At 42.1% G+C, this 144,179-nt stretch overlaps 2 protein-coding genes across 6 annotated transcripts; one reads left to right on the top strand and one right to left on the bottom strand.

The window, feature by feature from the left end:
* Positions 1-26,025: 26,025 nt before the first annotated feature.
* On the bottom strand, positions 26,026-94,663 carry LOC147894822 (histone-lysine N-methyltransferase). 4 transcript variants are annotated; one of them, XM_087384748.1, is made up of 6 exons: positions 94,442-94,663; positions 49,097-49,146; positions 39,275-39,343; positions 39,051-39,171; positions 38,053-38,114; positions 26,026-26,256 (listed from the first exon to the last, which is right to left on the bottom strand). In XM_087384748.1, the coding sequence occupies exons 1-6, from the start codon at positions 94,569-94,571 to the stop codon at positions 26,224-26,226; spliced, it is 465 nt and encodes a 154-aa protein (XP_087240874.1). In that variant the 5' UTR covers positions 94,572-94,663; the 3' UTR covers positions 26,026-26,223. The 4 variants fall into 4 exon arrangements, with proteins under 4 accessions (XP_087240874.1, XP_087240875.1, XP_087240873.1 ...); XM_087384749.1 differs by lacking the exon at positions 38,053-38,114 and having other exon boundaries at positions 26,027-26,256; XM_087384747.1 differs by lacking the exon at positions 26,026-26,256 and having other exon boundaries at positions 37,967-38,114.
* A 23,668-nt stretch (positions 94,664-118,331) lies between these two features.
* Positions 118,332-143,879, top strand: LOC147894821 (nifU-like protein 2, chloroplastic). 2 transcript variants are annotated; one of them, XM_087385260.1, is made up of 4 exons: positions 118,332-118,544; positions 118,800-118,929; positions 119,021-119,334; positions 143,508-143,879. In XM_087385260.1, exons 1-4 carry the CDS (start codon positions 118,464-118,466, stop codon positions 143,694-143,696), a joined length of 714 nt encoding a protein of 237 aa, XP_087241386.1. In that variant the 5' UTR covers positions 118,332-118,463; the 3' UTR covers positions 143,697-143,879. The 2 variants fall into 2 exon arrangements, with proteins under 2 accessions (XP_087241386.1, XP_087241387.1); XM_087385261.1 differs by lacking the exon at positions 143,508-143,879 and adding an exon at positions 119,449-119,610.
* The last annotated feature ends 300 nt before the right edge of the window (positions 143,880-144,179 follow it).

The raw sequence follows: 144,179 nt of genomic DNA, 5'->3' as shown, positions 1-144,179 counted from the left end.
ATTCAACATACTTGTAACTAATGTCCATTGTTTTAACAACACTAAGGTGTCGCATAGCTGCAATAATCAAGATATATCTCTTGCAAAGGTAGGTATCCCATGGAAGTGCCCCACATTTTAAAAAAGCCTCCCTTTCTCAACATCATAACATAATTGAGGGTAGCCTATTGACCATGTTGCCAACCACAATATGAGTCACACCCTCAAAATATCTACTCAACACTTGGCAAATGCCCTCAACACCAGGTAAGAACTCAGACAAATCACACACAGAGCCCTTTAAATCCTCCCACGCTAGCAAAGGGAAAGGAGGAAGCACCACAATGGAATCATCAATGTCCCCTACATCCATAAGATGCTCTAAAGCCACCAGAGGAAACCTCCTTTGTCTCCATACTCTGTATTGCAACCAAACTCATAAAATAAGATCCATAGACAAAGTAAATCACACAACAAAGCAATTCGTTCCTTTTCTCTCACGTAAGCGTATCCCAAATGCATAAAAAATTGCACTTTATAGGTCATTAAAGTACTCTAAGCATAAGAAACTCCCATTCTATAGCCCTCACATGGCAAAGCGTGTAACCCCTTCTCTCACTTGGAGCCACAAAAAAAAAAATCCAAGGCAATGCATCGAACATGGGTCATTGCAACCCATGCACAAGCAATTGACATTTCCATGCTTAACAACCCTCCAAGCCTTATTCTCAAAAACATGACCACGTCATTGAAACAAAATAACTATTTTTGGTTGCATTTGCACATGCACATTCTCAATGCATATAACACCGCACTTTATATATTATGGAATGTTACTACCCAAAACTCTGTGCCATCAGCCCTTACAAACCAAAAAAAGTTGAAAGGAATGTAAGTAAGAAGCCTAAATCTAGAAGCCCAAGATTGGCACATGGCTAACACCATTGAAAAACCTAAGCTTCTCCTTGGGTAGGTAACAATAAAAAGGTTTTGTCTGTGCACCAAGTATGGACCAAAACCCCACTTGACATCATCTCTTTTAAAGACAAGTATCTCCTTCAAAGGCAAATAGCATAGGTAAGGGATGTCCTCTAACAAATATAGCATTAAAGTGAAAGCCATGCAATGGCTACTTAGCAAAAGTATGTTTGAACCAATCCATCCCTTGCCACTAAGGAAAATGGGATAAATTAATATGTAGAACATGCTGTTTCCCTAATTGCAAGCCTATAATCAAATAAATATTGCATGCATGAAATTCATGTGCAAGTCAATATCACATAAACAAATTCTATGTCCTTTTAAATTAAGGTGCTTGACTTAGAGTCAAACACTATGCCCTCCTCCAACCAAATCACCATCTACAGGTTTCCTCCTTTTTAAATTTTATTCCTAACCCCAACACCCCCCCCCCCTTACCCCCCTTTTTTTCTTAGACTCTTTATTTCCTATAAGGGTCCTTAAGTTAACCTTCTTTCATTTATCTTAGTTAACCTTTTTTCCCCTCACCACCTCTCTTCCCATTTCTTTTTTCTTTCCATTAAATTAATCCCTCCCCCTTCATATGTTATTTCTCTCTAATCTATGTGTATTAAACTGCTCTAAAAAATTTAAATTATTTTTACAAACCTATTTCCCTTTACCCAATCCCCATACTATTTCTTTATACTTTAAATTATCTCTTTTCAACTTCTTCCCCTTCCTTTCTTCTTTAAATCCTTACTAAAAAACCCCCCAATCTTTCCCACCTATCACACTTTCACCTAACCCCTCCATTTCACTATCCCTCCCCTTATTTTTATCTAAAGCAATTTTCTTTCTCATATCTTTAATTTTGTTCATAAAACTTAAATTGCTCTTCAGTCTGCTAATATGCCTCACTTATCATACCACTACTTATTCACTCATTTTTTTTCAACTTGCTTTGTAAGTCCTTGTTAAGTGGTTATTTTTATTGTGACTTCGATAACAAGGGAGGGGTGTTTATGACACCTGTCTTCCCAACTAAGCTTTAACTAGTTCTTACCATGTTTTTCTTATCAGATGGTGGTAGGTATGTAGACTCCCCCCTTCAATAAAAGTGATGCTTGCTACAACTTATCAAAGCGCAACCTTTTGAACAATTGTGCATTCTATAAATTTTAAATCTTTTGACAAGACATTAGCGTTCAATATTTTTCATTAATGACAATTGATCTCTCTTTTGAGCTACATTGTTTTCATTTCACTATGGAAAGGTCTTGTCGAGTCTAACACACACACACACACACACACACACACACACACACACACACACACATACACACTTACTATCCCTTTCCCACTTTACATTCAACTTACCTTTTATCCCTTTCCCCCTATTTATTTCCATGTTTAATTTCCCCCCCTGCCTTCCTTTTACCTTCCTTCCTCCCACCCCCTCTTTAATTTTTTCCTAGTTTTCTCCTTTCTCCCCCTAATTTTGCTTAAAATTCCCCTTTTTCCTTTATATATATTTTTTCTAATTTTCCTAACCCCCCCTCCCCCCTTTTTCCCCTTTATTTTCACCTAGTTCTTTTCCCATTCTCCCCTATTTTTTACCCCCCTAATTTCCCCCCTAATTTTTTCCCAATTTCTTTCTTTTTTGCTCTCTCTAACCTTTCTTCTCTCTCTTAACTACTGCCCTCCTCTCTCTCTCTCTCTCTCTCTCTCTCTCTCTCTCTATCTCTCTCTCTCTCTCTCTCTCTCTCTCTCTCTCTCTCTCCCCCCCTTTTTCTTCCCTAACTACACTCACTAACTAATGTGATACCCCTAACCACCCCCTAACCACCTTAACAACCCCCCCTCTCTAAATTTCCCCCTAAATTCCCCGAAAATTTCGCAATTCCTTCCCTTTTTATCACTCTCTATCTTTCTTATCTCTCTCAAGCAACCCCCCATTCTCTCTCTCTTTTTTACCCTAAATTTTATCCCGCTATTTTCTCCTAAATTTATGCCTAATTTACTCCTAATTTTGTCCTAATTTTACCCTTAAAATTGTATCCCTCTAGTTATTAATACAACATATGGCACTAGTATATATCCCCTTGCCTCTCGAGGTTTTTCCAACCTCTTGACTCCCGTGCCTTGACTTTCTCCCCGTCTGACCCTTCCTACCCCTATTTATATAGACTATGCTACCTTGAGTGCCCTCCTCACAACACGCTCAACCTTGCTACATGCAGTGCCCTATGCCCATGCTGAGTTTCTTTTCTTCTAGCTGTCTTACAACCCAATCGAGTGGTGACATACGCCCTTCAAGAATCCATTCCTTAAGCTCTATTATGCTTGTTCTTTTGATCAACCCAGTAAAAGGTTCGCCATCTACAGTTATCCCCTGTGCTCCATTAGCCTTGGTTATAGGCTGCCTTTTCTAGACTCCATGTTGTGGATTACGATCTCCTTCATCCCGCTCGTGTGCATGCTCCCTGACTCCAGGACCTACAGTCCTACATCTCCATCATGCTCTGCTTCCTTATTTAATTTCCTTCTCCATGGCCCCGCGTACGTGCCTCCATACTTTGATCGTAACACCTGCCTTCAATGCTCCAGCCTTCAAAGCTCAAGCTACAAGGCTCAAGCTTCCAGACTTATGGTATCGACTCACGATGCCATGTCCACGTGCACTAAAAGACTATCAAGTCTTCTATACCATTGCGTTTTTTGGCTTTTTGTTTTTTTATTTTGCATTTTCTATAAGCCCCCCTCTCTATTAAAACATTATTTAATCGCTTATCCATTAAATTACCTGTGTCAATAGGTTCTTTCTTCTACCCTTCTTAACCTATGTTATCCCCTTTGGTGAAAACCCATCTTACCTTTTTCAACTGTTGTTAGTCTCTCCCTTTCTCAAACCTATGGGTATGTCTCAAACCTATGGCTGTTTCCCTTTTTAACTTCTCTCCTCTACAGATTATAAATTTATTTCTTTAATTTCCTCTAAAAGATCCTATTCTCTTCAAAATAAGGCTAGCTACTTGGCCTACTCATCTTTTTCTTCCGATTAATCTAAGGTAAAATTTTCCCATTTTCCTTATAAATACGTTTCCTATGATCCCTTACATAGCTCTGCCTTGCCTACATTTATTCCTCTTAGTTTATCATTTTGGTTTTTCAAATTAAACCTTTTTCTCTACTAAAATCCATCATTTTTCGCTCCTTAAACTTTAGACTATTCTTGCTAACCTTCTTCCTAGTATTTCTGTTAAATGTGCATTAAATTTTCTTTACAATGGTTCACTAATATTGCTCCTTAATGCTTGATAAACGTTTGGCCTAGCATTAGTTTTATTGTGACTTCCATAATAAGGGAGGGGTGTTGATGACACCTGTCTTCCCAACAAAAGCTAAAACTGGTTCTGACTATTTTGCTAGTTAGATGGTGGCAGATATGCAGACTCCCCTCTTCAATAAAAATAATGCTTGCCACGACTTATTAAAGCGTAATCTTTTGAACAATTGTGCATTCTATCACTATGGAAAGGGGTCATGTCAAGTCTAAAAAACACACACACACACACTCCCTTCCCATCCCCTAGAGAAAAACATGGGGAAATAAAACATGAGGCTTGGCCCCCAAGAAAAAGGGAGACCGCACCTTATTGGTGAACGATAATTTGGAAACAACGGAAGAAGGAGAGCCCATATAAGAGTAATGGTTGGAACATATGGATAAACACAAATGCCCTCATCCTGCCCACATATGGTTGGTATTAGGGACACCAATGGGGAAATGCAAGAAATTGACTCACCCCCAATGGACATATACAACTAGCACTACCCAACAGAGAAATGCACCATTAATAAGTAGGCCCTAAGGGGAAAATGCTATTGAGGTATGTGGGAGGCTAGCCCAGACACCCACAAAGGACTCGCATATGAAATATTAATACACTGATGCAATAGGAAGAGATGCCTGGAAGCCGAATAATTAACTTAGGTAGCGAATACATTTCCTAATGAGATAAGCCAAGTAATCAAATTGATATGGATGGATAATGGTGGATAAGCATGGAAGGTACTAGAGATCTCGTGTAATAAAGAGGACTCCTAATACCCCAATGGGTATTAGAAGGAGATATAAGGGGTAGTATACGAGGTAGTGGAGATAATTAAATTACTGACGGCCCATTGGGGGAAGGCAATGGGACTAGTAGATATTAGGGAGACCAGAGGGCATTGGAGTGGAGCATGACGACGAGCAAAACAGGGTACCTACAGGGTGAATGACACCGTTGGAAGGTGAGCACGATCTGCGAAGGTGAAGGCACCGATTCTAGCATTGATGACAGCTAGTACACGGCCTTGGTGCCAAAAACGAACAAAGAGGTAAAGAAGCCCTTGGTGGTGGCGATGGTAGAAGACCATATGCTTGGGGATTTGAAGCCCAAGGAGCTTTGGATGCTCTGAAGTTCGACTTAGGCTATTACGCAGAGCATTGTGTCTGTACAAGAGTTCTGGGGATGGCGATGGCCCTAATTGTTTCACCTTGGGAGCAGTTAAGGACTATCAAACGGTGCCGCTCCAGTACTGGGACCCTTGATCAGTTGCTTGAATAGCATCAAAAGGCGAGCACTGATAGAGCTTAAGTGGTGGAAGGCACAGAGAAACGAGCCAAAACTTCCCTTCACTAGGCGAATAGATGACAACCAGGTGACAGTTAGTCACTTTGTCTTTGCTTTGCATAAGCATTGGCTTATAGGAGCACTTGATTATAGGAATACCTCGAATGCATAGTGAACGATGAAGTTGCATGCAGCTCCTGCATTGTAGAATGCTCACGATATTGCATCTTACCCCTCCCGCTAGCAGTAGCACAGGCAGTCGCATTGTGAGCTCAAAGGCACGTTAGGAAGGAAAGCACTAAGACATGCATGCAGTAAGTGGATCATTGCCTTCCCTTCCCCAAGAATGGGATAATATGAGACAATGATTAGGAGATAATGTAGGAGAAGATCTAAACGACATGCTGCTTACCAATACTACCACTCTTCCACGAAGTGCTAGAGATAGCACTAGCATTAATCTTCTAGTGTACACACGTGATGATCATGGCGACATGTAGTGGGTCTGAAAGACCCTGCGGAGTTGGTCACAACGTCCTAGGAGAGATTTACTCCCCACAATAGTAGGTAATTTCACTGAAAAACACGAGGATGCTCCCTAATCTGGAAATAAATGACCCTACGAGATACACCCACTCTCTTGTCTACTCACTTGCGAACTCGATCAGCCGAGTATGTAGAGGACCCTATCTTCTCTTGCGAACTCGATTAGCAAAGTAGCGAATGCATAGAACATTTGGCATAGAATAACAACGAGTAGGGTTATTGGGCGCCAAGTCAAATGAAGCTGCATGGTCTCTAATGAGATCAGTGAGACCAGCAGTCTGCCAGTTATAGATCCCGAATGAAAGGCAGACATAAGCATATCTGAGTGACCACAAGGGACACAAGGAAGCATGGCTTATCCCGTCAGTAGCAAAGGTTGCTACAGATACTACCATGTTCGCTACCATGTAGCTCTCGGGTGCACACAAGCATGTCAAATGGGATAAAGACCACATGAGAACATAGACAAAAGTTAAGGAGTATGCACACTATGATAGGAGAGCTAGGACTCACGCACTTTGTAATGGTATAATATAGTTTAATTGGAACTAGAATCATGAGCACGCACATGGTGGGATACATAATCGCTGCTCTGTCATTCATTTTTTTAATAAAAGGGGGTTAGTTATTCACTAGAATTATCAGATATGTTGTGCAGGACCTGACGACTATGGGGTGCCCGAAACTGTGCAACTAACCTATGGACAAATAGAAGGATCGAATGTGGATGACCCTGGAACTACAAGGTATATTTGTTTGGAGAGTCAAAAGGCTCGAAATGTTGGTGGGACTGTAGCAATGGTAGTTAAGAATATATGATGAAGATGAGAGAAAGTCTACCCTTACTACAAGGGACTGTGTCTTTAGCAAGAATGGTAGGCTAAAAGATGCTGCCCTTTTGGGATACATGAACAATTACAATTTTATAAATTTAACACTTTAGGAACTAGCAACAATGAAGTGATTCCATCAAAGTAGAATGCTAGTTAGGAAGTAAAAGATGTCAGACTCTTACTTAATCGTTTTGGAACTAGCAGAGACAAGAATCATTTTGGATACCTTTAAGATTTTGGAGCCAACACTCATGCTTATATATGTTGAGGAAAGAGAATTGTGGTGAAAGCTGTGATTGATCATATTGGAAATATAGAAAGCATGTTTCTCTTGCTGGATAACTAATAAAAGATAAATGAGTGCAGTGGTTTCTACTTTGAAATGTTAGGACTTACATTTACTTACAGCTTGGTAACCCTATGCTATCAATGATGGGAATAGTTCAGGATGGTCTTATGAATGAAACACCATAAGTTTGAGGTTTCAATAGTAAGTAGGAAAACTCCCCCCCCCCCCTCTTTTAAACGATCTTGCATCATCATTCCCATACATGTGCCTAAAACTTTGTAGCTTGAAATAGACTTTGAATTTTTTTGTCAAATCTCAAATCTTAGCATGTGACAAGAAAGATCTTAAAATTCTGAGTAATTTTCCTTTCTGAACTGCCTCAATCCGAGCTATGCATCAAAAGTTATGCTCCTCAGAAGTTTTGGCTCTAGAGTAGGGAAGAGTCCCCCCCCCCAAAAAAAAGGCCACATGGCATTTTGGTTGTCGAAGTGCCACATGGCATTACATTAGACACAGAGAGCCTTCACAAGAACTATACACAAGCACCCCATGCTTATGGGATTAGTCTTTCCTTCATCCATGTGTCATATGATTATATTAAGTCTCACCTTCATATTTAAGGATTGACATGAATCTTGTCCATATCTTGAAAATAAACCACTCAAAAATATTTTTCTCACATGAACTTGAAACTTGAGATAACTTATAATGAAGCAAACTTCAAACATGAACGATTGTGGAATAGACTAGAAATTAAAACTTAAGAGAACACTTCTATCCATGTGATGGGTTGACCTTTGTGGGGAGTCACGTTTGTGGTGCCAAGATTCCGTATTTCAAGGCCAAGATGATGTTTCAAGTGTTTGGCCCATAAGAGGGGGGTGGGGCGTGGAATATGGGTTGTGTGGCACAAATCCCTTCACAAGGCATGAGGATAAGGATATATAAGTGTGGCTAATAAGATAAGGAATAATGCCTCAAGCATGCACTGTAGAGGGCAAAGACATGGGGAGAGGCTAAGAGAATACCATAGTGCAATAACACTAACAAAGAAGACTAAATAATTTCTTTCTATGGGATGTGATGTAGACATTGAGAGAGAGAGAGAGAGAGAGAGAGAGAGAGAGAGAGAGAGAGAGAGAGAGACACTTACTGTCCCTTCCTCCATTGGTTTGGCTACTTGCTCATTGAATCTCCCCTCGACAACAACCCTCCCCTCCAAACCCCTCTTTCAATTTTTTTCCCTAGTATTTCCCTCTTTTCACCCACTCTCCATTCATTTCCCTCGCATTTCCCTTCTTAATTGTTCCCTTTTCCCTTTATTTCTCCTTTATTGTCTTACTCTATTTATTACATTTTAATTTCCCCTTTTCCTACTTTTCCTATTCCCACCCCCTTTTTTTCTAGTTATCTTTATTTTCCTAATTTCTCAAATTTCCCCAATTATTCCTATTTTTCCTGATGATTCCTAGTTTCTTCCTAATTTCCTCAATGTTTGTCCATTAAATTCCCACCTTTTTTCCTTAATTTCCCATATTGATGGTTCTTTTTTCTTTTTTCCTTTTTTTAAAAAACTTCCTCTTTAGGTCCTTGATTTTTAACTATCTTCTAATTTTCTAAATCTTTTTTTCCCTACTTAATATTTTAAGTATCTCCCTTATCTCATATTTTAATTTTCTCTATTCTTTAACTCCTAATTCTGCAAACTACTCCCTAACCAACCCAAAACTCGACTCCACTTTCCCCTTTAAATTATTTCTAAATCAACCTAGTTTTGTTCCTAATTTTTTCCTTATATTTTGGTTAAAAATCCACCCCCCCTTTTTTGTCTCTCTCTCATATTTTTTTCCACCATTGTTTCTTCTTTTCCCCCCTAATTTTTCTTTATTTCAATTCCATTTTGTATTTTTTTCCTAATTAGTTCCTATTTTCTCCCTAATTTGTTATTTCTAAACTCTTCCTAATTATTCCCCTATTTTTACCTAATTTCCCCTATTTTTTCCTATACTATTTTTTCCTAACTGTGCTAATTCCTTTCCCTACCTAATTATTAACTACATTCCACTCCCTAGGCTAGGCCCCCCTGCTAACTACCTTTCCTCTCAAACCCCTCTACTCTAAACTATACTAACTACCTGCATAACGATGTTCCCACCCCCAAAGAAAAAATCCCCATGTCTCGACTCTCCCAACTACACTATATCCTCCTTAAAAATCCCCCTCTGCATCACTATTGGCTATGCCTGCAACGTTGCCTGTGGAATCTTGCTCGTGTCTATTTGCTCCTCTAAAACTCATTTATATAGTACAGACCTGTTGTTAAACGATTGTGAATCGATAAGCGGTGGCGTAGGTGGCCCTCCTACTCTTGACTTAGCTCTTTGCTTATGTTATTGCTTAGCCAATCGCCAACGGCCCTGTATTGCCCACAGAGTTTGATCTCAACTATTGTGCCTATTCTTCCCCATAATACCTCATTATCACACCTTTGAAGCATCGATTTCTTGAAGAAACTTATTCTCAGGTTCTATTTTTATTTAGTCTTTTCATTTAAAATGTATCTACTAACCCCCCCTCCCTCCTTAATTCTATAAACCCCACCCTCCCAAACCCTCCCCCTTCTTTTTCTCCTTACCCTTTAAGGTCCTTTATTTTAAAGGGAATTTTTCCTTTCTTCAATTTTCAAAACTCCCTCTTTAATTTTTCTTTAAATTCATTCTTTTTAAGAGCACTACTCCTTATTTATCTTCCTTTTTATTTTTAGTCATATCTTGTTTTCTTCCCTTAAAATTTCTCTTTCCATTTACCAATTTTTTAATTTTCTTAACTTAACTCTCCTTAATTCCTCTTCCTTTCCTTTTTAAAGGTAAGTAATTAATTATTCTTTTGTTTTTTTTCTCCTTCCATTTAGTCTTCGTTCCTTTTTTCCAAATTATATACTTACATTCCTCTACTAAACAATCTTCTTGCTCTCTATCAAATTCCCCTTACCTTAATTGTATTCTTTACATCCTTAGCCCATTTAATCATCTTTAATTTCTTCTTCTTCTCAGCTTACCTTTATTTAGATTAAATTTTTTTAAAAAACCTCTTCTAATCCATTCCTTTCTTTTAACCCCCCTTTTTCACCCATTATTTCTATTAATTTGTATTAAAATTCCCCCCCTTTTTTCCACAAAGGTTCATTATTTTCTCTCTTTAACCTCTAGACTGATCGTGCTACCCAAACAATCTTATATGTACATTAAGCTTGATAAGTGTATGGCCAAGCGTTGATTTTTTTTGTGACTCTGATAGCAAGGGAGCAGCGTTTATGACACATGTCTTCCCAACTAAAGTTAAAATTGGTTATCACTATTTTGCTTGATGGATGGTGATAGGTAGGCAGACTCCCCTCTTCAATAAAAGTGATGCTTTCTAGGACTTATCCAAGCTCAACCTCTACATAGTTTCCACAAAGTCATTTCTATAAAAAGGGTCCACTACTAGTTTCCTTTATAAATAGGGATTCACCGCCTTGTACAAACTTTTTTGTTAATGCAATTAGTCCTATTTCATTGTCTAGCTTCACTCTTTTGTCTTTTCAGTATGCAAAGGGGTGTTGTAAAATCTTTCACACACACACACACACACACACACACACACACACACACACACACACACAAAGTCATAGCGTGATAACAATAACAAGAAAAACCAATAATTTATTTCAATGGAAAGGTGAGAGAGAGAGAGAGAGAGAGAGAGAGAGAGAGAGAGAGAGAGAGAGAGAGAGAGAGAGTCATGGTGCAATAACAATGACAAGAAAAAAAATTTAATGGGAATGTGACAAGGGGGGGGGGAGAGAGAGAGAGAGAGAGAGGAGGAAAGGAGACGGGGAAGAAGAGAAACCAAAGGGGGGGGAGATAGGGGAGTCACAAAGAGAGAGAGAGAGAGAGAGAGAGAGAGAGAGAGAGAGAGCTCGCATTTTTTGCACAAGCTTGCCAAAACATGCTCACTGAAAAAATGCACCCCATTTCGGCCAGGAATCCATTGGAATTTCCTATGCGATTCAAAATCAGCCCTTTAATAGAACCATGTCACCACTATATGTTAAGCACGCAAACTTCAATAAGTACAATTATGGAATGAGTCCTAGCACCACCTTTAGAATTGTGGCTATAGACTTCATTTGAAGGATGTTCATGAAATCCCCAAAAGTCGTGATACTCACAAAGATCTCGACATCCACTCCGTTAAAGTTGAAATCCATTGGCTATTTTCACAAATTGAGGTTCTCATACTTGTTACTAACCACATCAAGTGGTCTCCATAAAGGATCATGTCTAGACATTTCAAGCCCCTTTAGCATGCCTTGATCTTCATGCCGCCTTGAGTACATGGATGCTTTGAGTCCACTTCATGTCTGTTTAGTCATGTCTCCATGTCCATGTTTTGGTGGGCACACTTGCATCCTACATTCCAATAGTCCGTGCCTTGTAGCTACAAACATACGAAAGGTTTTTGCACACAAAAACACACTCTTTATCTCAATCATTCTAGAAAAATCTATAGATTTTGAGGGATGGCATTCACACTAATGTTTATATATCACACTTTGGGATGTAATGCGAGCACTACAAACATTACATTAAACAAACATTGATGATCTGGATTTGAAAAGCATTTACAACATCCCTTCAAGTCCATACAACAAGAGGAGACCTATAGCAAAGGACCCACTAAGAGCATGATATCAATCTTATTTTTATTCCAAATAGGGAATTCACCATTCATGAAACTAAGAGATGGTTAATAAATATATTCATGCATGACACGATAAATGAAGTTGGAGAAGTCATGTTGGGAAACGGAGAAATTGCAAAGGAAATACAAGATTGGAACTTCATCACTAGTAGAATGACTAGATGGTAGATCTGCACTAAAAGACATGGATCATAGAGTTTTGATCAATGCTACATACAATTTCCATCATAGACTTAAGGCAATGTTTGATTTCCTATCACCTAAATTTAAAAGCTACATAAAATATACAAGTTGAGGTATGCTCCATTGGAGTAGGGAGAATAAGGACACACAAACAATCATGGGAGTACAAAACATGAAGCACATAATTTGTTTGTGACAAGAGTGTCACATTAGAAGATACACAAACTACAAATACATACCCCTTACACATAAAGTGTTCTTATGAAGCACAAGATTGGATCAAGGAAGAAAACCTCCATGGCTAGAGGAAAAAGTGCCTTGATCACCCATCACTCCTATAGATATGCTTACAAATCCCTCTGGAGAGATGTGGTAAGGTAGAAATGTGACATCATGAACCAAAAGAAAGACCCTTTAGTGACCACTTCTAGTTGTGAGGTTGAGTTTTATGGCAATTCATAACTACAATTGAGTGTGTGGCTCACATGGTTATATGCTGATTTGGGTACGGGACAATTGTTTGCTACCTCTATATTCACTGGCAGTGATAGTGCTTGCAAGTAATCCCATCTTTCATGTTTTCATAAAGCACATTGAGGTACATTATCCTTATGTTAGGGAGAGATTGGTTACTTCAAGCTAGAGATCCAGCATTAGTGGTTGTAGGACAAGATGCCCTCAATCCATAACTTTTGATAGGTGATGCCCTCAATCCATAACTTCTTATAGTTTAATAGTGCCCTAATCCTTGACCACTCCCCTATTTGTGTGTCTCTTTGCTACATATTTGATTTTAGTTAATCAATTTGAATTCTGATCTACTAGTTGGCATCTCCTTTGCAACATCAAAGATAGTTTTTTTGTGTCTAGATCAACTTTGATGGTCAACCAATCCATGAATCATTAGCCCTCTTTGTTGTTTCTTTGTCCCACACTTTTTCTCAATTACAAAGAAGCTTCACCATTTTGAGCTTGCACATCATGCACTTCTTGCAATTGTTAATTTGTGGATTAGATTTCCATGACCTCTCTTTTTTAGAGCTATTTTCTTGCCATTTGGAGGAGCCTTCCCACTAGAAAAGTATAGTACTCAAAAACCAATGTGTGATTCCCTAAAATGAAAGAGTTAACATATAAATAAGAAGATGATTATTATACTTTATGGTTCCAATAGATTAATATTCAATAATCTATATTTACATAAAGGAATATCCCTAATTAATAATTTAGCAATACAAGCATGACTGATATTAAAAAATCAATGATGCAAGAACTTACATTCCAATTCCACTTAAAGCTTAACACAAAGGTATACAAATATTCAAAATATCACTTGAAAAAGACAGAAAATTACATTGAAAAATCTATGCCAACATTTCCAAAAAATGAAGCACTTTTTGCTTCTTTGCATACAAAATGTTAATTCATGGACTTATAATTCTATTTAAAAACTACATTGTAGCATGAATCACATTGTCTTGTTTAAAAATGACTTGCTCAATGAGCTCATCAACAAGGGACCCCAAAATAAAAATAATCACACAAAGGATCAATACCTTTACAAATTTCAATATCTCATAAACAAAGCCCATGGAAATACACAAAACACTGCACATAATAGAAAGTATTAAAGTAGCCACCCTAGGATGTGGACTACATGATGTGGAGATGTGGATCAAGGATATCCACCACAAGGAGAAATGTGGATGAGAGGATCCCACATGTGTTGACTATCTCAAAGGCTCTCTCTATATAAGAAGCCTATCTTATATTGTTGAAATAGATATGCATTTGCTATCTCCCTCTCATGTCTTATTCAATGTGCTTTGAGCCTCCTTAATCTCTTGCTTTTCACAAACCATTGCATTATACTTTCCTTGGGCATCGGAGACAATGAAGTCAGGTTTGGGTAACATATCCATCATGGATGGAACACTTGCTTTTGTCATCATCAAGGTTGATTGTAAGGGTGGATCAAACGACCAAATCATTATTGCTGATTTAAAAAGTATGAGACGTATTTTTAATTAATCATTCTCAAGGGTACATACAAGTTGATCTTTCTTATATATCGATAGAATAACATTTTGTAACACCTTTTTGCATATGTACCCATATGTCCCCTAGAGAAATTCTAATGGAAATTTAATTAATTATATCCCTCCCCTCCTTCACGAATCAATGAGGTTAAGTGTCCCCTTAGAGAAATTTTAATGGAAATTCAATTAATTAGATCCCCCCTCCTTCATGAATAAATGAGATTAAGCTAAGTTATGATTGACTAGATTGAATTAACCTAAATGCATGAAAAAAATTAAGGTTTGTCTATTGCTTTCCCTAAAATCGTAGATGGGCCTAAAAATTTGGGTCCTTCTAGCTCCTTCTAAAACTTGCCTCCCTTTCTTACATGCTTTCTCCTTTTCATGGAATACTATTTGCCCAATTCTCGCTAGAGTTTGTTGTCTTTCTTCTTAGAGAAATGTGCTTTAGTGCAATTGCTTTCACATCCTCTATATCCATTTTGTTACTCTTGCACTAAAAACTCCAGACCTAGTGCGATAGGAGCTATTTCTTAACTAAAGTGCTTATATGGTTCAATAGCTGCAATTCCCATTGCAAAAGATAGTCTTTAGCATCAACTTAGATCTCCTTCTTAGTTGACAGTCTGGCATTTTGGTTGTAACATAGCTTCATTTTGTGTTGAATAGTGTTTTAAGATGCTACTTCAATTCTATGTTGAATAGTGTCTTAAGATGCTACTTCAATTCTATGTTGAATAGTGTCTTGAGATGTCTCAATCATTTGACCTATGTTATGGTAAGATGGATTGAGACATTTATAACTAGCTGCAAGAATGTTGAGAACAACTTTGTATCTATATTTTCTTGTGCTCGAAAAAGTTGAATTGGCTACTTGTAGTACGTGTGTTGATATAACTTGATTTGAGCCTTTGATGACATTCCATGCCCTGTAGGCCTTGTCTCGACCTGCAATAATGCTTGCATCGGCTTGCTCCAATTTATCCAACCTAGCTCTAAAATTCAAGTATAATGGTACTTCATGCTACAAAGCTTGTGATCCTTTAGAAGAACATTGCTGTAGAATTGCTAGTGTTTGGTAATCGCCATGAAATCTAAATGTTATAAAAATGGAAAGTGTGGGAATAAGGCTTCCCATTCTACCTGCATCATCTCATTCAAGCTTTCATCCTTGGCCTCCCTCATAGACACTCTGGTCTAACTCCAATCACATTCTTGGCCAAAAGTGCTATGTGCTCCCATCTTGCTTCTACCAAAAAGCATTTTCAAGCTCCTCATGTAGTCATAGAGCTCATAGATTAAGATGTGTGGTTTAATTTTTGAAGGTCATATCCACCAAAGCTTCCATGGACAAATGAACAAGAGAGGCTTGTGAGTAGTAGTGCTCTTTTGCTAAGGTTGATTTATTTAATTTGTGAGGGGCCCTTCTAACATTAATTAAGTTAAAATTTCATGGGAAGGGACAACTAAATAATTGATTTTCTAATGCCACCTCATGTGATTTACATCACTTGTTGCAATGGCATTTTTCTACTCAAAAATACAAAAATGTTGTCTTTAGTGTGACACCCATTGGGGTTTCTGATTGCCTATTATGGATTTTTTGAAAAAGTGTATATAGGCTTGTCAATGTATCCAAGCTTGTTAGCTTAAATACCATGCAACACATGATGAGGATCTGGGTGGCCTATAGATTGCACATTCATCTGGGAGACATGGGCAACTATCTTCATGGAGCAATGCTCCAAGATGACCAAATCTCAAGTCATTCAAAGCTTGATGGCCAAGTTAAAGTCTATGTGTGTTTTACAACAACAAACATTCCCGTCTTGAGTTTCTTGACATACCAGGGCTTACAATGCTCAAAGCTCCTTTTTCCAATCAAAACGTTAGGGTTATGAGACATCAACTTTAGATACAACTCTATTTGCTTACCCGACATGCAGGAAACAAAATTTTATGGAAATAAACACTATGTTTTTTGCACTGGTATGAGGAAAACAAACATAGGTACATGTAAAAAATAGTCTACTCAAGCTAATCAAAGTAATCAAGCTACTAAAAAATAAAACCATTTTGCTACTAGAAAATAAAACAATTTCAACCACTGGGCTGGTTTGGAAATTGACTGGTACATGACTTGAACCAACCCAAAAAGTAAACTTAAATAATTTAACTACTAGGAAACACAACAATTTCAACCGATAATTGACTCGTCATCAATTATTGGAGCTCGTTATATCTTTCTTTGCTATCTGTTCACCACATTCTCGGCGATCTAATCTTTATGGGTGCTAATGTCTTCCTCCATGGAATTGATGACTTTGAAAAGATCCATGAAGCTTTGAGCTAAGAGAATATGGAATGAGGAGTAAGAGAAAGTGAGGGAGTAAGGCGAGATGGAAGAAGAGTTTAAGAGTAGGGCTATGAGATGAAAGAAGAGTGCAAGAATGGTAATGGGAGTAGACTCCAAGGTGAGATGGAAGAAGAGTTCGAGAGTAAGGTTGTGACATGAGTGCAATAATGGTAATGGGAGTAGACTCCAAGGTAAGATGGAAGAAGAGTTTGAGAGTAAGGCTATGAGATGAGTTCAAGAATGGTAATGGGAGTAGATTCCAAGGCGAGATGGAAAAAGATTTAGAGAGTAAGGCTCTGAGTGAGATGGAAGGAGGAGTAAGCTTGAGGAGAGGAAGAAGGTAATGAGAGAAAAGTGGAACAAGAGTTTGAGAGTAAAGCTACGGGTGAGATGTAGAAGATGAACGACTAGAGAGGGATTACTAGAAGTGTAGACTCATAATGTGAGATGAAAGATTTAGAATAAAGAATTGGGAGAGGCTGAGATGTCACTATGATGATGGTTGGAGAATGCTAGACTACTAGATTGTGTGAAGTAACAAATGCAAGATAGTAATGCGAGACATGTGAGATGATAGATTTTGAGTACATTGAAATCTATTAAATAAAGTGATGGAACACAATAATGATATAATTATTAGATTCTTATCATGATATATTTATTTTATATAATAAAGTAGACTTTGAATAAAGTAAAACCGATGAGTTGTCGATTGGGTGAAGTAAAAGATGCAAGACCGTAATTTGAGACATATGAGAGGATAGATTTTGAATACATTAAAATCTATGAAATAAAGTGATTGAAGACAAGAATAATATAATTATCAGATTCTTACATGAGATATTTATTATATATAATAAGTTAGACTTTAAATGAAGACAAGAATGATATAATTATTCGATTCTTATCATGAGATATTTATTACATATAATAAGTTAGACTTTAAATAAAATGAAACCGATTAAATAAATTGAGAGAGGAGGAGTTGTCAATGACGAGAACACTCTACTAGATATTGTGAGGTAACACCATAATGTGAGATGATAGATTTTGAATAAAGCCAGATCTAAGAAATGATTATTATATTCTTATCATGAGAGACTATTTAATGTATATAATAGATTGGGTTGAAAGATGCATTTTTTTTCATCATCACACATTTAATATGTATTCATGATAAATGTCCCTTATGTATCCATGAGTAAATTCCTCTTATGTATTCACACATTTAATAAAATCAACCAAAATAACATTATGAGCCAATGAAAACAAGTCACACATTTAATATGTATCCATGACAAATGCCCATTATGTATCCATGAGTAAATGCCCCTTATGTATTCACACATTTAATAAAATCAACCAAAATAACATTATATGCAACAAATACAAAGTTTTGCATCTTTGCACTTGTACATGCATCAGTTGCTAATAAAGTTTTTCCTACTTCAAAATAAACTCATCTACATGCTTCATAATGAATTGGACTCTAATGCTTGCTGTGGACTCCGTTGTGATGCTTTGGGAGTAGACTCTTTTTCTCGAGGATTTGATGCTTTTGGCATATATGGACTCTTCCTTGGGGCATAGAATTTGTCTACTTTCAAGCGTGGACTCGGTTGTGATGGTTTACGCATAGACTCCATTGGAGGTTGTGATTCTCCGAACATATATTGAATCTCTACTTTTGAGTGTGGGCTCGATTGTGATGCCTTGGGCATAGACTGGCTATGATGCTTGCTGTGTAGAATGAATCTCTACTTCCACTTGTGGACTTTGTTTCTATTTTAACCATGCTGGTCTTGGACACAATCATATATCTCTTGTGTCACCTGAGCCACTCAGTGATATATTGCATGATGTTCCAACCACCAGGCTAGTTTAGGACACTCACATTTAGTCCAAGCCAACTTGGTTTGGAAATTGACCAGTATGTGACCCAAACCAGCTTGGAAATTAAACTTAAATAATTTAATATGCAAACTGTGGACAACAAGAACAAAAGCATTGTACACAAATTGTTGAGGGAAATCAAATTAGTCTTGATGTATGCTCTTTTGGGCTACTTGGGTTGAGAGTAGTAAGGATTTATTTTATCCAAATTGGTTTGGTCAACAAGAGGAGATCTTCATCATAGAAAACATTTCGTGCTGGAAGTCAAAGAAAAGAACCAAGTCTCCTACCTTGAATCTCAAGTCTACTTCTTGTCATGATACCTTTTCCCACTTCTTTTGGGCAAAGCATTCAAATATTCTTCTCATTCACGTCCAAGATCAATAGAGTCTCTATTAAATGGCCTCAATCTCTCTTAAATTTTGTGTTCAAGAGTCCATCTAAGTGCCACAATCTTGGTCTCTATTGGAATGATACATTTCACTCCATATATTAGGAAGCATGACTTGAATTTAATACTCTTCTCTCCATAATATTGTAAACCCACATGGCTTATGTCAGTGCCTAGTCAGAGGTGGGATCTTCCTACTTCTTAGAGGAGTTATCCAAGCATGTAACTTGTACTTTTGACTTGCCCATTTGCTTTTGGTGTTATATGGGAGGTGTTGTTTGGTGCACACCATCGATAGGCTTTTGACCAGCTCCTTGATTAGCTCATTCATAAAGTTTATCCCTTGATTGGTTACGATTTCTTCTGGTGAACCAAAAGGGCAAAGAATCTAGTTAGCAAATAATTTTGCAACCATTGTCGCATCATTTTTTGCTGTAGCTATTGTTTTTAGACCCTTAAGTGAAATAATAACTCACTATAAGGATAATGTATTTTTAGAATAAGGAGAGGGAATGGGGCAAAATAAATTCAATGACCTACTTCTTGGATGGAATAAGGGTCAAGATAGAGAGCAATTTTGACCCCCTTGTTGACAAGCATAGCTTGACATGCATATTGCTATCCTTTATGATAGTGGGCCACCAATATTTGACTAGCAATATTTTCTAGGTGGTTGTCTAACTAGCAAAGTGACCTCCACACCCTTGAGTCATGTAATTTCTCAAGGATGAGATACATCTCATTGGACATGACATATTGTCCAAAGATTTCCTGTTAATAGATGTCATTGCTTTTTAATACATTCCCCACCTAGGCACTAAATTGTTATGCATTGAGGGCAACTTGGGACTACATTGATTCAATGTAATAAAACTTAGTAAGGATTTAGAAGATAGTGCAACCAACCTATAAAGCCTCACCTCACATTGGCACAAAATATGCACCGATGCACTTCTACCAAATGTGTATGTGTATGGTGGGTATGATACTTTGCAAAGGATTGAATGTTAGTTATATATATGTGCTCCCAAGTTTTGATATGGTTCAGATATTATTTGCATAGTGAGGCATGAGTATCTCCTTGTTTGTTATAAGGCATGATGCATGAGTTGAAATTTATGCATTTATGGGCTTCTACCATATGTGTATGTGTTTGATGGGTATAATAATTTATAGAGGCATTAGTGTAAGGAAGATCCATGTAATCACAAAATTTATGTGAGCCATATATCATTTGCATTGGGCATGAGTATTTCCTTGTTTTTTACCATGCATCATGCATGTGTTGAAAACTATGCATCGGTGGGATTCTACCATATGTGTATGTATTTGATGGCTATGATGCCTTTTAGAGGCATTAACTTGAATAAGCTTCATGTTCTTGCAAGTTTAATTTGGGTAAGATATCATTTGCATGGTTGGGCATGAGTACCTCCTTGTTTTCTATGAGGCATTGTGCAAAAAAAAAAAAAAGCATTTGTGAGGACTAATATCCACATTCACACAAATTTTGATATGGGTCAGATATAATTTGTATGGTTGGGCATGAGTATTTTCTTATTTTTTATCATGCATCTATTAAAATTATGCATCAATGGGCTTCCACCATATGTGCATTTGTGAGCTAGGTAGGATACTCTGTGGAGGCCATAATGTGAGTGATATTTGTGTGCTTGCAAAGCCTTATGTGGGTTAGATATCATTTGCATTGTTGGATATAAATGTTTTCTTATTTTTTATGAGGCATCATGCATGTTTTAAAAACTTGCATTAGTGGGCTCCTATATATGTGTATGTGTTTGATGGATGAGGTTTTGTAAAGTATTTAAAGTGAGTAAGATCCATGTGCTTGCAAATTTTGATGTGGTTTGGAGAATATTTGCATGGTTTGTTTCTTATCATGCATCCTACATAAGTGTTAAAATATATGCATCACTCAGCTTGTACCATATGTGTATGATACTTTGTAGAGGCCTTAATGTGAGTACAATCCATGTGCTTGCAAAGCTTGATGTGAGTCATAAGATATCATTTGCATGGATGGGCATGCATATTTCCTTGTTTTTTACCATGCATCATGCAAAGCAAAGGATGAATGACATAAAACATGTAGCAAAACTATATCATCTCAACAGACCTGAAAAGCATATCTGGTTTACATAGTGAACTATGTTTGAAACCAGGAATTGTCATTGAAATTTGCTCATGAAATCTCGATATTGTAGATGGTATTGTCAATGGTGTAGATGGAATATTTCAAGAATCAAACATTGACACTGAGCACTTCGTGGTTTGGATCAAGTTGTTCAACAATAAGAAGACAAGTCCTAACACTAGATCATAAAACAAATTCCTCTTCTAACAAAACACATGATAGCAGAAGTGAGAGAGGGAGAGAGAGAGGAGTGCACACGATATAGCAACATGTACACTAAGTGTATTGACAATGAACATGAAGATACAAATGTGAACTCCTTAGGGTTAGGGTTAGGGTTAGGGTTTGCCCCTATGCCCTATGTGGATAGTGCAATTTACACTATCTTTAACACCCCCTCTTAAATTGCACTGGGTAAATAGAGGGTACATATACAAGAACTTTTTGTGGATTTCATTTGGTACATATGCTAGCATCAAAAACTGAAAAAGAAAACTAAAAGAAATCAGAGTAGTATGTGTGTATGTGAGCACAATGACTACATAGCGGAGGCACATAATGTGGATTTCCCCCTCTTAAGTTGTGGGTCATCCTTCGCCTTTGGGAATAAAACCCAGAAGATAGGCTAAAAGGAAGAGACAGGAAATATGCAGAAAGTCAAGTCCACCTGGATCAAAGACTGGTTGATCGAATGATGATGGCATGAGCAACTGTGTATGGCTGTGTGCTGAACATGTCATGACTGAACATGTCATGAGTCATCGACATGGACTGTGCAGCTACTATGAAGAAGAGGTATTCGGATGTGAGGCTAGTTGATGTAGCGATGTAGATGTGATCCAGTAGGTTGTACATACGAGGGTGTCACCAACCCAAAAGAATTGACAACAACAATGTGCAAGGTATGTTACAATAATGTAATCTCTATCGAATGATGATCAAAGAAGACCACATAGTTGGTGTGGACAGAGTGATCCAGGGGCTGAAAATCTAGGGCCAAAGGTGTAGGTGTGATACATTGCTTTGCTTAAGAAGAGGCCCATACAAATGACAAGGTGTGGCAACCTGTCAAACATGTATGCTCAACTGTCATGAGCTGAAGGTCGTCGTCTGATGTGAGCATGGATGAACATCCATCAGCATGGGATGTAGCATCTATCATAGGCTCATTGAGAAGGAGTTGACATTATAAAGGCCTAGAAGCCTAAAATACAACTATGAAAACATAAGATGTCCCTGAGGCATATGTGGTGCTGAATGCTGATGTAGGGATCAATATGTAGTTGTGGATCCAACCACTAATCTACATCAAGTAAGGATTGTATACGACATCCAAAGTGCATGTTGAAACACTAAGTCTCCTTAGGTTGTGCTATGGCTAAACTTGATGATGTCCACTACACTAAGGCAGGATCGCACTGATGCATAAGTATCCTCGTGTTGAGGAATGATTTGCTGATCAAAGGTGGTGATAAGTGGATCCAAGGGTGGTACAATGCGGCATAACTGAGTTGATATTGGAATGTCCTGTAGACTGATCTGCTGATCTGTATTGCTCATGGAAACTATGTCCAAGGAGATGATGCGCCCCATATCAAAGGTGAAAGCATTAGTGCTGGATGCTAGAATGGAATCACCTAAAGAGCTGAATGCACTGGGGCATATATCTCTGCATGCGGCAGAAGATGTGAATACCTCGTATTGAGGTTTCACATCATTACATTACGTGAAACCTTACATTCATCAGTTCAATGAGCAGACTTCAGAGAGTATAGAGGCATTGCAGATTGTTTCAGTGGACAGATAGCACTTGATTTCACACACACATGCCACCATTGTAAAGCCTATTCGGCTATCTCACGGCATTGTGCACATTATTTCAGCCTTGTAAAGCCTCTTGGCTATTCCTGGCATCATTGCCACAAGCCTTGTAATACAGATCAGATTTTATATCTTGCAGTTTTATCTTCACTGACGGTTCAGAGATTTCACTTGGCATAGTCAGTGTATTTGCAGTTGATTCATACAAAGATTTTCATGACACTTTTGAGTACATTTCTTGCACCATGTGCGGGTGTACTGTAGGTCATTTAATTCCATGGGGAGGTGGGCAAGGTGGTGGATGATGTTTCTAGTGTGAGGGGCTCCTTTTGTTTAACACTCCTTCTCCTTAGTAGTCAATTAATTTGTGTTGTAATTCCACCTATTCAAAGGTGTTATCTATGGGGATTGTAGATACCCCTAAAATCCTCGTCAAATCTCATCCTTATTTGTGGTTATGCCATTTTTCCTTATGACCCACCATAAGTGGGTGAGCTTGATCCATGTGGTTTCAGTTTTGGTCTAGTTCCTCCCCTCTTGGGAGGTACACTTTTGCTTGACTGTCTAAGTAGTATGTCTTAGCAGTTTAGCTAGTCCCTTCGTGGGGGTATTGAATTTCTCACCGATTAAGGGACCTCCCTCATTTCTCCAGTAGTGATCATGGTCCTTTAGCATGCCATGTCCCTTTTGGAGGCATAAGTGTGTGTGTGTGTGTACATGCATGTGTGCATGTGTGCATGTGTGTGTGTGCATGTGTGCATGCATGTGTGTACGTGTGTGCGTGTGTGCATGTGTTTGTATGTGTGTGTGTGCATGCGTGCGTGTGTGTATGTGTGCATATGTGCATGTGTGCATGTGTACGTGTGTGTGTGTGTGTGTGTGCGTGCGTGCATGTGTGTGTGTGTGTGTGTGTGTGTAGTAGACATTTACAATACCCCTTTCCATAGTGAAGAGTAGACAAATTTGGAGTAGGAAAGAGAAATGTTTAATAGATAAACTTTGCAATAAACATCACAAAAAACGAAGTAGCATCATTAAAGGATGAACAATTTTTTTCCCAAATAGAAAATGAGAGAAGTAAAGCTTTGATAAGTTGTTGGCAGCATAACTTTTATTGAAGAGGGGAGTCTGCCTACCTGCCACCATCCAACAAGAAAAATGATAAGAACCATATTTATCTTAGTTGGGAAGACATGCATCATAAACACCCCTCCCTTGTTATCGGGATTACAATAAAAATAGTTGCTTATGCCAAAAAACTTCACAAAGCTAAATTTGATAATGTGATTAAATTGTAAAATTAATAGGGTTGTGCTCAGGAAATGTAAAATTAAGGTTATGTATAAAGAAAATGTTAATGTATTTTGAGAATAGAAGGGGGAAGGGAGGAGGGGAAATTTTTAAGAGTTAGTTCGCAAGAGATCTATAAGTTTTTTCAGCCAATACACTTGACAAGCGGCACTCTGCTTCTCCTAAAGATCATGCAAATTTGTCCACGCACCATAGGCACCACCTGTACTATCTTTCAGGATAAAAGAGAGAAGGAAAAAGAGAGAAAAGGTGAGGATAAAAGAGGAAAAAAGAGAGAAGGAAAGAGAGTTGAAAAGAGAGAAAAAGAGAGAAGAAAAGAGATGAGAAAAGAGACGAAAAGAGAAGAAAAGAGAGGAGATAAGAGAGAAAAAGAGAGGAAAAGAGAGGAGAAAAAAGAAAGGAGAAAAAAGAAAGGAGATAAGAGAGAAAAAGAGAGGAGAAAAGTGTACACTACAACCTTTCCAGATTCTAAAGTGATGTTCACATTAAATTGAAAGCCATGGTTGACATGCCTTGATATTCTCATTTTATGCTCATTCACAAGCTTCTTAACATACACAATCACATGTGGTGGGATTTGGGCTCTCATGAACAAGGTGACTACTTTGGACCCATCTTCACCACGGGTTTCTTGCCATCCACCAAAGCCTTGAATATCTGCATCGCATAAGATATATCAAGATTCCTGTTGTTGGTAAAATAGTTGTTGACTCCACATCTTGAGCATTCACAGCATAGGGCTTTTGTCCCCATATATATCCAACATCATCTTCTATGATCGTCTCATTAAGACACAAATTGAGATTCTTTATTGACATGAGCTCATCTTTATCTTCCTCAACCTCTTGATTTGACTCTTCTTCCTCTTTATTTTCTCTGTTCTCCTCTTCCTCTTTTACCTGTAGTTTCTAAGCAGAGGAAAGTTGTCTTTTTCTAAAAGAAGCCTTTGAAACTGTGTCCTCTTTCTCTTTTACCTGTAGTTTTTGAGTGGAGGAACGTTGTCTTTTTCTGAAAGTAGTCTTTGGAACTTTGGCCCTTGCAGTTTCAATATTTCTATTTTGCGTCTTTCTTTTCCTTTGATAGGTTGCACCAAAATGGTTGTGGCTCCTCCTTCCTCTTCTTCTATCTTTTGTACTTCTTTAGTACGCAACGGTTGTGTTGCTTCTTCGTTTTTCTGTTTGAATGCAACATTTGCTTTTGTTTCAATCTCAAAGATTTTGCATGCAGACCCTTGATGTGGGGCTCCTTGTCTATGCTACTTCTAAGCCAAACTAGCATCCCTTTGATCTTGTTTGTGATACATCACTTACACCCTTAAATCATTTTTAAATTTTACAAAGCTTTGGATTGGTGGCAAGTGTCCTCTCCTCTAGTCATCTTTTTAAATTCTATGAAGCATTAGATGGGTGACAAGTGTCACCTCCACTCCCCGCCACTTCTCACTATGCCGGTCATTGTGTGGTTCTCTCAAAATCAAATCATGCCTTTTTGAAGTAGTTGTCAATGGCGCCTATTTTACTAATTAGATAAAGGGTTGCTATAAAATCATCATGAGCATGTAAAAAAGTACAATACTTATACCTTAGATCCATTTTTAAAATTTTGGAAACTTTTAATGTCCCCCTGCCATCTCTCATCTTGCTGGACCTAAAATCTTTATATTATCATGTATAATTCTAAAACATATAATCACAAATTTAAATTAGAGATTCTATTAGCTAAATGCTAAACATGAATCCATTATTGAAAATTGATAAATTTGTATCACTATCAAAATTAAATTAAATAAAGTAAAAGTAAAATAAAATAGAGGAATTTAATAAAAAGTTACAACTAATAGAAAAAATAATCAAAAGAGTAATTTTTTAAATAATTGTTTCACGGGAAGATGGCTACAAATTTCGTTCCTGGGATCGAGGTGATATTATGTCACCAAAGAGAAGTAGTTGCATTTCCTACAATCCATGATAGTAATCCAAATTCTCTTTGTCACTTTAAAAGACTTGGCGAAGATAAGGTAGCAATTATTGTATCAAAGATTCGTAGTGCACATGTTGAGCTCAAGCATAAGTGTGGAGATATGGAAGTACTTGGAGATGTTATGCCTTACGAATGTACCAATCCATGTGTTTCTAATATGAAAGCAACAAATTTTGGAATTGTTATCTTGATCAAAATCAAGGTTCCTCTCTCTCTCTCTCTCTCTCTCTCTCTCTAAATAAATAAATATTTAAAAAATAAAAACCATATGATTTCGATGACTCGGCCAATAGATAGCAATAGGAAAAGAGGATAAGAGAGTGACATCATAGAGGAAGAACACCAAATGTTGGGAAACTCCACAATGCATGGTATTGTATGGGCATCGATGTTGCTGTTGTTGTTGCTCATTGCCTAGTTGGTCTTGATACTCTCCTCATCATCTGTTTTCAAGTTCAAGCTATCGCCCACTTCTTCAATCCCACCAGTCTCAACCATTCACAGGTAGCTACTTTGCTTCAGCTGCGCAACAGTTCTAGTGGCCTTACCTAGTAGGTATCAAGAAGCCAGACGTTGATTTTGACTATTTTGAGTGACCACAGGACTTGTGGGAAGAGTAACTCATTGTGGCTACAACCCTCTCATGATTGAGGAACCGCTAACCAAAGATCCTATTTCCAATTCAAGTTCAACATTAACAAAAGTTGTATGCACATAGCTGTTGATACGCCCTATTTTATGAATATAACATTTAATGGTGAAACTTCTCACCATTGAACTTTGTGATGTGGGAGCAAATTAAACTTCTCACCGATGACCTTTGTGGTGCTTTTGTGTTACCCATGTTGAGATTTATTGTCACAGACTCATTTTTCTCATGCATGCCTACTCCATGCCTATCATCCATTTACGAGATTTACATGCAAGCAGTCCTTACCAATAGAGTTGAGCTGGCTCATGGCTATCGCCTTGCAGATAGCAAGCACATTGGAGTATTTGCACGAGATTGCTCGCCCTCCCGTCGTCCACACGGATGTCAAATCCACCAACGTATTGCTCGATGAACATGACAATTGCAACACTATGCAACTTTGGCTTCTCCTCCATCAACGTTTGTTGATTTTGTTGTTGGGTGGTAGCACGATTGGCTGGACTAAAAAGCAGTGTCTGGACTAAAAAGCAGAGTCCCATGGACACTGCTTTTTTAGTGCTTGTAAAAGCATCTTTCAAATTGATTGTGAGACTGGTCACGAGTGTAAATTTAAAAATAAAAACCACGTCCCATGTCCATGATGCATAACTAACAAAGACACTATAACTGCCAGTCTCGCTTCTCTTTCTAAAACCTCTCTTTTTGAAACCTCATGCTTTGAATATGCAACCTGGAATCTCTCTCTCTCTCTCTCTCTCTCTCTCTCTCTATGTCGGTGCTCCTGGTTCTTTCTTTGCATATTCTATCTGTCAGAAATAGCCTCAGAGTAGCAGCACTTCAAATAGATGCCAAAAGAGGTGAGATCCTGAGTGGAGTGGAGTCTGTGAATTCCACTACCAGCGAGGAACAAAACAACTTGAGACCAGAGCAGAGTAGCAGCACTTCAAACCAACAAAATATTTGCAAACACTTATGTTGAATTAACAGCGTCTCCAGGACCATCAAAGTTCATACTTAGATTTTCGATCGAAAAATGGTACGTGCCTCTATAGGAAACACGTTTGATTTTCTATTTCTTAAATGACATTGCAAATGAGGCCAAGTGGCGATGCTTTATACTATTTTTTACAGTTGCGTCTAGTTTATTTGTCTCCGGGACCTGAGGATGTCAATGCAGAGACATTGACGCAACTCACCCATCAAGAAAAACAGGTAGACGCTGTCAGAGAGTGCGAGGCTGCAAAGAAAAGAAAGCAACGACAGAAAGCAAGGGCAACGCAAGCTATGTCAGATCAGGAAAATGTTGTATCTGACATGAACAAGAGACGAAAGATAGCAAAGGAGGTTGTTTCCTTCTTTGAAGAACAAACAAGAGGAATGGACTCAGAAACCAAAAAGGATATCTTCATGCAAATCTTGTTTCATCCCAATATCAAGCATTTGCATAGTGCCAACGAAGAAGTTCGGTTGTTGTAGGAAGCAATCGTAACCAATATACGCAACATCTTAACCCATGTCAAACAACCACAGAGCCATGATGAATTTTTCTTCAATAGGTCTACTATGATGATGTTGATGAATTCTAATGGGCAAGAATGCCAAGATTTCAGCATTACAAAGGCTTCCAATCTTTTGGGTGTCCACAGGAGAAACTTCTACTTTGCAAAATCTCGCTTTCCCATTGAAGAACAGGGAATATTGTCGCTATCCTCCTACCAAAGACAACAACAACAATGCAGCAGCATTACGCAGGAGGTTCAAGATATTGTGTCTACATTTTGGACTCAGGAAACACGGGTGTCCCCCAATAAGAAAGATGTTTGTAGAAAGAGGATAAGCAAAAAAACCTATTTAAAGCACCCTGTCCATCTTCTTGAGAAACCTTAGGTCTGGACCTTGTGATCTTTCATTTGGACTTTTAAAAGGCCTATGATAGGGTGGAGTGGTCCTTTCTAGAGGGCACCGTGCAGTGGTTGGGATTCTTAGCAAAGTGGATTTAAGGATTTGTGACCAGTGTACATAGGGAGCACTAATCAAATGCTCATAGGTGGTCACACAATGAAGCCCTTCACTTTGCCATGTTTAGCCCATCAGGGCTACCCCCCTAGGTCCCTTTCTATTTCTATTCGTGGTGGAGGCTTTAGGCTATTCCTTGAGATCTCAAGAAGCAAGCTTCACTAGGATGCACCTCCTGATTCACCAAGAGGTGGAGTTCCAACAACAGTCTTTGTTGAGGGCTCAGTGGTGGAGAGCTTGGAGGGGATCTAGACCAATTCAAAATCGACATCTCCACCCTGGCCCATGAGCCTTTAGAATAAATGCCAAGTGCATGCCTAGGATCAACTAGGCCAAATCAATTGGCTTTATCAAAGCGACTGAGGAGTTTCGCGAGGTCAAGTCTGTTGTATCTCGCTCCCTCAGACCTCCACTATGCAGTCTCCCTAGAACCTCTAATCTGTGCTATCTGAATGGAAAAACTCATTGGTCACACTTTGGGTGGAGTCTGGGTGAGCACCTTGATCTCATCTATGTGCTTTGAGCAGCTAATTTCTATGTGGCATGGCCTAGTGGACACTAACATTTCAATGGAGAAGCAATTAGCCCTCGTCTTGGAGAGCCCTCAGCACAAGCTTCTATACTAGAGCTCAACCAATCTCTCTCGAGTAGGCAGGGCCCTTGTGGCCAACCAAGTTCTTTTGGCTATTGTATGGTATATTGCCTCCTCTTGGTGCTTTTAAAACATTGTATGGGTCAACTCATACACCTTGTGCAGGTAGGATTGGATGGTATTTGGAACACTAGAGCCAGGGTGGTATGGGTATATTGCCTCCCCTTGGTGCTTTCACAACATTGTATCAGTCAGCTCATGCACCTTGTACGGGTAGGATTGGATGGTATCTCGAACACTAGAGCCAAGGTGGCTTGGCAGACAATAATTTTACCATAGAATCAGGGATTACTTGGCATCATTGACCGCAAGATGCCTAGAATAGAGACCAGTTACACCTGGTCTAGAGCTTTGGAAGCTCTTGCTGCAATAAGGGCTTCTTAGAAATACCCCTCATATAGGAGGTCACTGGTAGTTGTCCCTTAGACATGTAACATTGATCTTTGAATTGAATGTTCAACTCACTTGTCGATTGTTATAAACCTCTATTGGAATTCCATTCTAGCCAAATTTCCCTTTCCATTATAAATGCTAGGGTTCTTTAAAATTCTTGTATATTTTATGTGAATAGTCGAAAGTTGTCTTGCTTTATAGATTGACTATTTTTTATGTCTAATATTATAATAAAGAGTGGCATTGATATACTTTTGAAGTCCAGGTATGAAGATTTCCACTCTCTTATGCCTCTTGGTTGTGATTCGACTAGAGGAGGTGTGGCTTCATGGGGGTTGCTCACTAGATGTTGAAGAGGCCTTGATTAGGAATATTTGCTTCGACCTTGATGGATTGGTCCTACAAGGTGTGTTCAGAGCCAATGATGCCATTGAACTACTCGCTCTTCAAGCTTTGTACAAGATTGTTACTTAGGTTTCGACCCATCACAAGGCCCTATGCACCACCCCTCTTGGCTTGTCCATGAGTTGGAGCATGGCAAGTTGTAATGTGCATAAATTCCTCTATCATGCGCAGTAGTAACCGTAGTGCATGATTTTATGACATGAACTACAAAGAGCCTAGGAGGGGTTTGGTTGACATTCTTATGATCCAAGAGCACATGTTTTTCCAAGTAGATATTTGTTGAGGTACACTTTGCGCTAAGATTAAAGATTTGGTCCTCGATAGTGGGATGAAGCAGTGGAGTATACATTTCGTTCTGTTTCATCCTTGGACCGATTAATTATGAGAGCTCATTGATGGACATGTTTGGATAGTTCGAATGTGTACACTCTCCCTTGCAAACAATAAAGAGGACCCTTTTAAAGTTGGCCTACTAGTTGCTTGCAAGATGTGGATTCTTGTGTTGCTGGAGGTGCCTAGAGTTTGTTGAGGATAAGATGGGCGACGTCTCTTTTGAAGAGATCCCTGGAGGGTAGAGAGGCCTTTGAGAGTAGTTTTATATTCTTTATTAATTCTAGGGACTTTTGAAGAGAGCAAGGGTTCACTAGGTCATAGGGTAGCTTCTAATACTCCTTTGAACAATGCAGCTATGTATAGAATACGAGCCATATGCCCTTTAGATGATATGTTGTTTGCTTCTGATTTGTTGTTTGCTTCACTATAGCACTAAAGGATTAGAGTGGTTGGGAGCTTGGTGAAGCTTTTGGCTATTGAACCTGGATGGTTTAGGGAGGAGTACTCCAAGTGGAGACTTTGGATTTAGGAGTGTTGTTCCTTTGCAGGTAATATAGAGTGATCTACGAGTGGTGAGGGCCATCTTGGCAATGAGTGATTCATGAGGACATTGTAGGTGTCCTTACACCACAAATTTGTAGCTACCCGCCTCTCTTGGTCCTCCTCACCAAAGACAGTGGATGGGCTAGTCAGGTGTCACATGAGGTGCTCACTAGGTTTTCGTCTTGGCTCTTTACCAAACTTCATAACAAAGATTTGCTTTGGGAAGAGAAAATGAGATTTTGTATCTTATGAATCAGTGTACAATATATTTTGAGAGATTTGCACTCAAAGAGTGGGTATCCAACTATTGTAAAGTACAAAACAAATACTCTCAAGGTAAAGTAGCAAAATCGACTTCGTAACAAGCATGTACTCCAAATAACCAAGCAAACAAAAGACAAGGAACCTTGGAAATGAAGAATACTAGTTGAAGAAGCAACATCATAATATCTCCTTAGGTAAGAGACCATTTGATGGACATATGCTAACTTAACTCTTAGTGATAAGCATGTACTCCAAAGACATGTAACCAAGCAAACAAAAGACAAGGATATTGAGAGACCACAATCAACATCATGTGATTACATGTGCATAGCACTAACACATATAGAGTGCTATAAAGGAAAGGGTTAGATGCCCTAACCTTAACCCTAAATGGTTTTGTTTATACTTTACATTTTCAACTTAATCTAGTGTACAGTTAGGCATTTGTGGGTTGCCCTCTAGGTGTGTCGTCTCTCCTCATCTCCACTCTTCTCCTCTCCCCTCTTCATATTTTGTCATGGTATCAGAGCATCCTTGCCTTCCACTGAGGCATTGCGATTCTTGAAAGAGTGAGAGTGATCAAGAGTTTGAGAGTTCTCTTGAGTGTTCTCCATGAGATTTCATTTCTGTTGAGAAATTTCTGTCCATGTTTCCGTTTAGTTGTTAAAAAATTCCATCCATTATGTTGAGAGAATTTTCCATCGATTATTTCCGTTCACTTCATTGTGAGCTTGAGTGTTCATTATTCCATGAGAGAGAGAGAGACAAAGTCTCTTGAGTGTTTTCTTTGAGAGATTTATGTCTTCAGAAAGAGAGAGAGATCTTTGCATTTTTTTTGAAAGAGAGTTAGTGGATTCTAAAAGACATCTACACACAAGCCAAATCCCGGAGGATAGCTAATAGCGACGTTTAATAGCAGCTTCAAAAGCGACTCTGTGTTCGCATGCGACTCCAAGCCAACAAGCCTCAGCACACAGCCGACTAGCAATGGCGAAGCTAGCCAACTGCAATGCTAGCAGCAGCCTACAACAGTCTCAATGACTCCATTGCGCCTCAACTCTTCTCAACAGAGATGAATCGCATGCACCCTTCCCAAGCTTCAACTGCGACTACGAGCTCCATCGACGCCAGCACCTTGCAACTCAGCTCACCAAGCTTTGCACTCGAACTCCTAAAGACTCTTACCACCGTCAGACTGCAACGCTCAAGCATCTGCTCAATGAAATGATTTATCATCTACTTGACTCCCTCCATCTATGCTCATCGACGGCGGCTGTCTCTACAACAGCAACTCCCGGCTCTTCCCAGCGAGCACGTTCAAGCTACAGCTGCAGGGGAAGCTACCCTCCAAGCCTCGACCTTCAACGACAACTCAACAGGCCAGCAGCTCGACTTTTGTGGCAAAACAAATGATCTCCATCGACTGGTGGCTCATGAGCAGCAACGCCTATAGCCTACAGCACGTCAACAACAACCAGTTCCTCTAGCCCATCTGCAACGATAGCGTCCATACACAAAGCGACACCTTCTTCAACGACGATTTACCGAAATCTTTGGAGATTCTGACATCTCCAAAGATTGTGTCCACCTTATCTCTATCACACTTGGCCAAGCAAGTGACACGTGGCTCATCCATGAATGTCCACGTGGCAATCCTATTACTCCAAGTGCCAAGTCAACTTACCCTATCTGCCACATTACCATTGGCCCTCTGAGTGCCACATCAACACGCGACACCTAGACCATTAGACGAACCAGCTAGCAGTAGCTCTACTCCATCTGTTGTCACAGCAAACAACAGCAGGATCTCTAGATACACCAATAGTTTTCGCACTTGTAGCAGATCTTGCCATTGCCCGACCACAGGCACAATGGGACAAGAAAGACAAGTATGCATATCATCTGATCAAGCAAAATGTGCAAGATGTCATGTTAGGACAACTCAACACAATCAAGACATCAAAAGAAGCATAAGATATGTTCACAGCTCTCTACGAGTCCAAGAATACTTCCAGGATTCACACTGAGACACCAAATCAACCGGATTTTTTGCAACAGTGAAATCGATCATGCTTACATACTCAAGAGTAAAGATTACAAGAATCAACCCGCAGTAACAGGAGAGACCATGAATCCAGCAGAAATGGATCAAGTCATCTTGAATGGACTAAGAGAGGGATATGAGAATCTAATCCAGAGTATTGCCATCCAATGGCAAATTTTGACACTGGAAGAACTTCAATCAGTTTGACTTGGTGAAGAAATCAGTACTTAGGCCATTCATGCACAGAAAGGTCATTCTAATGATCAAGCATTCAAAGCTTCAGATAGAAGCAGAGACAGAGGCAGAGGCAAAGGTAGATCATTCCAGCGAAGTGGTCATCATTAGCAACAAAATCATCATCAAAGTTAGAATCAGCATTAGCATCATCCTCGACAACATCAAAATTAGCAAAGAGGAAATCATTCCGACCGAGGAAGATTTCCAAGCATGAGGGAATGCATCCACCAACCATCCAGTGCAACTACTATCTCATAAGTTTGGACACTATGAAAGAGATTGCCACAAGAAGCAGCACGACTAAGGCGGTCAATCTAGCAGCACAATCGAGGGAATTCCTGCGGAAGAGAAAATCATCATGGTGGACACTCTAGTCATAAGCATTATGCAAATGAACCTGGGAACATGTTCCTTGCAAATGAGGAAATGCAGAAGACTAATATAGTGTATCTAGACATTGATTGCAATTCAAAAGAGGATTTCAGATCAAGTTGACTAAGCGTATCAAGATCAGGATTTCAACTATCTTGAGGGAATGCCTACTTCATGATGTTGATCTTGAGGGAAAGTGTTGAGAGACCACGCTCAACATCATGTGATTACATATGCATAGCACTAACACATATAGAGTGCTATAAAGGAAAGGGTTAGATACCCTAACCCTAACCCTAAATGGGTTTGTATACATTCTACATTTTCAACTAAATCTAGTGTACAATTAGTCATTTGTGGTGTGCTCTCTAGCTGTGCCCTCTCTCCTCATCTCCACTCTTCTACACTCCCCTCTTCATATTTTATCAAAGAAACCTTGAAAATGGAGAATGCTAGTTGAAGAAGTAACATCATAATATCTCGTTAAGTAAGAGACTCTTTCATGGACATATGCTAACTTAAACTCTTGAGGCTAGCTCTCTGTTTTTCTTTAGAACGGTTTGTAGTCTATCTGGGCTGTTCTCCATCTCATTAGCAAGAAGTCTCATACCTTGGCAAACCAAAGAAGCAAAGATGTAGTTCATAAGAAGGATCATGTATACATCATGAAGTTGCAATCTACATCACGAAATCCATAATGACCACAACTAAACATAATCAAATTGCAATCTACTTCAAGAAACGAAAGATGTATTCATAAGTAGGATCATGTATACATCATCAAATTGCAATCTAGTTCAAGAAATCCATGTAGACACGTGCTCTAATCTTGGCCCAATCCTTTCTTAGCATGCCACTAATGTTTACATCATCAATTGCAATCTACTTCAAGAAAGAAGTCTCATGCTTTGGCAAACCAAAGATGTAGTTCATAAGAAGGATCATGTATACATCATGAAGTTGCAATCTACTTCAGGAAATCCATAATGACCACAACTAAACATAATCAAATTGCAATCTACTTCAAGAAATGAAAGATGTATTCATAAGTAGGATCATGTATACATCATCAAATTGCAATCTAGTTCAAGAAATCCATGTAGACACGTGCTCTATTGGCCCAATCCTTTCTTAGCATGCCACTAATAGCATTAAGTAAGAAACAATGAAAAGATATCTCCAATCTTACAAAAGCCATTAGACTTTCCTATCCTATGTGCTCATGAGTCTACCCAAACGTCCTTTGCAATATTCTCTAGAGTAACACCCCTTGCTCCTCAAGGGTGTCTCTTCTTTGAACCAAGTTGAATTTGAATCTCTACTTTTTATTGTCATCACAATTTTGTACATTTTGAGTCTAATGCATGTATTAGCTTATTGTCAAAAAAAATCTCATAATCACTGTTAATTAAAGAGGTAGCACTTGCTCAAAGTTGATAGAAGGGGTTTATCTATGTTAACAAGTCCAATAAGCCATATATTTTCCTTTTCATTATCAACTACGATTCTTTGTTAGTCATTCTCGAAGTCTCCATAGATCTCAACAGATCATCACGAGTAGTAGTCGTGGATTCTTAATATAGAGCGAAAACCTTTGGGTAGTCTTTGCATCTAACAAATCTTCTTGGCTTGATTTTTTTTTTCTAAATTTGTTCAAGAAGTATGGATGGGAGACTTATAGGTAGATCGGTGAATATCAATAATGCATGCCACGCTCCCCTTTCTCTCTTTTTTTCCCCAAAGAAAATAAGCTTTTAGTAATGCTTGAAAATGCACCATACAAGTCAGCTTCCAAAGCAACTAATAGAGATAAGTATGAAGTAGAAACTGGCTGTCAAAAAGAAAAGCTTGTTTCTGGAGAACCAGCTCACTACCCAAGCTAACACAAAAGCTAATAACTAGGCCAAGGGGGGGGGGGGTGCCTCACCCAGTAATGGCATAAAAAATGGTCGTAGGCCAAGCCTTGCTGAAAAGCTCCCACCTTTTGACGATCGCTCTCGATCGTAGATTCCTATGCTACCAAATGGCACAGAACGCAAATAGGATGTACTATCACATGGTGACAAGAGTGGCTATCGAAGAGACGCATTGGCCTCCCATCACCAAGGTTCATCAGGTCACCTAGATGTTCCCGACAGTGATGCTGGCTACTGTCTCCCAAACACTATCCTCATGCATGATTGCAACGAGAACGGCTAGGATGGGGGACCACATGGTATGCCTCTATGTTGACCATGAACTTTGTAAGATGGGAAAGATAGATCAATAGAGAAGGCATGGCCCTCTTACGTCAGCTATGCAACCATTCCCATGTAAAATCTCTCTACATCCTCTGCGTACTGGCAACAAGAGAGAACACCCATCCAAATCCTCTATGTTTCTGAGCATCCACAGAAACAATGTGGAATTGTCTCCATATTCTTATTTGTGCAACAGTGGCATCTATCGTCCACACACATCTATGCTAGCCAGGGCCCAATGGGTAAACCTCCATGTGCTATCATCCATAAAAAATAAGATATATTTTGCAACCTAAGATTGGACACAAGACAAGACCAAAAGCATGAAATGACATGAAGACCCTGCTGCTCAACCCAATGTCACTCTTGTGAAGGGGTCTAGGCAATTACCCCCAACTGTAGCCAGCGATCGATGCAAATGGTGTAACAGAAGAAAGGCACCTCCTCTAAATTGTTCGAGTGCCCTACTCATGCTAGCTAGAACCACCCCCTTGGATTCCTAGACCTCGCTAAGAAGTCGGCCCTCCGACAACCACATGCACCCCCTGTCTGCCCTTGAGACGAAGGAGCTAGCCAAAACCACTCCCTTAGATCCCACTGGACCTCCCTAAGAAGTCAACCCTCCCATAGCCACATGCACCATCTCATCCCTATCTTACCTTGAGACAAAGGAGCTAGGTCAATAGTCAAGTTCTTGCTCAAGTGCCCCACTACCATGCTATGTTGCCACTTCAACAGGCCCTCTGTTGTCTTTGGTTAAAGAGGGCTCCCAATGATCCTTAAAAGATCCACGAGACTAATGTAAGAACTAAGCACTCGGCAAGATCGGGGTGGGTCTGTTGCCCTGTGCAAGCCCTCCCACCTTGACTTTGGGATTGTCACCTCGATCTCTACTAGCCTGCTGCCTGCTCCCCTGAGATGTCAGAGTGTTTGCGCTTGAGCCTCTGTCTCTACGGGAAGACGGCACCAATATCCGAAGGACCTAGCTAGTTCGCTATCCCACTGAGCCTCATCCTATGTGTCTCCTTTCCTCTAGCATCAATCCCTCCTAATCCCTACTTTGGCGTACCATATATGAAGCTGTCGCTTGAACTTCTCAGGGCAAGAAGGACTAGCCCAAATGAGACCTCTAGATAAGCACTTTAAAACATTGAGAAGGCTACCCATCAAGGATGAGCCCTTCCCTATGAGGGCAGCATCTGAGAAGTTCTACATCCAAAGCCCATTATTTTCCTTGCACGATTTATTCCTCTCCATCCTAGTCCAACCTCGATTGTGGAGGCTTGCAAGGGCTTGGACATCAAGGGGAATCAATGTAGGGTGGGGCTATGGGAAACTCCTAGGTAAGCGAATCATACCTTTCCTCTACCAAGAAAAGGACAAGCAAAAAAGGACTAATGTCTCTCGACAATTATGTCTTCCACCTACTTGGAAAAGGACCAGTAAAAAAGGACTAATATCTATCAATGCTATTCTTTATTATAACATTTGACATAAAAACTAGCCAAGTGGAAGGCTAGGCAACCAGGTTTTGAAAGAATACCTTTACAGCACAAGTTAAGTGGCATTCAAGGAGTAGCACATAAAATACACTTGTTTGTAAATAAAAAACATCTAGATATGCTTCTCATATAGATCACAATATGTTTTCACTCAAAGCTATTAAAATTAGAATTCCTCCATCCATTTCTTAGGGCATCTTTTTGCACCAACATGATTATTCACATTAAGTGACTATTCATGTTAATTTTTTTGGGCAATTAGTTCACTTGACGGAATGGGAATTGTAAAGATTACCTTCTCATCATCATCCACCAAAAGAGCTGAGATATAGCTACCATGTTGGATGTAATCCATCGCTACATTTGAAGGGAACAAATGGTTCAATTGACCAATATCTAGGAAATTGTATCCTAAAAAACCATCAAGTTGTGACAACGAAAAATTGCATATTTACTTAAGAGTGAAATACTTGATTTTTCAAAATGAAATTTTTTACTTGAATGAATAAAATATATTGCAAATCAAAGCAACTCCTCCTCTCTATATTCCCTTTTCTTCATGTTTCCCCTTGAGAGATATGATGTAACAAGCTAAATGTGGATCCAAAACAATGGATAAAACTAATTTACGGGGTAATACTAGCTTGACCTAAGGGTTTGAGGTGGAACAAAGCTTTGAATATGTGCCAATCAATATGAAAGTTGGTGGATGAAATAAAATGGGAAGGTTTGGTATTAGCTTGTTGCTAAGTGTTCATGGTGTAAGCCCTCCCCCCATAACTATCTCATATTTGTACAACATAATTTGTTAGCTCTCCCATCAAGCATTAATGAAAGGGAGTCTATGTATTAGATTGCATTCTTGATTGTCTTCTCATTGAAGGTTATATTTCTGATTGCAAAGTGCTTTGAAAGGAGGTCACTTGCTGAATGAGACGTCCATGGGAACTTTAGGGTTAGAATTGTGCCCAAAAGAAAAAGTACAAGGCTGAGATCATGGGGTCCACTTAAAGTGTAGCCAAATAGTAGTTGAGGAATTGTATAAAAACGTGTGCCTTTATATGTCTCTCACATGCTTGCAAGGATATTAATGAAAGGCAAGAACAAAAAGTCCAAGACTATCAAGCACATGTATGTAAGCATGAAAGAAATGATCACAACATATTGAGAGTTTAAAATCGCTGCAGCAAATGAAAGCATCTGTTGTACAATCACTGCAGCAAATGAAAGCACATATGAGACTATCTTAGACTTTATCCAGGTGCACCTGAACAGCAACGGTTTGGAGCTCACCTATCGCAGCATCACCTCGCTGTAGAATCAATTTTAGGCTTGCAAATTTCTCAGCTAGTGCTTTAAGGTTTGCATTCACAACTCGTACAACTTGGTCTGCAGATGTAAGTGCTGAATATAGCTGTTTGGAAACAAAACTCCACTTAGCAAAATTATACCACCCCATCACCAATTGTGCACTATAGAAATAGCTATAGTAATGCACCTTAATGACCAGCTTTTACCTGCATTGTGTTTTTAATCCAAGGGTGTCCTGCCCTTGTCAATGCCAGGTTTAAGTCCTTGCACGTCCTCTACATAGAATGTACCCTTAGTTTTTAAGAGAAATCAGTGAAATGATCTAGCCACAATTAGAAAAAATTCGAGGGCTTACGGTTAAGAGTTACATGATAAAACCAAACACAAACAGAACTCTCTCTCTCTCTCTCTCTCTCTCTCTCTCTCTCTCTCTCTCTCTATCTATCTATCTATATAAATTAATCAATAAATATATATATATAGCATGGCACTAATGAAAACTTAGCCTTGAAAAAATAGGTAATGGGAAAGCCCCTTCTAATTATTTCCTCTTACACAAAACTATTTATCATTACTATTTTGTGGAAAAAAAGCTAAGAGCATATGTCACATTGCTACACTTTCTAGGGATATACTCTGTCATCCCCACAAGGTTGCAACAACTCAATCAATACATCTAACGTGTTTGCACCAACCACTTCAGAGATTATATTGGCAGCTCTGTAAGGGATACATCGAAAGCAATCAAAGTTATACAAATGGCCATTGCGCTAAACAATACCACCATTTCCATTTTTACTCGAATAAATGCAAACCAAGAAAGCATTGCAGATATAGATATATCTCTATATATAAGGTATATGTATCTATACATAACTACATCTTGATATATATCAAGATAGATAGATAGACAAAGCTAAGGGTTTCTGTCCATCTATTGGTCTCTACCTCTAGGTCATGGGAGTTGACACTAAATTTGCAAATAGCCTGTCTCTTTTACATGAAGATATTGTCCTTGAGAAACTGTTGCTCCTGTATGTTCACATGGGATCTCTTTCTTGTAAAACTCCATTTTCCTCTACATCCTCTCCACATAGTATCCACCACTGCACAGAGTCCCTTATGGCCCCTTTCTTCTTATGCAAATCTTGGCTTGAGATATCCCACCTTTCCAACCAGTTATGCCTCTTTGTCTCCACATAGTATCCACCACTGCACAGAGTCCCTTATGGCCCCTTTCTTCTTACGTAAATCTTGGCTTGAGATATCCCACCTTTCCAACCAGTTATGTGCCTCTTTGCATCATACTTTCTCTCTTGTGGCTTCCATCAATTTATAAGGGCTTCTATTGCTGTCCACTTTTTTCAGTTTGACCATACAAGAGATCAAGAGACATGTTGCTTCACTCACTGCCAAAATCAAGGGATAGGGAATTTGCACTCTTTCCCCTAGCTCTTCTATGAGGAACCTTTTCTGTAGTCTCTTTATTCTTGTTCACATTTCTTTTGCTAGATTTGTGCCCTATACTTGACATCCACACAAGACCACTGTCTGCATTAGAGTCTGAAAAAGGGACTTCTTCATACTCTGGTTTCCTAAATTTGTTTTAAGCTGAACAAGCTTTTATGCCTCAAGTATCCTTGTTTCTACATATCAATTCAATTTTGTAGTTGTCCTCAAAATCGAATCCTAGATACTTGTAAGATTTCACCACTCCTAGCTTGCTTTCATCAGACAAAGTAGAATCAGACTTGTCTTTTTCCCCAATTAACATCACCTTGGTCTTGTGAATATTTACAATCATACCTGTGTTTTTGCAGAAACCTGAGGACATCGAGATGCTTTCGAAGCCGAGCTGCATTTTTGGCAAGAAGGACCATCTCATCAACATAGATAAGCGATAAAACCACATATCCTTTGTAATGAAGGTGAAAAGCTGGTCAAGTTAGTGGGGGTTAGGATTATACTTAGGGGTGTCTGCAAGATAGAGAGGTCAAAGGGATAAGGAGGTACTATATAAGTACCCTCCCCTCATGTGCAATGTACTTTTGATGTGGCCTCTAATCCTATCTACTCTCCCTCGCTGCCTCCTTGCTCTTCCCGAAATCTCTCTCTCTCTCTCTCTCTCTCTCTCTCTCCCCCCCCTCACCTCTTCCTCTCTCTTCTTCCCCATCTCCCTCCTCTCTCTTTCCCTTCCGCTCTTCTAGTCCCTTTCTCTAATCTGCCCCCACCCCCTTTTCTAGATATCAGAGCTCCTTCCTAGGGCCCTGCTCCTTCCTTCCCTTTACTTCTCATTCTTAGTGTTGTCTACCGTACCCCATGCAAGCAGAACAGCTCAGCGTCAAGCAAGGACAATGTAGAGCAAGATAGAGCAATACAGCATGGATGACCAGCTTCAACGTCAAGCGAAAATCCCATGAGGAATTCCAGGCTGCAAAGCAACATCTGTCCAGCGCCAAATCCGGCGCTAAGACAGTCAACGCCTAACCCTGTGCCTGTTGTATCCTTACTCAGGCAATGCCTTATGTCGCCAGACCCGCCAACAGCTGCTTACCAGGGCAGTTCATCGAATTTGTGACTGCCAATGGATAAATGGTCTGCCGTCGTGGATCCTTCTAGCACATGATGATTGAGGGCTGCTCATTAATAGCTCACAGCCAAACAGCCCACAGTGTCGCTCATTAACAGCCCACAGCTCACAGCAAACAGACGAACTAGACGACCCCCCCGACTGCACTCGTCACCACCCGTACGATGAACCAGCTAACTGGCCATCTACTCCAACGACTAGATGAACAGGTTCGAAAGATTTCCGCCGCCTACCAGTGATCTCCGTCAACGGCCATGCATTTCTTTTCCTTGCCACGCCCGACGCTTGCAAGCCTTAGTCTTAGGTTTTTTGATTAATTTCTTAGGTTAGATTAACTGTGCGTTAGCTAGGGGTTAGTTTTAGTTAGGATGGGGTTACGTCAGCAAGTTGGGTTAGGTTAGGTTATGTAGTTAGGTCGATTAGGTTAACATAACTAAGGTTAGGTCAAATCTAGTTTTTGGTAAGGTTCAACTAACCCAGCAGCCTAACTGTCTTAGCAGCCTTAGGGTAGTATTGTCCTAACTGTCCTAGAACCAATCCCTCTCGCCCGGGAAAAAAAGAAGAGGGAAGAAAGAGACTCTTCACAGCCCTTTTTCATGGCCTTTCACAACCCAGCTGGGGCTTGTTTTGGGCTTCGTTACAAAGCCTTTTCATCGTCCTTATCTCTTGAGCCTCTCCATCGATATTTCGAGCAGCCATACAGCATTGGATTTCGAGCAGCCATACGGCATTGACAAGAAACTAACACGCGTGCATGCATTTGGGAGTGTGGGACAGCAGCAAAAACTTATTACACACCATGGGACAATTAAATGCCTATGGACCTCTCGTTTTGACCAGCTTATGCAGGGATTTGCACAGCATGCAATAAGCTTAGGGCACCTTCAGCGTGAGCATAATTCACAGCCGAATGGAATCCTTTTGATAACCATCCTTTTGATAATTCAACACTTGGTAGGATTGAGCGATGAAGATATTCGGGGCATTGCGACGTCAAAATATTTGCGAGATCAAATGCAAACCCAAGCATTTGACCTTAATGAGCTGGCAAGGACGTGGCCAAATGTTAAGGTCAGATGTAAATTTGATAGTAGAGCAATTTTTCCCTAGAGTATTGGGAGATCCAATAGGTCAATGGGAAATATTTGCTAAGGCGAACAATGTCACCTTGCCTGTCAATGCAGACAAGAAGCTTGCACTCTGGACAACTGAATGGAAGGCATCACAAGTTTCTACTCTAAGGAAAAACATCAAGGAGAAAGGGGCTCTAGGAAAGGCAACAGCTAGTGCCTTAGTCCATTTCACCAAGATGGCTAGTGGGCTAGATGCAAACCCCGACCCAGCCCAAGCTAAAGGTAGAGCACAGATACAACAATGTATAGCATATGCCGACATGTGTCACACAGTGCACTTTCCATTGGAAGCACTAACCATGCATGAACTGGTGGGCAAGGGAGGGGAATGAAAGGTTTTTCGGGTACAAGTTGTGGGCGTCCAGGTCTTAGACCAACATCGTGGTATGCTAGCAAGAAGAGTAATAGAGATGATGCCCATGCTCATGCAGCACCCCATTACATTGGATGTATTGCATCAAGTGCTTTTGCCTTTTGGGCTCACTGAGAAGATTTTCATGCATCAGATTTCAGGTGGACTCCAAGCTGAAATGCATTTTGCCTCACAGGCTCGTGCATCGCAAGCACGAAACACCTTGCATGGTCAAGATATATATGATGGTAGTTGTACCTTACATATCCAGTTGTTAGATTTGATAGAGAGGTCATATGCTCAATGTGGAGATACAGATGCCTTACAACAGCCACATGTTGTTGGATCTGTGATGCCTAGAGTTATGACAAAGGCTAAGCAAGCCTATAACAATGGACACCCAACACCTGAGGAGAAAGCAATTATGCCAATGCTGGTGATGCAGCCCAACCATGCTACACCTCTCCCTTCTATGCAGAAAAATCATGCTTCAAGGCAATTGAAGATGCCTGTGTACGCAGGACAAAAATCTGGTTATTTGCAGGCGATTACAGCTAGGCTCTTATATCAGTTTGCACAAACGACGCATTGCTCCAAATGATGCCCTGGCAGTCCAACATACTGATGGAAGAAATACCTATATGTAGGGTGATGGAACAATATGGTTGGTGAAAAGATAGATGCAATGATGAGCTAATTTATGATAGAAATCAAGATGGAGATGTTGACCAGCAAGGTAAGGACTTGGATGCACTTACACTCGATCCTTTTAGGCATGCAAACTTTGAGGACAAAGTTTTCGAGGTGGAGGTGAGTATCCATCATTGTATGGTGGAAGAAAATATCAAAGACTACACAGATGACAGCAAAGGATGCCAAAGTAAACTTACACACAATGAGGAGGAGGAGCTTGTGCAGCAAGAACAAGAGATGCATGATAGTTCTAATCTAGAAGCTACATCACAACACATTCAGGAGTATGACAATGGACAACAACAGGAATACGGCTGTTATGAAACTTTAGAAAATGGGCATGATGGCAAGCAAACTTGCACAACCACAGTGGTATAAATAGTTACTATCCCCAGTAGTACACTGTTGTACAGCAGCAAGGTAATGCAGATATTCAACTTGATGGAAAAGATGCACATGGAAGTGCTATTGCAGGAGACCAAGATATGTCTATAGTTGGGGATGAGGCAAACTTGCCACAACAGAAGTTGAGGATCATGAAGGACAAAGGCAATCAGCTTCTTTCCAAGTTGGTGATCTCATAGGGCATGATAATGCTACATCCTTGTCGGTAGAGAAACAAGGTACACTACAACCCCACACAAGGTGCATTTTGGGCAACAAGCAGAGTATTTATCACACAACCAGCCAGATCCTGCCAAGCTTCCACCAATGGCTCTTCCAAGGGGTGATATCCTTGAGTTATGTGCAAGGGTTAGAGGCCAGTCTTCAATATTGCCTCGTGTGGATGCTTTTGCGAGAGTAGCATTTATTTCTCAGCTCTGTTACAGCACAATGTCTATGAGAGGAGTTGGCCTCAATCTCAATCAAGCAGGAGGCTCTACAATTGCAACCTAAACAGCAAATACAGTCTGAACAGATTTCTGCTGAAGGATGCCATATGCCCAATACGCACATGCGTTTGTGGGCCGAGTGGGGCATGGGCAGTCATGTTGCCTTGTCAAATGAGCACCATGCCTATGTGGGCATGCCATTTGAGGTTAGGGATAACTTGTCTTTCTTACATTATGACAGGAGCCTGGTTGGACAAGAGTGTGGTAGACACTCACCAGATATTTTGACAGACCACAGATTCGAAGGAAAAACCAAGACTCCTAATAAGTGGGAAGAACAGCTCTCAGCTTTGGAAGGATATTTCAGATTATATCCAATCAATGATGAGGGCAAGATTCTTTATGATGGCATGCACCATGCCCACACCTAGCTGAAGATGAGAATTTCATCTTGGAAGCCCTACACATGGGAAGATTTCAAAGACCTCCTGGATGTCATGGTTAGAAGGAAATTACAGCGGTACTGCCCAGGGTTGAAGGCCTTACATGTGAGGACTGAAGATCCTTGGAATGTTGGGGAAGCACAAGAGTTTCTGCAGCTGTTTGAGCCTGAATGAAGATGATTTTCTGTTTATTGCATTTGAACAAGAAAACATAGCCAGAGCTGCCGTGAATATATGGAAAAGCGATGATAGCTCCCAATGTAGGCAAAAGGGGACAGCAAGGCATAAAGAGGTGTGCAAAGTAGACTCCACGGAGACAAGTGATGGCTATGCATTTGTGGAGTGTCTTGATGACGAGCATGCTAGATGGGATCAACGCTTACATGACCCAGGACGTGCCACAACATCTAGGCAAAGACCTATCCTACTTTTCCTTTTGACCAAGGTGGCCTACATGTTGGAGCATGTTTATTCTACAGCAAGGAGTTTTGGAGTTTGACCATCGCTTGCAATTTTCAGGACAAAATAATATCGAGCGGGGATGGTTGTAATGAAGGCCAAAAGCTGGTCAAGTTAGTGGGGGTTAGGATTATTAGTACTGGGAAGTGTTTGCAAGATAAAGAGGTCAAAGGGATAAGGAGGTACTATTTAAGTATCCTCCCCTCATGTGCAATGTACTTTTTATGTGACATCTAATCCTATCTACTCTCCCTCCCTCCTTGCAGCCTACACTCTCTTCCCCAAATCTCTCTCTCTCTCTCTCTCTCTCTCTCTCTCTTCCCACCTCTTCCTCTCTCTTCTTCCCCCATCTCCCTCCTCCTCACCATAACTCTCTCTCCCTTCCGCTCTTCTAGCCCCTTTCTCTAATCTGCCTTGTCACTTTTGCTCCTTGACTGGCTAACTTGTGAAAGAGCAACTCACTTTGAGAATCAAGGGGCTGTGGGAGGACTCCATTAGTTTCTTGCCAATGTAGTAGCTTTGAAATTTTTTACCTTTTGGCACTCCAATAAGTACATAGTCTACCACACTCCTCCCTTGAGGAGTTTGGCATATAAGTTCTAGTGATTTTGGGTACAGGTACTTCCATTTACAATTCTGAGATCAAAACAAATTGAGAAGTAGATGATCATAGCATCCATACTTAGTGATTCTATGTGGTGGCTCTATGTGGGAGGTACATTTGAGTGGGTGTATAAGGTTCTAGTCATATGCTAGACTTGTGAAACCAGCCTGCGGGAGGTGGCTCCAAGAAGTGAAAATGCAACTATTGTGGCATCAGCAAAACGGGGTCTGTCACACGGTTGAAAAACCATCTAGCGGGTGTACCCAACAAGGATACAAATATTTGTAAGTTTGTGCCTCTTGATGTGCTGAATGGCCTTCAAGAATGGAAGCGTAAGTGCATGGCTGCGTCTGCAACAAATCAAGCCGAAGAAGGGACCGAGGCCATGTAGCCATTGCTTTGAAAATGATTGTTGGTTGCAAGCCATGCAAGCTGAATTGGATTCAATCCATCAGAATAACACTTGGGAATTGTGTGACTTGCCTCCTGGTCAGAATGCCATTGGAATTAAGTAGGTATACAAGGTCAAATGGAAAGCGGATGGTTAAGTGGACCGTAACAAAGCCTGTCTTGTTGCTAAGGGCTATGCACAACAACAAGGCATTGACTTTAAAGAAACTTTTGCCCCCACTTCCTAGATCACCACTATCAGGATTGTTATTGCCTTTGCTGCCCACTTTCATTGGGAGGTACATCCGCAGCATTTCTTCATGGGCACTTGCAAGAGGAAGTTTATGTTACCCAACCTCCTGGCTTTGAGGTTGAAGGTTCTGAAGGGAAGGTATGCCGGTTGAAGAAAGCCCTTTATGGATTGAAACAAGCACCTCGGGCTGGGTATTCAAGAAAACATGCTCATTTACTAAGTCTTGGCTTTCAAAATAACCCTACAGAGGCTACCCTTTACATCCGTAAGAGAGGGACAGATTTGCTGATTTTAGTACTCTGTGTGGACGACATGCTTGTTACTGGGACACATGCTAAGCAAATTGCAGCTTTTAAGCTTGACTTGCAGAAGACATTTGCTATGCTCCTTTGCATTATTATTTGGCATTCAATTTGCTAGCAGTGAGGGGGGTATTTTGATTCAAAATCCAAGTACATTGGACACCTTTTGCAACGTTTTCAGTTTGAGGATTGCAAGCAGGTATCCACACCATTAGAGCCTGGTTTTCATTTCTCATATGCGGATGGCAGTGATGCATGTGATATCACTCTCTATCAGCAGGCAGTCAGTTGCTTGATTTATTTATGCCATACCAGATCGGATCTTCAATATGTTGTCTCATTGTTGAGCAGATATATGCACAACCCCTCTACACACCATTGGCAGGCCGTGAAGCGTGTCTTCAAGTATCTCGAAGGCACTCAACCTTTGGGCCTTCTCTACAAGACCAATTCGTTACTTGTCATGAATGGATTGACTGATAGTGATTAGGCTGGCTGTTCCGACACAACGTGTGTCACATAGTGGCAACTGTTTCATGCTTTGTACTTCATGCATCTCTTGGCTCAACAAGAAGTAGACTATAGTTGCTACTTCTAGCTGTCAGGCTGAATCCAGAACAGCTTTTACAGCTAAAGTGGAGTGTGTTTGGGTCCGGAAGTTACTTGCAAATCTTCATGTATGTCAAACAGCTCCTACCGTCATCTTCATAGATAGTCAAAGTGCTTTGGTTATTGCACGGAATCCAGTTTTCTATGCCCGCACAAAGCATATTGAGGTTCATTATCACGATGTCAAAGAGAGATTGTCAACAGATGATATTCCATGTCTTATGTTCCCACTGAAGACAACTTGGCAGATCTCTTGACGAAAGCTCTTCCTCGACCTAAGTTTGAAGCTTTCTGGCAAGCTTTAAAATTATTAGTTGATCTGTTATGCTCTATATAGTCATAGGTTGGGTTTGTAGGCCATCACATGGGCTACCCATTGGTGCCTTCTATTCCTTGTTATGTGCCTTGTAGGCCTAGATATAGGCAGCTACGACATATGGTACACTTAGTACATGTACCAATTAGCACACTTGGTACTACTAGGACACCCTATCCTAGGGTTTTGTTATATTAGGTGTACTTTGTACTTTTCATTCATTCTTGCAATTTATTACAACGGTACAGTTTGCTCCATTGTTCCCACCTCCATTTGCTTCATTGCCAAACACCTATGCATTGACATTCAAGCAAAGGATTAGTTCAGACCCACATTATTTTATTACCTACGGCGGGAAGTTGGAGAGCTCACACTTCAACTTTATGCAGAAGTCAAAGAGCAGGAAGCTATAGTACAAAATAGGAAAATACTACGCATTGGGGGCCTGCCAAATGATTGCCTTGGCTGTCTCGATGATGAGGGCACAGAAGATGAAAAGATCACATGCCTCAAGAAGGGGATACCGCAAGCTAAATGGGATGAAAATGATATCAACTGTATCCCTTAGAAGGGTACACAAGTGCAAGTTTATTTCAGAGCCAAGGTTCTCCAACAGACAAATAAGCTGAAGGGTACAATGATATGGATATCTAAGGAGCTCAATCCGACTCAGTTCAAACAAAGGAATATTGAACTCACTAGAGTGAAGGAGGCAAGCAAATCTGAGAAATGGGCGGTCTACCGTGATGGAATAGCATTCATTAGAGATTTCAAATCAAAACCTGAAGACCCTCAGTCTTAAACTGATGTAATAAAGGCCACTTTGCTATGGCACTAGAACTTAGATGTGTGCTAAAATAATCTTGAGCTAAGATGCCATGTACACTCCTCGACTCTCTAAGATTCAAAGATGTAGCTACTCTTTTTTTTTTTGTACTTTGTCTCATAGGCATGTGAGGCCTTCTAAAAATCTCTATCTATCTATATATATATATAGATGTACACGTACGTATGTACAAACATGCCTTACCCTATTCTACCATCAGCTCACCTCAAAAATGTCATCCAAGCTTTCATCCATTGAAACAATAGCCTTCGAACCTGAAAAAAAACCATTTCAATTTTCACCATCGTGTACTCATCACTAGCCAAAGCATTAATTATCAGCTAATAACCAGAAAATAAAGATGATTTGCAAAGTAAGCTATGCAGCCCTCTTTTAGAATTTTGAGAAAAGAGACTTAAAGCACAGAGAAAGTTAATCACATAATAAATTAAGGGCCCCATTCATATAAATTTCCTTTTGCTACCCTCTAGCACAATCCCTTTCTGAACACACAATCCCCTCACATAGCATGCATACACACACATTTTATGCATTTGCATATGCATATATACATGAATACATGTATACGTGTGACACGTGCGTCTCATGACAAGAGAAATCACTAATCCGTGATTAGCAAATATTAGAACATTATTATATTTTATACACCAATGGTGTAACATGTAGTTGTATTTTATGATGAACACCGACCAAATTGTTATAGCGGTGGATCATCTGAGTAAATAGGACTAGTCGAGCTGGAGCCACTGCCTCAAGCGCCATCAAATTTAGACATATGACACTTATTATATTAATAAAAATGTGCACCCATGTGTCTAGGTCCTAGGGGCAATAGGAAGGGAAGGGTGCATTAAGGTGCATACATGGGTCATAGTCTAAGGGTAGGTGTAAATGGAAAGATGGAGCTTGAGTGATCTCAAGGGACATTAATGAAAGGATATCACCCTTCATTGTGAATCTCATGTAGCACTCTCTCTTCCATTCATCCACTCTCTCTCTCCCACCTTGCATGTAGGTCGAAAGGAGAAACAAGTACTCTCACGAGGGCACTCTTCTCCCATCGGAGGGTCGATTGGCATTCAAATTTTGCATGCATTGCACACATTTACATTCTTGAAAAGCTTGGAACTTCACATTTGGTATCAGATCAGCAACAATCCACGACCGGGACGAGAAGAGAAAGAAAAGGAGCGAGCAAGAGAGAGAGAGAGAGAGAGCAAGCGTGTGAGACAGGCACGAGTAGCCAACGCAGGGCAGAACAAGAGCGCACATGAGGGAGCTGCACAATCAGGCCACATGCAAGAAGCCCCGCACGGAAGAAGGCATGCGCACATGACAGACACCCGGACGGACAGGGAGAGCTCTGCACATCCGTATGTGTGAGGTAGGCTTTCCCCGGCCCTGCTGCATACCCCGGGATTTGAATGCCCAAATACAAGGCCGTCTCCAAAACCCCAGCTTTGGAGGCAAGAGGTTTCTAAACTCTCTGAAAATTTTGGTCTTGGACGGGGAACAGGGTGACTCCCCCTTGTGCGAATGTACCCTTAAAACCCCTAAACCGTGAAAAAGAAACCCCCCCCCCGTTCTCCCCAACAGAAAGTTGGATTGGAACAAGATTTTAAGGGGGTGATCCACCCACCAAGTACCCCCTATAACGGTGTCTAGAGCTCCAATCCACTCAAAACAAGTAGCCCAAATAGAGTGTACCAGTTTACAGCAGAAATACGAGAAGAAGAGTCCAAAAAGAGAAGGAAGAAGAGGTCATTTAAGCGGTTTTTCAACACAAGTGAAGCGAGAGTTGGATAAGTACCACCAACTCTATAACACTTGACTTTTGCTGTAAAATAAAACCTTTTTCTAAAATTACAAAGAGTCATTTTCTCTCTTGTATTACTAAAAGGTAAGAATGGAAGGGGAAGGGATATTTAATAAAGAACTTGTCCTTTTTCCTCCACTACTAAAAGGAGATGGAGAGAGAACAACATCACCTCCTCCTGAAAAAGATAATTTAGATGAGAGTTACACACATATTGAGTATGATAACCCATGTATAGAATTACCTTCATCTCTCCTTCAAGAATCTCTTAATAGGGAGTTTTCCTTTAGAAATGAAGGGAGAAACAAGTCCATCCAAGAGCAAGAAGCTGAGTTTACGCCTTTAACTCAAAATCCCATACACATGGATTATAATCCAAGTGCAAAAGGGAGAGAGGAGTCTCCCATTGATAAGCTGGTTTGTCAGCTTAGCCATATGATTGAACAGTCCATTATGACAAAATTAGGGACTAAGAGAGTGCTGAATTTTGGGAATGATGATTTAAGTATCCTCTCAAAGAGAGCCAAATTTCAATGTCGAGAGAGAATAGAATTCCCAAAATATGATGGAGCCAGAGAGGCGGATAAAATCCTTAATTGGATTCACCATTTTGAGCTATGTTTTTCCCATCAAGATAAGACCGATCATGCGAAGCTTGCTCTTGCCACATTGCATCTACAGAAGGATGCTTTGATGTGATGGTCCTTATTACAAATGGGAAAAGAGCCTATTCTTCAATGGTCCAAGTTTGAAGACCAGCTTAAGGCCACTTTCATGTCTCCGAGGCATGAAGAAGAATTGACCTTCCATTGGGAAAGGTTCAGGCAATTCGATAATGAGAGTAACGCTGAATTTACAGCTAGGTTCTGGAAACTCTCTTTAGAGTTACCTGAGAAGAGTGAGGATGATAGAAGGAAGAAGTATTTAGCAGCCCTAACCCCAAAAGTGAGGCAAGGTTGAAATGTTCAACCTAACCACCTTGAAAGACCTCACTATATTCTAAGAGGAATTGAATCCTCGTAAACCCTTTAACAAAGGAAAGGAGAAAGCTATTGTACAAAATGTTAACAACCAATCATGTCTTGGATAGATACCATTTTCTTCCATGACTAACTATAAGAAGAAAAAGCTGATTAAGAATAAATGTTCCGGATGTAAGAAACATAAGCCAGGGCATTCATGGCATAAAGGTCCTACTCTATTAAACAAAATTGCCAAGACCAATTCTATAAAAGGGAAAGGCAAAGCATCCAAGCAGGAGGGTGAGGCTTCTACCTCCTCATCACAGGGATCTGAGGTGAACATTGAGCTAGAGTAAATGCTATCCATTCAGCCAACACTGGTGTATGGATGTGTCAACTAGATAGAGAGTAGACATATTCATTGTAGAGTATGGATAGAGAATAAATGATTTTCTCCTCCATGCAGAGCGCCTTATAGGATGAATAGGTCTGAAATAGAAGAATTGAAAAAGGAGATTGATGATCTATAGTTTCTATAGATTAAGAAGCTCTCCATCATAAAATCATATATAACCAAGGTTTACCTAGTTCAATGAAACATTTGGGTGAGAGAATCGTTTTAATACTGACCAGCTTGTTGAGAATATGTTTCAGCTTACTAAGCAGGTTATTATATGAAGAGATTTTAGCAGCTTCGTATTCAGAAGAGGATTTTGAGCTTGAAGAGATATTGAAGAGGCACTGCATTTTGACTATTCAGCACTAGAACTTGAAGATGAGGTTTCAGTTCTAATTTAGAAGAGACTGTGTGCTATCAAGAGAAGACAATTTGCAGATTATGAAGAGGTGATGCAAATGCAAAAGTAAAGGAGAAAAGCCTACGCAAGAGGAAAGGATTCAGAAGAGGACTTCTACCCATTCAAGCAGGATGACAAGAGAAATCACTAATACGTGATTAGCAAATATTAGACCCTTTTTTTTTAAACGCCGATGGTGTAACATGTATTTGTATTTATGATGAACACCGACCAGTATTAGAACTTTATGATCATCAGATATTATAACTTTTTTTTTAAAACGCCGATGGTGTAACCTGTATTTGTATTTATTTTTATGGCAATGGATCATCTAAGTAGATAGGACTAATCGAGCTGGAGCCACTACTTCAGACGGCATCAAATTTGGACATGTGACACCTATTATATTAATAAAAATGTGCACCCACGTGTCTAGGTCCTAGGAGCAATAGGAAGGAAAGGGTGCATTAAGATGCATTGAATGGTAGATGCATGGATCATAGGCTAAGGGTAGGTGTAAATGGGAAGATGGATCTTGAGTGATCTCAAGGGACATTAATGAAAGGGTATCACCCTTCATTGTGAATCTCACATAGCACTCTCTCTATTCACTTTGCATTCATCCTCATCTCTCTCCCACCTTGCACGTAGGTCGAAACGAGAAACAAGTACTCTCATGAGGGCGCTCTTCTCTCATTGGAGGGCCAATTGGCATTCAAATTCTGCATGCATTGCACACATTTGCATTCTTAAAAAGCTTGGAACTTCACAGTGTGTGTGTGCTTGTGTGTAACATTGCTTGATTCTAGCTCATCGTTATATTGCTCCTGCCATTTGTAGATGATGTCCGTCCTTGCCGGAGTCTATGCCCCATATATCCCGGTATTGCCCGGAGTCTCATGATTTCTTAATTTTGGCAGAGATATGATCTTTTTTATTGGGTTTGCTATTGGGCACTATGGACCATATGGAAAGATCGCAACCATCGGATCTTTGGCGATCCCTCTCTTACTAAATATCAATTCTTCTGAGCATCTCTAAGGCAATCATTTTATGATTATCTATATGCAATGGGATCTAGATTATCTTGTCTTCTTGTAAGTAGTTGTCCCTTTCGTTGAGACTGTTTCTTGTAATATAATGACAAATGAATTTCACCCCAAAAAAATGTGTGCGTGCATGTGTGTGTGTGTGTGTGTGTGTGTGTGTGTGAAAATATGTGTGTAAATCTACACACACACACATGCAGTATACATATCATGAAGTAATCTCTCTCTAGTATTGTAATATGTAGGCCATCTCCTGGTGGTTCTTGTGATGTCCTATACGCCATGGTATGTGCCTTGTAGGCATAAATAAAGGCACTTGTAGTGTTAGTGCCTTTTAGGCCACATAGGACCTTAGTCCTGCTATAGTGGTTGCCTCTACTGCTGGTCCCTCTGCAGGGGGTACTCCTCCTGATGCCTCTTCCTCTAGCACTCCTGATGCTGCTCTTCCAACTCAAGAACAATCAAGATGGGATGCAAAAGATGCAAATGCACATTCATGTATTGCTTTATCATGCAAGAGAATCATTATTCCACACATCCGGTCTTGCAGGACAACAAAGGATGCTTGGGATAAATTGGCTTCTCTCTATCAGATTCGCAATGAAGCTCATGTTGCATATTTGAGAAGGCAATTATAGGAAGTCAGTATGAATGAAGGTGACTCTATGGATGCATACCTGACAAAGGTCAAGGACCTCATGGAACAGCTTGCCAACATTGATGAGGTGGTGCCAAATTCACAGCTTGTCAGTACCACATTGAATGGACTGCCAGATACATATCAAGGGTTTGCTACAACCCTTCGATTAGTGGCCATAAGTAATCAAGACCACTATTCTTTTGATCAGCTAGTTACTTTGCTTTTGCAGGAAGAGCAAAGTAGAGCTAATAGACAACCCATTATTCCTAATCATGCATTTGCTTCACAGCAGACAGGAAGAGGCAAGGCTTCCAAGCCTATGGGCAAGCCAAAATCTGCGCATAGCAGCTGCAATTCCTCCCATGCATCTAAAAATACAGCAGATAAGTCAAAGAAGAAAAGATGCAACTATTGTCGCAAGCCTGGACATGACATTTCAGAATGCAGGAAGCGCATTGCTTCGGAGAAAAAGAAAGCAGGATTGACAGTTAATGCCTCTCATGCTATTGAATCCCATGAGCCAGAAGATGCTTCACATGCACATGCTCTTCAAGATGATTGGGCATGGGCTGTCCATTGCTCATTTGATCCCTCCAAAGCTGATGCATTCTTTACTGCTAATGATGCCCAGTCCTGGTACTTTGATAGTGGTGCTTCCAAACATGTCACATCTTGCAAACAGTTGTTTCATTCTTTAGCTGATGCACCTCTAGGCGGGACTGTCACATGTGCTAATAATGCTTCATATGCTATAAAAGGAATTGGAGATGTGCAGCTCACATCCATTTCAAGCCATCCTGTTACTCTGACAAATGTTCTTTTTGTGCCTGGAATTGAAGTTAACTTGATTTCAATTTCAGCAATTGCCACTTCAGGTTTCAGAGTTATTTTTGATGGCTATAGATGCCTAGTTTATGATCTTCGTGATGACAATGCCATAGTTCTCACTGGCACTCTGCAAAAGGGGCTTTATCACCTTGATCATCACTCAGCTGCACTTTCTATTGAAGCATTTGCAATTTCAGATTCGCAGCTTGCTGAAAGTCATCTTTGGCATGAGAGAATGGGTCATCTCAATTATAGAGCTCTTGCAAAGCTACATTCACAGCATATGGCAAATGATGTACCTCAAACTCACATAGTTTCCGAACATGTGTGTGAGGGTTGTCTTTTGGGTAAGATGCATCGGTTTCCTTTTCAAAAGAATTGTCCAAAACTCGCACAAAGGAAATTGCAGCTAGTGCACATGTATGTTTGTGGCCCAATGAGGACAAATGCCATTGGAGGGTACAAATATTTCATGACTCTCATTGATGATTTCACAAGATATTGTTGGGTATATCCTTTAAAAGCCAAATCTGAAGTTTTCTTATGCTTTCAACGGTGGCTGAATATGGTTGAGAATGAATCAGGATGCAAGCTTGTCACCCTCAACACACATAGGGGGGGAGAGTATATGTCTAAGGAGTTTGATGCATTTCTGTTTCAGGGCATTATTCACTCGTGCACTACTCCTTACACTCCTCAACAGAATCCAGTTTCTGAAAGGAAAAACAAGTCCACAATGGAGATGGCCAGATGCATGCTCAAGGCCAAGTCTTTGCTCAATAAATTTTGGCTTGATGCAATGATGTGTGCCAACTATGTGCTGAATAGATCACCTACACGGGCATTGAAGACTGTTACACCTTATGAAGCATGGAAAGGCAGGAAGCCTTCACTTTCACACACGAGAGTTTTTGGGTCTCTTGCATATGTTCATGTACCATCTCAGCTGAGACATAAGCTTGATGACAAGGCAATCAAATGCATATTTATTGGTTACAGCCAGGAGAGTAGAGGGTATCGGTTATATCAACCAAATACTGAGAAGATTAGTGTCAGTAGAGATGTAATCTTTGCTTAACATTCAGCTTCTCCTCTTGGGGACTGCAAAGCTAAGCCAGATGTTGACATCAGAAGAGGACTTTGACAAGAAACATGAGCCTCCTGCAGGCCCTCCACCAAACAATAATCAGCCACTACCCCATGCTGATTTGCAGGTTTCTCTTCCAGCACAAAATGATCCCACTATTCATGATGCAGTCATTGAAAAAAGAGCTGTCAATAGACAGCAAAGGCAAGTTCCCAGATGGCTTCTTGATACATTGAGGGACAGCAAACAAGATCAGCCGTTTGCTGCCCGGACAAGATCAGGGAATAGATAGCATGGTCACTTTCTTGAGTTTGCACTCCTTGCTACAGCTTGCAATGAAGAGCCTGTGTGCCATAAAGATGCTTTTGACAGCAAAGAGTGGATGGATGCAATGAGAGCTGAGCTACATTCCATTGCTAAAAATGACACATGGGAATTAGTAGATCTCCCTCCCAACAAGCATGCCATTGGAACCCGGTGGGTCTACAAATTAAAAAGGAAATCTGATGGCAGCATAGATCGATACAAAGCCCGTCTTGTTGCAAAAGGGTATGCCCAACAACAAGGCAGTGACTTTGAGGAGTAATTTGCTCCCACATCCAGGATTACTTGTCATTGCCATTGCAACCCATCATCATTGGCAAGTGCACCAACTTGACATCAAGACTGCTTTTCTTCATGGGGATCTGTAGAAAGAAGTATATGTCACACAACCTCCAGGCTTTGAGGTTGTTAATTCTGAAAATAAGGTATGCTGGCTTAGAAAAGCCCTTTATGGTTTGAAGCAGGCACCCAGGGCATGGTATGCCAGAATTCATGCACACTTACTATCCCTTGGTTTTCAGAATAGTCCCACAGAACCCACTCTTTATGTCCGTGGAAGTGGATCTGATTTTTTAGTGCTGATTTTATATGTGGATGATATGCTCATCACGGGCCCAGATACTCAGCAAATTGCAGCTTTCAAGGCTGATTTGCAGCAGGTTTTTGAAATGTCAGACATGGGACAGCTTCACTATTATTTGGGCATTCAATTTGCTCATGTTGAGGGGGGTATCATGATGTCTCAGTCCAAGTATATTGGACAGCTCCTTGATCGTTTTCAGTTTGAGGATTGCAAGCCAATCTCTACTCCAGTGGACCTTGGCTTCAAATTCTCAGCTCATGATGGGAGCCCACCATGTGATATCACTCTTTATCAGCAGGTTGTTGGATGCCTTATTTATTTATGTCACACCAGACCTGACTTGCAGTATGCAGTATCTCAGCTCAGCAGATTCATGCACATGCCCAGCTCACAGCATTGGCAGGTAGTGAAGAGAGTCTTCAGATATCTCAAAGACACTCAAGATTTAGCCCTCTTCTATGGTGATCAGGGTTCACTTACCATGCATGCTTACACAGATAGTGACTGGGCAGGATGTTCCGACACCAGAGTGTCACATACTAGCAATTGTTTTTTGCTCGGCAATTCATGTATCTCTTGGCTCAGCAAGAAGCAACCAACAGTTGCCACATCTAGCTGTGAGGCTGAGTACAGGGCAGCTTTCACCGCTACAGTAGAGTGTGTTTGGCTTAGACAGTTACTTACAGATCTTCGTATTCGCCAGACATCCTCCACTATTGTCTACACTGACAGCCAGAGTGCTTTGGCCATTGCACGTAACCCAGTGTTTCATGCGCGTACCAAGCATATTGAAGTTCATTATCATTATGTTCGGGAGCAGTTGTCAGCAGGAGACATAGAGTTGTCCTATCTTCCCACAGAGGACAACATAGCAGATATGTTTACAAAGGCACTTTCTCATCCCAAGTTCGAAGTCTTTCGACAGGCTTTACACTTGGTTCCCTTTGTTACATGATCTGACATCCCTTGTACATTCATAGGTGGCTATATCCTTTTGGATGAACATGTGCCACCATGACCAGAAAAATACCAGGTATTCTGAGACGTTTCCAGAGTACTTCCGCCCATCCCATGGAGAGGGGTTTGCAGGCCATCTCCTAGTGGTTCTAGTGATGTCCTATAGGCCATGGTATGTGCCTTGTAGGCATAAATAAAGGCACTTGTAGTGTTAGTGCCTTTTAGGCCACATAGGACACTTAGTCCTATGTGACACCTAGGACACTTAGTCCTAGGTCTAGGTACTTGTACCTTGTACTTGTTTTTTTTCCTATTATCCTAGTTTTAACGTGACGGCTAATCTATCGACTCTTTTGCAACCTGCATTCTCTCTCTTTCATTCGATCCTACATAATAGCCTTATATTGTCGCATGGAAGATATTTCTAAGTTTCTATATTATTTATGTCCGCATGCCTTTGGTAGCTTGTGTGGGTTCTTTACACAACTTCCCACACTGGCTAGTTATCTTCTTTAGCAAACCAATGTGTTGGTCATCTTCTACTTCAAAGAGCTCACTTAACATGCTTTTCTTTGTGTCCAAGTACTTGCAATGGGGGCACCTTTTGCAAGGACAGCTACATCTTACAATTTTTGAAATGCTCAGATAGTCACAACAAAAGGTGACACAATAATTAGAAGCAAATGCATGTGGTGGATTCCACTCTATGGAATTATTTGACCTTTAAAGGGCTACAGCTAGACCTTGCCCATTATCTCACATGATCATAGATCAACATGTCATACCCTAAGATGCTTTGCACATCCACAAGGATTTCATGTCTACTTATTAGTTCCTAGCACCTTCAACAAACCTTGGGAATGAGTGCCTTGTATGTTGAGCATGGATACATGATGAAAGAGACAAAGTGAGATGACACAAGATATGCAATGAGTTATAAGTGACTTCCAAATTTATTTTATCCTTGGAGAGTTTTCTTAGTCAATCGCAACAGTCCCTAAATGCACACATTCACATTAGCCAGATCACTCGGAGATCTACATGTCAGTGGAGAACTGGATAAATGTTAACTTTTCTAGACTTGGGGCCTAATCTCACTACAAAGAAAGGACTACATATGAATTTTCCACAAAAGCGTGCATTCCAATTAGGATTCAAGGAGGTTATGTTAAATCTCTTAGCAGCATGTTGAAAATGCTTGAAAATTTAGCCCCCTTGAAATGGGTGTACTTTAAGGATAATTTTGTAAAGAGAGATGATTTGAAATACAAAAAATACACGTCTATCTTAATGGTGGGCCATGGAACACTAACATTCTTGATAGGAATTTTTAGAATCTAGATCAAGTTAAAACTAAACATGGGTACTCGTTTGAAAGACTTTGAAAAGAAGCTATCATTGTAATTGTAAGCTCAAGAATGGGCTTCACAGTGTAAAGATAAACCACTTTTGCACCCCCCCCCCCGCCCCCTGGGCACAAAAAAAGATCTGAAATTTCTTTCTAAGACCACTTGGAGCATACCATAATGGATACCAAAATGGAAATGGAATAGCATTGTTAGGGTCAACTTTTATGTAACTGAAATAGTTATGTTTACGAGCCTAGAATACCTACACATAGATCTAGAGTTTAAATAAATTTGTAGATTTATTAGCTTTTCTTTTCCCATTTTATTCTTCCCATCTAGCTTTGGCTTTTGTAGGCCATATTAATTGGCCTTATAAATTAAGATCATCTTTATGTGTAAAGAAGGGGTAGGGACAGATTTGGAGAAAGGGGGATAGAGGAGCAGAAGAGAGAGAGAGAGAGAGAGAGAGAGAAAGGGGAAGAAGGAGAAGAAAGAGTAGGAGAGAGAGAATGAGGTAGGAAAGAGAGGGAGAGATGGAGAGGGAGTAGGGAAGAGAGAGAGAGTGAGTGAGCGTAGGCACGAAGGAGGAAGGGAGAGTAGATAGGATTAGATGTCACATCAAAAACTACATAGTAGGGGGTGGATGGAGACTTATATAGTCCCTCCACATTTTCCCCCTAAAGGGCCTCTAACTTGGCCCCTTTTTCCCCTTCATTACAGCCATCCCATCCCATAGAATTTTGCCCTCAAAATTTCATATGCGGGCTGTTAAATAGGTGCAGCAAACAGCAAATAATAATCAGCCCGATAGGAGATAGGGGTTGTCTTGGACAATGCTCTCTGGCTGCCATGAGTTCTCATCCTTAGGGAGTCCCTCCCACTTGATAAGATACTCGGTGTAAACTTTGTTTCGGAGTACGTGATCCCTGAAACCCATGATGCGCTCCGGAACATAGAGTATGTGGCCCTCCTCATCCATAGGTGGTAGCTCAGGAAGGACTTGGACATGCTGTCCGACATGTGGCTTCAGCACGGATACATGGAAAACATTATGAACTGGAGGTCCTGGGTAGCTCCAACTCATACGCCACCTCACCAACTTTGCGGATAGTCCTATAGGGACCGTAATACCTCTGAGCAAGCTTCGTATTGGTGTTACCCTTCAGCGAGGCATATCGGTTCTTATGGAGGCGTAAGTGCACATAATCCCCTTCTTCAAAAGATAGATACCTCCTGCGTTCATCTGCATACTTCTTCTGCTTGGCTTGGGCATCCTGCATATTCTTTTTAGCCAATTGCAGAATGGCATCCATACTCTCCAAGTCATTTCTTGCTTGCTGATTTTTCACAGCCATGTCTGCAACTAAAGATGGCATACCCACTGTGCATCCATACATAGCCTCGAACGGGCTCATGCCAATAGAGATGTGCTTGGTACTGTTGTAACAAAATTCAGCAAGCGCCAACCACTTATCCCAGGACTTCTGTGTGTCATGACAGAAATGCCTCAAATATTCCTCCAGCCATTTGTTCACCCTTTCTGACTGTCCATCCGTCTCAGAGTGGTAAGCAGTGCTAGGTGTAAGAGAAGTAGCCACTGCTGTAAATAATTCCTTCCAAAAGTGACCCATAAATTTTGCATCTCTGTCGTTGACAATATCCCAAGGGAAACCATGATGCTTAAAAACATGCTCGATGAACTGCCCAGCAACCTTTGATGCTGAATAACGGGTCTTAGTGGGTATGAAATGGCCCTGCTTTGTCATTCTGTCAACCACCACAAAAATGCTATCCCATCCCCGCTCTGTGGAAGACAACCTTGTGATGAAATCCATAGCGATGTGAGTCCATTTGCCTTCTGGAATAGGTAATGGCTGCAAGAGACCCGTGGGTAGCCAGCTGTCCACTTTGTTTTGCTGGCAGGGCAAACATTCACTGACAAATTTAACTATATCCCGCCACAAGCCATCCCAGATAAAGCTCTGTTTGACCTTTTCATATGTCTTAGTAATACCCGCATGTCCTGCCATAGGAGATAAGTGCATTTCCTGTAAGACCAGCAGTCGGTACTTTGAATCTAGCACCAAATAAATTATGTCCTTGCACCACAACAGCCCATTATGCAGCCTAAATTCAGCATGCCCTTGTCTCGATGGCCTCTGTAACTCCACAAATATGGAAGCTGCCTTAGAATCCTGCATGTATTCTTCTTGAATACCATGAATCCACTCCTGGTAGATGGTAGATATGGCAGACAAACTGCAAGCCCAAATACGGTATAAGGCATCTGCAACCATGTTTTCTTTCCCTTTCCTATACTCGATGTTGAAATCATAAGACTGAACCTTACCAGCCACCTCTTCTGCTTCATTGACAAGTTGGGCTGCGTAAGAAAATACCTAAGTGTCCTATGATCTGTCTTAACCTTGATTTTGCTACCGTACAGGTAGTGGTGCCATTTTTCGAAAGCATGGAGGATAGCCAACATTTCCTGATCATACACATGATAATCTAATTCCTTGGCATCCAATTTCCTGCTTTCAAAAGCAATTACCCCGTGTTCCTATCTTAGCACAGCCCCTAATCCTTTGGCACTAGCCTCTGCCTCCACAATGAAAGTACGTGAAAAATCAGGGCATGGGCATACCAACATGAGAACATGAGTGAGGGCGAATTTCAGGTCTTCAAAGCTGCGCTATGCATCTGTAGACCACATGAAAGCATCCTTCAAAAGGTCTGTCAGAGGGGCTGCCCTCTTGGCAAACTTGCGAATAAAGCGCCTTTAGAAGGAAGCAAGACCCAAAAATCCCCTCAATTGAGTAGGGTTGCGTGGCTGCGGCCAATCCTCAATGCATTTTACCTTTGCAAAATCCACTCGAATGCCATCCTTGCTCACAATGTGACCAAGATACTCAACCTCTTGTGCCATAAAAGTGCATTTGCTGGCTTTAGCATAAAGCTGATGCAACCTCAAAATTTCCAGCACTTGCTTGACATGTCTCATGTGCTCCTGCTTATCCTTGCTGTAAATGAGGATGTCATCAAAAAATACCAGCACATATTTGAAAAGGAGAGGCTGCAAAATCTTGTTCATGAGTGCCTGGAAGGTAGCTGGTGCATTGGTCAATCCAAAAGGCATCACCTTGAACTCATACAGTCCCCTCTCTGTGCGAAAGGCTGTCTTGTGCTCATCCCCAGCTTTCATTCTAATCTGATTATAGCCGGACCTCAAATCAATCTTAGTGAAAAACTGAGCACCCTTGAGTTCATCCAACAGGTCATCTATCCTGGGAATTGGAAACCTGTTTTTGATGGTGACCTTATTCAAGTCTCTGTAGTCAATGCACATACGGTAAGAACCATCCTTCTTTTTTACCAAGAGCATAGGGGATGCAAAAGGAAAAGTGCTATGAGTGATGAACCTCTTTTGAAGTAAGTCCCTCACTTGCGTTGCCACTTCTTCCCGTTCTACCTTAGAGAGTAGGTATGGGGCCTTATTGATTGGCTTACTGCCAAGTTCCAGGACTATGGCATGATCTACATCTCTTCTCGGAGGCAACTGTGATGGCAAATCAGCAAACACATCTGCAAACTCTGAGAGCAATATCTTCATATCACAATCATCAACACGAGGAGTGCCACCCTCTTTAGTTACTGACACATTTAATGCATATATGGCGTTGCCCCTCTTGAGCTCTCTGGCCAACTGCCTTGCTGAAATGACCAGCAATTTAGGAGCTGCAATACCATGCAATATAACTGATCCATCCCTTTGGACAAAGCTGAGTGTTAAGGCATTGAAATCCATCCTGATTTTGCCCATTGATTGCAACCAATCACAGCCCAGGACAACATCTATTGGGCCCATGTCAAGTGCCAAGAGATCACCTGCAAATGTATAGTCATCAGAGAACTTAATCCTTGCATCTTGGCAACAAGATCTACTGATCATATGCTGCCCATTGGCCACTTCTACTCTCAGCCCATGGTCTATCTCAGTAGCAATTAGTCCCACCCTCTGTAAGGTATTGCAGTTAACAAAACTCTGGGTGCTACTGCTGTCCACCAACACATGCACAATCCTACCATTAATCATCCCCGTTAATCTGATAGTATCAACACTTTTAGCACCCATCAGGGCATGCATGGAAATAGTATAAAGTGTTGTCTGGGCATCCCAATAAACCTCATCCTCGTTCACAGGAGCATTACCACCTGCATCTTCACGTGCATAAAAAGCTATCGCATCTTGATGCTCCACAAAAAAGAGTGTTGGCCTACGGCCTCTCATGCCACCAATGGGCAGAATCTCATACAAATGCGAAGCACGAGTGTCATGCGCAGTAGCACCACCAGGATCAAAAGGAAAGTCAGTGCCTTTTGTGGCTCCAGTGTCAGGAGCCTCATCTGCATCATGTGTATTTTCCATCTCATCCTGAGACGTATCCAAAGAACCTGGGGCATCAAACAAATCCTCGTCATCTGAGAGGTCAATGATCATGCTAAGCTTGGCAGTACCACTGTTGCGCCTCTTGCACACATTCCTGTGCTCAGGAGTCCATTTCTCGCCACATTTAAAACATAAGTTGGCCTTCTTTCTGCTAGAATCTGCCAACATGTCATCAAAAGTGGCTTCCTACCCACCACCAACCCCTTGTTGTGTAGAAGCTACTGCCTCTGATGCACTGGCTACGTCTGGCTATATGTACTCGCTGGCGGAGCGATAGGTGCATGAACTCCAGGCTGGGTCTCTCTGCCAAATGCATCTCTCCGAAATGATGGCATACTAAAGAGATGAGAAGAGGACTGACCTCTCTCCCACGGGTGTGGATTGCCATATAAACCCAAGCCAACTCCAGGCATACTTGCTGGTGCGGTGAAAGGAGCACTAGCCAGATGCACACCAACGGGTCAGCCCAAAAGAGACGGCTCAGCCTGCATAGATGCAAAAAGCTGAGAGCCAAAAGATGGCCTGACATCCTGCAAGAAGTGCTCTGTGGCACAGAAAATGCATCATCTATGTCCAGATAATCCCCAAGCTAGGGTACATGGAATGGTCCAAAAGACTGATGCTCATAGGTACGACGGTCATCTGCCATAAAACCCCTGCGTGGAGCAGACAAAACATCCTGACTGTCTGAATGGTCCCCTTGCTAGGGTGCGGGCTGCTTACCCTTATCCTGCATAGCAATGGCAAATGTGATCTGCTAACCAATCTGCTGTCCCATCTGGACAAGAGCCATATCCTGCATAGCCATGGCTGTGGTAAGCTGCTCGCTGAATTCCTGACCTATCTGGCGGAAAGCACCCTGGAGCATAGAGGAAAGGGCATCCAAAAACTATGTCTACGCTACTTGCACTTCCCGAGATGCAGGAGAGAGAGGCTGAGTTGGGAGGAACCTCTGCACCACCAATGGATGCAACCACTGTGGCAGGCACTTGCTCATACTGAGCAACCTCATTAGAGTCATGCGATATATCACGAGGAACACGCTTTGGTGACATGGTGACTGGCCTTGGAGAGAGAGCTTGAATGTAGGCAAGGAGAAATGGATAACAAAACCCTGCTGTAATAAGCCCCTGAGATAGTGTGTGGAAAACACGAAAATGACTATGGAGAGACTCAGAAGAAAGGTCGCCGAAGAAGCTTCGAAACGGAGCCAAAATGGCTCCAAACAGGCTCCGAAAGGCCCCTAAAAAGAGCCTGAAAGTGAACTGTTTACCCTCTTTTTCTTCTTCTTATTTTCTTTCTTTTTTTTTTTTTTTTGGGGGGGGGGGGGGGGAGGGGTCCTAAGTCACCTAAGACAGTTAGGACTCCTAACCCATGACTGGTAAGACGGTTAGGACATTGACCTAAGGTAACCTAACTAGACCATTTAACCCTAGTTAGCACTAACCTAACCTAGCCAACTAACTAAGCCAAACTAACTAAACCTAAACAAAGTAACTCAACCCATAAAACTAGCTAGACCTAACCAAACCTAACCAAACTAACCCAACCCTTGTTAGTCTAACCTAGGTAGCAAACCTTGTAGGCTAAGGTTTGCAAGAAGAAAAAAAACGCGAAGCGACGACGGCATTGATTAGGGCGGCGCACAGGTGCAAGAGGGCGACGAGGGAACGATGTCTCGACGATTTGACAGACGGGCTCTTGGTCTCGTTGATGGTGCACAGCTCTAGCACACACGTCTACACGTCGCACGGTTGATGGCGCACGTCAAGATGCACACGGCTCCAGCACACGAGGTCTGCACGTCACACGCTAAGTGATGCCTTCAGCCCTTGGAATTTGGTGCCACAACCCTCAAGATTTACCAATTGAAAGGCCAGCAGTTTTGACGATGCTTGGAGCTGGGATTCGTTGCAGCCAGCAAATGCTCCATGCTCTGCCAGCAATCACGTGCATCGTACGGTAGAATTTGGCGTTGATAGGAGCGTTGACAGATTTACATTGGCTGGGCAAGATTTGGCATTCACAACCTGATGTTGAAGCTAGTTCTGACACAGGGCCCTAGGAAGGGGCTCTGATACCAATGTAGAAAAGGGGTAGGGACAGATTTGGAGAAAGGGGGATAGAGGAGCAGAAGAGAGAGAGAGAAAGGGGAAGAAGGAGAGGAAAGGGTAGGAGAGAGAGAATGAGGTAGGAAAGAGGGGGAGAGATGGAGAGGGAGTAGGGAAGAGAGAAAAAGAGTGAGTGAGCGTAGGCAAGGAGGAGGAAGGGAGAGTAGATAGGATTAGATGTCACATCAAAAAGTACATAGTAGGGGTTGGATGGAGACTTATATAGTCCCTCCACATTTTCCCCCTAAAGGGCCTCTAACTTGGCCTCTTTTTCCCCTTCATTACATTATGTACCCTCCTAGCTCTCACCTAACACCTAGAATGCTCTGTTGCTCCCTCAAGATATTCTTGTTGTGCCAAGATTCCCTCAAGATCACTTCAAATTCAGCCATCGCTTCTCCCACCAAAGGCCCTGTTTACTTCAATGTCTTCGCCTCACAACCCACTAGTATCCTATATAAAAGTTGCTGCTCGTTTCACCCTCTACAATGAAATTTGAGGTCATCTAGTTGCTATCCCCAACCCAAACTCCATTTTTGAATGTGTCTAAGCCAATATGTCCCTCCTATATTGCTCTACCCTATCATTGGAGTTTTCCATCGTCTTCTTCAATGTTGTTTGAAAATAGGTCGCTCCTCTAATCTTGGAGAATCTCGCTGTTCAAATAATTGCAATGTGAACATAGAGGATACTATTGCTTTCTAGACTCTTTCCGAGTAAATCAGATGATTAATTATTGGATAATATCATTACGTTGGCTAAGGATTCTTGTGGTGTTGTTAACATGTGCACCCAAGTAGATGAAAGGACTACTCTCTCATTCTCACAAATTATACTACTCTCATATCTTACTCATAAACATGTGCACCCAAGTAGATGAAACGAGGACTCACTTGGGAAAGTAGACAGCTAAAAGTATATCATTATCATGTTCCATTGACGAGGAGTGATCGATGTACCAAACGGTCACAAAATGACCTCCGTGTAGACAGCCTACAACTGGCCTACCTTCAGCCCTATGAACTGAGCACCAAAAGGGAGCTTTGCTCCTATTACTGCTGGGCTCTCCCCCTTTGTCGCATGCCCTAGAATGGCTGCTTGAAGACCGATACAAAGCTGGGGCACTGGCCCCTCCTTCCTTGCTGACTGACCTGGATTGATAACGGCTGACTGCGACCAGCAACCAGCCAACTGGCCGAACAACAACAATTGGCTGCTAACCAACGTGACTTCCTCCAGATGTATCCAAACCTTCAATCTGGTCCTCCCATGTGTGCCTCTATAAGGCCACATATTCTACACCATCCTATCCCGTTTGTGGGCTCTTAGAATGCACTTCATGCGCTGCTTTGGGAGAGCACTTGAAGGCATGTTCCAAAGCCAGCCTGCACACCCACACATTCTTTGAGCCCAGATACCACTCTCTATTGATGGACATAGAATCTCCACATGTCCCAACCAATTATGCAATACTGGGTTCTCCAGAGCCAATTCTTGGACTATAGTCGAAGGTTGTTGCTCTAAAACTTGATGAAGAATCAACGCCCTTTAAAGCATCCTTCTGAGCCTCCGTGGCTCTTGACTCCAACAAGGAACCTCATCCTCAAACATCTGACAAGATGGCATTCAAGTCTCTACCAATCAAAACTATAGTATCCACTCCCAACCTTGTCACAAACCCGCCCAGAATCTCTGAGATGCCCAAGTACCCGCCATCCAGTTCACCCAATGAGTCACCACTGGTGATCTCAAAACGACGAATGGCAATCTAGCAATCCCCCATCATAATCTAGAAACACCATTCATCATACTAAGAAGCACTCATCAAGGGTTTCTCAACCCATCCATCATCTGGCACCATCAGTACATTAGTACTCGTGTGACGTGTCAACGCCATGGGCTTCTCAAAACCTGCTACACCAACCATCATGCACCAGAAGCCGAACGCCTGTGCAATGAGGCCTATACATCTCTGTACCTGCATTGTTTCACCCTCCATTTGACTAGATGAGAGCACCAGGACAAACTGCATGCCAAATCAATCTGTTGAAATCTCAAAACAATGCACAGAGAATAAATAGGGATCACATGTCAAGCTCCGTCGGAGGTCCTCCAACGTCTATGAGGTCATGGCTAGCAGAGAAGCTCCGCTAGGACTTTGATCCCAATGTTGCTTGCCATCAAGCAAGCTAGGCACATGTTTGAAATGTCCACAATTGGTGCTGGTCCACCCTCAACATCATACATGTGTAAATCTTAACTATAGTGATTATGCATGTCTCTAACCACCTCATATCTGCAGTCTACACGTCCAACTATCACGAGGGCGTGATTTCTAGTGCATGCATGTTGGCCTGCATGTGCGCAGGACCTTGGGAAATCAAGGAGCAAGGTCATGGGTTGCTTGGTGTGCTAAAACCCCTAGCAATTAATGCCTTGGGGGTAAAATTGTGATTGGGTCCAAAGAGGGGGGCAAAAAGCCCTAAGGATTCAAATTTGGTCATTGGAATGGTCCCCATAGAAGGGACAAGGGGCAAATGTACCTTAAGTTGGTCGTTGGAGTTGACCACATAAGATGCCTGGGGGAAAATTAAAGACCAAGGGACAAATGAATCATGGGCTCCTACGCGGCATCCCCATACAAATGAATTAGGCACAGAGTACCTTGCAAGGCTCCAGGCAACAATTTCGACGCACATCGCATGGGCTGGCTAAGGACTGCTGTCATGAGGTCATGAGTTTGGTACTTGCATGTGGGCTCGACCTTGGGAATTTAGTTGGCAAGGTCACGGGATATGGGTGTGCAAGATTCTCCCTAGGGAATTGTACCTTAGGGATAAATGAGAGGTCTAGGGCCAAGAGGGGCCCAAAGAACCTTAGCAATCCAAGTTGGTCATTGGTGGGGTTTTTAAAAAGGCCCCACTAGAGGGAGCCTAAGGGCAAATTAAAGCCCATGGGGCACACCAAGGCATGGGCTGCCACGTGGCATGCCCATGCAAATCAATTTGGAAAGGAAGGCCTTGGATCAACGTGGGATGGCCGACGGGAAAAGGAAGGACGTGAGCTTGGAGAGCTGGAGAAAAGGATCACGTATGAAAGCAAACGCACGCGCATGGCGTCATGTGAGTAGGCGGAGAGGCTACACGATTAAAGGTGATGCTGGCTGTGAGTACACAGAGCGAGTATAGCCACCGCATGGCTCGTGATCGTATGTTGTGGACAAGTGCCTGCAGTTGGGAAACGCCTATGGCCTCGTAATCTGTACGGAACAATGTATAAGACTGTACATGGTATTTTGGCTGTTGCAAGTATGGGACTGTACAAACGACCGTACAGTTCATTAATTACCATACGGTCTATCGTACACAGCGTTGATGGCTATATGGACGCAAGGCTGGTAGGATAGTTCAATTGTTGTACGGTCTGGGCACATGCAGTTATTAATGTTGACTGCTTGTTCGAGATGTTGACCAGTTGAGCTTGGTCACCTTACGATTGACCATTGGTTCTATGTTGATGCTCAAGAGGGCGTTAGTGGTACAAAAGGGAATTGTGAGCCCTAGTGTGGGATTGCTGGAAACAATTCAAGGCTTAGTACAAGCCATGCAGAACAGTGTTGAATGCTCACTAATTGGCACTTGATTTGTAAGCTGCTTTTGGAGAGTCTTGCTTGGCAGGATGATTCACAATGAATGCTTGCACAGTAAGTTCGTGCTTCTCAGCATTGTGGGCTGATCAATTATGCTTTCACCCATTGTTTGGGTACTCCATTGAGTCAGTGGACACTTGTGGTTGTCTAGGGAGTGTGTGGTCCTGCAAGGGCTGCTAGTAATAGTTCCCAGGTATTGAGGCAGGTGTTTGCACTAAGAATGGATGCCTATGGTCACATGGGTGTGATAGTAGAGCCCACAAGGCTAGTGTTTGTGATATTGATGCCTACTAAGAGTGGAAAGAGCATTGAATGCGAGTGAGATTGTACTCATTGTGTAATCTATTTGCTTGACTCTTCGATTAATAAAAAAATACCGAAAGGGGTGCCAAGGCTTTGGGGCCAGTCTGTGTCTTTGTACTTGAGCAAGAGCACTCTAGCTCCCCCAATCTGGATTTGAAGTGTTTGTTGAATATCTTAATGTGAAGGCTTATGGCTGGTTAGTTGTTTTACGACCCTCTTGTTGGCCTTGAGGCTGGTTTCATGGTTCTGTTGCAAGGACATCACCATCTTTCTTAAGGAGGTGAGCCTGTAATTGTCTCTGGCGAAGTGTTGCTTGCTGTAATTGGATTACATCGAGAAGAAAATCAGCAAATATGTCTTTGACAAATAATGATTGGGATATGGAGGGGCAGTCCTCCCAGGATGAGCAAGAAGAGCAATCTATGCATGAGGGAGCCTCTCCGGATGACCAAAATGTTGAGGCACAGCAAGCTGTAAATCCTTTTGGTGTGAGTGCCTCTCGGTTAAAAGGGTCAAAACAGGCTGAGGATGCAGAGGATGCTGATGTTTTGTTTTGTTAAAGGCACAATTAATGAGCCCTGTGGGAACACTCACGTAGGACCCAAGGTTCTTTGAGTTTATGGAGACTCCTTTGAGGTCCAACGAGAGAAAGAAGCATTCTCATGCAGGGGAGCCTAGTGGGGTCCAAAAACAATCATTTGGAGTGAATCCGTCGGATGGACAGCCTCCAATAATGCCAAATGTACAGGGAGTTCCAGGGCAGAAGCCCTTTCTGTTAGAATATGAAGCCAAGTTAAGTCAGTTTGGTGTGTTCTAGTATGTTCTAGTGTGAGTTCTAGTCTAGTGTATCCTATGGATGCCACGTGTCGCATTGGGAGTTATCCCATATGCATAGGTGTCCATATGTGTGTGTGCTCTTATATAAGAGCTGTACTTGTCTAGTGTCAAATCAATCAAGTATCAAGCCTACAAGCTCTTTGGTCTACATGTGAGTACTTTCATTTTGTTCATTGCTCTTGCTATTTCATTTCCATTTCATGTCTCTCTTTGAGTATTATTATCTCTCTCCCTAGCCTACCCTCTCTCTGTCCCTCTCCACCATGCACCTTCATGTGGTATTAGAGCCTCCTTTCCTATCTTTCCTTCTCCATGCTCAATCTAGAGGATGAGGGAAGCCCGCAAATGGAAGCCATCCTCTCCTCCATGATTGAGCTCCCTTCCACTCCTTTCTCCCCATCTTGTTCTCTTCTCCTACCTTAGTCTCACCTTCGAAAGCTATGGAGCTTGGTTTGCTGCCCACAAAGGAGCAACTCGTTCACCATTCTTGTGGGTCGTAGTGGGCGTCTTCGTAGAGGAAAAGGACAGCTCGTTTTTGCTGTTTTGGGGGCATTTTTGTGAAGGAAATAGTTGCTTACTGTTGTGGAGATGTTTCTACTACTAGTCGCACTAAAAACGACCTCATTTGGAGCTCGTTTTTGAAGAAACGACCTACTTGAAGAGAGCTGAGCTGCCCTCATTTTGCCCACAAAGTGCTTCTCCAAATCTCTCACGATGACATCTCTATCCTCTGCATCTTCTACCTTCAGTTCCAACCCTCAGTTTCATCTCCTAAAGTGCTGAAGATAGAAGTTGCCATTTTTCGAGGTACACAATGAGTTTTCTTCTTCAAACTCATTGCTCGTGGAGAAGTTCAAGGAGGAAGGATTCCCTACTTGGCAAACTAAGGTTCAGTTGCTCCTCATGAAAGAAAATGTATGGGATGCTATTGAGGATGACCCTCCCACAACAGATCCTCAACAACTCAGGTCATGGAAGCAACACGGCTCAAAAGCTATTACTATCATCAGACTTAACCTTGATGATACTTTGATTCATCACATCAACTTCAAATCAACGGCCAAGGAGATATGGGCGCGTCTCGAGAATCTTTTTCACAAACTCCAAGGTTTTTTTGAAGTTGCAATTTTATAATTTGAAAATGGAGGATAGTGATACCTTAAGTGCACATTTAGCAAAAATACAATCTCTTGTGCAACAACTTTTCAGCTTGAAGTGTCCCCTAGACGACCACGACAAAATGGTTATTCTCATGAAGAGTATGGAACGAGTCACTCGCTTTGAGCATACTCTTGAAATACTTAGGCTTGCCACGACTACCTTTGATGATATGGTGACTCTTCTTCTCAAAAAAGATCGCCGGAACAAAGATTCTCTGATCTCTTCTTCGAATACTACAGAGGCTCTTGCCTCCACTAGCAGATGGAAGCCCAGGCCTACACCAACACATGTGAAGTCAAAGCCATTCAAGCCTCTCAAGTGCACCTTTTGTAACAAGCTTGGTCATACAGAGGACAGATGCTACCAGAAGCTTGCCAAACAGTAGTTCATGCTCTTACTGTTGAAATCCAACATCTCTCTTTCCCTCCACGGGACGATGGAGATGATGATCCATATATTTTCTAAGTATGTTCTATTTTGGATACTCTGCCCTACGTTGTTTCCAAAAAAGAATGGAATAAATGATGTGTGTTGAGTCAATAAGGTTCTCTACCTTGGATAGTCCTCCTAAAATGATGTATTATTTTTATATTTATGGTGTTTGGCCCCATGTCCCTAATTAGTCCCTGAAGCCAAGAATGCCATTTGGGCTTACGGATGCTCCTGCCACTTTTAATCGATGATGGACAGAACCTTCCGTGAGCATAGGGCTTTTGTGGGCACTTTCTTCGATGATATGATTGTGTACTCAAAAGATGAGGCAGAGCACAGGAAGCATCTGGCAATCGTATTTGCAGAACTCAGCAAGCATAGGCTGATTGTAAATGAAAAGAAAAGTGAATTCTTTATGCCTGAGATTCACTTTCTGGGGCACATTATCACCAAGGATGGAGTGCGCATGGATCCCACGAAGATTGAAGCAATTCGCAACTGGCCATAGTTGAAGAATTTGCATGAAGTACGAAGCTTTTTGAGCTTATGCTTGTACTACAGGCGATTTATATGCCATTTCACTGAAATTTGCTTCACCTCTCTAGCATCCTGCATGTGGGCTCAAATCAGATTGCAGCATTTGAGATGCTAAAAGAAAAGCTTACCACAGACCCAATATTGATCTTACCAGATCTTAGGAAAGAATGGCCTTGGAGCGATCATTATGCAGGAAGGACAAGTAGTGGCCTATGAGAGTAGAATTTTGCAGGATGATGAGAGACATCTGGGCATTTATGAAAAGGAATTGCTGGTTGTAATTCATGCCCTTGCTACGTGGAAGCATTATTCACTTAAAGCTGATTTCACAATGCAAACAAATCATCAATCTCTGAGATATTTCCTCACTCACACGAAATTATCTGAGAAGCATATGCGTAGGGCCAATTTCTTATCTATATTTCACTTCCAGATAGTGCATGTGGAAGGTAAAAAGAATGTAGAGGCCGATGCATTGTCAAGGAAGCCTCAAGTTTCTGCAGCAACCATTGCTTGCCACAGTGAGTTGGATGCAATGAAGGACCCATATGCTCAGGGCATAAGTTTTGCACTTGCATGTGGGCCCGACCACGTGATGTGGGTGTGCAAGATTCTCTCCAGGGAATTCTGCCTTGGAGGTAAATGAGAGGTCTAGGGCCATGAGGGGCCCAAAGAACCTTAGCAATCCAGGTTGGTCATTGGTGGGGTTTTTGAAAAGGCCCCATTAGAGGGGGCCTAGGGGCAAATTAAAGCCCTTGAAGGCACACCAAGGTGTGGGCTGCCACGTGGCATGCCCATGCAAATCAATTTGGAAAGGAAGGCCTTGGATCAACGTGGGATGGCCGACGGCAAAAGGAAGGGCGTGAGCTTGGAGAGCAGGAGAAAAGGATCATATATGAAAGCAAAGGCACGTGTAGGTCGTCACGCGGGTAGGCGGAGAGGTTACGCAATTAAAGGTGCTGCTGGCTGTGAGTACCTGGAGCGAGTGTAGCCATCATACGACTGGTGATGGTATGTTGTGGACAAGCGCCTGCAATTGGGAAAGGCCTATGGCTTCGTAATCTGTACGGAACAGTGTATAAGACTGTACATGGTATTTTGGTTGTTCCAGGTATAGGACTGTACAGACGACCGTACAGTTCATTAATTACCATATGGTATGTCTTACACAGCACTGATGGCTGTACGGACACAAGGCTGGCAGGATAGTTCAGTTGTTGTAAGATCTGGGCTCGAGCAGTTACTAATGCTGCTGCTTGTTCGAGATGTTGACAAGTTGAGCTTGGTCACCTTACGATTGACCATTGGTTCTATGCTTATGCTCAAGAGGGCATTAGTGGTACAAAAGGGGATTGTGAGCCCTAGTGTGGGATTGCTGGAAACAATTCAAGGCTTAGTGCAAGCCATGCAGAACAGTGTTGAATGCTCACTAATTGGCATTTGAGTTGTAAGCTGCTTTTGGAGAGTCTTACTTGGTAGGATGATTCCCAATGAATGCTTGCAGAGTAAGTTCGTGCTTCTCAACATTGTGGGCCGATCAATTATGCTTTCACCCATTGTTTGGATATTCATTGAGTCAGTGGACACTTGTGGTTGTCTGGAGAGTGTGTGGTCCTGCAAGGGCTGCTAGTAACAGTTCCCAAGTTTTAATGCAGGTGTTTGCACTAAGAATGGATGCCTATGGTCACATGGGTGTGATGGCAGAGCTCTACAGGGCTAGTGTTTGTGATATTGATGCCTACTGAGGGTGGGAAGAGCACTGAATGCAAGTGAGATTGTACTCATTGTGTAATCTATTTGCTTGACTCTTCAATTAGAAAAGAAATACTGAAAGGGGTGCCAAGGCTTTGGGGCCAGTCTGTGTCTTTGTACTTGAGCAGGAGCACTCTAGCTCCCCCAATCTGGGTTTGAACTGTTTGCTGAATATCTTAATGTGAAGGCTTATGGCTGGTTAGTTGTTGGCCTTGAGGCTGGTTTCAACTGCTACCCACACGTATGAGCTCACGGACTGGGGTCTGCTGATAGGCATTGCGGGCTGAGTACAGACCTGAAGAGTACATGCGTATGGAAGGCGCATCAATTCGTACAGAAGGCAGCGTGCGCGCTTTGTGGAAGGACGGCATACAGAACCAACAGCCTATACGGAATGGTGCACGGTCTGCAGGGTACGGACTGTATAGATTGTGATGTTGCACGGACCGTGCACGGGAGCTCACGCTTTACGGACTGCATAGTGTAAGGTTGGATACGAGCTACTGAAGGTCTGCACGGATGACCTTGGGATCTGCTTATGTATTGCGTACGGCCAACATACATCTGTGCACAAAGGGTCCACCGTGGATGGAAGGCTTAAGTACGGCCTAGTAGTACGGACCTATATGGACCCGACAGTACGAAAGGTAAGACTTGGTTCAGAGATCGTCAGATGCCCAGAGGCTGTCTGAGAGGGTCTAGTTAGTCACACAGGGTTTGCTTCCTATGTGAGCTATGTTTCTGGGATACCCTTGTTAAGCAGGGTAGCTCACAGATAATGGTTTTGCTTCTGGCTGTGAGCTATACTGAAAGGACTCTGGACAAGAGGAAGCTGCATGGTAAATGGAGTTATTATGGCAAAGTAGAGGTGTTAGTCCTCTCAGTTAAGTTGCATAAGCTCGAGCATGAGTTGCATTGATGGCTCCAAAGTTATCAGTTATCTCCTATGCCTTTATTTAGGACTTTGAGCACATCGTTGGTCTTGTGAGTATTTTCTGCTGCCAGGCAATGGAACTGTGGGATTGCCAGTAACAGCTCTGGGGTTTTATGAAAATGTTGGGGACAAATTTGGATGCTTCTAGTTTGTTCGGTGAAGGCAGAGCCCAGCAGGGCTGGAGCATGGGGCAAATGAGCCTGGTCTGAGCTTCCGGACTGGTAAAGAGTTCACATATGCCTCTTGGTAAAGGCTCTTGGTTGTGAACTGTGTTTGGGAAAGCTTTTGCTTGGGTATTTCAATGAGTCAGTTCACACCTGTGGTAGTCTAGGGAGTTGTGTGATCCCGTTTGGGCTGCTAGCAACAACTCCAAGTTTATGCAGGTGTCTGGACTGAGAAGGATGCCTATTGCCATTGGGGTCTGAGAGCTGAGCCCAGCAAGGTTAATGCTTGGGACTCTGATGGCTATTGAGAGTGGGAAATTCACTAAATGCAAATGAGTTTGGACTCACTGTGTAACTATATGCAAGTCTCTCCATTTAGCAAAGAAATACCGAAAGCAGCACCAAGGTTTGGGGCCAATTTGTGTCTTTGCTTTTTTTAGCAGGAGGCACTCTAGCTCTCAATCTGCTAGTTGTATGTTTGCTGAATTGTTGACGTAACAGTGTTGGCTGGTTATTTGTTAGTTCTACTACCCTCTAATGTATTGAAGGCCGGTTTCACCAACCTCATCTTCATCCCCTCTAGTCATGATTGCTATGTCCTCATTCTCACTAAGAGTAACTGCACATGTGCCTGAGTGAGATCTAAGAATAGTGTGATCCTTGTTGTCACGGGGACGTGATTTTTATGGGCATATAAATCCGTGGATACTTTGGCCGTGGGGACTGGCCTAGAGGAAGTGCAAACTTCCTAAAAGCCCCTAAAATTTGATGTGGATAAGTCCCAAAGTGACACGTGGCACTCACACATGAACTACTACTAAATCTCTAGTACAACGCATCACACACACTCTTTGGCTATGATATCTCCAGCAGCTTGCTGATTTGTTTGTTGAGAAGCTATCTAGCCTATATGGCTCACTGGCTGAAATTGTCAGTGACAAAGATACTAAGTTTATTGGTATTTTTAGTGGGTTGTGTTCTAGAAATTGGATACTTAGCTCAGCATGAGTTTTTCTAAATATCCAGAGTCAGAGGGACAGATTGAGCAGGTTAATTAGACTTTGGAAGACATGCTGAGAGCTTGTGTCTCCCTAAGGCAGTCTGATTGAGAAGATTAGTTTGCTTACAACAGTGCTAAGCATTCAGCAACTCGATCATGCTGATGTATGGATACTAACCTAGAGCCCTTGGGTGGTTGTCTTACGGAATGTCAAGGTGAGCTCTGATGTTGCTGATTGGTTGCAATAGCAACAAGATATGTTGTTGTTCGCTAGGGAAAGCATAAAAGTGCTTAAGATAGAGTGCAGTTTTATGCTAGTCAGAAGTGGGCACCTGGATTTTCTCAGAAGGTCAACACAGAATCCCAAAAAGATTCTCAGGTAATGCGCACCTGGCAACGTTTACAAGGTAACCTCTGGTGGCACATAAGGTCCAGGAGCTTTAGCCTGCGGATTTCAATCACCAGAAGTTGCTTCCATGATGAGAGAGATGAGATGCAAGAAAGACGGTATGAAACGAATCAGGAATCACAGCGTTTCTCCCTTCGCAAACAGCTTGGCATTGGAGAGTTGAAAGCAAGGTAAAGCTATAAGAGAGTGAGGAGTAGAGAGGTTTGATAGAGCATTCGATCCCAACCAAGAGAGGGCAATTTAGTGGAGAATAGAGTAGTTTACGGGTGCTGGAAATGGGCTGGACGAGATGCTAGTTGGTGAGTTCAAAAGGTGTGAAATAGAGAGAGAAACATAGGCACGCCGCGCGTGCATGGGTTGCATGCTGGCTAGGAGGCTATGGGAAAGGCTGTGGCATGCAAGCCACATACCTTACTTTCCTTTTAAAACTTTCCAAAAGGGTTGGTCTCCAAGAAAAGTACTTTTAAAATGCACTTAAAGAACTTAAAGTTGGCTTTCTAAAAGTGAACGAAGAACATTAGTTCTAGTGGGGATACTTCTAGCATGCATGCCACACATGGCACTCGTGTGATAGTCCCTGGATAGTTTCCATGGCATGTAAACATGCATGCATCCACAATGCTTGCATGACACACAATCCAAGGTGTAAAGTAGAGGCTTTTAGAAGTCCCAACTACTAAAGTAACTTTTTAAGGCAATACAGCCTAAAAAAGTAATTGCATGTCACACATGCCACCTGAACCCTAAAAAGTAGGACTAGCCAAAAAGTTAGCAACTTTTCTTTGTTTCACCCAGCCACACCCAGCCCTTAGACCTCACACAGAGCCCTGAAGCCACCAAGCAGCCAAGAACCTCCAATTGTGCCCTATTGCACAGCCCTGGTACAGATTCGCGACTGTTTCAGGTTGCACCATCTGCTGCAAACAAGCAAAACCTGCAACGATTCAGCACATGCCAATTTCGTTTTTGAAAATCGCCTGATCCACATTGTTCCAGCAACTCCCGTTGAGCTGTTTCCTTGCCAAAAAATTGTCGCTTGTTTCTATTTGTAACCAAAATTCTCAGATTTTACCTTGAAATCTGTAATCTTGGCTGCAAAACAGGCGAAATTCCCACAGCTACACCAGCTGCAAATTTTCCCAGGGAATCCACCCATTTTCTGCTCCTATCTCTACCTCGATTCTACCCTCGCAAGGCTTCAAACATGCAATCTCAGATCTATTGCAGCAAGCTGAACTAATCTCAAGAAAGCACGCTAAATATAACTCCTACTACCACAACGCAAAACAAATCGAATTCAAGCATCCCAAATTCTCAACACCTACATCTGGTGCACAATCACACGCACGCAATTGTAGAAATGTAGCTCAACTAGCCTGCAGGATGCTAGTTTAACCCTATTTTCACAGCCTAGGCCTGCAGCAATTACAGCAGCTAACAGTAGATGGATAGGACAGCAAGTAAACAGTAGAATTCATGTACATAATCTTCAAAGAACCTGGAAACAAATGTAGAATTCCCAGCTTGTGATGGACTGCACAAGCGACAGGCTTGAAGGGTATTCCTAGTCTAGGAGGGTAAGTCCTAGTTTAGGTCAGTTCAGTCCAGCCAAGAACAGTGAGGCTTAGTCAGGAATGAATAAGCAATGGTTTCATTTCATGAATGGATGTGTAAGATGAGTACAAAGTACAGCAAGGGCCCCATTTATAGAAATAGGCCTGGACAAAATACATCTATGCTTATGGGATAGCCACCCTAGGATGCCACGTGGCAACATTGGGCTTCCCCACTAAAATACTACCTATTTATAAAGCCTTTTAGAGGCTAACCAGAGTAGAAGTTCCTAAGAAAATTTAGCCTTTGTTGCAAGAAATCATGCAAACAAGCAAAGCTCTCGCGAACAAGAAGATAGAATGGCTCTAATACCAAATGAAACAACCCCAATAGTTAGTCACCACTAACCTCAGCTGTAGGACCTCCTCTATCTCCATCCTAACCTGCAAGCACAATCTATCATTAGTATACAAACACAGGGACACATATTGTGTCGACCAGAGCACTTGGGTGCAATGTGACACATTGGCTACATCGACAAGTGCGTTATAGTTCCCTAATAGGAGATTTTGGAGCAAGAGAAGAAAATGGGCTGGGGAAGGACTGCCTTTATAGGCTGTCCTGCACCCCTCCCTAGGCCAACTTTTTATTGGGCCAAGGGCCCAAACAGCCGACTGAAAAGTCGGCCAGTTTGGGCAGGTTGGCTTAGCCCTCCAGCCCTATAAATAGGGACCATCCATGCCCTCACACCAGCCTCCCAGCCTTCAGCACTCCAAACAGCTCCCCTCCAGCCAGTCCTGTGCAGCCCTGACACTTCCAGAATTTGGCCTCTGACCAGCCTCAGCTTTTGGCCTCAGTTCAGCCCTCCTAGAAGGTGTCTACGCAGCACAACAGTCGGGGATTCGGACCAGGAAACGGAGTAAGGTTTGGGTACTGTTTCAGCAGCTCTTTACAGTTCTATTTACAGTTTTGCACAGCTCACTTCTCAGCTCTATATTTCAGTCATCTCTCAGAGTACTCCTAGCTTTCACTCTCTCACTCACGCAGTAACCCTGCATCCCGTGGACAGCACAAGCCTCTTCCTTGCCATGCAGAAGTGCCCTACATTGTCAGTGTGGACAGCATCAAGGTCTCGGTATTGGTTGGCGTTGCCTCTCAAGTCTTTGGGTCTGCAATACGTGTGCAGAGTGTACTCTTCAAAAGCACATTTCCGTGCTCTCTCAAAGAGTGTTATTTGTATCTTTTAGTTCTCCAAGTACAAAGCAAATTCTCCCCTGATTGGGGAGGGGGCCATCAATGGGTATACTCCAAGTACAAAGCAAATTCTCCCCTGATTGGGGAGGGGGCCATCAATGGGTATAGAGACCTAATCTGTTGTCCACTCCATTCTCTCTCTACTCTCATCTCATTTCTCTCTCTATAGTGCATAACATTAATTCCTCGCTAAAGGGTTAAAGAAGGTCTTGCTGTGATTACACGATCAGATAACCGTTGCATATTGCACATGAGCTAGAGGTCAGGCAAGCTCTGACCATAGTCCATCCTAGGTAAGAATACGCCTCCATACCACCCAGCCCCATCTGCGCACAGATGTCATTAGGGAGACACAAGCCTGGACGGGCTCTCATCCTAGCTTGATACTCTAGGAAAGACCCACTCCCTCCCCAAAATACCCTAGGTAAGTAATGGATCCCATGTATAGATGTAGGGTGTCTTAGGCATCTCAAGCCTAAGACTACCCTTAGTGTACTAAGGCTATCACATATCCTTACTGTCCAAAGGTTAGAACAGGAGACCACAAGTTAATCTAACACTAGCCATGTTATGTCCATACGTGGACATAACAGATCTAGCACCAAGGCCAATCAAGCAAAAGGTGATCGAAACCACATCGATCTACAAAGCCAAGTACAAGTCAACGTTACACTCGACAAGTACCATTCAAAGTTGGTGGCCAAGGGTTAGACCTTTGCACCAACAGCCCTAACGGAAACAATTGGGACAATGATGAGACCAACTGCCCGTCATAAGTGGCCTATCTACCAAATAGATGTAGAGCCTGCTTTTAGCAATGGAGACCTGGATATGGAAGTCTAAGTCTAGCAGCCACAAGGCTTTCAAACCAAGAAGAAACCATGCACAGTAGCACACAAGGAGTCCATGATTCTTGACAGCAAGAAACACATTCAAAACTCATATAAGATCGACTTATAAATGACACGCAATGAACATGGCAAACTCACAATCATATGAACGCATGGACTCACACCTCAACAAACCATACAAACAATAGCAACAACACTCACGAAAATACACAACCACCCAAGACAACCAAAGCACAATTGAACCAACAAGCACACATGCACTCAAAATGACTAAATGCATGCACCACACAAAAAAAGCACAACACTCATACAAAGAAAGAAAGAAAGATATATTAACGTCCTCCGGGGCCTATGGGACAAAACACACACCAAAAAGATAAACACCAAACATCAGTTATAGACTGAGAGTGTCTTGGGAGTATGTATAGCACTCACAAAGTTATTATAGGTTAACCATGGTCTACTACAAAAGATAATCAGCCTGCACTACATCAGTTTAAGACTGAGAGTCTTTAGGTTTGGATTTGAAATCTCTGATTAGTGCTTTTCCATTCCTATTTTCCTTCCTTTTGAGCATCCTTCATTTTAGTTAATTCAGTGGCCTTCAATTTGAGCTGGGTTGGGGTGAGCTACTCCGCTATCCATATTATAGTACATTTCATCTTATTGGTTTTCTTGAGAATTTGATCTTGTCCTGAAAGCATACTTTGGCTTGTGTCCCCTCCTACAAGACAACTATTACATCCTCAGTTTCCCACTCTATGTGTGGGGTTCTTTGCATTATATTTTCCAGCTTCATTTTGACTTCCTTCGAACCAGCCCTCTGGTAGCGCCCTATGCGTATGAATTATGCATCAACCTCTGTATCCTATGGCTTGCTGCTCTCTGATCTATCGTAATAGTGTCTCCCTGTGTCGGCGCATCTCCATCAAATAGAGCCCAATGCACACCTAGTCATGAAAGTGGATCAGCCATGGCAGTGGGCCATCTGAGAGAGAGAGATGAGAGAGAGAGAGAGAGAGAGAGTTTGTTAAAGTCTTCGAAAGGCCGAAGGATCTATGAGACTGGAAAAAGCAGATGCAATAAGCAGAATGTGTTGAGTCCCTAAGCGGGGCATCTGCGCCTAAGACATACAACATAAACATAAAGTACAAAGTGTCTTAGCCCATGGAGAGGATGGGAACTACAATGTGGTGAAACCAGCCTCAACAACGTAAAGGGTGGTAGGATCCACTTAAATACAGCATACACAGTAAATAGACAAGTAAATTTGCACCACAGAACAAATCACAGGGGAGCTAGAGCGCTCCTACTCAGAAACAAGACACCGATTGGCCCCAAACGTTGGCGCCCCTTGCGGTATTTATTTAACATTCATTTGAAGCCAAGCGGCTGATTACAAAGGTCTCTAGGAAGCTACACCACAGGCAAACCAATGCCCGCAGACTCCCCGTCCAGCCCACCCTGTAATTCCCTACTCAACTTCAAACAGTGAACAGCATCCAATCACTAGACAATCCTATATCCTCAGCCAACCAAAGCATGCAACAGAGACCCCAATAGCATCCACTGTCTGAACCACTCCTGCAATCGCACATCCAAGTGCCCAACCAGCCAAACACAGCTGAACAACTGCAAGACAAAGCCCTCAACAGCTGAACTCTAATGCAATCAAACAACCAAACCTTCCCGGCGGGTTGCCACAGTCTATAGCCTCCCTGGCCACTAGCTAACAGCATAAATCAACCCTTCTTCGCGAGGAAAGAACCCAAACGCAATAACTAGCCAGCAACCAACCTGGGAACTGCAAAAGCAGACAAAGACAAGCCTTCTTCTACCCGGAATCCACAGAAGAAAGGTCACCCTAGCTGGAAAACCCTAGATCCTGCAGAGATAAGCTGATTCCACCCTGGCACAGCCCAAAAGCAGCCTAGAATAGAACACCCACGCCTGGAAAGATACCAAAACCAGCCACAACACCTAGAAAGCTCCACGAAATCAGGTCTAAATCTCTTGCAGAGCCTGAAAGCCTGAAAAAAAGCAAGTTGCAATTCACCCGGAGCATCTTGGTTAGGTCCACAGCCCTAGAACCAATCGCACGCTCTTGGAACAGCCTGGAACAGCCCAAAAGCAAATCGCAAACTGGAACCGACACCCTGGTAGAAATCGCCACCTACAACAGACTCCTAAATCAATTGCGATTTGCTCTGGCAGACCTTGGATCACCTGGAACTGGCCCCTGAGTAAAAACGAATTTCCCTGACAGGCTCTGGAACACCTGAAACTGGCCCCTAGGTAAAAAGGAATTTCCTTGGCAGGCCCTGGATCACCTGAAACCGGCCCCTAGGTAAAAACGAATTTCCCTGGCAGGCTCTGGAACACCTGAAACTGGCCCTTGGGTAAAAACAAATTTCCCTGGCAGGCTCTAAAACACCTGAAACTGGCCCTTGGATAAAAACGAATTTCCCTGGCAAGCTTCGGAACACCTGAAACTGGCCCCTGGGTTAAAACGAATTTCCCTGGCAGGCTCTGGAACACCTGAAACTAATGATTTGGCTTCTCTGGAACTGATTTGGCCAACTGCATCCAAAAGAAGGGCTCCCTCCCCCTTTTAAAGCCCTAGGCTCCAAAAACCAGTGTTTTTTAATTGCACCACTCTTTTGGCCCCCCTGCTGCACACTTTGGCCCTAGGAATTAATTGCCTAGTAACTGAGCACACATTCACTATTTACAAGGGTCCACTAGGAATTTTAATTCCCCAAGTCCCGCCCCATGGCCGGACCCTTGTGCCCCAGAGGCTCAAGGTAGTCACGCGCAAATTACCGGAGTCGCAAATCAAAACTCCCATAATTTCACATCCTCATGACATGTGGCGTCACTATGGTGGGCCTCTATGACGAACCAAGTCCACAATAAAAAGGAAGTCATCCAAGGTTGCATGGATTTATGACAGTGACTATGCCAAAGATCATGAGACCAGAATGGATAAGAGGGTCTCAATAGAGAGAGGCTCCGGTGGAAACAGGGCTGCAACAACATGAAACTCATGATAGAACGTTGACGTCAATCAATATGCATATTGTGGTCTCCTAGCCGCGGCTCTGCATAGGAAAGTGCCACTGCCATATCCATAGGCCGTGCCTCTGGCCTCGTGGAATGAAGGGATTATCCCCAAGCCTCATACGTGCATCGACAAGCTGACGCGTCTGTCATATCTCTCACTCTGAGCCTTGGCTACACCATCTTCCTCGAGCCTACTAGTCCGTGCTATCCGACTAGAAAATCTTAGTGACCACAGTCTTGTGGGATCTCATTAAGCACTCCAATCTCATCTGTGTACCTTGAGCAACTTGTCTCTACATCGAGCGGCCTCACGAATGAAAGTCGCCACACGTCTTTGACCCGGGTTAGAGACAAGAAAATTCGGAGGGGTCTGAATCCATCCCTAAAAGAACAGTGGTAACAACCTCAGATCTCATAGTAAATAGGACATCTAAAAGCAAAGTGCTCCTCTGATTCAATCTCCAATAGATCACATAGAGTGAAGATGCGTCCCTCCCTAGGTCTGCTCTCAGCCCATCCAGTGACAACGGGTAGTTGATGTTAGGAAACACGAAATTGCCCGATAGAGAGAGAGAGAGAGAGAGAGAGAGAGAGAGAGAAAGAGAGAGAGGTGCTGTCACGAGGACGTGAAAAGTGATGTAAAGTATCTTCGTAACTCAACCTACGATTAACCCGAGCTTAACCATGGTTAAGTGTTGTAATGGTTTGACTGTGAGAAACTAGCTAGAGGAAGTGCACACTTCCTAGAAGTTCCTAAGGGCAAAGTCTAGGTGCACCACTAGGTCATAGGGGCAAGGCAAAGGCTTTAAAAGAGGGGTAAAGTTAGGCCCAAGGACAACCAACATTGTCCTTGGTATGGGGGTTAGGACTTTAATGAAGGGGCAAATGGCAAGAAGGAGGTGCCATTTGTCATGCATGTGTATGCATGCCCTTCCCCCACCTTCCATCTCTCTCCCCTCACTCTCTTAGAGGGGTTGGACGTTTTTAGTTGTTCTTGTGCAGTTTTTGAGCTGTTTGAGTTGTTTCAAGCCTGTTTTCAACCGTTTTAAGCCGTTTTAAGTCTGTTTTGACTATTACAAGGCTAGTACGCACTTCTAGGAAGTGCCAAAAGTCATTTCTGAACTTTCTGAAAAATTTTCGTACGGACTATAGGGATGTCCATATGGCTGTACGGAATCCGTACAAACGTGTTCAGCTGCCTCTAGTAGGTGCCCGGGGTTGTCTTTTGCTGTGCTGGACCTTTGTGCACATGTTTCTGGCTGCGTGGTGGCTTCTGGAGCTATTTAGGAGCGGTGCAAGCTGCAGGAGGAACTTTCCCTGCTGCTTTTGGCACCCTCTCTTAGGACTCAAGCACAGATCCCGAGGCAATCATTTCGACAGATCTGTGAACCATCTTTCCTCTACACGTCTTTCTTGTTCACCTTCCGCTCTCTATCTTCATTTCTCTCCTCCTGATTGCTGAAGACACCTGCACCCTGCGGGGAGCCTGGACAGAGGATAGGTGCGAGGAAGGAGCTTGCCCCTCTGCCACAAACAGCGGGAGTTGGTTCCATGTTCTGTTTTTCCTTGTTCTTTCTTGCTTTGCAGCTTTTTGCAGTGCATGCATGTTGTGTGCAGTCCTTTCAGGACTCCTACAGGTTCTAGCAAGCACCCAAAGGCAAGGGTGATCCTATGGAAGGCCTAAGGACAATGTGGATGCATGTGATAGCCTTGAGGCTGCCTTGAGCTCAGTTTGCCAATGGTTTGGATGCCTGAATGCGTCTAAGTTGTGTCAGATCAAAAGTGAATGCTTGAGTATGCCTTGCCAGTGGGAATTCTAGTGGTGCACTTGGATTAGATGCCTTGAAGACAAGTAGAGGATTTGCAGATTGGAAAAGTGCAAGGTTGAACCCTTGCTGTAAAGCATTTCCATTCAGAAGCATTGAATAAATACCGTAAGGGGCGCCAAGGCATTTGGGGCCAGTGGGTGCACTATATACTATTTTCATTGAGCAGGGGCATTCTAGCCTCACCTTTGTTGTTGTTGAAGCTTGTTTCTAAGTTGTGCTAAGTGATTGAAGTGACTGAAGCTTGCATTGTGGCCAGTTATGAAGTTTATGACTGAGTAGAAGAAGATCACTACCCTTTTGTTTATCGAAGGACGGTTTCAGTGGTTCCATTGCCAGGATCGTCACCATCTTCCTACAGAGGTGAACCCTGGTAGTGTTGGGTGAAGGACACCTTCAGTGCAATTGTTGCTATAGCCATCAATCTTAGCAAGCATGTCACACCGTGAGAGGTCATTGACCATTTCAGAGCAAGAGGGACAGGACGAAGACAGAGCATCAGAGAGCTTTGAAGAGGAGCATAGTACCAACGGGGGTGATGACCAGCAGGACAGTGGGGCTCATCCAGTCTCTCCTGAGCATGCCACGAAGGACTCACAGGATGAGGTAGATGAGGCAGAGGAGCTTGATCCCAATGCACTTTTTCAGCTACGAATGCAAAGTGTAGTCGGAGCCCTGTCGCAGTTGCAACATGCTGTCACAGAGATTATGCAAGCTCCTCCCCCTATGGTTGCTTCCCCTGGAAGCAAAAAGTCATCTTGAAAGAAACATAAGAAGCATAAGAAGACTCCTAGGCATGTTTCTTTCGGTGGACAGCCGTCAGAGATGCCCTTGATCACCCCTATAGCAGGTAATGCCAATAACTTTCATTCAGTCAATCAAGGACAGCAAGCCCTTCCTCAGCCCACGATTCATCCAGGATATTTCGGAGGGGGATCAATTTTTCAGACAATGGTGGCACCATCCGCAGAGGCACCCAGAATGCCAGGTAGCTTTATGGGCAGCACGCAGCTGGGAATGCAGAATTTCCAGCAACCTATGATGGGTGGAATGCCCCCTGCAAATGCCAATATAATGTACTCAAACATTGGGATGCAGCTTGGAATGCAGACAGGAATGCACGGGACAATGGGTAATACTTGGAATACGCCACAGATGTAGGGAGTGGGACCTGGAATGCCAAACCCCACCATGGGTACGGTTGGAATGGCTAAGAATGCGGGAGCAGTGATGGCCCCACCGTTTTTACAGCCCCCCGTTTATGACAATCTCACCCCTAAAGGCAAATTGAAAGATTACAAGGAGGGATGGGCAACTGTCAAGTTTGAGACTTTCAATGGGATGCAGGACAGATTGAAGGCTTTGACATTCATGCAGCAGTTTGATGCTGCCTACTCACGTGGACACTTCACAGAATCCTCCAAAGTCCGAAAGGCAGCCACCTTTTTGAAGGGCAATGCGCTCCAATGGTGGACCAACCTCCTCTTGCAAGGCAGAGCACCTACCACTTGGGTCGAATTCAAGCAGGTCTTCTCAGCAGCATGGCTCACTACCACTTTTGAGGTGGATATCATGACCGCCTGGTACAGGTTGGATGCTGCAAATTGCAGAAATTTGGAGGACTACAACAAAAAGTTTTGGGAAGCCCTAAAGCCAGTGAATTCTTACAAACATGTACCGCTGTTCGAGCAAATTGAAAGATATTGCTGCAGGTTGCCAAAGGAGATTCGGGACTACTGCACGAAGACAAGGGTTTCCAATATGTCTCAGTTGGTTGAGAATGCCACTACAGCTTATGCACTAATGCAAGGAAAAGTTTCTAGGTTCAAAGGAAGCTCACAGGAGACATCAAGGTCAAAGGGCAGCAAGACGGAATCCCCTAAGAAGTTCAGAAAGTTTTCGCAGCCCATGAAGGCAAAGTTTGTTGGAGGACAGAGGCGAGTACTGACCCACATGTCTGATGAGGAAAAGCAAATTCTTTAAGATGCCAACAAGTGTTATATTTGCAAGGAGGAAGGCCACAGGGCTTTTGAATGCCCACATAAGAAGCGAAAGATCTCTCCTTCTGAGCAGAATGAGCACAAGGAGGAAAAGAGGACTGATCAGAAGAATAAAAAACCCAAGCCCACTGCTGGTCTTTTGCTAGACTTAATTGGGGCTGTTTAGAATACAGATGCTACAGAGTTATGCCGGGCATGGGGCAAGATAAGAGACAAGACAGCTCTGATGTTTTTCGATCCGGGAGCCAAGGCCAATTTCATCTCTCCAGAGCTGGCTGGAAAGTTAGGAATAAGGGCAGAAGAGATGGGTTTCCAAGGATGGAGTTAGGATGGACCCTACCAAGGTAGAGGCCATCAGGGATTGACCACACCTGAAGTACATCCATGAAGTACGCAGCTTTCTAGGCTTGTGCTCGTACTACAGAGGGTTCATTCGGTATTTTGCAGAGATTGCATCTCCTTTACATGCCTTACAGAAGAAAAGGGTCACTTTCAGATGGGGTCCCAAAGAAATTGCAGCTTTTGACCTACTGAAGGAGCGACTCTGCTCAGATCCTGTAATTATTTTGCCAGATCTTCGCAAACCCTTCGCTGTCCAAGCAGATGCATGTGGGAACAGCGTAGGAGGGGTACTATGCAAGATGGAAGAGTCGTGTCATACGAGAGTAGAGTGCTCCAGGATGCTGAAATGAATTTTGGCATCTATGAGAAAGAGATGTTGGCTGTCATCCATGCTCTTTCGACTTGGAAGCATTATCTTTTGCGTGCTGATTTTCATGTTCAGACCGATCCTCTATCACTGGTACTTTCTCACTCAGAGAAAGTTGTCTGAGAAGCATATGAGGTGGGCAAATTTTCTTTCTATGTTTCATTTTTAGATTGTGCATGTGCCTGGGAAGAAGAATGTTGTTGCAGATGCACTCTCACACAAGCCCACTCCAGATGCAGTGTCTGTTAAGCCACAAGTTTCAACAGTGACCATTGCATATCATGATGAGCTTGATGCCATGAAGGATCAATATGCCAACGATGCTGATTTTTCGCGGATTTATGATCAATTGGTTGAAGGACAGAGGCATGAGCACTATACTCTCAAAGACAGATTTCTGATGATGCATGGCAGATTGTGTGTCACAAAACAGTTGAGGCCCAAAGTGTTGACAGAGAGTCATGCTCCACCCTATGCAGGACACAGAGGCATTGATGCCACCATCAAAGCTGTGGAGCACTATTTCTTTTGGCCATCATTGAGAAAAGATGTCGAGGCATATGTTAGGACATGCATCACTTGCCAAAAGGTGAAATATTACAGGCAGAAGCCGGCTGGACTGCTGCAGCCTCTACCTATTCCCGATCGACCTTGTCAGAGCATTGCCATGGATTTTATCTTTGATCTTCCTCGTACACCATCTAGACATGATGGGATATGGACCATTATTTGCAGATTCCGCAAGCAGGCCCACTTCATTCCCGTCAGGAAAAAAATTACAGCAGACCAGATGGCGAGACTCTTTATGTCTCATGTGTTTAAACATCACAGGATGCCTCAATCAATTGTCAGTGATAGAGACCCACGGATGACAAGTCTTTTCTGGAGAGGTATCTTTGAGAATATGGGTACCATGCTGAATTTCTCATCCTCTTTCCATCCTGAATCTGATGGGCAGTCCGAAGAAGCCAATTTCACTGCCCTTGATCTTCTCAAATGCTATGTTTCGGATCAGCAATCGAAATGGAAGCAATTTTTGCCACTTGTTGAGTTCGTGTACAACAACATTGTACACTCATCCATGGGGATAAGCATCGCCGCGAGTTACTCTTGAAAAAAGGGCAATTGGGTGCTGCTGCGTTTTCAAAAAGCACGACTCAGGAAGATGAAAGGGAAGATGAAAGTATACACAAAGCTGAAGATGCAGTATTATGGTCCTTTTCAGGTTTTTGAACGCATTAATGATGTAGCTTACAAGCTGAAGCTACCTGCCACTTGGACCGTACACAATGCCTTCCATGTGAGTTTATTGAAGCCTTTCTAGGGTGATGTGCCCGCTGACCTGCTACATGAGGCTCAGCCCGAGGTGGAAGAGTTGGATGAAATCTTGGTTCCGAAACAGATTTTGGCACATATGGAAAGAAAAGTGAAAGGTAGAATTTCCCGTCGCTACCTGGTGAAGTTCGGGAATTATCCTGCACTGCATGCGAGGTGGATGGAGGAGGGTGACCTGGCAGACTCACCTTAGATTTTGCAGCTCTACCTCGATGCATTTCAACTTGCGCCAACTACGGTACAAGCTCCTACAGGTTCAGCAAAGCAGAGATCTGGAGCATTGCTTGGTGCTCAAGAGGAGGGTAGCACCTCCCCTTCCTTGATTCAAACTGCTCATATATCTGGAGATCGCTTGGTGGCACCGACCAAGATGCTACTTGTTGGCAGTATTTTTGCCGTGAGGTCTCCATGATGGGTGTTCGCGACACTCGACATAGAGGATGCATTGATGTATGGATGGACTCTTGAGCTCTCCTAGCCCATATTATCATTGCAGGTTGTATCTTACAGATGATGTATATTCTGGTATGGGCTATTTCTGCCTATTTGTACTTTTTCAGCAGCAACCTAGGTAGTTTGTTGTTTTAAGAGGGTACGTCACGAGGACGTGAAAAGTGATGTAAAGTATCTTCGTAACTCAACCTACGCTTAACCCGAGGTTACCATGGTTAAGTGTTGTAATGGTTTGGTTGTGAGGGACTGGCTAGAAGAAGTGCACACTTCCTAGAAGTTCCTAAGGGCAAAGTCTAGGTGCACCACTAGGTCCTAGGGGCAAGGCAAAGGCATTAAAAGAGGGGTCTAAAAGTTGGGCAAGGACAACCAACGTTGTCCTTGGTATGGGGGTTAGGACTTTAATGAAGGGGCAAATGGCAAGAGGGAGGTGCCATTTTTCATGCATGTGTATGCATGCCCTTCCCCCACCTTCCATCTCTCTCCCCTCACTCTCCCAGAGGTGTTGGACGTTTTTAATTATTCTTGTGCAGTTTTTGAGCTGTTTGAGTTGTTTCAAGCCTATTTTCAGCCGTTTTAAGTCTGTTTTGATTGTTCCAAGGCTAGTACGCACTTCTAGGAAGTGCCAGAAGTCATTTCTGAACTTTCTGAAAATTTTTGTACGGACTCTAGGGACGTCCGTACGGACGTGTTCAGCTGCTTGCAACAGGTGCCCGGGGTTGTCTTTTGCTGTGCTGGACCTTTGTGCACATGTTTCTGGCTGCGTGGTGGCTTCTGGAGCTGTGCAGGCTGCAAGAGGAACTTTCCCTGCTGCTTTTGGCACCCTCTCTTAGGAGGACTCAGGCACAGATCCCGAGGCAATCATTTCGGGACAGATCTATGAACCATCTTTCCTCTACAAGTCTTTCTTGTTCACCCTCCGCTCTCTACCTTCATTTCTCTCTTCTCCTGATTGCTGGAAGGCACCTGCACCCTGCGGGGAGCCTGGACAGAGGATAGGTGCGAGGAAGGAGCTCGCCCCTCTGCCACATACAGTGGGAGTTGGTTCCAGGTTCTATTTTTCCTTATTCTTTCTTGCTTTGCAGCTTTTTGCAATGCATGCGTGTTGTGTGCAATCCTTTCAGGACTCCTACAGGTTCTAGCAAGCACCCAAAGGCAAGGGTGATCCTATGGAAGGCCTAAGGACAGTGTGGATGCATGTGATAGCCTTGAGGCTGCCTTGATCTCAGTTTGCCAGTGGTTTGGATGCCTGAATGCCTCTAAGTTGTGTCGGATCAGAAGTGAATGCCTGAGTATGCCTTGCCAGTGGGAATTCTAGTGGTGCACTTGGATTAGATGCCTTTAAGACAAGTAGAGGATTTGCGGGTTGAACCCTTGTTGTAAAGCATTTCCATTCAAAAGCATTAAATAAATATTGTAAGGGGTGCCAAGGCATTTGGGGCTAGTGGGTGCACTGTATTTCATTGAGCAGGGGCATTCTAGCCTCACCTTTGTTGTTGTTGAAGCTTGTTTCTAAGTTGTGCTAAGTGATTGAAGTGACTGAAGCTTGCACTGTGGCCATTTATGAAGTTTATGACTGAGTAGAAGAAGATCACTGCCCTTTTGTTTATCGAAGGCCGGTTTCAGGTGCCTAGAATTGGGAGGCTTGAGAATGCTCCTTCTATCCAACCCACTTAACAAGCAAAGCAAGAAACTAGAAGGCTCTGCATGAAAGTACGCAAGCTATAGGCTGACCTTGAAGAGTAACGACATAAGCCTCCCCTCTCTCACCATTGAAGCGTGACTAGGTTTAGGAAGGGATCTATAGTGTAGGAATCACGAGGAAAACCCTTGGGAGAGAGAATCGCTCAAAGCAATTCACAATGGAGACATGTTGAACATGTCACCACTCTATGCAGCAGTGCTGGTCAACTTCAAAAGAAGTAAAAAACCAGTGATACCCGATGCAATAAAAATTACAATAGTCTAAAAAGGCATTGGGAAAGAAAATGAAAAGCTTGATTTTATGCTTTTCAAAGCAATAGACCTAAATGAGTCCATCGTTTGGGCACTTTGCACTAGGCTGCCTTTATTAATGTATGTCATCATGAGAGTCCATCTTTTGGAAACTTTTCACTAGGCTGCCTAGCGTAAATGTATTCAACAGGGGAGAAGCTATTTGCTACTTGTGGCATCTTTCATTCCCCCAGCATTACAATACCATAGACTTAGAAATGGGTTCCCTTATAGCATGCGGGAACACGAGAACATCTCATTGTAGCAAATTAAATCTTATACATCATAATAACATTGATAATAGATTATAATTCAAAAACAATCGACTACAGTTGTACTACTATATAGGGTTTAGGTCTGGGTACATGGGCATAGAAGCCCCCGACCCTATAGTCAAAATCATCAACGAGAGCACTAGGCCATTGAGAAACATGTTGACCTTCTAGCAATCAACCTAGGCTGAATTCCTTCCTAATAGATTGGTCAACTACAAGACGATCGATAAAAATGAGGCCTCACCTCCCCTCCTCATTTGGCACATTGCTTGTCCCCAAACAAGCCCTTCCATTCGCATAACCCTAAAGCAAGTTTTGGAAAAGGGGGCAACCAATAGAGGGAAGAATGCCTACACTTTGGAGGCCTAGACTCCACAACTAGATGGAGTCTCAATCAAACTTCCGGGTTGCATTATTTGTACATAGGTACTTAATAATGTACACATACCCTTGGAGGGAGACCACGTGGACCAAGCCAAGTGGCAAGCTAGTGCTCTCTCTCTCTCTCTCTCTCTCTCTCTCTCTCTCTCTCTCTCAATTTCAAAAATTATTCTTCTGTATAGAAACGGCAATTAGTTTAAAACACCTATCTGAAGATTCTACAAATACATGGAGACTTAATCAGACTTCCAAGTTGCTTTACTTGTACATAGGTATTTATAATTCACACATATCTTTAGAGGGAGACCAAGTGCTACCGAGCAATGTGTCAAGCATGTGCTCTCTCTCACTTTACATAAACGTTTCGTGATAGGGGAGTTGGGGGTTAAGGCACAGACACCCTACCCATCCTACTAGCTGAAACAAGTATGCTATCTCTAGAAGGGGAAGCATTATGTCAATTCATGGCTTACCTCAACAAAGTTGAGAAGATAAACGCCAGTAGGATACCACACAAGGCGATGGAATCTACTCAAATCATGCGTTGGCACAGAGAGGGAATGAAGTGATGGAATCATGGGGTATGAAAAACATGCATGTGAAATAAGGGAGATAGTGACGCAAAAAATGCTAATGAAAACTATGGTGAAACCCCGGACAAAAATGTAGCTCTAGAAACAGAAAATTAGCTCAATGGACAGCTATGGACTGTAGAAATACCTCGGGGAAGAAATATCACTATTTAAGAGGCATCTAATCTACAAAACTAGAACTAAGTTCACATGATCTCGAGGTGGGGTAGGTGGGCAAGACCTAAGATCCCCAAAGAAGAAAGGACCTGAAAATCTGCCCCACAAGGGAGGTGGAAAATGAGCAGCGGCAGCATGTACTCCTAAGACGTAGAGCCCCACACACATCAGAGAAGGTTATGCGAACAGCATAAATAACTTGAAAAATCTGCCGGAGCAGCCAGCCAAAAAGCTAGGGAGCTATTGAAAGAGGTTCTGGAACATCACAGCAAGGTACTGGGACTAGCACACAAGCTAGCCCAACAAGTGCTCACTACATAACAAGTTTGTAATACTTTCTTTCACTGGATATAAGGGATTACTATTCGTCCCAGAGATCCGGAAGGGTCTCACATGGACTTTAATACAACCATATCATATAACCTCTCTCTCTCTCTCTCTCTCTCTCTCTCTCTCCATCAGTATCAAGACGTCTTCTTCTGTATCAACGGTAGTTAGCTTGAACACCTATGTGAAAATAGCTTCCCTGTGTAACACTAGCATAAGAACCATCGGTTTTGCTCAATACTTTGTATTAGCTACGAGCAAATGAGCAATCAATCCGTTCAAAAGGAGCACAAGGAGCTGTCTCATAAGAGAAGTTTTGCAGTTGAGCAAGAATGGTGCGTTTTCTGCCAGCAGTCCGAGTATGTTTATCGCAGATCAAAAGCAAAAGTGATCAAGAGTCCACAGGGTCAAGGTAGTCTCCATAGAGACAATAAAATCGAATTCCTCGAAGTTGCGTTAAGCAGAAAGGACGTATCACATGATTCCTACAGAGTTTCCATAGATTTTGTTGCGGTTGGCACAACGTCACGTCTCTGAGTTCAGCACAGCATGCGCTTGACGATCCAATACAGATGCCATCTGCCGGTTTCTCCTCTAGCACATATAGTTGCAAATGGTGAGAATAAAGAAGGTCAAAAGTTTTTTGTACTTGGAGCAGGAATAATAGAAGAGCTTGGTGACATTTGAACGACAGCATGAACTTGGACGGAAGACTGTTCAGAGAGGTCCTGGATCAGGTCAGCTACGGACAGCAGAGGGCCGCCGGTTGCCTTCCCCATTTAATAGGAGATAAGAGTAAGGTTGAAATAGGGGAATAATTTGGAAAGAACGGTCACGATGTTTTCCTCTTTGGCTATGCTTGTCTAAGGAGGCTTGGGACTCGGGTCAGTATTATGCATGTGGTAATTATATTTGGTTTGGAGTTTTAGATGATGTTGTGGTGTTTTTACACTCTCACTGCTGAAATCCCCGACTATGACTTTTCTTTTGTTAGCACTAGCTCTCATAGAGACACTGCTTTAGGATTGAGTTGAGTGAGAGTTTTGTGATTATTCGTAGTTTTTAATGAATTTTTATAAGGAATTTCTAAAATTCTTAACCTCTACTTTTAGATGGTTGTTGGTTTTTCAACTTTTAGCTTGCATATGGATGGCATGTGGATGTTGGCTTTTCTGCTTTTAGCTTGCATGTGGCTCTTGGCTTTTCAGCTTTTAGCTTGTGTGTGGCTCTTGGCTTTTCAGCTTTTAGCTTGTGTGTGCTTTTTATCCCCTCCAACATGGCTATAAATCAATTCAAGGGCTCCACTCTCCCTCCATGCTTGAGCTCTCCCTACAACAATTCCCTTGGCTTCCTCTAGCTACAAGTCTTCAAGTCACTTCAAACTTTTCGATCACTCATCTAAGTCTTGCGTGTTTGTTTGTGAGCAAGGATCTAAAGCTGATTCGCTTGTTAACTGTTGAAGCCATTGCTTGGAAAAAATATTTGCTATCCAGAAAGCCATTTGCCAGAAAAGCAGGTTCACCTGTAAAAAAAATCAGTTTTCCTGTTGTAAGGGCTTTATGCCTACAGGTGAAGAGATTGTCCTCTACTGGATCTGTTTATAAAAATAAAGCCCAAAAAAACCCCAAAATTTTGACATCAAAACTTTGCAGGTATCATTCGTAAAACCTTCAAGGAAAAATAACACCGATTTACCTTTCAATTTTAAATTATAGTTTTTTTTTTAAAAGGTAGTGGCTTTGTAGTCAGTGTGAGAGCATTCAAATAACTATAGAACCTTGGCAAAGCCTAATGGATCTTGCAAGTCCTCAAAGCATCTATTTTTTATTATTAGCACTGGCTCTCCTAGAGACAGTGCTTAAGGATCGAGTTGAGACCAAGTTTTGTGATTATTCTGAGAATTTTTAAAATTTAAGCTCTATTTTTAGGCATATATCATGCCACATGTCATGGGTGCATACATGCTATTTGTGCAAGCCCGGCCAAAAAAAACTATCACTTCAAAAAAGCCTTGAGATGCTTCGATTCGTCTTTCACTTTTTCGGAAGAAGTTGTATCCCAAGGTTGTCTGTTGCACACCCACCTTCTTGTCATCTTGCTGCATTTGAACTATTGGAATCATCCTTGTCTTCCTCATGGGGGGCGAATCTAGTGGCTTCTGCAGGGAAACTAGCATGAGAACGTTGCCTTCTCCTCTTGCCATGGTTGTTGCTATGTGATATGCCGGTGATGAGAGTAGGGGATATTGGATTCACTTTTGCATTTCTTGGTCTCATATATGGGTTTTGGCGAACCAAATTACTGCAACGGATGTACAGAGACTGGAAGCTTTCCTGCAAGAATGTGCCATATACGAAGTACACTTGGAGATTAGTCATGGTATCTCTGATCATCATGTTCTCTTTCTCATTCGATACATCGTGCTTCTTGAATCTGTGTGGGTTGTGTATTCTTTTTATGCGATGCCATCATGATCGACCCTGCCCTCCAATTCATCAGCGACATCCTCATGGACGAGTGGATGGAAGACCACAAGTGCATGGAGAGTGAGTGCATCGCTCACCAGGCCATCGTCAATGGCTTCTATGAGATTTTAGGCAATGCCTCTTCCTCCCATTCTTCCATTCTTTTCCAGAATGAAGCTCCAACCTGGAGGAGATGAGAGCGCGGACAATTATAACTGGATTAATGACATCCTGGTTGCAGACCTAGAGTAGTAGACCCAGAGTAGGCTCCAGCACCGGATCTAGCATCGCATTGGCCACCTGCAGATTCTTCCAGTGCTAGTAGCTTCGAGCAAGATTTAAAGTCTTTTAACTCATCAGGCCGCTCTTCCAACTCCCTCAATTTCTAGTATATCCTCTAAGCATGCACAGCAATGGATCGTACAATACTTTCATGTCAACTCAAAATTTTTTGGTCACCCCTCTCACGAATAGTTTGGCCAAGTCAACAATTTTGCATGATTTCATAGTTCCTACCTTACAGAATTCCACATATCCCCCGTTGATGAGCAACCTAATCTCATATTTTGTGGAGTCACTCAACCCTTATGCGCTTCATAAGGCAACGCCTTCTTACCTTAAGTAGATCTCAGGATACTTATGTTGAGGCGAGTTGCGACTTTCTTTAGCTACTATGAAGTTTGACACTACAAGCTCAACGTCCAACCCAGTAATGCATGGAGAAAACCACTAGAGCCATTTGAATAGTCACTAGCGTAATACTTTCATTTTGTTCCATGAATAGTTGATCACACCCATAGGAAACTCTTCATAAAGTGTTAGTTTTGTCACTCGCCTTCTTGAACCAATCACTTGCAAAGAGTTTGGTATGGGCAACCATTTCATGGATTGTCCATCTCTTGTTGCACTAATATATGGGAGACTCTGAGATCATAGCATAGTGTTGGCATCAGATGGCGGTCCTAAGCCACAGACTAGACTACACTAACTAGGATACATACTAGTCTGCTTTGTTGCTCATACTATGGGAGAGAGTGCTGGCCATTAAGTGATATTTCTTTCTCGAATCTGCAGGGAAGAAATTGTCAGAAGAGATTGTATTTGCCAAGATTTTTGCGTTGGAGCCATTGAAGCCACGGTCTCTTAATCTTGTTATCTTCTCATGTCGACATAGATAGCTCCACTGATTGAGTATTTGGCATCTTTTTGTTGGTGCCAGTGAAGAGTGACAATGAGTGTCATTAGTGATCTTAGTCATATCTTTAACTTGAAATTTTGATGTCGCATATTATGAGGCAAGCAGTGGGAGAGGCTCGAGCTATGGTTGACATGCACCAATGCAATGCAGAGATGTGTCGATAGGTGGATTAACCTCGATTTTTTGCTTTCTTTCCATCTTTATTTCCATATCTCTATCATCTCTTTAAGTAGTTCCTAGCTGGTTGATCGTCCTGTAATGCTTTTCTTTATCCTGTTGTCTGGCAAAAACCATTCAAGGAATTGAAATCCATGCTTTGTAGGTGGATACAATGCTTTTGGAAGAGCTCATGGTAGTTATCACTTGGTCTCAACTGGGCATATACAACAAGGCCGGTAAATTATTGTTTCTTTGATGTTTTGTGGTTGGTTTAATGATCGTATAAGAGTTGTATCTTGAAATTGAGTGTCATTGATGTGTGTTTATGTGTTGTCGTACCTTGCAATCGAGTATAGTCTATGCATGCTTGTGTGTGCCTTCCTTGGCTCGATTTGTAATCGAGGCTAGTCAATACTTGTTTGTGTGTTGTCTTTGGTAGAAAGGCTTGGGCTCGAATGACAGTCTCCATGATGGGGCGATTTGATATTAACTTTGTTAATATTTGAGAAGTGACTTCAGATTCCTTAATTTTGGTTTAACATTTTGCTAAAGCACTAGATCTTTCCTTGTTTTGGTCGACATCATCCTCCCGACACATCTTTCTCTAATATCGAATCCTATAAATAGTTTTCTTTGAATTTATTCATGTGCAATGTTGTTCTGCAAAGTGGGGATTCTAAATGTTGAAGCTTAATACAACTCCCTACTCACTCAGTTCTACCAATTGCCAAAAATGCTATTCTACCAATTGCCAAAAATGTTGTTCTGCCAAAAATGCTATTTTGCAAAAATATATACTACCAAAAAAGCTATTTCGTCAAAAAAGATTTTGGCCTATTGAAGGGGCTTTTTGCTAGCCAAACGGGCTTTATGCCTACCAAATGGGCTTTATGCCTACAAACAGTTTTTATGCCTACCTAATGGGCTTTATGCCTGCCACTGAAGAGATTGTTATCTGATGGAAGGGAAAAAAAAAAAAAGAAATGAAAGTTGTTCTACCCAAAAAAAAAGGTTGTTCTATCAAACAAGCTGTTATGTCCAAAAAACTATCCTGCTAAAAAAGCCATTTTTCATTTGCAACATACTGCCAAAAAAGCTATTGCCTAAAAGAATATGTTACCTCAAAGCTAGAAAAGCTATCATGTAAACTTATAATTACTAGATTTTGGCCTTCTATTTTGAATGTATTTTTTCATGCATATAAAAAGTCAAAGAAACCTATGTGGCTAGTACGTGCAAGATATTGACTAGCCTAATGTGTCATTGCAACTACAAAGCTCAAGGAATTTTTTAAGTATTTATTTGAAATAGATTATTGATGTCCAGAGCCTCATAAGCTGAAGCCAGTGCTTTTGTGCATACATGCACTCTTGTTTTTGTGATTGTTAATATTGAAGTACTTCCTCTAAGAGTTTGAATAAAGTTTGTACTTTGATTGTGGGTGGTTTGTATAGCAATAACCATGTACTCAATTTCCAGCTTTCAAATATGAGTTTTTATGATTTCTATCCAATGCAAGGCATATGTTTGAGAGCAATTCTATTTAAGAGAACACAGGTTCCGCATGACGAGAAACTTAAAACTAGTAGGTGTGAATGTGTTGAAATCATGGGCATGGGTCTCTTGCAGCATATTACATCTGATTGTATAAGATGTTTTGTTTCTTGGATGTAAATGCTGTATTTTTTGAAGGATCTTATATTTAAAGATTGAGTAATTATATTAAAACTTTGAGTATGGAATTTGAGTGTGCGCCATCTTTTTGTAGTGTTTACTCTGTCCATTTCACTTTGTACATCCTTGTCAACATGGAAGTTCTCTATCTGTAATGGATTAAATAAGTTCTCTATCTTTTTGTAGTGTTTACTCTGTCCATTTCACTTTGTACATCCTTGTCAACATGGAAGTTCTCTATCTGTAATGAAAAGCTGAAAAGCTTAGTCAGGGCACAAGGAACAGAAGACTCCTTGTAGAGCAGTAGTAGGAAGCAGTTGTTGCAGATGCACACATTTAATCATTGCCATCAGAGTGAAGAAAACGAGTTGTGTTGTCACGATTGGTGGTAGCATTCGAGGAAGCAACATCAGGCCATTTAGATAAATACTATTCTCGAGTCTTCACAAGCTTTAGCCTGCACTCTAAAGTTCATAGAGTGACAACCCTACCAACACCAAGGCGCATGGGGAAGGTACTTAGTACCTTAAGCCCTTGCACATGCGAAATTATTTTCGCGCTTTTTTCCCCTTAGCGCAGCCACCAACGGCCACCCGAATACACTTTCACAAATCGAATCCAAGGGACTTCGAGCCTAGTGCACAGAGAAGACAATCAGTCTTGAGCTTCCTACACTTCATCCCTTCTGACAATCCAGCCTTCGAGACACCCCAAGCATTGGTGGGAAGGCTGACATCCCTGGCGTGATGGCCTAGCCCTGACACAAGTCTGCTCAAACTGCGAGAAGACCTCGATGATGAGCTCGCCAACCACTCAGCACTATGGAGGGAGCACAGGTGAAGGGAACTATTTCACCCTCCCCCTACTGCTCATTTGTCTTTCCCCGTTAACCGATAGGAGCAGATGCAACATTGACCCATCAAAGGAAGGCACATTGCCTCCTCTTTCCTCATCATATGCCTTTAGAACCGAAAAGCGCTGTGAGAGCTCACAGCACTAGCTAAAGGCTTGTCTAAGCCTGATGAAGCTATTGGGGACGACCCACAACCCGCAAGCCCTTCGCTAACTGCCCTACTCTCTCCCTGTAGAGATTAAGGGTGATAGCTTTGGGCATAGTATACGTGAAGGTTAACCCAGGAGAGTACGCACTTCTAGTACCCCGCGTGCTACTGTGAATAAAAGGTTCGGCAAGGGATACACGCGAGAGCCAACGCATAAGCGTAGAAGAGAATTACTGATGCATTGCCCAAAAGAAGGCGGTTCAACCTCAGTTTGTCATTTTGCTATGACTACGTGACTTAAGTACGTGACACTACGACAATTAGTGCAGTCATATGAACCGCCTACGCATTCGAGAAGCTAGCTAAAGATCCATACGAATTATCCATAGTATGCTGGGAGAACGACCTCTGATGATGCCATGAAAGTGGTACTCCAGATCTGGGTGCATGCGAAGTTCTGTAGTCCTATGGTCTTCCATTTCTCTCTACTCGCCTTGGGAGACGTCCTCAAAGTCGATCGTTAACCGTCTTACGGGCCTCCGTTTCAGAATATGGCTTCACAGGGTAGTATGCCTGACGTCCTGCTACTATCTGTGGGTAGTTAGCATCATCTCATACCGCCCCTCGGAGACTTATGCACGAAATATACCACGAAATCTTCATGCTTGCACAGCATATAGCACAATATTATTTCGCGTAGTGATGGTACCCGAGTACACTAGCGCACAGATACCTGTACACAAAGAAGATAAGGGGGAACGAGAGGCTTCGAGGGAGTGCATGCGAAACTAAGGCATGAACTCACATTTGTGCCGTGGCCTTACTTCGACCTGACGCTCAAAGAGATAATGGCCACCCATCAAGTCTCCTTACCTTGTGATACCTAAATCAATCAACCATCGAGTAACCAGAAGTTATAACAAACTGTGTCAGCATAGGAAAATCGAGTTATGTTTTAGGCACATGAGACGCGACATTGTATGTTAGTTCAGTTGTTCCAAAATGTATACGATTTAGTGGTCTGAGTCTATATCATGGATAATGAGGACTCTTTACCTTTATATTTACGTGAGAACTGCATGCGATTAAGCAAGATCTAGAAAATAGCTGAACACTATACTTGCTTATTGCAAAAAATTCCTTCTGAGCTCCCTGGACATATGTTAATAAAATGAGACTCTAGTCACAACTGAAATACTGGTGTTCGGCCTATAGTCTCTCCTTGAGATAACTAGGAAAAGTACTGAGGAACGGGGAATAGGAACCATAGTAATGTGATAAAACATTGTGAGCAATGGCAAACAAGCTTTTCTGATCCACTTAATTACAGAGGATGTTAATGGTAGCTATTTTATGCTTAATTATAGGAATTAACAAGTAGGTAACACACACACTCTCTTCCACCTGGACCCTACGGTATAATATTTTAGAAAGCGGAAACCTCAAATAATGGGTAGATCCTAGCTAAGTCGGACTTACATGCACACATATACCCTTACATTAGAGCTAAGGGAGCAATGAGGGGTTCAAAAATTGAATATATGACTATGAATTATTGATGACCCATGAGGGAGAGGATGTATAACTTTTTATCGAATGCTTTCTTTCCCTAGTAGATATCATTGGACCGAGATTGACACATACACAACAAGAAAAGGCCTCTACAGATGCACACAAACACATTTCCTTGATTTTTAAAAAAACTTACAGGTGCATCTATTTGCACGTCTATTGGTATGTCTATATAACAGACAAACGCACCTATAAACACACAAATAGGTGCCCTACTAGAAATCTTAAAAAAATAGATAGATGCATACATAGACGCGCCTATAGACATCCTACTAGAAATTTAAAAAAGTTAGAGACACGTACATAAATGCATTTATAGACGCGCTTATAGATGCTCTATAGAATATTTTTTGTTAATAAAAGTAGAATTTTGTATGGTTGAACACAATGCTGTGTCTATTGTGTATGCTATGTAGTTACAAGAATCCCATTTCCACATTATGCAATTTAATTCTTACAACCAACTGCATTTTAACTAGCACGATTGCAAGCACATCTATAGCCGATGATTACAATTTCAAATAAAACATTACAACTCCAAAATATTTAGTTCACAAGGCATTAATTGATAGAACGTTGCATAAGGAAATTGAAAGCCAAAAAAATAAAAAGAGTATATATTAATTAATAGCTCAAAAAGTGCTTGTATGTACATATAGCACTAAGCCAAGCCACAACATATGGCTTCAAGTACAAAAAATAAGAGAAGTGTATATACAAGAGGCACGAAGCCAAGCCAGTGGCTTTAAGTACAAAAAAAGTAGCTAGCACTACTACGACTAATCTAAGTTCTCCATGTCCTCGCTCCCTTCTTCACCCCGTTCTTCACTTCCTTCTTCCTCATCTTCTCCCTCCTAATCAGTCGCAAGGTCCTATAAATGAGAAACAACATGTATGAATGTATGAAAAATCAAATCTTTACTTACAATATTGACATTACTTAATTACTTTCAAATACCTGGTGAGTAGCCTGGATATACTGCTCCTCAGTGATCAACTCATCATCATAGAAGTGCTTCCCTGTATCTCCTCTGTGATAATGGCGGTGGTAGGCTATCTTGACAGGAGTAGGATACCTGCCCATGATATCAAGCTGCAAGATGACACAATTTGCAGAGGGGTTAGTACAAAGAAACAACCTCCTAATAAACTACATAAACAATATAATTTGAGATTGATACTTACGAATTGGGCCTCCCATGATTCAATACCCTTTGCTCCAAAATGCACGCTTTCATATTGCTCCATTTGGATCCTTCATACCTCCACGTGTTGCAGCCACCTTCGCTACCTTCATTGCTTTCTTCCACTCATGCTTGTGAGCAGTGTGGGACTGGCCCCTTGGTGGTTGACCTCCCTCGAGCTTGGCAATCTCGGCTAGTGCTTGCCTCTTAAGCAAAGATCTTTTATTGCCAAGTATCGTAACAATCTTTGACTTGGCCCATTTATATGTGAACTAAACATTGGGGGGATTGGGATACCTAGAGCGAATAGCAGCGAGGGTATCATCAGCCAACTTTTTTGGATGGTCTTTGTAGTGAATAAAGCGATCTCTGTAGTTGTTAGCAATTACAGAGTGCATGAAGGCCATGATGTCCTTCCCCCATGCATCCATCAAGATGCCTCCTATTTGAGTGATGTCATAGTAAATCGTATCATCACCCTCTGGCACGTCTGCATCATCTGAATCATCCCCGTCCCTACCACTACCCCCTCCAAAGTAGGCTGCCATGCATCCCCCACCGCTCTCCCTACTACTACACCTGCTGCCCTGTCGTGCCGAGCTAGTACACTAGCCACTCGTAGCTAGAGAAGTGACTCTTGACTGCACGGGAGTACGCTGGCCACTTGTAGTTGGAGAAGCGACTCTCGATGGCACGGGAGTACGACGGTGGCACCGGCTTTATGAGGGAGACCTCCTGACCATAGGGGGGAGAAGGGGCTCAGCTCTGTAGCTAGCTGGGCTGTCTCGACTCTACTGGGGTAATCTCAGTTGGTGTGGGATTAGGGTGGTTTGGAGTCTGTACTGCTGACTCCTGGGGGGTGTTTATAGCACCCGTCATGTATGTGTATAACTCCGTAGGAGTGGGAGGGTATCCCAAAATGTTATATTACTCCTGAAAGATGGCATCCCAAAGATCAGGTGAGGCTAAAGATCTTGGCCACATGATGAACTGAAGAAAAGAAAAGAAGAAGATTACCATCGAGGATGCCCTTATCATGAGATGCAAAAGAAAAAACAGAGTGACAGCCTGACATTGAGCAAGCATTTACAGACCCCTGCATTCTTTGAATTAGAGTGACAGAAGTCTATATCTGCTTGCTCAATGTCAGGATATTGAAGCTTCACATGGGGAAAAATAGAGAAGGAAAGAGAGGAAAAGAGAGGAGAAAAAAGAAAGGAGATAAGAGAGAAAAGAGAGGAGGGCAAGAGAGAAAAAGAGAGAAGGAAAGAGATGAGAAAAGAGACGAAAGAGAGGAGATAAGAGAGAAAAAGGTAGATGAAAAGAGAAGGAAAGAGAGGATAAAAGAGAGAAGGAAAAAGAGATACAAGGTGAAGGAAAAGAGGGGATTAAAGAGAGGAAAATAGAGAGAGGGAAAGAGAGGAGAAAAGAGAGGAAAAGAGAGGAAAAGAGAGGAGCAAAAAAGAGAGAAAAAGAGAGGAGATAAAAGAGGAAAATTACCACGATAAGAGAAGGAAAGAGAGGATAAAAGAAAGAAGGAAAAAGAGAGAAAATGTGAGGATAAAAGAGAGAAAAAGAGAGAAGGAAAGAGAGGAGAAAAGAGAGGAGGGATAGAGGGAAAAAAAGAGAAGGAAAGAGATGAGAAAAGAGACGAAAAGAGAAGGAAAGAGAGGATAAAAGAGAGTAGGAAAAAGAGAGACAAGGTGAAGGAAAGAGGGGAGAGAGGAAAATAGAGAGAAGGAAAGAGAGGAAAAAAGAGGAAAAGAGAGGAGAAAAAAAGAGAGAAAAAGAGAGGAGATAAGAGAGGAAAATTACCACAAAAAGAGAGGGGCATTTTCTACTTGGTGTGAAATTTGAAGCTCAAATCGATCACCAAAGTTTAAAACATATGTTACTCAACCTTTGTTAAACAATAGACAAAGATGATGGATGGATATTCTTTATTAATATGATTTTTAGATTAAATATATTGAGGGCAAGGAAAATAAGATGGCCAATGCTTTTAGTAGATATCCTCTTGTGAATGCTCTAACCATTGTTCATTCTAATTTAATGGAAAACATTAAGGCTAAAATTTAACAAAATCCTTTTTATATTGTCATTCTTGTGAAACTTGCGAAGCATACTTTTGAGAGACTTGAGGGAAATTTTCAATTAGCAAAGGGAAACTTATATTGCAATGATAGGCTTTGTGTGCCTAGTCAATTCCCTTTTAACACTAAAATTTTGCATGAATGTCATGATGCACCATTCTGTGGACATGCGGGATATAGCAAAACATATAGAAAGGTTAGAAAGTTTTTCTTTCTTTTGAGAGGCTTGAGGGAAATTTTCAATTAGTAAAGGGAAACTTATATTGCAATGATATGCTTTGTGTGCCTAGTCAATTTTCCTTTTCACTAAAATTTTGCATGAATATCATGATGCACCATTTTGTGGACATTTGGGATATAGCAAAACATATAGAGAGGTTAGAAAGTCTTTCTTTCAACATAATTTGAAGACTAACTATGATAGAGAATGTTTACAGTGAATTGCTAGGCCTAACATAGAGTTGAATGAGTCAAAATTAAACAACATAGAATGCCTAGTCTAATGGAACCCCTAGACATTCCTCTTCAAACATGATAATCAATTTCAATGGACTTCATCACTAAATTGCCTACTACTAGGGTGGGGATGATTGTATCTTTGTTGACACTATCTTTATTGTTGTTGATTGTTAGACCAAAATGACCCATCTCTTTCTCATAAAAAAGACTGATGTTCTCTTGAGGTAGCCAAATTTTTTGTTAAGGCAATATTTCCTTCTAAGAGTATTGTTTTTATAGGGTTTCAAATTTCACATCTAACTTTTGACAAGCTACCTTTAAAGTCATAGGAACTCAACTTAAAATGAGCACAACATTTCATCCACAAACAAATGTAAATTGAAAGTGTAAATAATTTTTTTGAAGACATTCCTAAAATGTATGTCAATGAGAATCAAACTAATTGGATTGAATTCTTATCTTTGGCCGAGTTATCTTACAATAGTTCATGGCATAGCTCAATTCAAACGACTCCCTTTGAAGCTGTATATAGACAAAATTGTCATTCATTGGTAATTTTTTTGAATCTTAGAACAAAGATAAAGTTTCAAAACATATTCTTGAGAGAATGGATGAGAAGGTCGACCATACACACAAGATATTGTATTAAAACAGAGCACAAGATAGACAAAAACATTACTATGAGACAACGTTTGGGAATACAACGTGGGCAACATGGTGTTTTTGAAAATCATTCCTAAGAAAACTAATTTAATTTTTGGAAGGGATAGGAGAGACTCACCTCATTTTATAGTACCTTTCAAAATCTTAGAGCACGTGGGAACATTGGCTTACCAACTTGATTGCCTAAGAACATGAAAGTACATTCTATTTTTCATGTGAGTTTGTTGAAAAGTTATGTTGCTAACCCTTCTCACGTTTTGCAAGACACATCTAGAATTCAAGAAGATGGCACTTTGCGAAGCAACTTAGAAACATAAGAATAGTAGAAGTTTTGGTTAAGTGGGATGCATATACTATAGAAGATGCTACATGGGTAGATTTACTATATGGGTGGATTTAGATTCATTTGCTGAGTTTCCTTCCTTTAAACTCTAAGGACAGAGTTTTCAAAGAAGGATTAATTGTGAGCTCATAATTTTTGTATATAATTTTTTTGGAAATCCATGTCACGTAAATTCTCTAGAATAGATTATTTTTATATTTTAGATGTTTTGACAAAGTTTCAAATTGCATAAAACTATTTGTTTTGTTTTTTTTTGTTAGTGGCCTTCTGTGGAATTTATTTTCATGCTCGTTTCAAGGCTTGAAAGTCCTAACAAAGTAATTTGAGCTACAAACATACATGGAAGCTTGTGTTGAACTTTATAGGTTCTAAACGAGGGCCCAGATGGAGATATTAGCCTTGGAAAGGGTGACTTGTTTGGTATTGAATGGATAGAATTTTTTTGAAAGAAACTAGAGAGTATTACTATGTTTAAGATGAGACGAGAATGGAGCAAAAAAGATGTGAAGGCAAGGAAAAGCAGGCCAGACCTTTCAAACAAAGAAATAGTTACTATTTTTGTCACACTTTTTTGATCCACAACTCAGATTCACATAAACTCTTTTTTCTATTAGAAAGTTGAGATTGTGATCTACAATGTCTAGAAGAAGTCAAGATCGAGTTCACAAGTTGAAAATCCAACAGGACGGCAAAGCAAAGGAAAGGTAGAAGATTTGAGATTGAGAGTGAGAGTGCAATTTACCGTGAGATTCATCTTTCATCTATCATTATGTCATCTTGATCAGAGTGGAGTGAGAGTGAGAGTGTGAGTGCAAGTGCAAGTGAGATAGCTTGGGGGTGGTCGTGGTTTGAGCTCCATACAAGGAGGAGTGTTGCATCTCTAAGGCTGATTGTAAAGCAATTTTGATTCAATACAAAATCTCTTCCTCATGTACTTCATTTTCTTGTTTTTTTTTTGTGAATCTGATCTTGATTTTGAAGGATGGAGCATTGCAAGTGGATGCTACTTGTGGGGACTTTAGTAGTATGAATGAGCCAAGGGAAGGGGGCCAACCATGTGCAAAACCCTATGGTAGGGAAATGGAGCCACTTTTTCATAAAAAAGACTTTAAATCTTTGTAAAAACTAACAAAGTCCTTCGAGTAAAGAAAAGGGGATCAAAAGGGAAATAAGATACTGGGTAACAAGGTTCAAACTAGGAGGGATCTACTTCTTGAGTGTAGACGATAAGAAAAATTTGGGCAAGGGGTCATGAAGAGAAGGTGTTCTCAATTTAAGGGGATTAAGAGATGCCATAAACAATGTCGAAGTGTCAATCAATCCTAAATGGCAAAATCTTAAGTTAGAGGTCAATGGAGAATTAGGATTGTAGTGGAACAACCACCATCTCACATACAATGGAATGCAAAATCTCTTTAATAGTTAGAGGTCAATGGAGAATCAAGATTATAGTGGAACAACCACCATCTCACATACAATGGAATGCAAAAGCTCTTCAATAGTTTGAGTCTTGTAATAGTTTGCTATGGGATGATCAGTCATAGGTAGGACTTCTTTGATTTCAATCATAAACAATAGTCTCATTCACTCCTATTCATAGAAAAGGAGAGAGAAACTTCTTTCACTCTGAATTAAATGCAAGCCTTACATAATGAATGCTTGCAAGGTTCGAGAGCACATGAAAGCTCATGATGTAGACAATACCATATTTTTTATAATCCAATAGCATCTTTCAGCATTGAACACCTAGTTCTTGGGTTAGGGACATTGAGTTAATTGAGGAGTAGCTTGTTAAGGCTTCTAATCATAGGAACCCAAAGAGATAAAGAGATCAAAGGGGTCAAGTAAAAGAGTCAAGTGTCAGGAAGGGAGGAAAGGTGTCATCAAAGACTGGTAAGGGCTTTTGAAAAGTGGAGCTCTCTCATATTTAGTAGTGAATACATTGAAAGAAGGAAGGGGAGGACAAAAGAAAAGCTTTCACATAGCGTGGCTTCTTACAAGCACCTCGAGTCTTAACAAGAATGGCACATACGTCAAGCCTTCAGTAATGACTTTATCAAATGAGGGAAGGGGAGGACACAAGAGAAGCTTTGCACATAGCATGGCTTCTTATAAGCACCTCAAATAATAACAAAAATGATGTGCATGTATAATCAAAGAAACTTCTAGAGCATTGGCATAGTAGGAAATAAAGACTTTTTTTGGGTACACATGTCATATCCAAGGCCTTGAGTGCTCTAGAATGCCTCCATGGTGCCCCTTTCACTAGGCTCTAAGCCATGGGCTTTCATATCATGTGGCAGCCATATTTATCCAAATCTATTGTGCCGACATGGCAGCCCATGTTTGCTACATGTATGCAGCCAGTTTGCTACCCTTATCAGAACCCTGCTAGGCTCTAGATTTGGTCACCTGGTAGACATGTTTTCTACCAATCCAAGGCTAGAGCCATGGGTATTGTATCCTAAAATTTGCTCTAGCCACTTCACCCAGTGCCCACTTTGGTCAAAGAAAGCCATCAGGCAAGGTCCACCGAAATGAAAGAGCTTGGGGGTGATGAAGAACTTGATCATAGCAAAAGAACTCCTACATACCCATCGACATAGAAGGAGCTCGAGGACAACATAAAACATAAAATAAGAATGTGCAAGGAGTATTTAAAAGGAAGGGTAGAATGGAGATTCTACCACGATCAAGGAATATAAGTGCAAAGGAGACCCTGTAGCTTCAAAGCATGACTTGTTGGCTTGGGTCCCAAAGGTTTTGTGAACCTTTAAAACACCCTATAAACCCCATTTTGCAACACTCTTCCCTCACCAATTCATATGTTTGGGCAAACCACAAGGGACCTAGTGTCCTAGCCTAGTTGTCAGAATGTGTGCATGTGGGTTCAACCACCACCATGGACCCTAGCCTACTACCCCAGATTTTGCAAGCCTTTTACTCCACTGCTACAACTTAGATGTGCGTCTCCTTCTTGGATACCAAGGGGAAAGTTGACATTGAAAAAACCCCTCTACACTCAAATCAAGTTAATTAACATAAGCAAGCCATCAAAACTTGAAAAATTAAGCTCCTCCCTACTCTAGGCTATCACTTTCCCTTGAGATGTTTTGAAGACCTCCCTATCTCCCTTTATCTCCCTCTCCAAACTGCCTTGAGTCCCTTCCCTCTCTCCCTCTCTTGCATCCTCTCTCCCCTTGTTACTTTCTCCCTACCCCCCTTGATTGCTCCTCCCAGATTCCCTTGCTCCTCCCTGATTTCCCTCACTAATCGCTCCCAAAGTTGACACATGGATTGTTATGGGTCTGTTAATGAGTTGTTCCATTTTGTGATGTGTACATGTGGGTATATTAATGAGTTGTTCCATCTTATAATGACACATGAATTGACAAAGTTGTGACATGCTTGTGGTTGTCTTGGTGAAGTCAATGTTGAAATCTCCTACAATGTAAGTTTGAGTGCTTGGTATTATTTCCATGAGCATTCCTTGAACTACTAGAATGAGTACTTTTGTGCTTATCCTTGGTGAATAAGAATTTATACAATTTGTAGGTTTAAGAATTCAACTATTGTTAGCAAGCACTCAACACATTTGTTGACATTGTAGCATATGTTACTAAGTTGAATCTTCTTCTTGTAATAGGTGGTGAGCCCTTGTTCTTGGTCGTGAGAGTTATGGGTGAACCCAAAAAGGCACATTCTTGTTGAGCTTGTTGCAAGTGCACATTTCTTGGAGGCAAAATATTGTTGCTATGAGAATACTTTTGTGCCTTATGATAGCAGAATGATCTGTTGTTTAGTGCCTAGAATGTCATTGAGTGGGTTTGATACTTGGGCAAAGTCAATTTGGTCAAGTTTCCATGTGCACATGGATTGGAGATGATTGATTTCTATGACGACTATTGAAACCACCTTGAATTTTTTTGCAAAGGGTCACGTATTCAAGAGAGCACTACATAAACACGTCGATGTGACTTGATGTTGGAGGGGTTGAGAAAGCCAAGGTGTCCATAGATAGCCTTTATGCTCTATGAATTGTTCATGTAGCAGTTGTTGCTGAATAGGTAACTGGTTGCATATTATGGTGTTCAAAGATTTTTCCCTATCTAAAACTCTTGAGATATTTGTAAGATTGGAGTCCATGTGGGAATGATGTCCTGATTCTAGAGGAATGCATTGGTATTGCAAGCTATTATGCTTGTTCTAGCATCATGAAACTCAATCCAAATTATAGCAAGTCTTTTGTGTTTACAAAGCTGTTGTTAATGTCATATTTCCAGAGAAAATCTCAATTATCATGCCTATTTCTAGCTTGAGCTCATTGTGCAAGCCCACTGTAACTTTTGGGTCTATTAATATTACAGATCTTATGTTTGGCATCTTGGCTTTCAAGATGTATGGTTGGGTGTCAAGTTTAATGAAGTCATCATCATTGTGCTTGTTCTTCAAAGCGCTCATGTAGAAGAGGTGTGGTATGATATGTCTTAATCGAGGAAAATGTCAGTGCAACCTATTTATGTTGTTGAGATTAGTGGAAAATGTCGGTGCAACCTATTTATGTTGTTAAGTTTAGAGGAGAGGTGAGACCCTATATGGATGTGGTTTAGAACCTCAATAAAGTTTTCTTTTTTTTAATGCATTGGTTATGTTAGCTTATAGTAGCAAATATTATTTTTCCAGACAGAAGGTAGCATCTCCAATTTAATGCAAGATTTTCTTAGAAAATTCAAGAGTCCTTGGTGGTGCTCACTTAGCATAGGTTGCCATAGATAACTACACTGATACCATTGAAGTGACCCACATGTTTATGCTTTATCTAACACATGCAAATGCCTGTCAAATGTGTTATGACCTTTGAGGGACACCTCATCAAAGACAAGCAACTCCAAGTTCTTATAAAATGTGGATATCTGTTGAAGCTTTTCTACTATGAGGCATGCATAATTGGATGCCATCAAAGATAGATGTAAGGAAGAGTTTGTTCCTCCTATGTTATATGCTACCATTCCTATGTAAGCAAGTATCAAAGCCCTAGGTAGGTCAATGTTTGAGCTTTCTTGATGTAAGTCATGTCACCATAGTGCTTGTAGACCAAGAGAAGCAATGTGAAAGTATTTCCTGTGCATACGTTGCCTAAGAAGAAAAGATGCAAGGGAAGTCAAGGTGCCATGCATTTCTTCACTAGAATGTCTTCTAGGATTATGCATTGTTGATAAGAGTTTAGATTGCATAAGTCTAGAAGTCCACTTCTCTTGCAAAGCCGAATATACGTCGTTGCTATCGCTTGCATGCGGAGTTGTTGATGAGGTGCATTGGGAGATGCTAATTGGTACTGTTGGAGGAACAAAGGACAAAGGCTTGTTGTGTTGTTACCTACTACATTCAATTATGTTCTTATTATTATTATAGTTATTATGCCATGTTGTGAAGTCCTTGTTCAAGCAGTGCTCACTACCAATGAAAATTAAAAAGGCAAGCAAAGCTCTTTTGAAAGTCATTTACTTTGTTGTAGTTGTTAAAGCAAATTATTTTTGATTGCTTTTGCTATTGTACCTAGTTGTTAGTGTGTGTGTACTTGCTAAGGAAAGCTGTGTCATGTATATGAATGGCTTGGAGATCAGCTTGCATATTTGGTAATACGATCAACAAAGAAAATGCCGTTGTTGTTGAGTGGGTCCATTTTCTCCAACTATGTATGCCTCTTCAATAAGAGAGTACATTCTTTTGGTGGGCGTATGTTTATGTATGTGATCCCTTTGGTTCTACTCATGAGAGGTAATGACAATGCCAAGTAGGTTGCTTGTTGGGCGCTAATGTGCTGCGTGTTTAATATGGCACTCTCAAACTAGAATGCATGTACAATGCAAATTTTCATGTTCTATTTCTTTTCTTGCAAGTTTTTTTGTGTCTATGGCCTTGCAAGTCCTTGCTGGGAAAGTGAAGTTGTGAGATGTCTATTGTGATGTATTTGTTGGTGAATTCCTCTATTGTGCGGTTTAGAGACATTCCATAAGTTGGTGCATCTTATATCCACAACAAGCCATGGAAATCCTAGTTTCCTCTTTTTTGAAACTTAGTAATGAAGAAGTACTCCAAGACCTTTTCCAAAATAGTAACATTCTATCTTAGGAGGCACTTCATGAATTGAAACCTATGTACATAGTACTTAGGAGGCACTTCATGAATTATGTACTATGCACATAGTACTTAAGAGGCACTATATACTATGTATATAGTACATAGTACTTAGGAGGCACTTCATGAATTGAAACCTATGTCCATAGTACTGTGCGGTAGACACTAGTTCCAAATGGATTAAGTTTCATGTGTGCAAGGGAGAAGTTATTGTTTGGTGTGCTACAACATAATTTTGGAGCAATTGCAACAAGTAGTTAAACAAAGGCTCCCACACTCTCTCCGCTATTGAGAAAGTAACAAACAAAGAAGTTGGACCAAATTACTTGACCATTTTTTTTCAATTTATGCTCGATCTAATGATGTCTAGAGGCACATAAGTCACGAAAGAAAATGTTGGATTGCAAGAGTCGTTCAGAGTTTTTAGTGTAAGTCACATGATGTCTAGAGGCACGTAAGTCACAAAAGCTAGTGTTGGGTTGCAATGTTGGATTGCAAGAGTCTTTCAACATTTGTGTTAACCAAAGCATCCTTGGCTTGTAGTGTTTGAACTCTTAACTGTCCTTTCCTCATGTAAACCCAAGTTAATGAGAGGACTTGCAAAATAATATTTTGATTGTTTTGAAAAAAGATTCTTTATGGACATATTAAATCATCTGTCTCTATTTGTTGTGAGCTCTAACCTTGCAATATCTCAAGAAGGGATGTGCTCTGGCATATTGTAGCTACAATCACAACCACAAAACAACTTGGGAAATGCAAGCTCCTCACAAAATTTGTCTATGAAAATATAGGTGAGGAACCTATAACTAATAACTGACATGCGAGGGTAGATGACGGTGGAAGACCACTGGATCGGAGAAGGGGGGGGGTGCAGTCTTGCTGATTGTGCACGGAAGGCGCATGTAATGATGGCACCAAGGAATTTGTGGGGCAGCACAGTCGAGGAGGCAGTAAATCATTACAGGTGAAGCGTGTACAAGATAAGTGCAAAGCTAGTGCAATGGGTGCAAGTAGAGGGCTAGGTGAGGTAGCACAAGGAGGCGGGACTAAATATATAGCTAGAGTGTGTGAGTAGTCAGGGTCCAAGGGGTCGGGCGATGGAAACAGAGGGAAAGGAATGCGAATGCCGAGGAACTAGTGCATAAGTGGCGGCATGATTTTAAGAGGGGGTGAGTAACCAAGAGGTTGGTACAGGGGGTTTGAGTAACCAAGCAAGGTTAAGTAAAAAAAGGGAAAGAAATAGTGTTTTATTAGGAAGAAAAAATTACATTAAAAAATATAGATTAAGAAAAACTAGACAAATAAGAGCGAGAAAAAAAGATCTTTTTTAAGAGAACTTTTAGAAAAATTAAATAATAAAAATTTGGTGAGGTAATAATAGTAGATTTATTTTTTGGAGGTAATAGTAAAAAGTAAATAAAGGAAATAATAATAAATAGGGAGGAAGTTTTACATTAGAACTAGGAAAAAAGTGAGTATAGATTAGCTTAGAGAGAGAAGTGAAAAGAAGACCAACACATAGGGAAAATTAGGAAATAATTAGGGGAAATAGGAAATTATAAGAAAAAATATGAGCATATAAAGGAAAATTAGGAAAAAATAGGGGAGAATAGAAAAAATTAGGAGAAAGTTATAAAAAATTAAGAAAAATTAAGGGGAATGTAAGGAGCTAGAGTAGGGAAAAGAGAGGGGATAGGTTGGGAACGGGAGGGGAAATTAGGTAAAAGAGGAGGAAGAAGAGTAGAGAGAGAGTGGGGGGGAGCATTTTTATTTTGAGAGGGAGGGAGGAAGGTAAAAAAAGTTTTTTTCAAGGGAAAGAAAGGTAATTTGCAAGGATAAAAGAGAAAATGAGAATTGTGTGTGTGTGTGTGTGTGTGTGTGTGTGTGTACCCACCTTTGCCCCACCAATAGGGTACAACACACTAGGTGAGACAATCGGTCATCACCTAGTGTGATGACCTACTATCTACCCAAAGAGGTTAAAAAGTATTGCGAAGTGCAATTTTAAGGAATGGAAAGTATGTACTTGAGTAAGGTAGGTCAAAATTTAGAAGTGTGGAAGCGAATTGATTGAGTTGAATCATTAATAGCAATATCAAGCAAGGAGAGGAAAGTGGGCAATTTTGACAATTGTTTTGGGTTTGAAGAGTTCTTTAAAAAGGTGGAAAAAAGGTAGGTGGAAAGGAATGCAAATGTCAAGGAACTAGTGCATAAGTGGCGACGGGATTTTAAGAGGGGGGGTGAGAAACCAAGGGGTTGGTAAAGGGGGTTTGAGTAACCAAGCAAGGTTAAGTAAAAAAAGGAAAAGAAATAGTGTTTTATTAGGAAGAAAAAATTAGAGAACAAAATATCGATTAAGAAAAACCAGACAAATAAGAGCAATAAAAAAAGATTTTTTAAAAGAGAAATTAAAAATAAATTAAATATTTTGGTGAGGTAATAATAGTAGATTTTTTTTTGGGTGAGGTAATAGTAAAAAGTAAAAAAACAGGGGATAGGTTGGGAAAGGGAGGGGAAATTAGGTAAAAGAGGAGGAAGAAGAGTAGAGAGAGAGTGGGGGGGAACATTTTTATTGAGAGAGGGAGGGGGAAGGTAAAAAAAGTTTTTTTCAAGGGAAAGAAAGGTAATTTGCAAGGACAAAAGAGAAAATGAGAATTGTGTGTGTGTGTGTGTGCACGCGTGTGTGCACATGCGCATGCACGTGCGTGTGCATGTGCGTGTGTGCATGCGCGTGCGCCAACATGAAAAAAGTTATTATAGAAAGAGATAGGCAATAAATATAATTCCCCTCCCCCTCACATACACATTAATAAGGATTCATATACACTTTAATAAGGATTCACATACAAACAAACACACCTTGTCAAGTGCATCTCTTCATACCTCAATTCGTATTGCAGTTGGACTATGTTTGATATTATAATCGAGGGATGAACAGAGTGTTGTAAGCATCTTGCTCATGGAGAAAAGAGATCTATCTGTTGGATCATGTGTGTATGTGAGATATATCATGAATAAAACTGATGTTTCCACCTCTCTATTTGCTCTATTCATTACAATGAATACATAGGCTATTCTCTTTCTTGTTATGCTTTTCTATTATCGTATGTGTTAAGTTGCAATTATAATGAGAGTTGTGAGATTTCTATCTTTCACAACTGTATACATGTTAGTTTTGGGAGTCTGCATGAACTCGTAAACACTGGTGATCATGTTGTTTTGACTCCTCTACCACCTTCAAGAACAACGACGCTTAGGATGATAGACCCGTTCGTTCAAAACAATGAATATTTGGAGAAGATCTATTCCAACATGATGCAATTAATGGATTCCTTGCACTTAAAAGAAATTCCTTGTCTAATGACACTCGTGTTTGAAGTTACTAATGATTGCATCGTAACCATTCAAAATTCAAAATTCAGCCAATAGCAAGAGTCTTGATAGGACCTGGAAGAATATGGTTACAACATCGTTTCCAATCCAACTTGCATGACGGAGACTTTTGAAGTGGTTGTTGGTATGGAAAGTGTGACTCAAGTGTTTGCATGTTAGGAGTAAGGTTTCATCTCCTCGTGTATCGGAGCATGCCTTTGGCTCCAACACTATCAAAACTAAGTATCACTGACTATAATATGGCCCACTTCAAGTAGGAAGGGATGGAGGAATGATGAATCCACCTCCAGGATTTGAAGAGTCAGAACAAGATCATGCGATTGTAGCAAAAGCATTGGAAACCATACCCAAAAACCAACATAAGAATCAGATGAAGACAAACAATAAAGCAACACCCATAGCACCCAAAAACTTGTGGTTTCACCTCCTCGAATTTCAGTTTCAAATGAATCCTCACGGAAAAACCCCACCACCACCACAAAATCCTCAACCCCAAAATCCACCTCCACAAAACCCATCACCCAATCTGCCCCAACCACCCAATCCATCTCCAAACTCCTCCATTGTTTCCAATGAATCGTAACAACGAAGCCAATTTGAAGTGTAAGTTCACAAAAATCAAGGGTTGCAAAAAAGATGATCCGAACAGCCATGTCGGGTAGTTTGAAACGTGGTGGCAAGTGAACAAATTTCAAACGATGTTGGTGATGTGAACAAGCTACAACAATTTGTAGGGACATTAAGGATGGTAAGGTCATGAGCTAGTTCAATCCATATGGTGTTGGTCATTTTTGTGATTACAACACCCTAAGAACAATATTTTTACATCAATTTCATAAAGAAATGACTTTTGGACAAAAATAAGGGAACTCAAATAGAAGAAGCCACTTGTGGAAGATTACACCTAGAAATTCCATAATCTTAATGCACGGTTGGATTCAGTGGAAAGACTGACAACCAAGATAATCGTCAAGTATTTTTGCAATGGACTCCGACTAGAGATCCACAGTGTGGAGTGGCGAGGCTTAACTTCCACAAGACACTTAATAGCAACTTGCAACTGGAACCTACAATCATGGCCAGTTGGAACCTATAACTTGGCAGTTGGAGCATACCACTGCGCACGTTGCTTGCAATTATTGTCCTCAGGATATTTGGGGATCAAACTCCCTGAGTTTGAGCTATACTCCTTGGCTATTTTCATTGACGTAGACCTAAAATGTGCCCATTGTCTATTGTCTTTGGTCTTGGGGTGTTAGCTAGAACCTACAATCTGTGCACATTTCCTAGAATCTTTGGCCTTGGGATATTTGGGGATCAAAGTCCCTAAGTAAGAGCTATGGAACCGACTTCCAGGATTCACATGGGGACTTCTCAAAACTGCTATTAGTGTGTCCTCATCGCTTGGAGGCTCAACGCTGGGATCATCGTGTGGTGGCACCGTGGTAGCATGGTACTTAGAACTCGGGTTAGGTAGTTTGACTAAAGGCTAACACCGTGACTGATCTCTCACTAGACCTAGTCTTTCTTCTCTAGACTATGATTTTGCAAAACTATTCAGATCTAGAGTGTTTTCACTATGCCTATCCTATCCATCATTACGCTCTTGGGCTCAAGTTATTATTGCCGAAAGAGCTTTGTTACTAAACAAAAGTTGGAGTCAATAGAACTTTTATTTAGCAAAGTTGCGTTGGTAATACCTTAAGCCTAAGAGCAGAATTGATAGGATAGGCATAGTCAAAACACTTGCTAGATAGGATTTGATTACACTTGCAAACTCATGGTCTAGAGAAGTGAGAGAACATCGCTCAGTGTGGGCTTTATGAAACAACGATGAGGACTTGGATTTCAACTCCAAGTTTGAGACCAAAGACTAAGTCCATAACAATCCAATCATGGATCTATAAAGAAAGATCTATAACTATCTAAGCATGTGCTGTGATAGCTTTGGAAGGTGTTTTCCAATCTAGTGTAAAATTTATCTATGTATGATGCTCCTTAGAGTTGTAATAGATCGAGTCGTGATTGACCGACGAGAATCTAGCTTAATGAATGGTTCGGGGTAAGCACACGATTAGGGGAGCGGGTTAGCGAGATACCACCTTCGCAATAGGAATGTGAGGTGCGTCGAGTTTTTTGGCGGACTCATGTTTAAAAGTAAAAAATGGGAAAAATGTAACAGATGGACGATAATAAACGAACCCCTGACAGAGAGAGAGAGAGAGAGAGACACACACACACACACACACACTAATAACCTTCGCATATACTCGTCTGCTGCCTCTCTGCTCATTCTTCGTCTCGACCTTCCTTGCAGTGCAGAGAGATGCAGACTCTGCACGTCTTCGGAATAGCTTGCACTTGTTCCTCGGAGCCGCACCCCATCTACGCACGCTCAGTTCATCAGGTTTTGCCCCTTTTCATTTGTGCTTTCTGGGTTTTCACCTAGCGAATTCAAGTCAAACTTGGGTCAATGGCTTTCTCTAGAACACCTGATCGGGTGCCATCTTGCCGTTTTCAATGAATTCGCTTCAACCCCACATCCCGCTGGGCGCGTGCCCTCATACCTATTGCTTGCTCTATAAAGGAAATTGTGCGCATCTTTTTTACCTCCTCACTGGTGATTGTATGACATAACTATGAATTATGCAATCTTTTGCAGGAGGCTTCCAGATCCCAAGGGCATGGTGTTACTTTGAGAAACACGATGCTGAATAGAGACCTTGCCTTGCTCTTTTCTGACCATCACTTGTATCTAACTGGTGGTACACGCAGTAGCAAACAAAGAAAAGGTAGCATCCAAATTTCATGTCTCTCGACCTGAATTCTAGGCTAGTTGGATTTCGCTTGCCAGAATTGCTGGTATCGTTTTGCTTGTTGCAGGCATAGAAGCTGTTGCAAGTCCTCCAACATCAACAGAGGGTTTGGCTTTGACAGAGGAAAACATCGAAATGGTTCTGGATGAAGTGCGACCCTATTTGATGTCAGATGGTGGAAACGTAGAACTCTACGAAATTGATGGCTTGGTAGTAAAGTTAAAGCTTCAAGGAGCCTGTGGATCTTGCCCAAGCTCCATGATGACAATGAAAATGGGCATTGAACGTCGTTTGATTGAAAGAATTCCAGAGATTGTAGGTGTGGAGCAGGTCACGGATGAGGAGACAGGCCTTGCGCTAACGGAAGAGAATGTCGAGAAGGTGAGTGCCTTATCCCAAAGTGGCACTATTTTGCAACTTGGTTTTTGAACTGGTGACAAGTTGGGATCTGCTATTTCTGAAGAGTTTCCTCTTGGTTAACTTTTTTGCCCGTAGCACATTTCCTGCATGGCAAGCACATTGGAGCATAATAAGGAAGGCTGGAATGCGATGCACAGCTTTAACTTTAAATCTTGATGAACATCATAATATCTGTATGCTCACTCTTTTCAATAGTGTACTTCAATAATGCCCGATGTCGCAATATATTGAGTTGAAAAGTCAAGGTGGAAAGACACTACTGAGCGCTTAAAAAGTATATTTTGCCCAGCTGATTGTGTAGGGCATTTGCCTTGCTCAGCACACTTGGTACATTCAAATTTTATTAGATGCTGTGTACGCCCAAAAAGTGTGAAAGTGGGTTCTTTGTTGGCAAGAAAAAATCTGTGCTCTTTAAATCATCTGGTCTATAGCAGACGGACAATTTCTTTTAACCGGAAGGGGGCGGGGCGGGGGGGATGGGGGGTGAGTCTCATGTACAGTGCCAGTGAATTCAGCAATACATTTGCCCAACTAATTTGCTTTCGGTAAGGGCACTTTTGAAGCTTCATATTTTGAACCAGTAGATTGATAAAGCATCTATTTCCGTAGAGCTGTACATTTGAGCGCAATTTTAGCCACTTCAGTACATGGACTGTCTCCATGCCCAGGTCTTGGAGCTGACTCGGGAGCATGGAGTCAGTCGAAAGACTTAATTACTACACAAATTGATACATGCACAGAGAAAGACTTAATAAGTTTCTTCATGGTCTCCTGCTAATCATACGCTGTCCATTAGCAACCTCAACTCTCAGCCCATGGTCTATCTCTATGGCGACAAGTCCCACCTTAGGTCATGGTTTTGATGAAACTGTGTCTGGGCCGCTGTCCACAAGCATAAGAACTCTCTTGCCCTTAATTTCACCTTTCAATCTGGCACTCCATTTAGATATCAAGTGGTATCTATAAATCTATAGGCTGAAGGGCTGTGTTACAAGTTACGAGCTTGCTCTTTTTTGAGCTGATGAGCAAGGGTCACAGACCTAAAGGCCCCTCTATCAGGACACCTCGAGTTCTAAGCCCAGTAGCACTCCAGATAGCAAGCGCGCAGCAGATAGGTAGTATGGTGGTTTCCTCAACGCAAAGGAGCACTAGAAGCATGACAAAGAGCGTCTCTGTTATTACTGCCATGAGTCAATACATGGTAAGCAGCGCGTCCTCATCCACATCTGCAAGCTAGTGCAGTCATCATAGCTTCCCTTCCATGAGGACCTTCTATAGCTCTAGGATGTAGGGGTCACTGTTCTTTTCAATGGTGGCTGTGTGGAGGATCTGAATACCAATAACAGATGCTTATTTGAGTAAAGTTGCTTGCCGACCATCTAGTAGCCAAGCTCAATCGGGGCCTTGAACTACCTCATCTGTGTGGGGTGACCCCAGGGGGAAGTTGTGAGAGTGCAGTGGAATGCAGACAGCAATGGAGAGCACACACATAACAAACTCACAATGTGAAAGGGAAATGCTGCACTAAGACTCAGGAAAAACACCCTCTACTGCTGGGCAAAAAACCCCCAGAACAAGATGTGAAACAATGCGGGGGGGGGGGTGGACCCCCCCTCACTCTTTGCTCACACTCCCTACCCTTGGGGGGGGAGCCCTATTTATAGCGCCCCCCCCCCCCCCCCCCCCCCTCCCCCAAGCCAACCTCGCTGACCAGGCCATGCCGTCTACTGCTTCATGAAACCAAACCCTGTGGTCACGCGCGGAGTGTCTAGATCACCTCCCAATCGGAATCACTCCACCCTTGTAAGTAGATTATGGGGTGGGGCCCTCTACCTGCCTGTTAGAACAATCCTCGATCATGTGTACCTTGTAGGTACCTGAGGATTGTCATCGCTGCATCCCAGAGTGTCTGCAAAGGTACCTGCACAAAGGAGCTCAACAGCCCAATGAAGAAGCTGAGATCCAATCTGGTGTTGAAAAGCCAGATCATGGATCCAATCAGCTTGGGGTATGAACCTGCATCCACCAGCTCATTGGGAGCATATTTGGACACCTTTTTGTTGGGATCCATAGGGGAAGAAATGGACTTACACTCCATTTCCTGGCACAGATCTCGAGGCAGACACTTCGGGGTAGATCTGTGGAGCCTAGCCTTTCTAGCTCTTTTTTTGCCTTCCTTCTGCCTTCTATTTGTTCTTTCTCTCTTCTCCCGGAGGCTGGAAGACACCTGCACCTTTCTGGGAACCTGGCTGGGGGATAGGCACGAGGACTGAGCTTGCCCCTATGCCACAGACAGCGGGTATTTGGTTATTGTCTTCCATTTGATTGTTATTTATTATTTTGAACTTATCTGGAATTGTTATTTATTATTTTGAACTTATCTGCAGTGTATTTCTTGTGTTTGGAGTCAGTTTTGGTCCCCACAGGCTTAAGCAAGCACTTAGAAGCAAAGGGTGTGCCTAGGGAAAGGCCAGAGGGTCAGTGTGATGCATGTGAAAGCCTTGAGGCTGCTTTGAGCACAGTTTGCTAGTGGTTTGGATGCTTGGATGCCTTTCACTTGGGTCAGGAAGTGGATGCCCAAGATTGCCTTGCCCGTTGGATTCTAGTGGTGCACTGTGGAATAGATGCCCAGAAGATAGTCAGAGGATTTGCAGAGAGGGATAGTACGGGGGTGAGCCCGTGGTGTAAAGCATTTCCATTCAGAAGCATTAAATAAATACTGAAAGGGGCACCAAGGCCAATGGGTGTATTGTGTACTGTTTTCATTGAGTAGGGGCATCTAGCCTCCCCATTGTTGTTGTTGAAGTTTATTTCTAAAGTACTGTTAAGTGGTTGAAGTGATTAAAGCTTGCATTGTGGCTATTTATGAAGAGCTTGCATTGTGGCTATTTATGAGGTTTATGACTGAGTATACGAGGATTACTAGCCTTTAGTTTCTTGAACTGCAGTGCTCATGCTTGTTGCCCACATCTGGTAACCCAAAACCATCTGGTCTTCCAAAACCATCTGGTCTTGAGTAGCTCGCTGTAGCGCATCTATGTTCAAGTGACCAAATCTGAAGTGCCACAGGTCACCTCAATGGGCTCCAATGATACAAGAGAGCGCCGTTAGCTTGTAAAGGCCATTGTCCACCGAACCAGTGCACATCACTTGGCTAGTTGGTTTATCCCTGACCTCAACATACCCCATATCAAACATGACAGTTGTGCCAAGTTTGCATGTCTCACCGCTTCAAACAGCTCTGACAACAGCAAAACACTCACACAGTTTGCTTGTGTAGAAACATATTTTTGGTTTCTCTAGGAGATGGGTCCCATGCAGGCAATGGTTGCTAGGCAGAGGACACATCTTTGGTGCAGCCTCGTTGTTGAGTAGGTAGTGGTCGAGAATCCATGCTTGGAATGGGAAGTATCCCTGGAACCTCGAGAGGGATGCTACCTGTGTGACTTCCATAGTGTTTGCTATGTTGTGATGCCAGTTCTCTAATGGGAAACAAGTTGTTATATCAGGATATGTGCGACCCATAGGGTGAGAGACTGTTGGTCATGGCAGTCCTGGTTAGAGGAGAAAGCTTGTGTATACTTTCCCTTTCTGCTTTGAGTAGATAGATGGCTAATTGGGCACTGGTAACAGCTATGGGGAACTGTATGGCCAAGTGTGGTTACTAGTGACAGTTCCGGGCTGTGTGCAAGCTTCCTGGACTAGGGATGGAGACCTACTGCTGGAGTGTGTTGGCTATGGCAGACAATAGAAGCTAAAAAATGAGTGATAGAAGAGCAAAAACGAGCTGCTGTATTGCAACAAGTTGAGGCTCAAGAGTGAGCCAATATAACAAAACCCTAGGGCTAAACGCCCTAATTGGACTAAGTGTTCTAATTGACCTAGGTGGTACATGTACTAACTGTACCAATAGTCCTAACTGACTATAACTAGGCCTACATGGCACATACCAAGGAATAAGTGGCACCTATGGATAGCCCATAGAATGGCCTACAAACCCCCCTCCATGGTATGGGATGAAGTATCCTGGACATGGCTCAGGATACTTGAATATCTACTGTCATGGTTGCACATGTTCATCCTGTTGGGGTATAGCAATCTATGATTGTAGAGAGTACAACAGATCAAGTTACAAAAGGTACTAAGTTTAAAGCTTGCCGAAAAGCCTCAAACTTAGGTCGAGGTAGAGCCTTCGTAAATAGATCTGCCAAGTTGTCTTCAATGGGAACATAAGATAACTGAATATCACCTGTTGATAAACGCTCTATGACATAGTGATAGTGAACCTCAATATGTTTTGTGCGAGCATGGAAAACTGGATTTCGTGCAACAACCAAAGCACTCTGACTATCAGTAATCAAACAACCAACAGCCTGCTGATGGAGAGTGACATCACATGTACCACTGCCATCCTTAGAAGAGAAGTAAAAACCATGCTCTAATGGTGTGGATATTGCTTGCAATCCTCAAACTGAAAACGCTGCAAAAGCTGTCCAATGTACTTGGATTGTGCTAAGCCCGAGGCGCCTGCTTCAATCTATAAAGGGCTTTCTTCAAGTGGCATACCTTGCTTTCAGAACCTGCAACCTCAAAGCCGGGAGGTTGGGAAACATAGACGTGTTCTTGCAAATGCCCATGAAGGAAAGCTGTCTTGATATCAAGCTGATGGACCTCCCAATGAAAGTGGGCAGCAAAGGCAATAACAATGCAAATAGTAGTGATCCTGGAATAGGGAGCAAAAGTCTCCTCAAAGTCAATGCCTTGCTGCTGAACATAGCCCTTAGCAACAAGACGGGCTTTGTAACGGTCCATTAAACCAACAACTTTCTGTTTAATTTTATAAACCCACTTAGTTCCAATGGCATTCTTGTCAGGAGGCAAATCACACAACTCCCAAGTGTTATTCTTATGGATAGAATCAAATTCAGCTTGCATAGCCTTCAACCAACAATCATTCTGAAAGGCATCTTGATGACATAATGGCTCTTCATTGCATGCTGTAGCAACTAATGCATAAGCAACAAAACTAGCATGCTTTTTCCGGACAGCTGCTCTAGTACGGCTTGGTAGAGGATTATCTTGTTTGCTTTCTTTTAATGTGTCAAGGAGCCTACGAGGGACCTTTTTGGGAACCTGGCACCGTGCATTGATGATGTAAACTCCTTTGACATGTATTCACTCCCCTACCTGTATTAAGGTGAGCAATGTGCAGCCCACTCTCATTCTTAGCCAAGGCAATAGAATGCTTGAAGCATAATGAAACTTCAGATTTGGATTTCAAGGCAAAAATCCAAGTGTACCTAGTGAAGTCATCAATAGTGAGAGCATACTTTTATACTATGGTCTACACCCACTGTTGGGCGTTGATGACGTCAGTGGGGATGTCATAGTAGCTAGTCCCTGCTATGCATGATGGAGTTTATGGTTTTCAATCTTATGAGTGACTATCGTGAGATTGAAACTGCACTATGTTGTGTTTTTAGAGGATGAGTTTGGGAATGTTCCTGGATTCATCTAGGTATATGCTTCTGCCGTATTAGCGGACATGCAAATTTCACCTTGTGAAGTTTTCGTCCAAGTTGCGGTGTGCTGGTATTGCGATAATACTTTCTCTTCACAAGCAGCTGTAGCTTGAATGAAAAGATTTTGACTACTTTTTGATTAGCCTTCTCCTTTAGTGCTAGCCTTTGTCATGGCTGAGTTTGCCCTTCACCTCCGAAGTGCCGACAGAAACTCAGTACGAAGACTTTGTATAAGGTGCAGGTGGATTTGAGATCTGGTTGAAGTGATCTGCAGCACAAAAAATGGCGACAGATGGCCACGGGTGCTGTAGGAGACCTTGAAAATGCTGCAGCAGGACCTAGAAGGAGTCGCCTGAGCTGGAAAGCAGCAGTGAGGTAAGATATGGCGACAAAAAAAGCTCTGAAAGCTTTGGACAGCAGCTGAAGAGCCTCGAACAGGCTGGAAATGTGATGACCAGCAGGGCAGCAGACTCCCAATGAGCAATGGAGGACTCGAGGGAGGCTAAGGAGAGCTCGAACACAAGTGTAAGGCTGGCTCTGATACCATTGTAGGATTGATAAACAAGAGAGCAAGCACAAGATTCAAGAGTCTATGGATATCAGCCGTCACGTCAACTAGATGAAAAATGAAAAGAGAAGTACATGGTACTTGAAGGTAGACCCTAGGACTAAGTGTCCTAGGTGTCACATAGGACTAAATGTCCTATGTGGCATAAAAGGCACTAAAACACTAGAGTGCCTATAACTATGCCTACAAGGCACATACCAGGGCCCATAGGGCATCACTAGAACTGGGAGAAGATGGCCTACATATGAGACCCCGAAGGCATGTAAAACCTCTCGCTCTGGAAAGATAGCAATTACACTTTCATTTGCTACGAAACCTCCTTCGTAAAAGACAACAAAGACACTCTCTCCCTCTCTCCCTCTCTCAACAGATACACTAGAGCCTAGGACAATCGTTGGGCTGGACCCCCCCCGAAGGTTTTTATTCATCAGAGAGAAAATGGAGTACATGAGTTCAGCATGGAAGCTATTCATACCAAAATCCAAAACGTGAATGAAATTACATGAGCTCTTAGGCTCTCTTTCTTGGCAACAAGCCACTTGTCAAATTCTACATTACTTTCCTAATTACATGCCACTAAGGGCAACTCTGGAGTCTTCGAAGCACTTGGTCACAAGCGCACCACCATGGCACCCATTAATTGTTAGCGCTTTGCATGCAAATAACACACTGTGGACTAATTCTAGTCACGGTGGGCGTCCCCACTGAACACATGTGCACACATAACAAAAAAATAATAAAATTTATTCTTTGGTTGACCGAAGGCAATGCTCTTGATCATAATTAAGGGGCTTTGACCAAGGGTCGAGGCACCTTAATTATAGTCAAGTCTCTTCAAGTGAAATTGGCACAACTCTCCAACCGAAGTTGGCACATCTTGGTTAACCGTAGTTAACACTCTTGGCGCATGCCGCATGCCAAGTCTCGTTGACCGAAGTCAACACTCTCTGACCGTAGTCAGCCCAGTAGCTCTCTGATTAACTGCAGTTAACCCTCTTGGTAATAAACCAAGTCTCCTTGACTAAAGTCAGGTTTACTTGACCTGAGTCAAGTATCTTTGACCGAAATCAATTCTTTGACCATTAAAAGAACTCTTTGGCCATAATTAACACATATGAAAACTCTTTAATTATGATAAGATAAATGGTCAATTGTACTTTGACTTAGGATATTTACATTGTGGTGACATCCCCTCGGCTTCTATTCTGTTGATCTCAACTGAAAAGCTTCCTTGTAAACATCCAAAAGTTGTGGATGATCGGACAACATGTCTTCATCCATCCACTTGGCATCCAATGCCGTATAATTCTTGAATTTTACAAGATACCTGTAAAACTCCTTGCCCCGAGGGCCTTTGCGTACAGTATGATACACAATTTGCTTTGCCTGAAGGACCTCCTTCATCTCATCCACTTCTGGTGGATCCTCTGATACTGGCTCTGTAGGATATGGCCCCTGAAATTTCTTTAGAAGACTCACATGGAATGCATTGTGAATCCTCCAATGCTCTGGCAATGCCAACCTGTATGCAACCTCATTTATTCTTTTTGTAACCCTGAAAGGGTAATAATATCTGGAAGATAACTTTGCATACACTTTCTGTTTGCCTTTAAACTTGCGGAGCCTAGCTTTCTCGAACTTTAAAAGTACCCAATCCCTTTTCTTGAGATTTAACTGTCTCCTATGCTTATCTGCAGCTCTTTTATGCTTCTCTTGGGACCTTTCGATTGCTGTCCGGACTTGGCTATAAGCTGTCTGGAGGTCTCTCACAAACTGATCAGCTGCAAATATTTCATCCTTGGTCCTCAGGATTGGTGGTAGAATCACCTTCCCATAAATGACCTCAAAGGGAGCTTTCCCTTTAGAGCTGTGTACTGATTATTGTAAGCAAACTCTACCAATGGTAGGTACTTTTCCCAGTTTGAACCTTGGTCACCCACGTAGCATTTCAGCATATCCAATGCTGTAGAATTTGCTACTTCACTTTGACCATTTGTTTGGGGATGGAAAGAAGAAGAAAAATTCAGATTCGTCCCTATATTATCAAATAAAGCTCTCCAGAATAGATTGGTCATTTTGGGATCTGATCACTGACAATGGACTTAGGCATACCATGGTACTTAAAAGATCTGCGCCATGAAAAGCTTAGCCATATGATCTGCCTTTATGGTTTTAGTATTTACGAACTGGAATGAAATGAGCTTGCTTGCTGAATCTATCAATGATAGTCCAAATCCCATCATTCCTTGACTTTGATCTTGGTAAATCAAAAATAAAGTCCATTCCCACGGTGCCTGAGGCACGGGAAGAGGCATAAGTAGAGGCTAGGTGCCTTCCGTCTATCATACTTCACTTTCTGACACGTAGGGCATTCAGTAACAAATTAATGTATATCTTTCCGCATCCCTGGCCAAAAGAAATACCTCTCTAGTGCTTGAGTTGTTGCTGTAATTCCTCTATGTCCAGCATAGGGAGGTGCATGGCATTCCTCCAAAATCTTTTTCCCCATCTCTTGAGTGATGCATAGGCAATCATCTTTCATAAGGTACCCATCTTTCAGGGAATAGTGATTGGTGGACTGCCCCTCTTGCATTTGCTGTAAAATCTCACCAAAATCTGCATCATTAGCATATTGCTCCCTCATATCTTCCAGGTCCTGATGATAAGCAATAGTTACATTGTTGACTTGGGGTCTTTGGGACAAGGCATCTGCCACTCTGTTCCGAACTCCTGGAGTATGGACAATCTGAAAATGGTACATTGACAGCATGTTTGCCCATTTCATATGCTTCTCGGAAAACTTTGTCTGAGTCAAGAAGTATCTCAGACTTTGGTGATTTGTTTTAAGTGTAAATAATGCTTCCATGTATGGATGGCATGGATTACAGCCAATAACTCTTTCTCACAGATTCCCAGATATCTCTGTGCATCCCGGAGTCTCCTGCTCTCATAGGCCACTACATGACCATTCTGATGCAATGCAGCGCCAACACATTCCCCACAAGCATCACAATCCACATCAAATGGCTGATACAAATCTGGAACTATTAAGATTGGCTCTGTGGTCAGCCTCTCTTTGAGTGTGATGAATGCTGTCTTTTGCGGATTTCCCCATCTGAAAGCTGCATTTTTCTTAGTAAGATCGTGGAGTGGAGCGGCTACATCTGCAAAATGCCTGATAAATCTTATGTAGTAAGAACACATGCCTAGGAAACTTCGAACTTCATGGACAGTTTTCAGCTCTGGCCATTCGTGAATGGCACGGATCTTTGCCGGATCCATCCGTATCCCATCTTTGGATATTATATGTCCCAAGTAATGGATTTCTTCTAGGAAGAATTCACTTTTCTTGCTGTTTGCATAGAGCTGATGATTTCTCAGCTCTTGAAAACACTATAGTAAGATAATCCTTGTGCTCTTTTTCGGACTTAGAAAAGACAATTATGTTATCGAAGAAGGTACCAGTGAATTGTTTGTAGGGTCGGAAGATACGATCCATCATCCTATTGAAAGTAGCTGGGGCATTTGTCAATCCAAAAGGCATCACTAGATATTCATACAGCCCAAAAGTAGTGCGGAACGTTGTCTTGTGCACATCCTGAGGTTGTATCCTCACTTGGTGATAGCCACTCTTCAAGTCTATCTTGCTGAAAATTGAAGCTCCATTTAACTGATCCAGCACATCATCAATGAGCGGAATAGGGAATCTATTCTTGATGGTCATTTTGTTCAGTGTGCGGTAATCGACGGACATACGGAATGAGCCATCTTTCTTCTGTACTAGCAGTACAGGGGAACAAAAAGGAGGAGAACTGGGCTGAATCAACCCCTTGGACAACAAGTCCTGCACCTGAGTCATAATCTCTTCTCGCTGAGTTGCACTAGCTCTGTATGGGGGCCTATTGGGTGGCTTGCTGCTAGGAATGAGTTCTATGCCATGATCCTCAGGTCTCTCAGGGGGTAGCTCCCCTGGCAAAGCGTCAGAAAAGCAATCTTTAAAATTTTCAAGAAACTGAGATTTATTTTGATCTGCCGCACTTATTTCAGCATGCATTTCTACATCTCTCTCTTTTACAAAAATCATATAAGCTGAAACTGCAGACTTTATTTCTTTTCCAACAGAACTATTTGATACAATGGGAATAGTTTCCCCTCTATTCCTAGCAACCACACGATGTACTTTGCCCCTATGTACAGACTCCAGCACTCTTTCAGGAAGAGTCAACTTCACTGCCTTGTGATGAAACCAAGGCATACCCAAGACTACATCATGATGTTTCAGTGGAGAAATGAAGAAGTCTTCTTGATCCACATAACTCTGTACATGAAGACGGAGCTTCCTTATCAAGGGAGTGACTGGCACAGGGTTCCCACAGAACATCTGATCGGCATCCAAAGCCCTGCCCAACTCCTCTGTCTTTATTCCCAGTCGTAGGGTTAGGTCCTCTGATATGAAGTTATCAGTAGCCGTGGATCAAATAGATAGCAGTAATTCTCGTTCTTCTGGGTTTGAAACATGATCCAGTATGTCAGGAATTCCCCCTGCCATTGGCTTTTGCGGTCCCCGTGGCTTCTCTGCCTCTTTTGCCTTAGAAGTTGAAGGCTTTTCTGGGCACTGGGCAGCCACATGCCCCTCTTTGCCGCACCTGAAGCATTTACCCTCTTTCCTGAAAGTTTCAATCTGTTCAGGGGTAAACTGTGCTCTTCTCTTATAGGGCTTTTGCACTTGGTTTCCCCTCGGCTTTTGAGGCTGAAATCCCCTCTTCTGAGCCTTGGGAAACTCTCTTGTTTCCATCTTGGGGGTCGTCGACTTTTTATTCCTTGGCAACCCTGCTTGTAGTGAAGGCACACCAGTAGGATCCTACATGTACATGAGACTAGCCACATTGGTTGAATGCATGAGATCATATATTTTTTTAATATCTTTGGTGTTCACTTGGGCCTGTATCTTTGGAATGAGTCCTGCCCTGTACTTCCTGAGTTGAGTCTTGTGAGAAATATTCTTGAAAGGCGAAATCTGCAAGTATGCGTCCCAAAATTTCTGGTTGTAAGACTCAACTGTATCTTGTGCTTCCATATGAATGCTCTCCCAACCCAGAAGGACATGATCCCGAAATTGTTTGGGAATAAACTGTTTAAAGAAAGCTTTCTTGAAGTCCTTCCATTTCTTGAGGGCTACATAGTTGGCTGTTTTAGCTATCCACCATGCACTGGCTGTACCAGTCAAGTGTAAACCAACCATACGAAGCTTTGAGGGGTCACTGAACTTTTCCAGGCTAAAGGTAGCATCAAACTGCCTTATGAACTGCATAGCCTTTTCAGCTTGGCCATACTGGCCATTGTAAGTGGCAAATCTTACTGACTTTCCACTGTCCTTGAATTCTTTAGTCTCTGCCTTCCTATTGGACTTCTTCTTCTTCTTCTTCTTCTTTTTCTTCTTTAACTCTGGAGATCCCGAAGAAGGAGGTGATGTCGAGGATGAAGAGGTAGAGCTAGAAGATGAAGACGAACTAGCTGAACTGTGATGATGCTTCGCCTTCTTCTTCTTGGGAAGAGGACTTACACTTTTCCTGTTTTTACTCACCACCACTTCTTCCTGATCTGCTCTAGAGGGAGGCTTCTCTGGCTTTCCCTCAAAAAGAGGTTGTACCATCTTGGGAGGCATCTTTGGCTTTCCCTCAAAAAGAGGTTGTACCATCCTGCGAAACAAGGGATCGCTTGTTGCCTCTCCCAACTGAGTAATCAACTCTCTGTAGGCATTCTCTTTGTTTACTTGTAAAGCTTCAGTCTGCTGTACCTGGTTAGACTCTGCCATTCCCTCATGGGATGATTGGGCATGCTGCTGTGAAGCCATCTTTGCAACTTGTATGAGATCTGCAACTCTCTCACACACACTGTGTAAGCAACTAATGCACGCAGCCTTTGCTTTTCAAAGAGAGAGTACCTCAACAAGAGGTGTCTTGCATTCACAACTTGTACCAGTAACGGGCTGTCAACTCAAGGCATGAACTCAAAACTATATTCCCCTTTTCTGGCTACTGCAAATGACACTGAGAAAGCATCTGATTCCCTTTTCAGAGCACAAAGGCATGCATTCCTTTACTTGTGCGAATCTCTGATTTCTCTGCTTTTCTGCTGCTTTTCTGACAGTAAAGGTTTGACAGATAGGTGAAAATTGATGGCCAGAATTGTCTTTGTAACTGTCCTTTTTTTTTTTTGGACAGTAACTAGATGAAGTAACCGGCTGGTTACTCTAACCAGAATAACTGGCTCTTAACTGGACCTCAACCATCTGTAGTCCAGTTAACCAGCTATGGTCTGGTTAACTAAAACTGAGGTTAGTTGGTCAGACCTGGTTTGACTAACCAGTCTAGTTTGATTAGACCAACTAATTGAACCTCTAACCAGGGTTAACTAACCAGAGTTAGTCTAGCCACTGGTTTGCCACCTCAGCAGTCCAGCTGGCTGCCACTAGTCAATACCATGTCAGCTGTCTGTCAGGCCTGCCACATCAGCACTTGCCACGTGTCCTACCTACGCGGACTGCCACGTGTCACGCAAGCATACACTGCCACGTCAACTCTTGTGCCACGTCATCAAAAGCCAAATCTTGAAGCTTTGGGTAATCAGCATTGCACGTCACGGGACTGTCCGTGTGCTCTTAGTCGCTTCAACAGCGCCGTGCTGAAATATCTTCAGTCTCCTTTCGTAGCTCACGTGAAGCTCTCGCCACACACGTTGCCTTGCAATTCAGCGCTTGAGTATTGGCATCGAGCATACGCCTAGCATCACGTGGATTTCTGCACCCACGACTGGACACGCATCAAGTCCATACGATGGACAGAGTTTTCTGCTCTTCACGACGCATATGAATTTTAAAATGATTCAGCGTATGGTGCCTTCATCAAATGCGATCATTTCCTGCAGCTTCTCAGTGCGCTTTCACGCAAAAGTACTCTGCCTCAATTTTTCTGCTTGCTAGCAATCCATGAAGGAATCCCTTTGAAATCAACCGGACAATCTGAGCGTCGATTATCACCGGGTTTTCCTGCATTCATAGGCTTCAAACTTTGCGTTCTTATCCCATCACATTTGAAGCCCCCAGCATACCATTTACCACCTCTTGAGCCAATGCCATCTCTCTTCATGAATCAACGTCGAATCCTTTTACTCTCTTACTGGGTCGTCACAGCCTAAGAAGGCCATGAACCTAGGCTCTGATACCAATGAGACCCCGAAGGCATGTAAAACCTCTTGCTCTGGAAAGATAGCAATTACACTTTCATTTGCTACAAAACCTCCTTCGTAAAAGATAGCAAAGACACTCTCATTTGCTTTCCTTGTCTCCCTCTCTCAACAGATACACTAGGGCCTAGGACAATCGTCGGGCTGGACCCCCCCGAAGGTTTTTATTCATCAGAGAGAAAATGGAGTACATGAGTTCAGCATGAAAGCTGTTCATACCAAAATCCAAAACGTGAATGAAATTACATGAGCTCTTAGGCTCTCTTTCTTGGCAACAAGCCACTTGTCAAATTCTACATTACTTTCCTAATTACATGCCACTAAGGGCAACTCTAGAGTCTTCGAAGCACTTGGTCACGCGAACAGCCTCCTAGATGCTTGTTAGGCTCCGTAGTGCTTAGGAAAATAACCCTTCCTAGTACCTGCCACAATTAATTAGAGCGCACTACCAGGGCACCCATTAATTGTTAGCGCATGCAAATAACACACTGTGGACTAGTTCTAGTCACGGTGGGCATCCCCACTAAACACATGTGCACACATAACAAATATAAAAAAATATATTTATTCTTTGGTTGACCGAAGTCAACGCTCTTGATCATAATTAAGGGTCTTTGAACAAGGGTCGAGGCACCTTAATTATAGTCAAGTCTCTCCAAGTGAAGTTGGCACAACTCTCCAACGGAAGTTGGCACATCTTGGTTAACCGTAGTTAACCCTCTTGGCGCATGTCAAGTCTCGTTGATCGAAGTCAACACTCTCTGACCGTAGTTAGCTTTGTAGTTCTCTGGTTAACCGCAGTTAACCCTCTTGGTAATAAACCAAGTCTCTCGGACCGAAGTCAGGTTTACTTGACTAGAGTCAAGTATCTTTGACCGTAGTCAATTCTTTGACCATTAAAAGAACTCTTTGACCATAATTAACGCATATGAAAACTCTTTAATTGTCATTATATAAATGGTCAACTGTACTTTGACTTAGGATATTTACATTGTGGTGACAATCTATCCCTCGAGTTCGAGCATATTTCTTGTGGGAGGAAGGCCAAGGTAAAGGTCCGTGCCATGCCATTCCAGAGGGGATCTTCTTGGCATATGGAGGTACCGCTACCATATTTGCTGAGATTCAACATCTCCTTCATCTTGTGGTCATAGATCAAGGTCTTCAAGTGAAGGTGTCGATTTAGCAGCAGAAGTTGAGCCTTGAGACAACCGCCACGTCATCCTGGTCACATACCGGGGATGTGGAGGGTTCGGGTATGTCTCTCTCACAGCAGGAGGGAGGCCCATCTACATCGATGTCACAGGTGCGTGGGAGTATCTCTGCGGAGCCTCTACATGGCACCACTGTCCACTATGCCATGAGCTCCTCCACGTGGAGTGACACATAGAGGAGGCACATGATTAATATTTTGGTCACCTGTTGTGTGGGCATCGTCGTCTTGAGGGTGATTGATGCTTCACATGCCTGGCATGCACATCATCGGAAAGTAGATATGTGGTCACATTGAGGCAGCCATCAAGGAGGTTGGTGAAGACAATGTGGTGTAAGTTATCATCGACAATGGCTCCAACTGTAGAAGAATGGGAAGTCTCCTTGAGGAGAAGTATCCCAATATTGTATGGTCTTCTTGTGCTTCACACTCCCTTGACTTGATGATGGAGGATATTGGAAAGCTGCCTTGGGTGTCTGTTGTGGTCGAAAAAGTGATGCAGTTGGTGACTTACATCACTTGTAAGCCACATGCACTGACCCTATTTAGAAGGGATTGCAAGTGGGAGCTTTTGAGACCCTCCAAGACACGCTTTGGCTATATTTTCATGGTTCTTAGCAAGTATGTAATTCTCTCTTGAAAATTCTTTCTTGGCTCTTAAATATGTTTGTAATTCTCTCTTGAAAATTTCTTCTTCACCAAGGGCTCACAAAGGGGTTTATTTTTATAGGCTGGTTAAGACCAAAGAGAGCCTTCATCGAATGATGAATAGTTTAGATTGGCTGGATTGGAAGGATTCGAGATTGCCTGTTGGACCAAATGTAGAGGGGATTGTCTTTGACAATCAGTTTTGGCAGCAATCCCTTTCCATTCATATGTCCATATAGCCCTTGCACTGTGTGCTTCGACTCTTCGACCACGAGGGTTGTACTATGGACCTGCTTTATGAGTTCATGTTGAAGCTTCGAAAAGCCACGGAGGATTGCCCTATCCTCGAGCAGAGGAGGTAAATACTAAAAATTTAAGTCTTGTAACTTGCGCTTAATACTAACTTCTAAGTCCTGATTTTTCGAATCTCTTAGCTCTAAGTTCTAACTTGATTTCTTTTGGTAAACACCAAATTTTCAGAAAAGATGATATAATAGCGATTTGGAGGAAGAGATGGGATTGGTTTCATAGGCCAATCCACACTTTAGCACATATGCTCCATACCTTGTGGAAGGAGCCTACTAAATGGAATGATTCCGTGCTTGTGAGTGGATGGACCCAGTACTTGGACAAAGTATGCGAGCCATTGGTCCAGAATAGATAAGCCTTGAGATGATTTCAGAATCTAGATTCAAGATAAACATTTTAGCTGCTAGCATGCCACATGGCTTGCAAGTTTATATGATGATTTATGTAATTATCTTTGTATTGCAAATTGCAATAGAATTTAAGAGAATATAGTGGAGTTTTGCAATGACATGGGTCATTTCTCCCGTGCAATTGCCAAGGAAAGAGACAACATGCTATTGGCTCTTACTTGGTGGGAGAAATTTGGATTCTAAATCCCTCGTTGCAAACCCTAGCTATTCGCATCCTCTTACAAGATTGCACATCAGGTCTAGCTGAGAGGATATGGAGTATATGTGCGGACATACACACTAGGAATAGCTTCAGCCTTCAATTGACTTCTCTATCCTTCATAAATCATTTCAGGTTGAGCGTGGAACAGCTCAACAGATTGGTGTATGTAAATGCAAACCTGCGTTTGCTTGAGACGTACAGGTCTCCAGATGGTACTGGTAGCCTTGAGTGGAAGTTGAAGCAAGTTAATCCCAACAAGATAAAGCTGAAACCTGTCGAAATGTCTATCATCCAACGAAGTCGAGAGAACGACAATGTCTACGACTTCCTCCGACAAGATACACTTCGATTCCGACGTCAGATATGCTCACAGGCTTGAGCTCGTGCACCTCGAGTACTAGCGGCAGCTACTGGAGAGGATACAAAGACACCTGCCACGGCCTAGGGATCATCACAGGCAGCTCCTCAGATTCGCTGTTATGAGCGTTGAGTATGAGCCTCACGAGGGAATCACATATACCTGTTCCTGCATCCTCTCATCCCGAGGACGTCGAGGCAAAGATGAGGCACAATAGGAGGAGGAGGCATTGGTAGACACCATAGACTCAGAGGACTCAGATTAGTTGCGAGCCACAGGTTGGTTCGAGGATGATATTTCCTCTTCCAGAGGATGTAGATTCATCTTCAAAGGACATTGAGGAGGCAGCAGATCTTGGAGAGGAGTGAGGGCCCTAGGCTCCCCTAGCTCTAGAGACTAGATATTAGAGTGTAGGATGTTACCTATAGGCTGTATAGCTAGCTTACATGTAGCCTACCGCCTGTAGGCCTTCGAGGACCATGGTTTCATGGATGATGGATTATGTATATAGTTATCTGTTTATCATTTGACATTATGACATCAGACATGTTACATGTATTACATTTTGTTATCTTTTGTATCGATTGATTGTGATTGACACTTGAGTCTTGAGCAATGAATGATAAATCTGATCCATGTGGCTAGTGCCACTGGCATGGAACATCTTTCACAATGCTTCTTCAAAGTTCAAACTTTAAATTAGCATTAAAATTTGAAATTTAAAATTTAAACTTGAACTTTTAAGTTGAATGAATGATGATTAAATTTGAAGGCTGGACTTACAAGCTACTAATTATGTAGGCTATAGGCTTGTGACCTCAGACCACTGACTTGTCACCTATAGGTTATATGCTCGCAGCACCTAGCTGTTAGCCTGTTGTCTCTTGAATTTTTAGAGTGCCCATTGTGTATGTGTGTATCTGAGGTATGTGTGCACTGTGTTTATGATATATAATAATATATTTTATATAAAATATGTATTTATAGGCGTTTCTAGACGAAAGGCCTGTAATATTCTAGAAACGTTTCTTGCAACGCTGAGATTGGGCTACAGCGGAGTCCATCTGAGGCAAACCCCTCTACCTGTTTTCTGAGGGGGGTGCGGTTGGTACTTATCCTGTACGTGGATGATTTTATCCTTACAGGAGATCACTCAAAGAAAGGTTCTCAAGTCAAGAAACTACTCATGGAGGAATTTGAGATGACAGATTGTTAGAGTTCATCTCCTGTCTCCTTGAGTGAGGGCCTTGGTTGTGGGTCTGCCCGCCCATGTGAGGGAGTGTCAGGGACCTTGTTGTGGGTTTTCCCGCCCCAGAGAAGCAGAGGGGGTTCACCATGGTTGTCTACATGTTCTTGGGCCCTGAGCATGGCTGTCTGCCCCTGTTTTGCAGTCACGGGAGGGTCACCATCTGTCCAGAGCAGTGCGAGGGTCTGCTGGCCTGATCCGGACCTGCTAGAGGCACGCACGAGGGCACACACCAGGCCGCACGTGTGCGCCTGGTAGATGCCTGGTTTGCGGGCCACTTTGTTGCCCAGGAGCTGGCTCCACAGCCGACCTGCTGGTTGGTCTGCACAGGCTGGGGTTGGCCCGCTCTAGTCGCCTACCTACTCCCCCCTTGTCGGTTGGTTGGGGCGGGGGTGACCCTATAAGTAGGGGCCCCTCCCTCCCTTATTTCTCATCTCACACAGCACAGTTGTGCATCCACGAGTGGAGGGTTTTTGTCTAGCAGTTGAGGACGTTTTCCCTGAGATCCTGTGTAGTCTCTCTTGTTCTATGGTTTTCTCTTGTGAGCACTTGCTGTTTTCTTTCCGTCGTTGCTCCGCATCGCTGCTTTTCTCACATGGTATCAGAGCCTAATGCTGGCTAAAAGACCTGGGCTGTGGAAAGGAGATTCAGCACGCTTGGGAAGCTATTCGTAGTGGAAGGTACGGGCTGCTGTTGATATATGAAGGATAGCTACTTTGAAGGGTGTTTTCAGATCGAAGGGCTAGTTTGTGTGAAGGCTGGTTTCTCAAGGGTTGCAGGAAGTTTTTTTGCCCAAACCTCTTAAGCCTTCTCTCCTTCCCTCCTCCTTTCTGCCTTCATTGCTCTTCCTCTACCCCCCTTCCCGATCTTCCTCATGGCTTCTCTACAAGAACTGGCAGAAAACAAGGTGAAGATTTCTATGTTACCCACGTTCCCTGTTGATCGACAGTTGGACGGGAACAATTATGGCGTGCGACGTGTTATGATGGAGTCACGGTACTGCAGTCTTATGACTTGGCAGACTTCATCCTGGTAGATGTCACAAGGCCAGATCCCCTTGATGAAAGTTTGGGCATTTTGGATCAGCAGACGGCTGCTACTCTAGCCCAAATCTGGGATCGTGTCAATGCAAGGGTCCGCCGATCGTTCATTTTCTGGAACTGTACTCCTCAGGTCATTAATCATGTAAAGCACATGACAGCATCGAAGAGTATCCGGGAGCATTTGGCTTCCCTCTATAATCGGACCACTCCTATGTTACACCTTATGAAGCATGGAAAGGCAAAAAGTCTTCACTTTCACACATGAGAGTTTTTGGGTCTCTTGCATATGTTCATGTACCATCTCAGCTGAGACATAAGCTTGATGACAAGGCAATCAAAAGCATATTTATTGGTTACAGCCAGGAGAGTAGAGGGTATCGGTTATATCAACCAAATACTGGGAAGATTATTGTCAGTAGAGATGTAATCTTTGCTGAATATTCAGCTTCTCCTCTTGTGGACTGCAAAGCTAAGCCAGATGTTGACATGTTTGATGCCTTTGAATCTTGGTTACCTCTGCCATCCTCAGAAGAGCGTATCGGTTATATCAACCAAATACTGGGAAGATTATTGTCAGTAGAGATGTAATCTTTGCTGAATATTCAGCTTCTCCTCTTGTGGACTGCAAAGCTAAGCCAGATGTTGACATGTTTGATGCCTTTGAATCTTGGTTACCTCTGCCATCCTCAGAAGAGGACTTTGACCAGCAACATGAGCCTCCTGTAGGCCCTCCACCAAGCAATAATCAGCCACTACCTCATGCTGATCTGCAGGTTTCTCTTCCAGCACAAAATGATCTCACTATTCATGATGCATTGAAGAAAGAGCTGTCAATAGATAGCAAAGGCAAGTTTCCAGATGGCTTCTTGATACATTGAGGGACAGCAAACAAGATCAGCCTTTTGCTGCCCGGACAAGATCAGGGAATAGACAGCATGGTCACTTTCTTGAGTTTGCACTCCTTGCTACAGCTTGCAATGAAGAGCCTCTGTGCAATAAAGATGCTTTTGCCAGCAAAGAGTGGATGGATGCAATGAGAGCTGAGTTACATTCTATTGCTAAAAATGACACATGGGAATTAGTAGATCTCCCTCCCGGCAAGCATGCCATTGGAACTTGGTGGGTCTACAAATTAAAAAGGAAATATGATGGCAGCATAGATCGATACAAAGCCCGTCTTGTTGCAAAAGGGTATGCCCAATTGAAACCGGCCTTCGATAAACAAAAGGGCAGTGATCTTCTACTTAGTCATAAACTTCATAAATAGCCACAATGCAAGCTTCAGTCACTTAAATCACTTAGCATAACTTAGAAACAAGCTTCAACAATAACAAAGGTGAGGCTAGAATGTCCCTGCTCAATGAAGATAGTACACAGTGCACCCACTGGCCCCAAATGCCTTGGCGTCCCTTACAGTATTTATTTAATGCTTCTGAATGGAAATGCTTTACAACAAGGGTTCAACCTTGCATTGTTCCTCTCTGCAAATCCTCTACTTGTCTTCAAGGCATCTAATCCCAGTGCACCACTAGAATTCCTACTGGCAAGGCATACTCAGGCATTCACTTCTGATCTGACACAACTTAGAGGCATTCAGGCATCCAAATCATTGGCAAACTGAGCTCAAGGCAGCCTCAAGGCTATCACATGCATCCACACTGTCCTTAGGCCTTCCACTGGATCACCTTGGCCTTTGGGTGCTTACTAGAACCTATTGGAGTCCTGAAAAGACTGCACACAACACGCATGCACTGCAAAAAGTTGCAAAGGAAGAAAGAACAAGGAAAAACCAAACGTGGAACCAACTCCTGTTGTCTGTACGGACGTCCGTACGAAAATTTTCTGAAAGTTTAAAAATGAGTTCTAGCATTTCCTAGAAGTGCGTACTAGCCTTGGAACAGTCAAAACAGTGTTAAAATGGCTAAAACAGGCTTGAAACAGCTCAAACAGCTCTAAAATTGCACAAGAACAACTGAAAACGTCCTACACCTCTGGGAGAGTGAGGGGAGAGAGATGGAAGGTGGGGGAAGGGCATGCATACACATGCTTGATAAATGGCACCTTCTCCTTGCCATTTGCCCCTTCATTAAAGTCCTAACCCCCATACCAAGGACAAATTAGGTTGTCCTTGGGCCCAACTTTTAGACCTCTCTTTTAAAGCCTTTGCCTTGCCCCTAGGACCTAGTGGTGCACCTAGACTTTGCCCTTAGGAACTTCTAGGAAGTGTGCACTTCCTCTAGCCAGTCCCTGACGGCCAAACCATTACAACACTTAACCATGGTTAACCCCGGGTTAAGCGTAGGTTGAGTTACGAAGATACTTTACATCACTTTTCACGTCCTCTTTTCACGTCCTCGTGACACCACCAACAAGGCATTGACTTTGAGGAGACATTTGGTCCCACATCCATGATTACTACCATTCGATGTGTCATTGCCATTGCAGCCCATCATCATTGGCAAGTGCACCAACTTGACATCAAGACTGCTTTTCTTCATGGGGATCTGCAGGAAGAAGTATATGTGACACAACCTCCTGGCTTTGAGGTTGTTAATTCCGAAAATAAGGTATGTCGGCTTAGAAAAGCCCTTTATGGTTTGAAGCAGGCACCCAGGGCATGGTATGCCAAAATTCATGCACACTTACTATCTCTTGGTTTTCAGAATAGTCCCACAGAACCCCCTCTTTATGTCCGTGGGAGTGGATCTGATTTTTTAGTGCTGATTTTATATGTGGATGATATGCTCATCACGGGCCCAGATACTCAGCAAATTGCAGCTTTCAAGGCTGATTTGCAGCAGAGTTTTGACATTTCAGACATGGGACAGCTCCATTATTATTTGGGCATTCAGTTTGCTCATGTTTGCAGCAGAGTTTTGACATGGGACAGCTCCATTATTATTTGGGCATTCAGTTTACTCATGTTGAAGGGGGTATCATGATGTCTCAGTCCAAGTATATTGGACAGCTTCTTGATCGTTTTCAGTTTCTCTACTCCAGTGGACCCTGGCTTCAAATTCTCAGCTCATGATGCGAGCCCACCATGTGATATCACTCTTTATCAGCAGGCTGTTGGATGCCTTATTTATTTATGTCACACCAGACCTGACTTACAATATGCAGTATCTCAGCTCAGTAGATTCATGCACATGCCCAGTTCACAGCATTGGCAGGCAGTGAAGAGAGTCTTCAGATATCTCAGACGCACTCAAGGTTTAGCCCTCTTCTATGGTGATCAGGGTTCACTTACCATGCATGCTTACACGGACAGTGACTGGGCAGGATGTTGGACACCAGAGTGTCACATACTGACAATTGTTTTTTGCTTGGCAATTCATGTACCTCTTGGGTCAGCAAGAAGCAACCAACAGTTGCCACATCTAGCTGTGAGGCTGAGTATAGGGCAGCTTTCACCGCTACAGTAGAGTGTGTTTGGCTTTGACAATTACTTACAGATCTTGGTATTCGCCAGACATCCTCCACTATTATCTACACTGACAGCCAGAGTGCTTTGGCCATTGCGCGTAACCCAGTGTTTCATGCGCGTACCAAGCATATTGAAGTTCACTATCATTATGTTCGGGAGCGGTTGTCAGCAAGAGACATAGAGTTGTCCTATCTTCCCACAGAGGACAACATAGTAGATATGTTTACAAAGGCACTTCCTCGTCCCAAGTTCGAAGTCTTCCGATAGGCTTTACACTTGGTTTCCTTTGTTACATGATCCGACATCCCTTGTACATTCATAGGTGGCTATATCCTTTTGGATGAACATGTGCCACCATGACCAGAAAAAACCAGGTATTCTGAGATGTTTCCAGAATACTTCAGCCCATCCCATGGAGGGGGGTTTGTAGGCCATCTCCTGGTGGTTCTAGTGATGCCCTATAGGCCATGATATGTGCCTTGTAGGCGTAAATATAGGCACTTGAAGTGTTAGTGCCTTTTAGGCCACATAGGACACTTAGTCCTATGTGACACCTAGGACACTTAGTTCAAGGTCTAGGTACTCGTACCTTGTACTCCTTTTTTTCATTATCCTAGTTGACGTGATGGCTAAGACTCGTGCGACTCTTTGCTACCTGCACTCTCTCTTTCATTCGATCCTATAGGAGCTGGGCGTCTGGAACAGCAGTACAAAGGTGACGACAGATGGTCATGGGTACTGTGGAGGACCTCGAAAATGCTGCAGCTGAAGCCTACAAGCAGTTGCCTCAGTCTGGGAACAGCAATGAGGCGCTTTGTGGCGACAAAAAAACACTGGAAGCCTTGGACAGCAGCTGGCGGAAAAGTACGGGATCCGTACGTATCTGTACGGATGTCCGTACAGTTGTACGGACAGTACGGAAAAGAGGCGCAGGAAGCAGATCTGGGCTCTGATACCACTATAGGATCGATAGGCAAAAGAGAGAGTGCAGATCGCAAAGGAGTCGATGATAATCAGCTGTAACGTCAACTAGGATAATAAAAAAAAGGAGTACAAGTACCTAGACCTAGGTGTCACATAGGACTAAGTGTCCTATGTGGCCTAAAAGGCACTAACACTACAAGTGCCTATATTTATGCCTACAAGGCACATACCATGGCCTATAGGGCATCACTAGAACCACCAGGAGATGGCCTACATCTTCCAGGCTCTAGTCCTGCAGCAAACACATCATGACTGGAAAATTGTAGCAAGGCAATTATGCATCCTCTAGTAGACAGGGTGATGACAGAAATGAGCATTTGTTAATAATTCTGTGACAAGTGCAGAAGAAAGCAATGATGTGTGGTATGTTGACTCCGGTGTGTCAAACCACATGACAGGTCATGCAGAATGGATGCAGGATGCAAGCAAAATGGAAAGACCAAGATTTGTGGAGATTGACCCCCCATGCTCTCCTCATATGGGGGCTTACAGATGGGGAGGTGACCAAGCCTATTCCAACATGTGGGGGGACCTATCATTAGTTCAGATTGGAGGCAGCCCTCACTCACTAAGGAGCATCACTTGGTGCATACCTACAGCCAGCAGAGGAGCACATGTGTGCAAGAGGGTGTTGTCTAAGGAACTCACAACAGATGGTCATTGAAGCTCCTTAAGGAGCACAGGACTGGAGGAGTGTAGTAGGAGCAGTGCATGTGGTCACCATAGAGCATCCAGGGCAGCACCCTTGCTGCAGTTTATATTCTTGTGTGGTCATGGAGTCATCTTAATGATATGTGGGTAAATTAGTGCATGTACAGAAAGTGTATTTGCATTTGGATAAGCGCTGGCCAGTTCTAGAATTCACACATTCCAACATATTTCAGTTTAGTATCATGTGCCTTTTTTACTTTACCCAGAGGAGTTACATAACTGATACCAGATGGCATTGTCTTTGGCAGGTGCTTGCTGAAATTAGGCCATACCTAGTTGGGACTGGTGGAGGGGAGCTAGAACTAGTGAAGATTGATGGGCCTGTTGTGAAGGTCCGAATAGGTGGTCCGGCAGCACAAGTAATGACTGTACGGGTTGCTGTCACTCAGAAGCTGCGGGAAAAGATACCAATGATAGCAGCCGTGCAGTTGTTGTAGGTTTATGTGGTGTATTATTTTGTAAATATAAGAGTTTGTGTAATACCTTTTGAGTGCGATGGTTTTGACACCTAAGAAGGGGTTGATTTTACATTAAAGACACGTGGTGAGGAGTTCAACTCAAAGAGGCTCCCTTCAAATGTTGTATAAATATTTTTTTTAAGACCAAGAGATTGAGGCTTTTGGAAAGCATTTTGCTAAATGATTCAGGAATGTTGTGAGTCTCAGTCCAATCTAAACCATGAATGTTGTACACTCAAGGCTTTTTTTGGACTGGTGTGTGTGTGAGAGAGAGTTGAGACAATTGCTATAATTTTCTTTTAAGAATACAAATTTGTGTCAAGAAAACCATGATAGGTGCACCTCCTTCCATTTTTGTATGACCTTCGGTTCAAACTTTTCATTAATGACTTTCTCTGATAGATTATTGCTGATTTTACAGAAATGTCTTTTACAAAATTTAGATTCATTCCCTATGCAAAG

The sequence above is a fragment of the Dipteris shenzhenensis genome, chromosome 14 (assembly GCF_047967505.1).
Source record: "Dipteris shenzhenensis isolate YYH24624 ecotype China chromosome 14, Dip_SZ_1.0, whole genome shotgun sequence".
Classification (NCBI taxonomy): Eukaryota; Viridiplantae; Streptophyta; class Polypodiopsida; order Gleicheniales; family Dipteridaceae; genus Dipteris; species Dipteris shenzhenensis.
The sequence above is the reverse complement of the archived record's forward strand: the minus strand, read 5'-3'. Positions and strand labels throughout refer to the sequence as shown.

What these genes read in the sequence shown, in the direction of transcription:
- LOC147894822 (XM_087384746.1), bottom strand. Translation starts at nt 94,571, where the DNA reads ATGGGGAAGGCAACCGGCGGCCCTCTGCTGTCCGTAGCTGACCTGATC. An exon ending in TTCTATTATTCCTGCTCCAA is followed by an intron (nt 49,147 to 94,441) that starts GTACAAAAAACT and finishes GTTTTTTTTCAG; the next exon opens with GTTCGAAGGCTATTGTTTCA. An exon ending in GCTTGGATGACATTTTTGAG is followed by an intron (nt 39,344 to 49,096) that starts GTGAGCTGATGG and finishes CATTCTATGTAG; the next exon opens with AGGACGTGCAAGGACTTAAA.
- LOC147894821 (XM_087385260.1), top strand. Translation starts at nt 118,464, where the DNA reads ATGCAGACTCTGCACGTCTTCGGAATAGCTTGCACTTGTTCCTCGGAG. An exon ending in ACGCACGCTCAGTTCATCAG is followed by an intron (nt 118,545 to 118,799) that starts GTTTTGCCCCTT and finishes AATCTTTTGCAG; the next exon opens with GAGGCTTCCAGATCCCAAGG. An exon ending in CAGTAGCAAACAAAGAAAAG is followed by an intron (nt 118,930 to 119,020) that starts GTAGCATCCAAA and finishes TGCTTGTTGCAG; the next exon opens with GCATAGAAGCTGTTGCAAGT.